This window comes from Schistocerca serialis, chromosome 9 (genome assembly GCF_023864345.2).
Source record: "Schistocerca serialis cubense isolate TAMUIC-IGC-003099 chromosome 9, iqSchSeri2.2, whole genome shotgun sequence".
Taxonomy (NCBI): domain Eukaryota; kingdom Metazoa; phylum Arthropoda; class Insecta; order Orthoptera; family Acrididae; genus Schistocerca; species Schistocerca serialis.
This window is the reverse complement of record NC_064646.1, coordinates 207,645,939-207,790,117: the sequence shown is the minus strand read 5'-3', so window position 1 is coordinate 207,790,117 and position 144,179 is coordinate 207,645,939. Positions and strand designations below refer to the sequence as shown.

Genomic DNA, 144,179 nt, shown 5'->3' with positions numbered 1-144,179 from the left:
CTGACCTAATTATCACCAATTATTGCGATATCCGTACGTTCTGTCGATCCTCATGATCACAGAGCACTATTTTTGGTTTTTGCATTAATTCTACGTTGATGTAAGAGCATGGATTCTACAAGAATGTGGTGTTGACATATCAAGCTGTGCACTACCTTCAAAGATGGAGATGTTATTATGGTCCTACTGTTTGGTGTATGTAATGTACTACCAAAATTATAACAGACAATATTAATACAACATTTCAGTGTGTTGACTACGCTGATAAATACTTCAGGACGAGACCTTCAAATTGTCTCACTTGATGTTGTGCTTCAGTAGAAAGTATGGACTTTCAGCAGAGTGACGTGGAACTCACTGTGCTACAACCATGATGCTATCCTTCCCATTCCTTTCCTAGTTCTTGTAACATGGTAAAGATTTATACAGTGCATTTAAATTCTTGTAAAATGATAAAGACATATACAGTGCGTATGCACTTTATTTCGATTCTCAATATGTTTCAATTCTTGTAAATTAGTAAAGAATTTTACAGTGTGTGTGTGTGTGTGTGTGTGTGTGTGTGTGTGTGTGTGTGTGCCCTTTATTTCATTTCTCAATATGTTTAAATTCTTGTAAAATGGTAAAGACTTATGCAGTGTGTGTGCACTTTATTTCATTTCGTAATTAGTTTGAATTCGTGTAAAATGGTGATGACTTTTACAGTGTGTGTGCACTTTATTTCATGTTTCAGTTCTTGTAAAATGGGTAAAGATTTATACAGTGCGTGTGCACTTTATTTCATTTATTAATGTATCCAGTTCATGTAAATATGCTAAAGACTTCTACAGTGCATGTGCACTTCATTTCACTCCTTCATATGTCAAATTCTTGTAAAAATGCTAAAGAGTTTTACAGTGCATGTGCACTTTATGTCATTTGTTAATATATTTTGTACTCATTTCGTATACATCTTGTTGTTTCTTAATATGTTCTGAACTCAGTGCGTGTGCCCTCTTTTTCATTTCTTAATATGTTCTGAACTTATCAACAATGTATATAGTACATGACTGTAGACTTAATAACTAAATGGGTTATAGAAAAATTTGTTGCTCATGGCAAGTCCAATTGACTCACCATCGCTGCAAAATTTTTGCCCCCCCCCCCCCTTCCCCCAGTGGAGGGTTATGTAAGAGGTCCATGATTACAGAATTTGTTGCTAGCGCACTCGAGCAGATGTAATTTCGATGGATTGCTCACGCGCTACCTGCGTTATGTAAGACCAGAGAGCAGTGTTGTCAGCAGTAGGAACTGTGTAGCAGATGTAGTAGTAGTAGCGAGCAGTCGTGTGTATGAAGTTGGCTGGGCCGGTGTCGTGGGGAGCGATGGCGGAGCCTGAGCGATGTAGTATACGGTAAAAGCAGCCTAGCGCATATGTATTATTGTTACATCAAGTCCCACGTAAATGTTTTTTTAAAAATCTTTTAATAATAGCGATTCTTATAAAAATTAACTTTTAATCTATCTATAATTGATAATAATAATCATTTAATTACAGATAGAGCATTTAGATTGTACGAATGTAAATAAGGACAGGAGAACTTATAGAGAAATAACTGCCCTCTTGTCTGCTTTCGACAAAGAGGAGCGTGAGGCAAAGTTGCTGCAGCCAATAATATAATTCCAAGTGACTCTGAAAAACAAAATCTGAAAAGGGAAATGCAAAGACTCAATCTAGATATAGTACGGGTCAGTGAAGTGAAGTGAAAGGAAGACAAGGATTTCTGGTCAGATGAGTATCGGGTAATATCAACAGCAGCAGAAAATGGTATAACAGGTGTAGGATTCGTTATGAATAGGAAGGTAGGGCAGAGGGTGTGTTACTGTGAACAGTTCAGTGACCGGGTTGTTCTAATCAGAATCGACAGCAGACCAACACCGACAACGATGGTTCAGGTATACATGCCGACGTCGCAAGCTGAAGATGAACAGATTGAGAAAGTGTATGAGGATATTGAAAGGGTAATGCAGTATGTAAAGGGGGACGAAAATCTAATAGTCATGGGCGACTGGAATGCAGTTGTAGGGGAAGGAGTAGAAGAAAAGGTTACAGGAGAATATGGGCTTGGCACAAGGAATGAAAGAGGAGAAAGACTAATTGAGTTCTGTTACAAGTTTCAGCTAGTAATAGCGAATACCCTGTTCAAGAACCACAAGAGGAAGATGTATACTTGGAAAAGGCACGGAGATACGGGAAGATTTCAATTAGATTACATCATGGTCAGACAGAGATTCGGAAATCAGATACTGGATTGTAAGGTGTACCATGGAGCAGATGTTTACTCGATCACAATGCAGTAGCAATGAAGAGAAGGCTGAAGTTTAAGACATTAGTCAGGAAGAATCAATACGCAAAGTAGTGGGATACAGAAGTACTAAGGAATTACGAGATACGCTTGAAATGTCTGAGGCAATAGATACAGCGATAAATAATAGCTCAGTAGGCAGTACATTTGAAGAGGAATGGACATCTCTAAAAAGGGACATCACAGAAGTTGGGAAGGAAAACCTTAGTACAAAGAAGGTAACTGCGAAGAAACCATGAGTAACAGAAGAAATACTTCAGTTGATTCATGAAAGGAGGAAAAAAAAATTTTTTTTCGGTAAACTCAGGAATACAGAAATACAAGCCACTGAGGAATGAAATAAATAGGTAGTGCAGGGAAACTAAGACGAAATGGCTGCTTGAAAAAAGTGAAGAAATCGCAAAAGGAATGGTTGTCGGAAGAACCGACTCAGCATATAGGAAAGTGAAAACAACCTTCGGTGAAATTAAAAGCAAGGGTGGTAACATTTGGAGTGCAACGGGAATTCAACTGTTAAATGCAGACGAGAGAGCTGATACGTGAAAAGAGTACATTGAAGGCTTATACGAGGAGGAAGATGTGTCTGATGTGATACAATAAGAAACAGGAGTCGCTTTAGAAGAGATAGGGCATCCAGTACTAGAATCAGAATTTAAGAAAGCTTTGGAGGACTTCAGATCAAATAAGTCAGACGGGATGGATAAAATTCATCTGAATTTCTCAAATCACTGTGGGAAGTGGCAACAAAATTACGATTCACGTTGGGGATTAGAATGTATGAGTCTGGTGGCCATCTGACGTCCGCAAAAATATCGTCCATACAATTCTGAAGACTGCAAGAGCTGACAAGTTCGAGAATTATTGCACAATCAGCTTAACAGCTCATGCATCAAAGCTAGTTACAGGAATAACATTCAGAAGAACGGAAAACAACGAGTATGTGTTAGATGACGATCAGTTTGGCTTTAGGAAAGGTAAAGGCACCAGAGAGGCAATTCTGACGTTGCGGTTCATAATGGTTGGGTTGATTTGCGGGAGGAGATCACTCAGTGAGGTCAACGGTCTCTTCGGATTAGAGAAGGAAATCGGCTGTGCCCTTTCAAACAAAACCATCCCAGAATTTGCCTGTGGTGATTTAGGGAAATATTTCGGATGATCTAAACGAGGATGGCCGGACACGGTATTGAACCGTCGTCTTCCCAAATGTGAGTCCAGTGTGCTAACCGCTGCGCCGCCTCACTCGGTGCATTTAATAATAGAGGAAAGGCTAAAGAATAATCGAGACATGTTCATGGGATTTGTCGACCCGTAAAAAGCGTTCGACAGTGCAGAATCGTACAATATGTTCCAAATGCCGAGAAAAATAAGGTTAAGCTATAGGAAGAGACGGGTAATACACAATTTGTACAAAATTTAGGAGGGAATAGTAAGATTGGACGAAGTGTTCGGATTATAAAGGGTGGAATACAGGGATGCAGTCTCTCGCCTCTACTGTTCAATCTCAATATTAAAAAATTATAGAAATAAAAGACAGATTCAGGAGTGGAATTAAAATTCAAGGTGAAATGATATCAATGATAGGATTAGTTGATGACATTGCTATGCTGAGTGAAAGAGAAGAGGAATTGCAGGATCTCCTTAATGGGGTGAAGTTTAATGCGTACAGAATATGGATTGAGAGTAAATCAGAGACAAGTGAAAGTAATAAGAATTATCAGAAATGAGAACAACGAGAAAGATAACTTCAGGACTGATGATCACGAAGTAGCCGAGGTTAAGAACTTCTGCTACCTAGACAGCAAAATAACAAGTGAAGGACGGAGCAAAGAGGACATCAAAAGCAGACTATAACTGCCAAAAAGGGAATTCTGACCAAGAGAAGTCTACTAGTATCAAACATAGGCCTTAATTTGAGGAAGAAGTTTCTGAGAATGCACGTTTGGTGCATAGCATTGTATGGTAGTGAAACTCGGACTGTGGAAAAATCGGAACCGAAGTGAATCGAAGCATTTGAGATGTGGTGCTTCAGACGAATGTTGAAAATTAGTTGAACTAATAAGGAAAGGAATGAGAAGGTTGTGCGCAGAATTAGAGAGGAAAGGGATATGTGGAAAACATTGACAAGAGGAAGGTATAAGATGACAGGGCATCTTTTAAGACATCGGAGTATGAATTCCATGGTACTAGAAAGAGCTGCGGAGGGAAAAAACTTCAGGGGAAGACAGAGATTGGAATATATCAAGGAAATAATTGAAGACTATGTTTGAATTGCTACGCTGAACTCGCATCAGACCAGTCAGAACGCTGATAAAAAAGGCAACTGTCTTTTCATAACTGCAATGTATTTTATTTCTTCCATACGCGTTTCACCTTTTACGGTAAGGCATCTTCAGTGGAATCTAGAATGTTCCAGTTTTATTTTGACATACGAAATTTGTAGATTATGAAACAGTTCACGTCTTGTTTTTTTTACGTAATAAACGTTTACAGTTAATCGACTTTCTGTCGGCCATCTGCGTTTCCTCTTGTCTAGACACGTGCTGGAGAACGCGCTGTAACTTCATTTACGAAACAGAAGCACATTTTCACGTCACGTACGTCATTCTTCACAATTTTCATGTTCTTTGTGATAATTGCCGAAGAGCACTATTATTCTTCTGTCACTAGTTGTAAACGTTTTACGAAAACTGTGGGTTTACTATCGTAACTACTGTGTTTTCAGTTCATGTCTCTTCCTGTTTGGTTTGTTTCCTAGCAAACCGACGAAGTATATATCGAAAACTAACGTCTGTTCATTTCCGTTCTCTTTATATCTCACTATGTGTTTGTGTCTGTTTGTGTGTGTACAAGAGAGACAGTGGGAGAGAGAGACAGAAAGAGAGAGAGAGAGAGACAGAGAGAGTACGGGCGTTTGATGTAGGATACAGAGAATACGTGCGAATCTAGAAGCACGGGACAAATGACACCACATTTCCAGAATACTTAATAGAACACAATCACAAGCAAACATGTAGGTAATAGAACATGAAAATAGTTGCAATCAACAACAAAAAACATCTCCTAACCATAAAAAAAATACCACATATAATAGCAAAGCAGAAAAGGAAACCTTCATTAAAAATAATGTACACATTACAAACAATTCACTGTTTATGCTAATAGACAAGATAATTGAGTAACCCTCCAACTGTGGATTATTACCATAACCTCTTTCCTTGAACCTCTCTACAGAATACTAATATCAGCTGAACGCAAACAGTTTTAACGGCTGTCTGAAAGATATTAAATTCACGTTCAACTACCTACAAAACCAAAAAATCACTCACCCACCCTCACACACACACACACACACACATATATATATATATATATATATATATATATATATATATATATATATATATATATATATACAAACCAATCAGGAAGAGACATAATGTGAACCCCCAGTAGTTACCATTCGAAATCGCAGTTCTCGAAAATATACTTATAACTAGTCACAGAAAAATAGTAGTGGTCTAGAGCATTTAGTGCATAGAGTCTGAAAATTGTGAAGAAAGAACTTCATAACGTGAAAATGTGCTTATGTTTCGTAATCGAAGTTACAGTGCGACCTCCAGTATGTGACCAGATGAGCGGCAACGCAGATGCCATCTAGATACTCGAATAGCTGTAAATAATCTTTTATTTACGTATAACTAAAGACGTGAACTGTTTTATATTCTACACTTATCGCACACCGAAGCAAAACTGTATAACTCTAGATTCTATTGAAGATGTCTTAGAGTAAAAGGCGAAACTCGTCTAGAACAAATAAAATATACAGCAGCAAGAAAGAGGGTTTTTTTCGCACAAAGCTAATATTTATAGCTTGCTTCGGATGATGGTCACGCAAACAAAGATGTTATACTTCCCAATATTTACCCGTACTGCGGTATGTAACAGCTCCTTCCTACCAAACCCTATATTAGAATATCTGTCTTCTACCTCTTTCCATGGTTTCGTCCCTATACGCATGCCTCCGGTTATTACCTACCTGACCTCTCACCAAAAAACATCTTATTCTGTTTTCGACTAATGAGGGCAAAAATTAAATGAACAAATGGTGGAATTTGATGTTATGGCAGCAAGTGCCATATTCGAACAAAACCAGCGTCGTTCATACACGCGTTACAATCACTTGTTTCGGAGAAAAAAAGCTACTGAAACTGTCAAATTGAGACATGGCAGCCGCAACTTCATAACGCAGGGGAATGAGTTGCTATGAAAGGCTCAGTCAGATCTGTGACAGGCCAAGCTCTGAATTACTTAGGTGGTAAAAGTTCGTTGACTGTTGTTCATACAATGTGACTCAGATTCACATTCCAAGAGGTTTGGACAAAGTCAGCCTCAGGATATTGCTTTACTTGACGTTGCGTCTTCGAAAAAACTCGTAATTACCGTCTGTCCTACTTAAGAGCCACCAAATACAACGAGTGTTGTGCTTAATGTAACTTACATGAGCGTGAGGTGGCCAATCTCAGTAACAACGCTCAGCTCATCAAATCAAAGGGAACTATTGACTTTTAGAATGAAAGTTGGATCCAATATTAATTATTTTAAATTTAGTTTTTTTCCCTTCCTCAACACACTCACTGGAAGATGACTGTCTCCATTACACAGTTCAGTATAAGTGATTTTTAACTCTTACGCGTATGTTTAGAATACTAAAAATTGGGTTAAAATAAGCAGCTAAACTATATATGTAATATTTTATGAATACAGCGATATTCATGATTTATCGCTTTGAGTACCAGTTGTTTTTGCCTGAAACCGAAATATTAATAATTTTGTTTTGGAGTCCCACTGCCTTTAGCATGAAACCACCGATTCAATCGCAAGACAGAAACATTTAATGGCACACTGAGATAATTTTACGAATGTAGTCACCAACTCCTGGAAAACCCTCGGTGTCATCCACCTGCCACTGCTCAGTACCTTAAAAATATAGCTACATAGACAGAACCCACTATGAGAGTAGTACCTGCCTTCAGGCAGACTACATTGATGCTCTTTCGTCCTACAGTCCTGCTCTAGCGGCTGGTACTGAGCCGTCAGGAATCAGAGGGTGTCAAAGCAGTTGCTTGGCTGCAAGCGCGTAGGCCTCCGTTACGGGATATGTCTGTACAGCGATATGTTGGTAATTCTCAATAAAGATGGGTGCATGCTAGAGAGTGTTTTGCCGAAATGGGGGAGGGAGGGGTTGTCATGGACGGACCTATGATGTTTTATTCACGCATGTGTCAATATCGCACCACCTCGGCATAAGTACAGGACGGCAAAATTAGGAGTGCTAAAAAGGCTGCTTGCGACCACCTTCAAATTTCGTGGAATTGTTTTGAAACGACTTAAGTAATACCAGCAATATAAGAGACCAAAAATTGAGGTCGCGCAACGCTCAAAACGTTACGTTCATGTTCGAGGGACTGCAGCCCCACAACGTCCTTAAAGAAGGGTTTAAACGTTCGAGGGGTCAGCAGTGTGAAAGGGTCTGAAGAATGTCTTCATCATGTTGCTCATCGCACTGCAGACTGCCGCTTTAGGTCTTGCAACGTGCGGGGATCAGTGCTCTAGGGCAAAGAGCGGTTGCATTGACGCCATTTATGGCGCCCCCTGCGGCCGTTTTGTGCCTGTTCTGAGCGGTGGTGTCTGGAATGTTTTCCTCGGCCACTCATAGGAAAACCGAGTGATTTCAACGCTGTGCATTGCGATTGTGACCTCCATCGCAGGGGTAATAGAAGAACGGGTGGAATATAAGTAAGAGGGACTCTGATGACTTTCTAATCGTGTGACACGTTCACAGTGGCATTGGGAAAAACTGTGGTGATATTTGGTACCAACGTGACATCTTTAATTCGCAGTATGCGTCACATGAAATTTCGAGGCGTACCCTTTTTTTTTCGCAAGTGTCGACACCTTTATGTTTGAATAATCGCTTGGACCGAGGGTGACGTCGCAAGACTCCATGATTGTGCACAATTACAGAGGAAGGCTCTACGCAGCTTTGAGCCATATTTGAATTTTAAGCGCCGCAATTGGAGGGAATTAAGTGGTTTAGAAAACATGATCATTGTTCACACGTTCGGCATCACCTACATGATTCACAAACATTTAGCAAAAGTTCGCACATTCTCACTAGACTTAATATTAGCCACAGACATTTGAGGTACACAAATTCCGACCCGCAGGGGCAAAAGTGAGGTGAAAGGAAGGGGATCCACCCATCGTCTACTAGTAATCTAGCCAAATCCAGTAATATGCCGACTCTGTATAGAGATGACATTACGGGGGGGGGGGGGGGTAGGACGTCAAACGTTCCGCCTTTGAGCAGTGGAGGCTCAGCAGGACATTTTAATATCCACTCTCTACATTTGTAGAAATAAATTCATGAAATCTTGTCAGGATGACCAGGAAGGATTCAGAATTCACACTCATAGCCGTGGAAGTTCGAAAACATAACAAAATAATTTTCTTTTATACGTAAACTTTCATCATTTTTTCACTTACTCTTGGCTGCATTTCTTGCTGCAGGTAGACTTTTCTTCATAAGTAAGAGAGATTTTTTCATGAATTTTGCACAGCATACAAACCATCCTTACACGTGTATGAAATTCTAGAATTTTCCGAATCTATTAAAAACTGTGGTAAAAGTTAGATAATTAAATACAAAATTTAAGTTTTTTTAAAAACATGAAGTTTCAAATGTAACAGCTCATTCACTTTTTCCTAAACTAAATAAATTCTAGAATTTCATACGCCTGTAAGTATGGTTTGTATGCTGTTCAAAATTCATCGAAGAATCTCTCTTACTTATGAAGAAAGGTGTACCTGACATTTACTTCTTTTCGTGTAACGTTTACTTGTTCTTCCCGTAACTGCAGTGGTACAGCGTATCGCTATACAGAGAATTCTGAAAACCAGCAATTATTATATACATACATACAAGGTCATGAAGTTAAATGTTTGACAGAAAGATTTTTTGGTACAGAAGTAGTAGTATAAAGCCATTTTCAGAGCATTTTTGATATCAAATTGATATGCAAATTATTTAAATTGATCAATTCATCACTCCCGCCCCTGCACACCCCAACCACCCCTGCCCACACCCATCCACCCCCAATCCCGACCACGCTCACCCCCACTCAATGGATGATGTCACATGTCTTTCTCAGCTGCATGTGTACCGCAGCTCCTCCCCTGCCCTCCCCGCCCCACCTTCCCTAACCACCTACCATATTGGCGGGAATTTCGAATTTTGGCGAGAATTTAGAATTTTAGTAGGGATTTCTTTGTCCCTGGGCTGTGCTGACATCCCATTCCATCCAGGAATTGATGGGAAATTAAAAATGGCAGTATCCTTTCCAGGACTCAGACCCTGGTCCCCCTGGGTGGAAAGCCGAATTGCACCCCCCCCCCCCCCCCCAATCCCGTAACACAATTAAACCACCAGAGCCACTTGGAATTGATGGGAAATTAAAAATGGCTGTGCGGTCTTTGGGACTCGAACTCTGATTCTACTGGATGGAAAGTCCTAATGCACTCCCAACACATGGAAACCTTCCAGATGTGGGAGAGGAAAGTTAGAGTGGTGAACGTTATTTATTTTGCTCGGGAAACTGACGCAAATATCGATCGTAATTACGTAATTAATCCCAAAGATCTGGCCTAATTACGCAACTACATGCATAGCGCTACACAAAGACGCCATAAAAGCGGAATAACCCTCAAAAATTGACGATAACGTACAACTGGCGTTATCCAAGTGGAAAGCAATTTCGCAATACCACTCGAAACTAGCGAGACACACTCAAATTCTACCCTGCACCTACAAGCTGGCAGGAGAAAGGCAGGGGTCTAAGGTATTATCTTTATTCTTTTTGGCAGGTACATTGTTCGACTCTCGAGACGCTGGTGCTGGACAGAGAGGAGTTTAAAAAGTGCATTACCTGTGAGCATACAGTATCTATAGTTGTTTTGTGTCACAGTTCGTTACAGATATCTGCTCAAAAATCACCCTGCAGCCCAGGTAATCGATGCCAATACATGCTACCACAAGTGATGGAAAAGTGCATCATAGTTCTAATTAAACTTCGAAGAAGTAGTGAAAAAACCAGCACTCGTATTGAACCGGTCATATTGCAGCACATGCACTGGGGAAAATCGTCGTCCTAAAAGACTGTAGAGGGGTCAGTGGTTGAAAGTCCGTTCTCCTTGATGGGCATCCACAAGCTGCGGAACATCGAGGTCCTCTTCCTCCCTCTTCCTCCTACAGGGGAGGCGGGACACAGGCTTCTTGGAACAGTCAGCTCCTCCGCCAAGTGTCTCGTAGCTTCCCTGCACACTCATTGCCTGCCCTATACTGCCATCCTCTGCAGTCACTGGATACACTCGGCCATCTGCGGCCCATGCACAGATACATACATACAGAAAACAGAGCAAACGTGCCTCAACTGACTGGTTGCATTCGAGTATAGTGCTACACCGTGCCGCACGACCAGAAAAATAGTGCGTTTGCGCTAGATGTTGGCAGCTATAATACATTTACAAGCAATTTTGCAACATGGAACGGTAAGTGAAAAAAATGGATAAAATGACGGAAAATTACGTGCAAATTGAGGGAAAACACGCCGAAATGTGGGGAAATTGAGGGAGTACTGGCCTGTTTCCTGATTGGTGCAGAACAGCTCTTGTGCATGGGAACGATTATACAACAGCAAGAGGAATGTGGGAAAACAACAGGATGGAAGCAAAAGGAACTGGCTATACTGTCTTTTATTTTTCGTCGAAGCAACATTATACTATATGCCTATTGGGAAACTAGTGACTCACACAAAATGACTACTGTCTTTGATGATTTCCTGGAAAAAAGATAACCATCTGCCTCTAAACTTACTTGAATATGCGTTAAAGGATGACGTAGAGTGGATGGAGTGATAGGGTGAGTTGGGGTTGTAATGAGGTAGTATATAATGGTAAACTGATGATGCATTCTAGAGAGAGATGTTGCAGCAGGTCATTTTTCAATATTCTTCCATTGCTCTGTTGGGATGCATCAATTGTGTTATATAACCTGCATTCAACTCGCATACAACTGCGTGTTCTGTGGGTAATGTACAGCAAACCACTTGCTCATCAGAGGACTTCCATCCTCTTTCAACACATTCCTCTAGACGAACTATGATATATGCGACATACCCCATTTCCTTGCCCCATCTTGGGCATAAAATCGAGTGTTCAGTTTCATAACTATGGTGATTCTAAGTTAGTGACAGGTGTTTGTGAGATATTACAATCCTAGTGTATACATCTGCCTGAGATATGTCCTTTTTACGGAGTTATTGGCAGAATGAAGCGTAATTTCACATGTCATACACTGCTGCTATACGTTTGTCCCTTACTTTGTATAAGGCATTGCCCATTACTAACGATCACTTTATATAGGACTGATGTGAGCATAATATGCTTTCTGAACCATGATTGGATGTGTGTAGTGGGGGTTGTACACCTCTGGAAAGCTATATTGTACGTGTATCAGAAGGAATTGATGTTTTGAGGAAGTAGTTTTTCATTTTACATTTTATCACCATAGTTTATAGCAGAGAAACCTGCTAGGAGAATGTATGTCATACGCTGGAAATATATTTATTACATTGTGATAGTAACAGTGCTGCATTCCATACAAACAATAGGCTAGAAACTGCAACGAAGTAACATTATAGCATGTTTTAAGTGCGGACTATAGTAGCCTTAGAAGTGCATGTGCTTATGTTCTCTCTTACCAATACCTTCTTGGTAATGACCCGAGACACTAGAACAGTACTTTACAATTGCTAGTGCATTTGATTTACGTAAAACGCAGCAAACTCCGTCCGTCTGGAGCTCAATCATGCATTAAAAACCATCCGTTTCTTGTTGTTAACCGTCTGTTATATCATCACAACAGTTTCATATCTACTGTACACCGATAAGGGGTGCTAACCTCTTTGACATTCGCGCATCTGGAGAAATCTTGTGCTCTTGGATGAGTACTGGACATCAGTTACAGCCTCAGTTGACACTGTTCCTACACGAAATGTGGAATGTACTGGTCTGCTTCTGGTCAGCTGCAGGGAGTGTAGGTCAAAGACAATGTGAGGAGAGCTTCCGGTCTCTAACTTTGCCCTAAGAATGCGAGAATGCCCTGTGACACCCATCCACAGAGAGAAAGATCGTAAGTTACGCACTATGATCAAAGTGTTTCAGAATGTAGGTCGTTGTCTGGTATACTTTGGTGAGTATGTTCGAGAATTAGCAATGAATGAACAGACTGCACAGTCATCTACTTACATTCATCATGGTAGTCGCAAAGAAGTGGAGGGGCTATTCAGCAATGATACAGAAACTGGTAAGCATGCTGCCGCGTCATTGGTCGGTGTTGAAATTACATTAAAATTGCTAAAACTGATAGCACTGTAAATTACGATACTTATTATTACAGTACATAGACAGTGTCTTTTCCATCCCAACAGTCCAGGTACGCTGTTGATTACCACATAATGTGATTTACACCATGTGATGTCTAGTTTTCTGGGGGCGTTAATGGACCAAGCGCGTTAATCTCAGTTTAGAATCTGACACAGACATCGAAGTCGTGGCTGAAAATAAATGTATGGAAGTGTACAAAGCTTGTTACAGCAGAAAAAGCGGTGTATCAAACAACGACTGATAACATGTGCGAGAAGGTTCTCATACAGTACAGGTAATGAAACTTTACACCGATCTGTGCAAGCGACGTCGATTACTGGCCACCAGCTCCAATGGAAAAATACCTGTATATTTAATAGGATCGCCACATTTGCACGATGCCGGCACATAGACGGTGTTTGTTTTCATTATATCGGAAGAGAGAGATGCGGTAAAAATCTATCGGATGAAATTAACGGAGCATTTGTAGTTCTCAATTTTTCTCGGCGGGATGGTACAGAATAACGATGCTAGAATGCTTGGGTGATAGACATGAATGGATCCTGAGGGACGCGGATCTGTTTCGATGCTGAGTCTTTTTAATTTTCCCACCGTAACTGTTCGCACTGTCGTCGTGTTGAAGGAGCAGGCTTCATTTCACACTGACGTTACACATCGTACACAGGTGGCAGAGCTAGGAGAACATGTTCCCACTTCGACCGAGTGGTCAAATCACGCTCCTGTAGCATTGGCTCAACTCACGCCGTTGCTACACAGGTTGCAGAATTTGGTGGATATTGCTCTCTCCAACTTCTGGGTGAAGTTGCTAAAACTGATGTCTCTATCAGCTGCGGTGTGTATTACAGTACATAGCTCCATATCAATGGCTTCTTTCCACTCCTGACCGCCCACTGGGTATGCTGTTGATTACCGCATAATTATTGACTGGCACCACTCTGTTGACACGAAGGGAACCTTAGGGAGCCCCCCTCATTGCAGCAGACTCGTTCTATTTCTGTATGCTACTATACCCTGTACAGGTTTTTTTTTTCACCAATAACAGTGACTCCTTATTTGTGCTACCTCATGTGTGTTGTGAACAGCACATTCCGGCGATGGTCAGCACCGGAACAGTAATCATGTACTTGACTGTAAAATGAAGGAAAAATGCTTTTCTAAACGAAGCGGCGAGACATCCACTACCCTTTCGATGGGAAAATGAGATTAACTGTACAGGTAATCACCTTGGAATAGTTGTGGGAGGCGCTCTACGAACTGTAAACTCTTCCAGTTTCCGTATGTTGCGATGTCTTTCACATTTTTGCAATGAGAAACAACGTGTCTGCGTTTTATTTCTACTAGCCTGTGGCGTGGTAGCTGTATAGTTTATGCCATGCAACGTTCAGTTATCTGTGAGAGCCAGATGATCGAAACATATTGTCAGTTTAGCAGCAGCTGAGATGGATCTCTGAGTCATGGTAGGAAAAACGAAGTGTATGGCGGTGTACACTGATTGGGTATGTTACATCCGAAAAAGAACCAATGTATTAAATCGGTTATGAAGGAGCAATACAGGCGCCCTCTCGTGTGATTGATAGTCTGTTGGATATGGTCATCCTACAGTGCAGGTGATGAAACTTACACCTGTCTGTAGGAGCGACTTACTTTTAATGGTTCGGATGGAATCTATGTTACGTATGTGATCACATTTGGTACCTCTCCATAGGTTTTGGCAGCGAATGCAGTACAATCAACAATATTATGAGTGCTAAAAAATCTTTTTGCATCTGTCGATAAAGAATGGTTGACATTAATACTGTGCATTCTCTAGGTCAAACATCTGAGAATTTGCAGCAACTAACGCATGGTACTGGATTTATATAAATTGTAGAAGTAATACCCGCTATCCCCACGGTGAGGGCACTGTAGCAAAACCCTGTACTCGCAGGACGGCGCGGCAGCGTACGCAGTACGGTGTACGAAATGGTTCAAATGGCTCTGAGCACTATGGGCCTTAACATCTGTGGTCATCAGTCCGCTAGAACCTAGAACTACTTAAACCTAACTAACCTAAGGACATCACACACAACCATGCCCGAGGCAGGATTCGAACCTGCGACCGTAGTAGTCGCGCGTTTCCGGACTGAGCGCCTGAACCGCTAGACCACCGCGGCCGGCAGTACGATGTACGTCAGGTGGTCGGTGGTACAAACGTTCCTAAATGGTTAAATAGAATATTTTATATGTAATTGTCGAACAAGGTATTTACTTTAAATCCCCCCAGTTGTTACACTGGACCGACATCCTAGTAGTGGACTTACACGACAGTTCATGCAGGTAACTCTCTTGGGCAGCGACCTTTTAAGTGGTAGGTGGTACGGCAAAGGAAGTCATACATCATTGATAAGATTGTAGGAGATGTGGCAACTATGCATGATGCACAGCCAATAGGATAGCTGCCCTTGAATAGGACAAGCGACCTAGAGGAGGTTGCAGAGGTGGTAAGACCCATAATTATTGTAAAAGGGTGTGGGAGATAAGGCAACAACACATACTACCCTACTGCCCTCTAGTTGGCAAAAACACGATTCTGCATCCATGATCTTCAGATTTATAAAAAACGAAAAAAAAGGCAAAGGAACCTAATTACTAGGTGTCAACAGAAGGTAAAATAAGAGGTAAATTTAATGGAATTACACAATAGAGAATAGATAGGAAACATATCTATGAAATCATTATTGTTACAGTAACGTGCCATATGCGATTTGCCCGGACAAGTTACTTCAGTTTCTTTAGTTTCTCTGCCTCTACGCTAAAATTAAAAACGACAGGATATTCGAACATAAGGAGGTGCAGCATCAATTGCAGATACCACCAAGCAAGAAAACGTAGTCATCGTTTCGCTGAGTACAGTACCAATAGAAATAACGGAATAATAATTTCAAGTTAAAAGAAGTACAAAGAAATATAAAATGACAGAATGCGTACTTTTGTGTAAGCGACGCATGGCCATAACCTCAAAGTAATGTACGGTAAGCATGGTGTGTCTGATTTATACCACAATTACCATTGTTTCAGTAAAAACCCCGTCATAATTGTGCAAAAGCCTGTAATACGCAATCATCGAAATGTACAACATAAAGCACAGACAATTGCAATAACGGTTAGGCGGAACAAGTACACTTTTTCCTCGTGTTTTCAAACTATTCTGCCAGTGTACAATAAAGTACGTAACAAATGCAAAACAAATCCATTACAGGTGCAGTTCTAAATGTTGACAGCATGAGCAAGGCAGAGTGTATATCTCCTGTTAAAGGGCAACTAATTCTGCCGAAAAAACAAATCGGAGACAGGAATGAGCAACACTGAATGCAATCTTGGCGACGAAGAGTAGATTAGTCCTTGTTGGTGTCAACAGCAAGTACCGTAGATTAATGGAAATAATTTGTTTCGAAAGAAGACACTCAGCCTATAATATCGACATTTGCTCTCTTGAGAAAATATTTTCAGTGCATTGCATCGACGGAGATAAGCAGGGGTTGTTATCAAAGGAAATTCAACTACCCTACAGCAGTGAGCCCCAGCAGACCACGTGTTTCTGATACTAAATTAGTTCGAAAATGTTTCTAAAAAACCTGTAAAATTTTGTAGGGGGATCTCCAGATCCCCCTGCGCAGCAGAGAAACTTGAATGTTTTCAGTTTAGACATTTCTGACGATAATGTAATTACTGTAATACGCTATTTGTATATATTTTTGTCTGTTTCAGGCTTCTGTTTCGTTCTAGATAATTAGCCTGAAACTGACAATCAATGATCAAGCTTTGTTTTCCCATCAGCAAACTGTAGATTGTTCTCATTCGAAACTAACTATTCTTGCGATCAAGATTATGAGTTAAGAACATTTTGATGTATTATAACCACGTGGTCCATTCCTCGTGCGTGCTGCATTCGTTGACCAAGACAAGCTTCGCAAAATTCATTGAAATTAGAAGGCGCTTTTCAACGTACCTGAGAAGCTGCTGATGGGTTTCAATACAGAGACACAGTTCTCTGTACACATTCTCTCCGGTACTTTTAATCGCGTGCCGCTTGCTCCAAAATTCGTCGCCACGCATCTTCAGACGGGCCACGCGCGACGCGAGGATCTTCATCTGCGCGGCCACCAGGATCATGATGGACACAAAGAGGCAGTCGATGCCGAAACTGATCTGCGTCATCCACGCTCCGGCCATGCACTGCACAGCGTATGACAGCTCGTAATAATTGCTGTTGTTGTCCCAGGGATGCTGCGCTAGGGGCAAACGGCGCACACCTCCTTTCATGATGAGCGGCATGGGGTACCACGTGACGTACTGGGACACCATGAGCAGTAGCATGGCCGTGGTAAGGCGGGCCGCGGTCCTCTTGGAGCGCCACAGCAAGTGACCGAGGACCGGGTCCTGGGAGCAGAGTTCGCTCTGCACCAGCATCAGACCGTCCACTCGTCGGACCAGGGCAAAGTACTGCCGTCTGCGCCTCACGAAGAGCGCCATCTTGACAACGATGCTCCCGATGTTGAAAGTACTTATGAGTACTAGCGTTGCTTCCTCCATGTCTCCCCACAAGAAGAAGAAGGATGTCGAACCCTCACTAACGTACCAGATGCCCAGTGCGAAGTTAAAGATGCTGTAAACGTGGTATAATGGACACCTTGATAAAGGCCACGCCCCAAAATAACACAAGTGGCGCATATTCAGCTTCAAGACTGACCGCTCGCTTTCTGACCAGGACAAAGGATACTCTGTGACATCCCTTTGCCTGCATTTCATCGCTCCTCTTCCGCCTGCGAATCAAGATACTACGTCTGAATCGACTTCCGTAACACAGACCGGTGCAGACAGTTGAGCGAAATTGTAACTACTCCACTCAGCCTCTCAAGCCATTTACGCTGATCGTTGCTTGTATACATATATATACAGGACTGCTACCTGTAAAAATTTTAGAGGTCGAGATGAATTCTCAATTACAAAGTAATATTGCTGCACTTCACATCTGATTTATTCATCATCCTCGTCATTTATTCTTGTCTGAGTTATGTAACGTAAACAAACACAGTAAGTCAATGGGGTTTAATAAAACAGCCTTAATGAAGCGTTAAACAATCCGGTTTGAAATGGATACTTAAAAGTCACGTGACGATGTATGTTGTTCATCACGCCCGGAAAAAGTTAATAACGAAAATCTATAAAAAGTATACTTCCAACCCTCATTTTTAAGCCAATACGATATGTACTGTGAACGTCAAATTTGTAACCAAGTTACACCTTGAGACAACAATCCAAGTCGCGTACGAAGTACGAGTAATATACAAAAACAGATGACCACAAAATAAAACTAGCTTTGCAGTAAAGCTATTTAGATGAATAAAGATTAATCCCAGGGTGTTATCACTCTATGTAACATTCAAACTCTTGTTCGTTTCACTCAATAAGAAAACGTATACCTGGACATAGACTTCCTTATTCTCTTTGCTAGTGATATTTGAGTGAAATACGACCCTGTATGCAAGGACAGAGTTAACTTCGTCCCAAACTACTGTGTGGTAGACAGCACATCAAAATATATATTTGGCAAATTTCATGTTACTTTTGTTTACAGTTGGAATATTTGCTAGATAAACCTGCAGCGTACTATATTATTCAAGGAAACTTACTGAAACAGTGAAAACAAGTGGATATCGATAACTGGTAAATTCTCCGGTATGTGCCACAGACGTAATTTAGAAAGGACATTTACTCGGAATCTATCAAGCACAAATTTTAATTCTGAAATTATTTGTCGCTGACCATTTGTTGGCGATCAACTAATGACAGTGGTAGAACAATAACACGTCTGAAATACATGAGCTAGCCACAAAAAAATTTTCCGACACTTAATGTGAGATGACGACAAATATCAGTTGCAATGTAATCTTGAACCTAAATTACTTTCTCATACTTAATATCCACAAGGTATCAAGTTAGAAGATCTCTAGCTACATCGATGCATCATTTTCCACAGTCGATACTGATATTCGACTGAAAGGTCTCTGATCACAAGGCTAACGAAACTATTGAACTTAACTGTTTAGGTTAAACGTGTGTACTGTATTAAAGCTACTTTGATGGCAGTCTTAATTCTTTCGTACCGAGTAAGATTCTGTACATTTTTGAAACTAGTAACATAATGTGTGCAAGGTTAAACTATACTTTTTCAGACGTTAACAATTTGAACAATGAAACGGAATGTCTTTAACACTGAACTCATGATATTTTCAAATTAACTCAGTTTTTTAAATGTATTAACTATTTTCCCTCTCTTGGGAATTGAAATTTGTATAGTTGCTTTCACTTTCCTGTTATTGGAGTGAAGCACAGTAACGATGTAACAAAGAGACCATTAAAACAATATTGACAAGATATTCTTGATTCCGTCCCGTTTAAATTTGAACAGTATAATTGTTCTTAGGTACATAATCATGTTGTCACTCGGAACAGTTTTTCACATTGTAAAGAAAAATACTTTTCCGGAGTATCGTCTGCTGTTTCAGTAAAAGATTGCAGAACGTTTAAATTTATCACTATCGTTTCCAAATGGAATATCCAAACACATCAAACATCTATTGTAAGTTTGGTTTGAGACAAAACAGTACAATGCGTTCCAAGGTGCAACCATCTGCATCTACGTCGAAACAGATAAAATAATTAATTACAAAATTACGATGTGTTATATTTACTCCACAGTTCCTTTTCATAATTAGATTTATTGGGGCTTTATCGAAATAAATTAAGCTATAGCAGAACGGTAAAATCGTGAGAAATCAGTGACGGCAATAGCATCACATTTAATAGAGCTCGATATTGCAGGAAACACAGGATGAAATTAACTTTATTTATCTTTATATGCGTCCAAAGTAATTAAAGTTATACAGTTCTCTGTAATTTAGTTACAGAGGTATTATGAATGCATCTTCCTCATTGCCGGACAAAGCATTAGCATCAAATTGCATCACAGATACCTGTCTGACATTTTGTTTGTAACTGCAAATATTTTTCTCGCTAAAACTGACATTTATATTAATTTTGGAGAGAAATTAGTGAGAATGTAAACCTGGAGGAGAGTACTGTAAGAAAATGAGTCACAAATTGCCGGCAGTCCGAAAAAGGAGAGAAACTAAACATCTGAGGTGTGATGTTACAGATGAATACAGAAAACTAAATAGACTGCTAAGATACATGATGAGGAATCTAGTATCAGAGTTGATGATGACAGGAATAATTGAAAAATGTTGACTAGAGAAAAGAACGTGATGATGTGTTAAGGCTTCAAGTTTATAGCTTTAGTGACACTAGAAGGAGTCGTCTTGGGCAAAACCACTGAGGAAGACTGACATTGCAGTGTATCTAACAAACAAATGAGGACGTGGGCACTTCAACCATCACCTGCCGAATCTTCAATAGTCGGCAGGTTATGGTTGAAGTGATCACTGCAGCGAATATCTGCTAATACGAGTATATTTTCAGTACCTTGTTGATGTACAACGGACGTAATGCAACAAACCTTTTTTAAATGCACCATGCCTTAGTGGATACTACGTGACATGTGAGCCATTGCAAATGACTGTGCGTTATTCCTGAGTTGGATAGTTTAAACACACCTAATTTTAATAAAATCCAGAGTCTCAAGAAGAAGATCAAACGCACACTGGTGCGAGCAAATGAAAATAAAATGGGTGATTACCCTTTAAACTCCCGTCACAACAAGATCCTTACAGACTGTATATTTTCGAAAAACCTTACTCGGTAAAATAGGATATCTCGGTGGTAAAGGCGTTAGAATGTGTCACATCGTGCTGATATTCATGTGACAGGCCTTCTTCAGATTTCTGCTTAGAAGTGCCTCTCGCTAATGCTGATGGCTTCCTCGGTGAATGCGTTACTGTTGTGTACATAGTTCCGCGTAGTCAGCGCGTACACAACTTTCCCACTAGAGCGCGCCCCGCTAATCACAACAGCGCAGGTGTAGCGCTCGTCCATCTCTACACTACGAGATGGCGGTGTCTTAGAGGCGGACCAAATTCTGCTTCCGCCGATCCGCGTATTAATATGTAACGCAGCCAATGAGATTGCTGCCAACGTAGAACCTTTTCTCCTCGCGGATCACACTCGCGTAGTGATACATGAACGCTCGAGGTATTATAACGAGTGTACACACCTCCGATTAGTCAGTCTGCATTAGTCTGTAGTTAAGTTTCAGTTTGCGCCTAATAAGATTATCATATTCCTGTACATAGCCACGGACAGATATGTATAGACACTTTTTCAAGTATCAGAGATATGTGAGAATAAGATTAACGTACCAAGACCAAAGGAACTTCAGAATATCAGTTGTAAACAGCATCCAGAATCAAGTAACGTAATGTCTAATTTTTTATTATTTTAATAAATGTGTGTGAAAATTAATCAAGTTCTCTTTAAAGTTGGTCACCGTCAATCTGCTACTCTAAGCGTGCAAGTGGCATTTCTATCGTCTAACCTAAACGGCAGAAGATAAACACGCTACGATAAGACCACGAGACATATTGCTGACACTCGCCTACTTCGTTAGAGCGACAAGTCAAAAAATCTGATGGTGTGTGTACCGAAGGTCTTACACTACGCACACCACATTTACTAAGCAGAGCGAACAACTTTTCTGCAATTTGCAGGTCACTTTTCCCACGCAATGTTTTTAGTGGTTGCATCGTTATTAGTGTTGCCAGGTGACCCAATTAGTCGGGACCGTCCCGGTTTTAAATTTCAAGTTCCTATGTCCCTGCTGCATCTTTCGGGACGTCCCGGGTATGGCCCTTTAGATTCTTAACAACGGGGCTGGTGCAAGGTACGCGCGAAACACGCGGCCGCACGCAGCGGCTGGCCTGCGGGACCACAACGCAGTGGCAGGTTAGCCGATACCGCTGCGCAAGGCGAGTGAGAGAAGAGGAGGATAATTTTGTGAGCATCCATTTCCTCTTAGTTTTGTTTTGAGAGTAGCCATAGTTGTGTTTATCCACTGAGCAGAAAAGCTATTTTTATGAGTTGTTGTCTTTATTTTTAGAATGACTTGTAGTTATTGTAGCGTTCATTACTACCGAAAAATACAGAAATCGTTTTGGCAGCTGGCCGAGGAATTCAGGGTTGATCAGACCTCCTTACTGTTTTCCCTAACAGCGGTAAAAAAAGCGCGTCACAATTTGTTCTAACTTGGGATTATATAATTTATAGTGGTGTAATGGGTAAGTGTTTTTCATGTACAGCACAATTAGTGTTGTGCATGCACGTTGCTCGTAAGTTATTCTTTCTCCTTTGTTTTCTTATAATCTTTTTACTACCAATAAGCCAAAAAGCGTCGTCGAATCAGTAGCTAAATGAAAACAGCTAAATGAAAGCTAAATGTAAATAGCTAAACAAAAAAGCTAACTAAATGAAAATAAAGGGAAGAAAAGTGAATTGTTGCGGATACGAAAACTAGTTTGTTACCAGAATGAGATTTTCACTCTGCAGGGGAGCGTGCGATGATGCCAAAATTCCTGGCAGATTAAAACTGTGTGCCGGACCGAGAAGGTAGGCGACGAGGTACTGGCAGAAGTAAAGCTGTGAGGACGGGGCGTGAGTCGCACTTGAGTAGCTCCGTCGGTAGAGCACTTGCCCGCGAAAGGCAAAGGTTCCGAGATCGAGTCTCGCTTTAGTTTGTTACCCTTCAATGAATAATCAGACATAAGAGCTAACGCACGATAGGGATGACGTAGGTCCAGCGACCGTTCTTTCTATTGAGCGACCGCGGTGCAGCGTGTTAACAAATTTTTATTTGCCTTACATTACGTTCTTTATTTCAGAATTACAGAGCAAAAAGTTAACAAAAATTAAGAGGAACTCATTCCATTAGCCTGCCGTCACGAGAAACCCCTTCTTATCTCTGTAGACGCTACTACGAATCACATAGTCTCTGCTACGGGCTACATCTGAAACATCGAGTTCAGAAGAATGTAACGAGAATTTACGTAGCTGAACTTTACTGACGCATGAAGCCCGACCGTCTCAAAGGTCTGCACTTTTCTGTAACGCTTGCTCTTTTTTCAATGTTGCATGAGAGGTTTAAAGAGTCATAGAAACGGGGAAGCCTATGTTTCACAGGGCGGACAAAAGCGCAACTAGAGCGAGCGAATGAAGTAGACTTTACCATAATAATGTTAGATATTTTGGTTTCCAGAAATCAAATTTTATTAGCTGTACAGACTATTAAGAATACAGTTTGTTGGAGTGACCACTTAAAGCGGTTATTTCTATTAAAGTATTTTTTGTTGCGAATCACGTAATTTCGTGTATTTACAGTACTAATGGACCAGGCGATGCTTAGCAATTTCTAAATATGTATGGGAATTCCTTATACATCCTAATTTCCTTGCCCTCTGTCTCTGCCCATCTCCTCATCCCCGACCTCTCTTCGTTTATCTCTTCCTCCCATCCTCTAACTTTGCATAACCTCCTCCCCCTCTCTTAGTCGATCTCCTCCTCCACCCGCTCCACCCCTATCACCATTTACGTCTGCACATTCATTATAAATCGTGCAAAACTGGAAATAAATCAGCTAAGATATTTTAGAGATTTGTGGTAACAACTATTCCTCATTTATGTATTACATGTGCGTATATATATTACAGTTGTTAAACCTGTAGCCTATCTGCCTAATTTCGTCCTACAGTGAGAATACCATGTAAGCATTTGAAGTAAATCGGTGAGGAGCTTTGCCAGATTTTTGGTAACTCCGTTTCCCTTCACACACACACACACACACACACACATATATATATATATATATATATATATATATATATATATATATATATAAAAGATAAAAATACGTATCCTGCGTCCACCCAAACCGTCATTAGAGTGTCGTATAAGAGTTGGTAGCAAATCATCAAGAGCTTTTTGCGATTTTCGGAAACCAGGTTCCCATTTTATGTATTACAAATGTATTTAGATATTATATATATAGAGATCACACTGTTTTTGTTATGAAAGAACGTGGCAACAGAACTGTCAAACCGAATGCATTTTTTTTACTTTTCTTTTACATACCAAAAATACTATTACTATCCGCAATTACGAACACAACAAAAACAACAAAATCAACTAAATCGGTCGAGCCATTCTAGAGTGCAGGTTTTTCACAATGAAGTTCAATTTCCGAATTTTTCGATGAATTCCCCCAAAATTTTCTTCCATAGAAACCGTGTCCCTACAATTATGAACACAACAGAGAATAATCAAACAAATCTGCAGATCCCTTTTTAACTGATGATATTTCATACATGCGGCAAATGAAGTTAATTGCCTACTTTCCCGTTGGATTCTCCAAGAATTTTCATTCATACAAACCTTGTCCTAACAACGAACACAACAAAAATATCAAGCCGTTCTCAGGCGATAATGTTTCTTACTTGTGGCAACTCATATTTATTTTTATAGATGATGATAAATAAGTGTGTCTTGAACGATGCTGAAGGATCCAGTCGTTTCTGTGGGATTACGTTGAAGACCTTCCCAAACAAAAATTTATTCCTTAGGTTCGGTCATTTCCAATGAAGCAACAATACAACTCAACTTATTAGAGCGTTAATGTTCGTCTCAAAGTATTTGACTGAAAAACGTGGATCCTAGCGGGTGTGCGTGTATTGTTTTTTTAAAAAAAATCTGACCTGAAAACTTAGTTTCTTGACTAAAATTTTAAATTTAAGTTATTGCATCAACAAGTTATTTATTTTTTACTGTACGTGCTCGCTATATGTATAAATTTTTATTTGTTACGTCATTAATAATTCATGATATGAAGTTCTATAATACTCTGATATTATTTATTAATGTATGAGGTTAAGGAATTTTAATCCAGAACATATGATTTCTGAGAACTGCCAGGAACCCATTACACATAAAACTCCAAACGATTAAATAGTAATTTGGAAAGAAAATTCTATAGGTTCGATAAAGTGTGAAATAATCTCACTGAATTACAGGACAAGAAGTGGATTCCTCAGATCCACGAGACCAGTGCAGATATCATTCCTTTATTTAAACCAGGGCCCCTTCCTTCCCAATTTGCTTTAATTTTTAGTTAAGAAATTGGTAAACTACAGACGACGAAAGCTGAATGAAGATAGATATTTAAAAAAAAAACATCGACATCAACAGTTAGTTTCACGTAATCGTTCTTTATACGCCGCGTCGAGACATGTCCGATGGGAGAAGAAGACTATCTAGTAGCAAGCAGAGAAAAAAACAGACGTTTAGGAAACAAGATGATAAGAAATAGAACGATGAACTCAAACGATATTTAAAGCCACTGAAATAACGACCTAGCAGCGCTAGGCATGTTAAGATGGATGCTGAGCCACAGACCGAAGAAACTAGTGGAGCTGCTGAACCTAACTCTTCTTCTGGATGTCACTACAAAGTTATGGCGAACGTCCCTGTGACCAACGAAGACAGCCGCAAAACTGCTAGTGGGCCACCCACACGATGTTAAAGAGGTCTCCATTTTTAACTGAAGACCTGGATTATGAGGGAAGCTCCGAGCACAAAACACCAGTCTGAACTGAAATTAGGTTATCCTGCTGGGATAATCCCGAAGGATCATCACTTGTGGTAGTCACTACAACAGGTGGGACTGAAGACCAGTCTAAAATCGAAGACACAATAGATTCAGATCCCGGAAGATGGCCGGGAATTATCGACGATTGTGTTTGAACGACTTTAGTCATCTGAGATCCTCCAGAGTGCACTACAGAACGTCCATAAAAATCCGGACAACCAACGCTTCAACCATGTGCATTACAGCTACTCTGAAATATCTAGGAAAAGCAGACAAATATTCTTTGATGTACTCAAAGAACGAAGATTCTGTCTTCTTCTTCTGTTGCTATGTTCGTCATCTACAGTAAGCTTGCGAAAAATGATGGATAGACAGGCTGCATCTGGCTTCCTATCTCGAAAATCATGTGAAGCCTATCAAGCATTTGAATTTGCATATGAAGTGAATCGTGTTTCCTGAAGGACTGCTAAATTCACTAATTCTCGACATACACCATCAAAGGCTACTGAATACTGGAAGCGAAAACTGGGAAAATGTTCTTGAGTGTATAACGGCGATAATAAATTTCGGGTCAGCAGTGTATGCATTTGAGGGGAAGTACAGATACATTCTTCCAGCGCAACAACGGAATCTTCTTGAAATTCGCTGAATTATTTGGAAAGTTCGACGTTGTGATGATGGTGCACTGTGTCACGTCCATCGAGCGGTTTAGACGCTCAGTGGTACTGGAGACTGGAGAAGGCCAATCCGGTCACTTAACGTGGAGGCGTCTAACTGGAAGTCTGAAAGAGTTGTGGAACTCTGTCGGGAAATAATCGAACAAAGACCAGACTTGAGTAAAAACGATCTGTAGAATTGGGTAATGACTTGAAAGAAAATACACCACTCCTTAATTGAAAAATCCCATGAAATGGGGTACGCAGTTACATATGAGCGAATACTGACCTACATAGACGTCCCTCTTGGACCGCTGTATACTGAACTCTCTCACGAGTACGCCATCCCCGCCTTTTATCCGTGCGGCAGGCTGCGCAGCTGCTTCCAAACTCTCCCTTCAGGACACCACCCTGCTTGGCCTCGTGTGACTGTACATTGTCACCGCCAACGCACTGCTTACCTCGCAGCTCTCTATATGAGCTCAAGTGATACCTAGTGAGTCTAAGCAACATTTCCGCCCAACGCCGAAACCAACGCTCTTCTTGTGACGTCTTCTTTAAACTCCGACTACGTTCTCAAAAACTTATTCGTTCTGGCTGTTGTTACGTTGCCTTTCAGGAGTTGAATTTCTTAAATATGTGACACCTGAAACACTTAGAAAAAATTTTATTGCCTCTGTCCTCAGCAACTTCAATTTTTATACAACATTTTTGACAAATTTTATTCCGCTAATTGGGAAACATTCACTTTTGCTTTATAATAATGTTCAAAAGACACACATAATTGTCTTGTACCTGTCCACGACTGAAATACATAGCCGGCTGGAGTGGCCGTGCGGTTCTAGGCGCTACAGTCTGGAACCGAGCGACCGCTACGGTCGCAGGTTCGAATCCTACCTCGGGCATGGATGTGTGTGATGTCCTTAGGTTAGTTAGGTTTAATTAGTTCTAAGTTCTAGGCGACTGATGACCTCAGAAGTTAAGTCGCATAGTGCTCAGAGCCATTTGAACCATTTGAAATACATGTAAATAAATCTTTTCCTGTAAGACAAATATTTAAATTTTTACATGTCACACTTAATATCATTGTTACATATTCGAATAACTGGAATAAAGGCACACTTCATTTTACAAAATTAGACATTTCGTATTATCCTAGTCACGCGGGGTAGCCACGGTTCACGCGGCTTTCCCCGTCGGAGGTGCGAGTAGGCCCTCGGGCATGGGTGTGTGTGTTGTCCTTAGCGGAAGTTAGTTTAAGTTATATTAAGTAGTGTGTGAGCCTAGGGACCGATGACCTCAGCAGCTTCGTCTCATAGGAACTTAAGACAACCAACCAACCAACCAACCAACCGTATCGTCCCTTCTTGTAGGGTGGTTGTTTAGATCAACTTTGTAATTCATTGATACATTGATGTACGCTTCATTATATAATTAAAATTTTAGTACTTGAAAGGGATGGCATATCACACTAGTTTTTCCAATTTTCTGCCAGTGGGCTCTTCAGTATATGCCTGATTTTGTCATAACACTTTCATACACACATTTTATAACTTTATTTCTAACGTATCTAGGAGGCACTAGAAATCTGTTATAAATTATCTCTTCACTATCTTTAGATGAGCTTCTCGTAGGATAGTACCTGACTGCATCCTTCTCTGGACACTGATTTACGATGGTGCTTATAACACATAATGTTGTGCAGTAACCTTTACAAGCGTCATCTATACCGCTCCGTGGTAAGTTTTTATTTGTATCTTCTCGATACGCAGTAGTTTACATACTCTTTTCATGATATCACTCATATCATTACTTCCCATGTCACGTAACAATACTGACGATATACCGTACTTCGGTATAATGCTCTCAAGTAGCAGCCTTGCTAGTGTATCGGCATCTTGCCTTTCAGTGGATTCAGATATCATAAATTTCGTCAGCACATCCCGGAACGTGAGAATATACTTGTTTCCTTTGTCTGTCTTGTTTAATGGGCCTGCTATGTCAATGCCACACCTTTCGAAAACGTGCTCAGCCGAATTCGTGATCTCTAGAGGCATCTTTGTGTGTTTCTAACTGAGCTTATTCTTTTGACATCTTTCGCATTTACGTGAATATTTTTCCACATCTTTCTCCATAACGTTCCATAATCGCCACTTCTTTATTCGCTAACATGTTCTTCACATTCCCTGGTCTCCTCCAGTGAGAGAATCGTAAAACTATTTTAATATTGCAGCTTGTTCAGAGTCAATTATTTCCTCCATGTTTATTGAACTAGGTGTCTCTTGTTGCAAATTAAACTTTCTATATCCTGATTGCATTTACCGCATTCCAGAACAATATCTTCTGCTGTTCTCGATTTAGCTGCTTTGTGTCCCGCGTCCTTGTCTGCTGCACCTGGCGCCAGATCGTCTGCGTCAACAGGTCCGCTGTTATCGGCTGCCGGTGAGTCCCTGACCCGCACCACTGCTTCCGTTACCGCCAGGTCTTGGCCTGGGCTAAAATCACCTTCCAGTTGTGCACTAGCCGCCCTGAACTCTGTCACTCGTGGGAGTGTCGCACAGTTGATTTCGTTTGTCACTCTTGCAGAGGATCTGGTGGTCATATTCCTACAGCTTTAACCTGAATTTTATCAATCTGGCTGACGGATCTGATGTGCTACCTACCCATGCTAAGGGTAGCAACTTTCTTCCAAATAGATATGGTTTAAAATGTTTCACTGCCCAACAAATAATCAACATCTCCCTCTCAATCGTACTCTGCCCTCCTTCTACATTGTTCAAAGTCCTCGTGGTCTATGTGACAGGTAAGTCGCTTCTGATTTTTTGCCGACTTCAAACCGCTCCAACACTTCACTTGGTAGGGTCCATGGTAACTACGAAGTCCTTTTCAAAGTCCGAATACTGTAGTATAGGCGAAATGATCAGTTCCCTTTAAACTGCTGAAAAGCATTTTCTTGCTCGACACCCCAGGTGTAATGCAATTCTTTCCATAATAATTCATGTAATGGCTTCCCAGTTTTGCTGAAGTTGCTTATAAAAAGCCATTATTATTACAGAGAAGTTAAATAAGCCTGTAATTGCTTCTATGTTTTTGTCTGTAAAAACCTCTTCATCACCTTGTCCATCTGTGGATTAGCCTCAAGCCCTAGGCCGATAAAATATAATGCAAATAGCACACTTCCTTTCGCAAAAAATTCGCAGTTGTCGACCTGTAGTTTTAAAATGTGGAGTCTAAGCCTTTCAGTACCTCCATCAGCCACACATAACGTTTCTCCAAGGAGAAGCCAAATATTACCACATCATCTTCGTAGCCTTGTTTCCCTGTCAAAACGTGGTTCATGAACTTCTGAAATGTACTAGGAGAAGTTTCAAGACCCATGAGCATTCGTTTGTATTCGTATTGCCCATAGGGTGTACTGAAGGTCGACTTCCCTCCATGCTGTTCGTCTAAATAGAATTTATAATAACCCTTCGCTAGGTCAACTGTCGAGCAGTTCTTTGCCTTTCCTAGACTGTCAAGAATTTCGTCTATTCTTCGTAATGAGTAAGCTAAATTTATGGAGATTTTATTAAGTCACCAATAGTCCATGACTATTCGTCACTTTTGCTTTCCACTGGCATCCATCTTTTCCGGAATTAAATCAAGGGAAAACTCCAACCACTTTTACTAGGTAGGATTACGTCATCTTCTAATATCTTTTCGCTTTTCTGCTGGAACGCTTCCGTTTGAGCGTGCGGTATTCTGTACTATCGCGACAATACTTTCCTACCTTCTGCTCCCGGTAGCAGTTTACTTTCATGCACAATACTCTCCATGTAAGATAAATGTCTCCAGGCAAATGTGAACCGTCGCTGTACATCATGAAGAACTCTAAAATTGCTGCCTTCTCTTCTGCATTCAGTTGACTCGTGTGAATGTTCTCCATTAGTAAACTTATTCTTGATTTCAGCTGTGGTTTGTTTTTACTTTATTAGCGATTCCCAGAATCCTAATACGGTTGACTGGATTATTTTCCGCCGTTTCTCGAACTATTTCTCCTAACTAGGCTTATCTGTGCACCGCTATCCACGAGAAATCTTGGCAATTACTAATGCTGTCATGACACTTCTATTGCTTAAACCAATTTTGGCTATCACAGTTGACTGCTAATATCTTGCTCAGATATTGAGTAAGGCGATTGCTTTCAATTAGTTTGTAAGGTGGCGTGGTCTCCTGACCTTCATTTCTTATATATTCTGTCCTCACAATCCTATTTTGCATATCAAGATGCTTCATTCGAACCCAAACTCGATAAGGTAAAGTCAATTTTTTATGAATTCATGTAAGCAATATGAAAATCTAATAACTAAAACGCAAGTGCGCACCGGGGTTGAAAACGTCGAGGCTGGCGTACACAACATAGCGGCCACAGGAATTTTCGTTCTAAAGAGGCAACCAGCCCACTGGGAGGCCCGTCCCTTCAGAGGGATGAGTCAATACACACCTACTTCGGTCAGAGTGACCTCCCAGAGAGACGACAGCTTTCGTCAGAGCGAAGGGATAACGACCCCCACGTTCGACCTTAAAGCAAATTCAGCTACATTGTGTGGGAGCGCCCAGAAGATGCATTTTTTGACAGACCGATTGTGTGCTTATTGAGTTCTCACAAGAGGACAGTATATGACTAACGGAAATGCTACATATTTCCGCATTGGTCGCCTTAAGCGAAACCTTCGTTCTCCCATTTAAAAGAGCAACGCTGATTGGCGGAATATTTCTGACACAAAAAGCCAGAGAAGTGAGGGAAGACAGCGAATGATAGACACTGGCAATTTGTCCCGAAGAAAGGGCCGTTCCGTTGTCGCTCTTGGAGTGGGAACACATAATGAGAGCAAGTGTGCTAGTACGTGCACGCAAAGAGCGAGGAACAAAGTCTCTCCTTAGTACTTCACTGGGAGAGCACCTGTGTCGTTAGTGAATCGGAGTGATACTCTACATTGAGTCACTCGCGATTAAACATTGTTCACTGTGTTGGCTGCCACACTTATTGTGCGGTGTGGACTGGGGCATAGTTAAACGCCTGCGAGCGAATATTGAGTGACATTGCAGTGGACTGGTTATCTGACCAGCGTACCATGATAATAGTAAGACTAGTAGTGGATAGGTGAAAGTCATTCCAGATAGAGATAGTTGTGTTATTTGTCATCAACGAGCGACGCAGGCAGCAGTTGCTGCAGCTCACGGTATTGTGTGCTACAGCATATGCGAGCTCCGTCTGTCCTCCATAACAGTACACTCCATTACATTTCTCGCATGACAGCCTTGACCACACCTAGAAAAGTTTTTCAAGTTGTGTAGGCTAGGCTCTCAGCCATTCTGCACAGTAAATAACATTATTAAAGAAAAGGGAGAAAAGAACCTTTTGATACTTTGTAAAATAATAGCATTGCTATATATAAGAGGCAATTTACTGTCCCGAAAAGAACCCGGAAATTTATTATTTTGTAAGAAAAAGTTTCACTTGGTTTCTCAGAATTTTTTGCAATAAATAATGTTTTTCGTTTGTTTGGTGTTTTTCTTACACTAACTAGCATTACTCCAGTATCCAAGTATTCCACTAGTTACCTAAGAATATAGAATATTTTTGTGTCTTTTCCTTACAGCGGATGACTCCAGAAGATATTTGTTGCTGAATTTTTTTTCAAGCAGTTCTTGTTGGTACGTTAGGAGTGTCTGTCTGACTTCTGTAGTAGTGTGAGGTGGAAATTGATTCTTCCACAAACCAAAGGGTACTTGTTGGATCAATCCATTGCCCAACTTGACAAAATAAAACCCACACATTCACAGAAAATGGTGACCCTGCCAGGATAGGTAAGCCTGCCAGGTTAGGTAAAACTGACAGGATAGGTAAAACTGACAGGATAGGTAAAACTGCCATTATAGGTAAAATAGGTACGTTACCAAGATAGAAAAGTGTCAGAATAGGTGATAGATGATAGATACATCAAGTTGCAGCATTATCACTTTGAAAAAATTTTCTTTCATGTATTTAAGAGTTATTTGCAAAGATTATGGATTAGAATAGATATCAGTAGCGAGGAAAGTAGAATTGTTGGGACAAAGTATGTGTTGGAAAATTTTAAATTTTCACAATTTTTGAGTAGCCGTTAGGGGATAGGAGTTTCAGGTGATAAACACAGATGCAGGGAGACGTAGAAACGCAGAGTGACGCAGTATCAAATGATTTAGAATTAAGAAATAACGTTTTTCTCCCTCTTCAAGCACACAGGTGGAGTTTGGAGACTGTAGCAGAGCAGACAGAGCAGCTGAGATGTCAAGACATTGTAGTTGGTTCAACCAATTGATAAGTGGTCATACAGTTTGTAGAGGGTTTGGTGTGTTGGAAGAATTTCCATGTTAAGAAGGGCACAAGCCAAAAGGTTACGGGATGGACAGCAAGTAGACAAGATGGGAGAGAAGCAATCAGATAAACAGCAAATAAACTAGCTTGTTGAGAATAGAACACATGGTGAAACTGAGAATAGGACAGACGGTGAATCAGAAAATAGGACAGTCGGTGAGCTACAGAATCGGCAGGCTCAGTTAGATTGGGATAGAATTGAGACAGATCAGACAGATGGGAATCGAAAGGACGAGAACATCGAATTTCCAGGCTACGAATTTCCGTCTAAGGCACATTCTGAGCCAGAAACAGACAGCCCACGCGGGAAATGGCAAAGATTAGCGGCGAAACGAGCTAAAGAACTTCGTTTATTTTGCACACATTCAGAGAGAGAATACGCGTCAATACAGTCAATGAATCGGCTATTAGCTGACGTCCAGAGAGAAGTAGACAGTGAGGAAGAGGGGAAACATTTTTAGAATACGTGGAACCTCTCGTACAAATCCTCAATAGGCGTCAGCAACCGACACAGAATCTTGTGGAGTTGCGAGCGCCAAGAAAATGTTCCGTAACAGACGCAACTGTACCTGCAAACACAAGACATACGCCACAGAGAGGGCAGTGTGCGGAGTTGTTTGCGTCACGTAATGGTTCAATGACGTACGCAACTAGTCCTCAACACAAAGAACAACACAGGGAGAAGGGAAGACAGCACGGATTGTTGCAGTTATCAAACTTAGAAACGCCACTGTGCGGGTAGAAAAGAATAGAACGAGAAAACACATTTTATCAGAAGGCAGTGTTACAGGACAGGAAAAGATCATGGAGAGGTTACAAAAAATGAATGGTAGCATAACGAAACAGAATATGCAGATGACGAAACTGAATCAGGTTATTAATACACAGATGACGGATATTAATACACAGATAACGAAACAGAACACACAGATGACGAAACAGCATCAGCATTTGAAAGAGGATAATCAGAAATTGAGACAAGAGATAAAGACACAGATTCAACAGGTTAAGATCCAGATGGAAGAAAGGATCTCTAGAATTGATAGTCAGATCGCAAATATAAACAAAGACGCGAAAGAATCTAGAGAAAGTATTCAGGTACTACCACAAAGTCAGCAGCAATTACACACTGACGTGGACAAGGTCCAATTGGACATCGTAAACGTTGACAAAAAGGTGGATCGTTTTACGAAAGAAGCCACTCGATCAGCAATGCAAATTTCGGAAGAACAAGCAATTCAAAGCATGGTCCCAGAAGTTGCACTGAAATATTATGATCAGCGGATCAATAAGATAGAACTTAAAAACAAAGACCAGTTTGAAAAGCTTCGAACAAAATATCGAAGAAAAGTTGAGACCGATTACTCCTGTAGCGAAATAACTGATACGTCAAGCATTAATTCAGTACACGAACGCGCGCCGTCTATGAAAGTTCAAGTAGAACCAAGGCCAGACGTAACACTCGCGCAGAGATCGAAACAGAAAACCCCGATAAAAAGTAATAAATGATATACCACAGAACCAGGCACAGTATCTAGGAAAACAGGACACTTACAGTCAGCCGATACCAATAGAAATACAGGCGACTGAAGCAGTAAATCCAATATAACACTAGCACAGGTACAGCACAGCGAATGACGAGAGTAGAGACAAACGAACAACACTTTTGTTCACCAATGTTACGATATGATGCAATTATGGGGCAGGAAACTGAGCATATGCAGACAGGCAGCAGATTACCAGAGAATAGGCAAGATGACACAAGTAGTGGCAGATTATTTGACTCCATGTATCAGCCACAAACTGGGTTTATGAGTAGATATGATACAGACCACTTCCTAACAGTTATAAAATTTCAACATATCAAGGAAGAAGGCGGTAGCTTGCATGCACGCACATTCATCGATCAGTTCCAAGTAGGCTTGCCAAACCATTGGAGCGTGGCTCACAAACTTGATTTCATTTGTGTACACATGTCAGGAACAGTAGCGGAGGTGATGCAAAAGATCGCTGCTACCTGTACGCCTTAGCAACAGTTCAGAACAGCATTTCTCGAAAGATATTGGTCTAAGGAGGCGAAAAACAAAATTAAATACGAGTTACTTCAGATGACACCACATGAAAACTCAGGGGAGAAAAGCGTGGTAAATTCTTTGACACAATGGACAAAAAGAATCAATGCCTAGACAAACCATACAGAAACGTAGAGCTGATACGTCTATGTAGAATGAAGTTACCGGTAAAATATCAACAGAAGACAGTAGGAAAAAATGATGTCTTAAGGGAACTTGAATTCATGTTTAAGGAAGACGAGGGGAAAGAAAAAAAAAGGGGACAGAACAGCAAAAGGAGAGGACTGGGAATGAATATTCTAATAATAATAATGGTAATCCTTATACCAATAATTTCAGGCAATTTAACAGACCAGGACAATGACATAATGAAGGTAATTGGCTTAGAAAGGAGAACCAGAATAATTGATACCGAAGTAGAAACGGTAATGGACACTCATACAGTGGTGGATATTGGTTTAGAAATCAAAATGCCAACGGTCAAGGGTACTTTAAAAGAGGTCTCGATGTCAGAAACAGCAACTGGCGATATGAAGGCGCCAGTAATTACAGAGGAAATGATGGTCCACCGAGACAAGAACAACACAGTAAAGGGAAATCAGAAGTAGAAGTTAGGCCACCGAATACAGGAAAACGTAAGGATTGATGGGAAAATACGGAAGAGGTTAGGCAAACGAACGACCACTCATTAACACTCAAAACAGAACATTCATGTCTTGGAAGGAGATAAATCAAAATTAGAAAACACTGACAATAGCCGCAAGCAGATAGACAGGGACTTACGAAAATTTAGGATAAAAAGTCAGCACCAGATACTCTTGAATTACGCTACATAACCTGGGAGAACAGTATACAATGGGAAAATTCCGAAAGTGAGGAGGAATTGCCACAACTTCCGCATGCAAAAGAAAGAAGCGAGAAAGAATTGTTAATGAGACTTAGCGATATGTAGTATTTTCCTTCTGTAAAAAATGTTCATAAATACATTTTTGTTGCAATCATGACATTAGTACCAAGCATAGAATTAAGAAAAAAGCTTCTTCATTCTTAAAAAAAAAAGAACAGTGACACATAAAAGAAATAAATAATCGAAACAAAGTGACACAACAGAGCTTTTTCGAACATTCAAGCAAAGCTTAAGTAAAGAAAAGAAATAATCACACTAAGACATGATACACTGTACACTAACAAGATTAGAAAAATTAATATTGTAAAAGCAACTTTGGAAATGAAAAAGAAAACGGAGACACATAATAGCAACTACAAAGAAAATCAACCTTTTTATAGTCTATATTTGCCTAACAACAAAACATATATTGTATAATTAAAAACTAGAAATATTAGCTATAAATAAATAATTACAAAATTGTTAAGAATGGCTGAGAAAGTTTATTGGAAAATCTAAAAGAACAATTTTTTCCTGACTTTGTCAATGCTTTCCTCGGCATTGACAAACCCCAGACTAAAATTTTGTCACAAGGTGTGGTGGTATGTAAGGTTATGTGGTCTCCTGACCTTCATTTCTTACACATTCCGTCCTCACAATCGTATTCTGCACATCAAGACGCTTCATTCGAACCCAAACTCGATAAGGTAGAGTCAATTTTGTATGAATTCATGTAGGTGATATGAAAATTTAATAAGTAAATCGCTAGTGCGCACTGAGTTTGAAAAAGTCGAGGCTGGCGTACACAACATGATGGACACAGGAATTTTCGTTCTAAAGAGGCAACCAGCCCGCTGGGACGTTAGTCCCTTCACACAGGGGAGTCAACATACATCTACTTCGGCCAGAGCGTCCGCCCAGAGAGAGGACAGCTTTGGCTAGAGAGAAGGGATAAGGACCCCTGTGTTCGACTGAAAAGCAAATTCCGCTACATTATGTCGTAGCACCCAGAAGATGCATTTTTCACGGACCGACTGCATAGTTACAGAGTTCTCACAGAAGGACAGTATACACCTAACGGAGATGCTACATATTTCCGCATTGGTCCACTTAAAGAAAACGTCATTCTCAAATTTAAAAGAGCAACGCTGATTGGCGGAATATTTCTGACACAAAGAGCCATTGGAGTGAGGGAAGACAGCGAATAATACACCCTTGCAATTTTTCCAGAAAAAGGGGTCGTTCTGTTGTCGCTCTAGGAGCGGGAACATGTAACAAGGGTGAGTGCGCTCGTTCGTGTATACAAAGAGTGAAGAACAAAGTCTCTCCTCAGTACTTCACTGGGAGAGCACCTGTGTCGTTAGTGAATCGGAGTGGTACTCTATATTGAGTCACTCTCGATTAAGCGTTGTTCACTGTGTTGGCCGCCACACTTATTGTGTGGTGTGAACATGCACAGAGCACTAGTTAAACACCTGAAACTGAATACTGAGTGGCATCGTAGGGGACTGGTTTTCTGACCAGTGTACCACGCCAATAGTTATACTAGGGGCAGATAGGAGTCCTTGACTTCATCAAGGTGTAGGAAGAGTTTGATTGGCGAAGGTCAATCCAGATAGAAAGAAATAGTTGTGTTATTTGTCATCAGCGAGCGATGCAGGCATCAGTCATCACATCTCATGGTATTGTGTGATACAACATATGCGAGCTCTATCTGTCCTCCATAACAGTACACTCCATTACATTTCTTACGCGGCAGCCTTGAGCGTACCTAGAAAAGTTATTCAAGTTGTGTAGGCATGGCTCTCAGCCATTCTGGCAAGGAAATAACAATCTTAAAGAAAAGGGAGAAATAGACATTTTGATACTTTGTAAAATAATAACATTCCTTTAGATAAGAGGCAATCTATCGTTCTGAAAAGAACCTGGAAATTTATTATTTTATAACAAAAAGTTTCACTTGAATTCTCAGAATTTTTTGCAATAAATAATATTTTTCGTTTAGTGTTTATCTTACACTAACTAGCAACACTCCAGTACCCAAGTATTCCACTATTTACATTTTAATATAGAATATTTTTGTGTCTTTTCCCTACAGACGACGACTCCAGAAGATATTTGTTGCTGAATGTTTTTCAAGCAGTTCTTGTTGGTATATTATGGGCGTCTGCCTGACTTCTGTAGTAGTGTGAGGTGGAAATCGTTTCTTTCAGGAGCCAAAGGGTACTTGTTGGATCAATACATTGCACCACTTGACAAAATGAAGCCCACACACTCACAAGGTTTCCTGGCTTTTAAATCTCCTATGTGCATTCTGTGCATGGCAAACGCTTTCTGGGTAGTCTCTCTCGTAATGACAGTTTTGTTTTGATCTGAAACACGTTACAGCCTTCAGATGCACCCATGGGCCTCTATGACGTGGCGAATTACGTTGTAAGCGTCTCACTACTCGTGATCGGTTCGCTTTCCTGCCTTATCTTGATTTAACTGGGCCCACGTTTCTTATTCTTTACCATAAGACCACGCTTCCCAGACGACACTGGTCCTCGACACCAGACCACCAAGATGCGTCGTCATCTTTCCCCTGGCCGAGACTATCGCGCTCTCCACTGTCAGAGCTATCTCTACAGCCTCTGATAACGTTAGCTGCTTACCTCTCGTCTTTATCCTGCCGTCATGAATCCCTTGGTTAAACACTGCTTGGCTTAATTTCCAGATGCGAGCAAGGCTATCTTCTAGCTCCGATTCTTCGATGACACCTCTGACAGTTTCAGTGAAATGATGTTGCGTGTTATCCAAGCTGGAGCTCCACTGATCTATACATTCCCCACTTCCTTGTTGACTTGCAAGCATCTGATGGTATAGAAGTCAAGTGGCCTCTTACTATCATAGTTTTCTAGTAATATGGGGTGCACATATGACAAAGTGCCACTTAGGTATCTGACTAATAACTTACTGTGTACTGAGCCCACTATTTTAGTTTTAACAAATTAGAAAAGGGTATTGTGGTGTCACCGCCAGACACCACACTTGCTAGGTGGTAACCTTCAAATCGGCCGCGGTCCGTTAGTATACGTCGGGCCCACGTGTCGCCACTATCAGTGATTGCAGACCGAGCGCCGCCACACGGCAGGTCTAGAGAGACTTCCTATTACTCGCCCCAGTTGTACAACCGACTTTACTAGCGATGGTTCACTGACAAAATACGCTCTCATTTGCCGAGACGATAGTTAGCATAGCCTTCAGCTACGTCATTTGGTACGACCTAGCAGGCCGCCATTATCAGTTGCTATTGATATTGTAAAGAATGTACAGACAAGAGCTACGTTCAACATTAATGGATTAAAGTTAAGTATTCCACCAGCCACCTCCTCTTTTTCTAGTCTAACTTCCTTGTCCTGTTCCAGACCTCACGACAGACAGCCTGCGTAAGCTTAAACATGTGCCTTTCGGCTTCCTCTCAATTTAGTGGGTTGGTCTCCTGCCAATCCACAACAGGTATCATATTGATCTAGGTCTGTAAGTTCAAATGCAAGGTCCCAATCAGCAAGGAACTCATTTTCATTTAGAATGTTCTTAGTGTCATTTGAAGGATTGCGATAATAATTTTAGCACATCTGCAAAATCTAATGAATTGCCTACTTTGTGACTCAGGCACATGAGGGCCTGCGACAGAAAAAATTTTTCCATCTTTAGAGATACTTGCTAGTCTTGTAAGTGAAACGCTCACTGCTGCCGTGCGCCGTCTGCTGCGAAATGTGCCTCTTGCACCACCGTCGGTCGTCGCCGCCGCATCCGCTGCTGATGGTTGCCTTCTGGAATGGTCTCCTCGCCCCGAGATGCCACCTGTTGCCGGGCTAGTCTCTGCCTCTGCTTTTATTTTTCTTCTGGCGCTTTCTTCTTCTTCTCAAAAATGAGAGAGGAACGCTCTTCTTTCTTATCTGTCCTGGCTCCTGGCTCTGTCGCTAGCCTACGTACGCTTTATTAAAATAATGCAAAAGGGACTCTCAAAGCCATTCCGTCGTTTCACGTGACATCGGGCTGAGCAGGTTCGATACTCCAAAGAGAGGCGACCTATCCTTATACCTCGTGCCGGAATAACAGCACAGTAACCCTACGATCTAACCCCAGACCCCTGGCACCAGAAAAAATCGCTATCGCTACGTCCCGTGAGCTGTCAGTCGGTCTGTGCTATTGGAGCTTGGAAGACGTCCATCCGGTGAGCCAACGTCGAGCTGCGTAAATAGAAGTTTGAAAGAGTTAAGGAACTTGGTTGGGAAATAATCGGATAAAGAGAAGACTTGAATTCGGTCGTGAGCTTACGTCAGCAGCAGAATGGTATGTGGCGCAGTCACTGCAGTCTTAAAAGAAATAAGCATATTTGTGCCATGAGCTGGGCAGTTCTATGCCTATTCTCCACCAGTTTCGATTGATACAGTCATTTTCAAGGACAAAACGGTCAACCAAAAATTTTCGTCATATATGAGCCATACAAAAAAATTCGGAAATATATGGTTGAACCATTGATTTTTAATTTTTTTTTCTCGTGGAAAACTATTATAACAATCGGAACTGCTGGATAATAAACATAGAATGTTACGGCTGATGGCACAAATATCTTTTTTTCGAGACTATTTTAATGTTTGTCCTCCACTGCTAACGACTCACGAGCGGGCTCAAATACCACCCATCAGCTCCTGTAGTATAAAAGTGAAAGTAACATGGATACGTGAATGCGCGTTATACAGACGGCCATCTTCAACTGTGATACATGTTTATAGTAAGTAAATGAAATCAAATTAGGGCTCTTACAATACAATGGTATGAGTAAGAGAAAAATGGCAGTCAAAACATTTAATACATTCAGGTGATCGTTTCTCATATGGCATTTATTTTTTTAATTAATGTAATGTACTAATTTATGTTTGTTACCAATTAACAGCAAGATCATTAGATGAAGATGTGGTAAACAGGCCAGAATGGGAAAAGTGGACACAGGATATCTTTCGATCTGAACAGCGCTGCAGCTTGTATACAAATGGTCGGACTCTACTCCGTTCATCATAAGAATATATCTGATATAAACAAACACAAACGCGATGATTGGTCAGAAGCTGTAGCACACTTACACTGCTTGTGTTACGATCCTGGAAGTAGGCCCTACTCCTGTAAAAGACATGTTACTACTAAGTTACGTTAAATGAGACTTTAAGATACCCATATGTATTAACAGTCATCGACGTATTTCTCAATCACGCTTTAGCTGTGTAACTTTTATTTCAAAAATCGTGTACGGTCACAGTCTCTGAGCTGTTGAGATCCGATTGTTGGGCTGTTAATAAATCGTATGAAAATGTCTGAGGTTGTTTGTTGTTCCGCAGTGAAACACGCATGTGGAACACGGTTAAAAAGTGCTGAGAAATAGGTTGCTCTTAATGTTTTCCATAAATTTACAGAGATAATCAACTTCGAAGTTTTCCAGAGGACTGTACTTTGTACAATTAACAGCTCGATAGAGCTGTAACTTCATAACTTCGTACAGTTCGATGGTCAAGAGTCGTCTGAGTCGATTTTTTTGTCGTTCTATTTGAAATACCTACATCTCGTAATTGTAAAATTCATCATCACTTTCTTATGAACAATGCATCTCTTCTTGTTTCTAATGATATATTGCACGCAAGGCTTCTGTTTTCATTTCAAATATAAATTCTTAACTATCGATGGATTATGGAACTCTGTTAATAAAAGTATGTTAAATTAAGAAAACATAACAATTTCATTTAAGACAAAAATGTAAAACCAGGTACTCTTTATTTGAACTGTGTTCATTGTTTTAATTCACAGACGTAGATAAGTGTCGTAGAAATACGAAAAATAATTCTCTTCACAGTATCGAGCACACCATACAAATGCTGCATTTTTACATTTGTCCCTGTACCATAACAATATGAACCCAACAGAACTGTGGTTAAGCTAAGGGATTTGGACCAAGTAATAACATGACTGTTAAGTTTACAGACGTAATGGAACTAACGCACGCAGTTTTTTCACTTTGGCGGGATGTAGAAGGTCACGTCAGAAATGAATAAGAGGAAAATACCTGGGCCTGGGCGGCTTCGTGGATTCTGTTGTTGATCGACTCGTAATCAACGTAGCAGATGACAGTTCCATAACTGAAACGTATTTCTCCAATTCAGATGACGAAGGAGCTAATATATTACTTGACGACCGACTGTAATTAATACCTTCATTGGCTTCAGTATTCAACACTAGGGTGAAATACCTGTAGTACGCTTTTACATCACACATAACTCGCTCAGAAAAATTTACCCTGCTTTTATGAAAGGAATTTTCATCGCTTTTGTTTGTAACTATAATACTATGTAAGGTGAGAACGAGAGCATTTTATGCTTTCAGTCTGGTCACCTAAGAGGTTTCGCCAAATAGTAGTTCACTCTGTTCAAAAATTAAATGACTTTCGCAGCTATATTGTTCCTTCGCTCTTCTCCTTTTACTTCTGAACTGCAACTCTTCGTACCATTGCAAGTGTGGAACACTGGCTGGCCAGTGCTGCCAACGTTAAATGCGACGGTAAAGCTGCTGCTTCGCATTATCGCCCGGCGCAGCATAAAACGTATACTTGTGATCGTACTTGACTGTACTGATTCCAGCTTGGCTTCCGCTCCACGGAAAGCGAAATCCAATGAGATTGAAGCAAACGCGGAAGAATACAAGTCGTAATGTGTACAACAGGATTATTCTTATGATGAACAGAGTATAGTTGTAATAAATATCGCCATTGTTGGCCAGGTAGGCTCTTCCGTTGCATTTCAGTAAAATGGTTTTTACCTTGAGTCGTCTGACGTAAGGCAAATCATTTATATTATTGATGTTACTTCAGCTGTATGAATAGTAATCATTTGTACAACATCCATATTTAAAAATGTCTTTTTCCTTACAAATGTAGTTCCTCGTTTTTTTTTTATGGATCACTGATATCAATGAAGCATCCAATGTGGAAAGGAGGCCACACTGCTAGACGGAAAATGTGTCCAAGGTGTTCACCCCAGCAAGAGTCTGTTACTTCTGTATATCACACAAAATCACAGACTGACTATTACATACTTTTATGTATGCAAAGCTACGATCGGTCATTTTATCCCTTTGTGACAATTTTGTATTGTGTTAAACCGACTCTATTCTCTTATGTTGGTTTAATACGAAGGGCAGATTCAAGACGTGTGTCGCAGTCGCTTGGTATTCTCTTGGAAATATACACGGATATCAAAACACGAAACATGGGATTGTGTTGCGATGGCACTGGTCATAGTACCATCTTAGGTATGGAAAATGGGTCACTTTGTAAGCCTTGAGAAAAATGCATGTAGTTTGTAACTGCCCTGTTAAATTGTTAAAAACTTAGACAGGCAGTGTCGTAATTTTGAAATGTTAGTACGAATGTCACGTAATAAATATTTCGCGCGAAGCCCCGTAATGACAGAGGCAACGGTCTATTGTGGAAACTAAGTCGCTGAATATTAAAAGTAATGATGTTAAGGAATACACCCGACTGACTATGCAAAATAAGAGGGGACGTACATTCGCGAGTGAGTGGTTCAAAATAAGAATTAGTACTGTAAGGGAAATGTGTTATACGTATAGTTACGTCGGTACACTCCGTTGTATGCAAACGTACGATCGGGAGAGACGCACGTACGTTCTAAGTACTATCATTCTTCGTGGCCAGGGTAAAAAGAATTGTGGCAAAATGCATTTATTCATCTGAGAAAGAAAATAATCGGACTCTGTAAATAAATGAAATGAAAGATTGCAGGTTCTGGATGTCACGGCAAATGTGATCTAGATACTGAAACTGACAGTGGCCGCCACGAAGGGAAAGAGATGAACACAATCACGTACCTTTCTTGTCAAACAGCGCCGTCATGAAGATCGTCGCCTCCACTAAATTCTCCGTACATAATTAAAATAATAATAATCTTCCAGAGTTACAGGTGCCGGGATCCATGGTATCGTGAATGAGAGAATTGTATTGTTTCAGAAGTTGTTGTCATTATTTAGCACAATTTCACTTGAAATTACAGAGCCCTCCGTTTATGCGTCTTATCACGAGGATATGTGAACAACGAAAGGTAACTATTACTAAAACTAATTAACGAAGAGCGTAAATCTCCTTTTGTCCGTCAGTGTTAAATACATTCCAAATGAATCTTTGGAATGAAAGTCGAGTAATTAGATACACATCTATCAACAAGGAAAAGTTATTAAGATTCTTTACGTTGCCCCCTTGGGGGAATTGTCCGAAGAAACATCAAATTCCGGGCAATGAGGGCAATGAATCCAACCACTTTACATACTGTTAGTTCTTTAACTCATTTACACACGTACTTGAATTGAGTGCTTGTCTTTTAAGGGATTTCTCATCACCAATTGGCTTATAGTTCTGTTTCCGGCCCTGGCACATACCTAAACACTTGTTCTAACATTCGTTTCTTTACTGTACATTTATGGTTTTTTAGCAATGAAAACATATACAGTAGGGTACACAAAACATACATTAATTTAAATGCTATACACAAAAATTACTGCATAGTCCTTTACATCAATATATGAATATTACAGTACATTTTATACAGGTCCATAGTTCACTTCTTTATGATTGGTTTGTAACATTTTCAATAGCACGTTGACAACATTACTTTTCACAGATCTTTTCTATGATTTACAATTACATTTTTCCTGAAATAAAATTCAAAAGAGCGTCGTATATTTTGGTGTACCGATTCACGCTGTGGGGTTAGCAAGGGTATCTGGAGTGGTAAGTGTGGTAAATTCTTTCTTAAAGTTGCTTAAGCTCTCCACTGCCTGCCTCTATTAACCAGAATCTATTTGACAACTTCGCAGTATATCTTCTTTGTGCATTTTATAGTTGTCTCACCATGGGCAAGATAAACATTCGACAAATAAAATTCAGAGAGAACAGTACTTAGTCTAACTTAACACTAACATATACAGAATCTGTCTAAAGTTCAGTGAACAAGGGTGTCTTTTTTATTTAGCAACGTGGGACGTAGATCGTGAGTTGTAGTGGTAACACTTTAGTGAGTCAGGAAATTGTGTCTCTACATCTCTCTGCACTATCGTGAGTGTCCATTTGAAGGTGTACCTTGGTTTCTATTCAAATTGCGAACCTGCGACCGTAGCAGCAGCGCGGTTCCGGACTGAAGCGACTAGAACCGCACAGCCACAGCGGCCGGCTAAGTAATACGAATCACATTAGTAATAATGAAGGTTGGTCGCTGTGCGCTAGGCTGCTTCTGAGTGTGTCAGTGTACTGCAAGTGTCTCATGTTGTGTTTGCCTCTTCGCTGCACTCATGTATTAATAACCACCGTGACCTCTGTCACCTATCAGCTCTCGTCACACATAAAACATCTCCCACTTATGTAGAGTAAAATATTACAAATGTAAGAAAATTCAAAGTATGTAGAATTTTTTTATTAATAGTAATCATATCATGCTTTCATGACGTAAAACTCGTGTTTCCACTGGCGTTACCAAGCGGCATGTTGTGTGCAACCAATGCTCGGCATAAAGTTTACAACGTCGCCTGAAATAGTTCTGATGTCTGTATAGCTTTACTGCTTTTATCGCCAGATGAAGTCTTGTAGAATTTCGACGGGCACCGCCCGTGAATAATTGTGTATGACATAGTATTAGCAAGTATTTTTCCCAGATTTGAGTTTGTAACATACATTGTACTTATTTGTAGACGATGTTTCATTTACTTTATTTCATGTTTACAAATCGTCTCTCATTAGCGTAGTTATCCTCTCACATATAAAGTTAAATGTACCCGCGCCATTTCATACTAATTTTTGAAGCACATAACTTATGCTAAGATGCAGAGTAAATAGTAGATGATGCGAGAGACTTTCTTCAGCAGCTGGAAATCAGTTCATCCTCCTAAAACATGCTATAGTTTAGTTCTAATCAAAGTTGCGACGAAATTACGTAGTAGTGTGAATACGTTGTTAAAGTTTCTATGCACCATGAAGTGCACTTGAGTAACCATATACTAATGCCGTGCCGAATGGAATCCGAATTTTTTACGTGAAACTTACCCAGATCCTTATTATCCTGATACACAAGTGGTTGAAAAGAAAACTTATCACTACTTTAATTTAATACCAGCTCTGTGCTAATTGCCGGCCGCTGTGGCCAAGCGGTTCTAGTCGCTTCAGTCCGGATCCGCGCTGCTGCTACGGTGGCAGGTTCCAATCCTGCCCCGCGGATGGATGAGTGTGACGTCCTTAGGTTAATTAGATTTAAGTAGTTCTACGTTCTAGGGGACTGGTGACCTAAGAAGTTAAGTACCATAGTACTTAGAGACATTTTTGTTAATTCCCATAGTGCTCAGAGCCATTTCTGTACTAATTGTTCGCTCCAGGTACATGTATTCATGAACTTAAAACTAAAACCACCGTGATCAAAAAAATCATTCAATCTAAACCTTACAAGGACTGTTCTGTGCTTATTTCTCTATTCAATAATTCCTGTACGTGTGCCGTAGTTTAATTACGTATTGTGCCCAGATCCACTAACAGTGAAAACGAAATTGGCATTACTCTGACAGCTAACTTTTCTGCCTAGTATGAACATAACGTACCTTGGCCAAATTTTCTTTCCCTTATCATAGAGTAGATAGTGTATTTACGTCCATAAACAAGTGTAACGTGTAATTCTACACATGGTAAAACTTCTTAAAGTCTCGGTGTGCATAAAGTCCTTTGACTTTGCCAATATGAGTATACACAATTAGGTAACATCCGTCGTGTGGAAAATGTACAATGTTGTAAGAGCTAGTACATTTAATTTTCCCCTTAAGGTTTCTCTTAGCTAACGAAGATGATTTAACATGAGTTCTAAACAAGATCTTCTTCCAGTAACCAATCTAGTTATAGTGTGTAATTTCCTGTCAAAATATTGCTTCTAAGGTTGGCATTCTCTGTAATAGAAACTACCACTTGTCTCAACTTGTCATCCAAACCTACGTCTTCTCTTGGAACAGATGGGATGGGATTTACCACCTGTTGTCTTCTTTCTTGTTATGAATTAGATCCAACAGTGTAACTGTTGTGTCGTAAATTGGTAGATTATTTACCACCGGTTCAAAGACATATGAGTACTTGATTCACTTTGACTGCTTACCGGCTACGTACGTTCTCATGAATCTATTTAGCTCACGGAACATTCTTTCAATGGGATTAGATTGTGGACTGTACTTTTATATTAAAATTTGCTGGATCTGCTGCTCCCTTAAAAATTGTTTCCAAGCCTGGCATGTAAAATCAGTTGAATTGTCAGATAAAATCACTTGAGGTTTCCCAACAGAGGAAAAGTAGTCATTTAGCGTATATTTGAAAGTAGGCTTAGCTGCCGTAGATTTTGTGGCATGCAGTTTCAAATATTTGGGAAATACATCATATACGCCTATTATATACTTAACACCACATCTAGCATAGAGCAGGGGTCCTGTAGCATCAATACAAATTAGTTCAGTTCTGGTTGGAAGTCTTAGCCTTCCGGCAAACAATACCAGTTTTTAAAACGTGCTGCGTGTGTCTCAACATATTAGGAAAATAGCAGTGAACGTTTAACTTCTTACAGCACTTATGGGCATTGTAGTGTCCCCTAGAGAAATGACTGTACCAGATTAAATCCTTTTCACACGCTTTGGGAATACAAACACACCACAAATCGCTGTTTGCGTTTCTCATATAAAATAACACATCGTGATACTGTAGGTAGTGTTGCTGCGTAGGGACCTATGGACTGTTGCTTAAGTGAATACCGCCAATACTCCCCTTGCAGTTTAGCCATGTTATTACATACAAACAAAAAATTCTTTTTAAACTTAGTGTCCTTTATAGGAATAATCCTAAACTCAGTGTCCAGTTCTATCAATTACTCGTTTTCAGGTAAACCTTGAGGGAAATGTAATTAGTAATTATGTCGCCTTGCGAGAACATGTCCACCTTGCAAGCCGATTTTGTTACAACCTAAAAGTGAGACGAAATTACTTCTCATAACAAGAGGGCTTTATAAGAAAGAGGAAGAATGGTGACAGTAAGTATTCTGGCAACCGGAATCGAAAATGGAATAGGCAGGATCGTAGAAATCAGTGGGAAAACGTTTGTAACCAGTGTCAACCACAGCACAGTAGCAATAACAACTTAGCCAATACCAAAAATACACAATGGAAGTATGCTCAAACGAACCTACCGTTTCGATTTCGAACACAAAATAATGACCCCTGTGAGCTCAGGACTAAATGATGACCGGAATGCGTAACGTTTAAGTAACGGACCGGCCGCAAACATTATCGAATTGACGAATGAGACACCAACCGACAATAATAGGGTGTTAAACTAAACGTGGACACATTATGCCCTCCAATATTGGCCATGGATAGTCGTGGGGGAGAGTCATGCAATCAGCATAACAATTTCCTGAGTTACCAGGGTGAAGGTGATATATGTGACGTGTGGGCAAACGATGAAATACCCCGTTTGCACGAGGAGGGTGGCATAGTTCAAACAAGTATACAGGCGCTAGTCGGAAAAATACTTCCCAATATCTGAGTAGACACCGGCGCCCAGATTAGTGTGAAACCGAAAGCCCTTTTCAAAGGTACTGGCAGTCACAAGGCCCTACCATCCTACACAATACAAAATTGTAGGATACTAGGTACCATACATGGCAAATCCAAGCTGGTTAAAGTGCAAACTGTGCTCGATGTACAGACTGAGAAGTTCGCATTCCAGTCGACTTTCCTGGTGGTCGAAGTGTTGACAGAACAATGTATTTTTGGACTGGATTTCCTCATGGAAAAGTGTGTTAAAATTGATTTAGAATGTAGGGAATGTCACCTGTTTATCAATGATCAAAACTGTGTAATAGATTTAATAATTGTTACAGGTAGGATGGGTGAGCCTTGTAAGAATATACACATTGAAATTTTTAAGGTCAACACGTTGCATTGCCATGAATAGACTGAACAGTGGTGCCATTAAGTGGAGCGTGATGAAATCCTAAATAAGTTAGAAGAGTGCACAGAGATTTCTCTGCAACAAGAAGTAGAACTTGGAAGTATATTGTTTGGATATGAAGGTGTGTTCGATAAGACACGGAGTTCTTGGAGCGTATAAGTACCCCATGGATATTCGTCCCCACGACATGTTTCGCAAGAACACATACTCCTTACCATGGTCCCAAAAAGAGACGGTAGCTCAGGAGATAAAAAGAATGTTGTCTTGGAATATTATTGAGACCTCGTTATCACCATACTGCGGCCCGCTACTCGCTGTAAAAAAGGCAGATAACAGAGTGAAACTCGTTGTCGACGCCCGGGAAATTAACAAAATTATTTTCCAAGTAACCACCCGGCCTGAAAATTTTGAGGAACAGTCACAACGGTTTCATGGTGTGCAGTGCTGATCTCCGGAGTTCTTACTGGCAGATCGAACTGTCACCTGAAAGCAGAAAGTATTCAGCTTTTATATTTGCAGGCAAATCTTACCAGTACTGCCTTTTATCCTTTGGGTTGAACGTTAGTCCTGGAGTCTTTATAACTGCACTTGACCCGGTTTTAGGGCCTGATCTCCTAGACAAGCTCACTGTGTTCATCTACCTGGGATGAGCGTTTAGAACTACTTGAGAGAATTCTACAGAAATTTTCGGCAGGTGGGGTAACAGTGAACCTTGAGAAATCAAAAGTTTGTTAGGAAAAAGATTAAATTTTTAGCTCGCATAATTTCAGGTGCTAGAATAAATCCTGACCCTGAAAATATGCTGGCGATTAAGAATTTTTCTGTACTTTGCACAAAACGGCAGCTAAAAGCGTTCATGGGTTTGTGTTCTTACTTCGGCCTTTTTGTACCTAATCAAGTGCTAAATAGTACCGCCTCGTTAGGACTGTAAAAGAGGGGCACGCAGTGGATGTGGACACAACAGCGCCAAACCAACTTTGAAGACATAAAACATGCTCTGGTTGACTCTAACATTCTTAGCTACCCACACAGGTGTCAAGACTTCTGTATTGGTACCGTTGCGTCAGTTTCAGGTTAAGGCACCTGCCTCTTTCAGATGACCGAAGGTGGGGACATGTAAGATTTGAAACTGATCAGTTTCGCTAGACGGACATTTACTGAATGTGAACGCCGGTAATCATCTTGTGATCTTGCGGTTTTTCTTATTATGTCCGTGTTTTCTCCGAAATAGGAACAGAAATTCTGTCTTATGCAAGACACCTTTCTTCTGTTTCCTTTTACCCACATATGTTTCAGCACATTTCGTGCTATCTTCAGTCGGTTTTTTTATATTTTATATCTGTAAACTGTTGTCACATATTAACATTTAGAGAAACTTTTGGTACATAATATTTACAATTGTGAATGACTAATTGTTATAAAAGATTATCTCCTGAGTTACCGCCTCTTTTTGCGACCATGGTGAGGAATATGTGTTCTTGCTAAACGTGTCGTGGGGACAAATATCCATGTGTTACTTACACGTTATAATAACTCCGGGTCTTAAAAGACTGCAGTACTTCGAACACACATTCATATCCAAACGATATACTTCCAAGTTCTACTTTTTGTTGTGGAGAAATCTCTGTTTACTCTTCTAGCTTATTTAGGATTTCATCACGCTGTACTTGTTGGCACCATTGTTCTGTCGGTTCATGGCAATGAAACACGTTGATCTTCAAAATTTGAATGTGTATGGTTTTACAAGGCTCACCAATCCTACCTTTAACCATTATTAAATCTATTACACAGTTTTGATCATTGATAAACAGGTGACACTCCTTACATTCTAAATCAATTTTAGCAGACTTTTCCCTGAGGAAATCCAGTACAAAAATACATTTTTCTGTCAACACTTCGACCACCAGGAAAATCGACTGGAATGCGATCTTCTCAATCTGTACTTCGAGCACAGTGTGCACTTTAATCAGCTTGGATTTGCCACGTGTGGCACCTAGTATCCTACAATTTTGTATTGGGTGGGTTGGTAGGGCCTTGTGACTGCCAGTCTCTTTGAAAAGGCCTTTCGGTATCACACTAATCTTGGCACCAGTGTCAAATAAGATATTGGTCTTAGTTTTTTCTACTAGCGCCTGTATACTTGTTTGAACTATGCCACCCTCCTCGTACAAACGGGGTATTTCATCGTTTGTCCACACATCACGTATGTCACCTTCATCTTGGTATCTAAGTAAATTGTTATGCTGATTTCATGGATGGCCTCCACGACTATCCATGGCCACTATGGGAGGGCATAATGTGGTCTCGTTTAGCTTAACGCCCTGTTATTGTCGGTTGGCGTCTCATTTGTCACTTCGATAATGTTTACAGCCGGTGCGTTACTTATACTTTACGCATTTCGGTCGTTATTTAGTACTGAGCTCACAGGCGTCATTTTATTTTGGGTCAGAAATCGAAACGGTTGGTTAGATTGAGGATACTGCCAATGTGTATTTCAGATATCGGCTAAGTTGTTATTGCTATTGTGCTGTGGTTGACACTGGTTATAAGCGTTTCCCCACTGATTTCTACCATTCTGCTATTTCAGTGTAGATTCCCGTTGCCAGAATAGCCAGAATAGTTCCTGTCACCATTCTTCCGCTTTCTTTTAAAGCCTTCGTTGTTATTAGGATGGTAATTGGAATTACCTCCAAAATTCGGGTTTTGTATTTGCGCTGCAGAGGCTGGATCGACAAAAGCCGCTCGTGGCTCATCCGCGATCTCGACATTGTTGAAGCCGCATTGCGCTTGAGGCGGCGGTGACTCATTTCCGCCACCTTTACGATAACTATTTTTGCTCTTACTGCTGTGCCTGGCGTCTTCATAAACCAAATCAATGGAATCTGAGATCGATAAGAAGCACACCAAGTTGCTCTCAGGTACATGTACAAGTTTTTCTCTAATGTTAAAGGGCAAATTGGCTTTTAAAATCCGTATAACATCAGTATGTGAAACTGGTTCATTCCAGAAACGTGTTTTGTTTAGATACTTTTCGAAATAATTTCGTAGAGATTTTAACTGTGGATTGTATTGTTCAGGAAGGAAAACCTATTTCCTCAGTCGTTCCTGACCAGTACTTAGAAGGAAAAGCGTTTTCGAATTGCTCTAATGTTTGGCAAGTTTCAAACATTTCTGTCGCCCACAGCGCACCGTCAGCATGAATGTATCCGGTAACATACTGAATCCATTGCTGTTCGAACCATGCCTTGGGCAACACATTCCTGAATGACTTGATAAAAATAATAGAATGTACTGACTTGCGTTCAGGAACAAACAACTGAAACTGTCGATGATTTATAAGACCCTCTTCGAGCAATGCAGTCGGCCAAGGGTTGGTTCTACTGTTGCCTGTTTCCTATTGACATTCTGGTGTCGCAGATTGCCATACACGTCGTAGTTAGGCGAAATCATATTAACATTGGTACTGAGATAGTCACTATGAGCACTGTCGTCACTACCTACATGCATGTTTTCAGGTTCTTCCCCTTTTTCTGCGTCTCTACGTTGAGTTGCCATCAAACTGCCTGTTAATTTGCTCTACGTCCGTCTGTAATTTTGTAACAGGTGTGTTCTGTTTAGTGGAAACTTGTTTCATTGTGTTATTTATACCGTTCTGTAATTCTGTTACTAAAGTGCGGATCATATGAATATCTTTTTCTTACAAAAATTCGTGAAACTGCCGCTCCTGTTTTTTCGTTACCTCTTCAACTTTGAGTGACAGCTTACTGCATTTTGTGTTAAGTGTCGTTTGTTGTAAGTGCATAGCATTAAGGCCTTCAGTTAGTTTTCTTATATGGTCCGGCACATCTTTTGTTTTTAATTTGTCAGTGCCCTGATTCAATAATTTAAATTTTCTCGTATTACTTCAATCACCAGATGTGCCACTTCGGTTTTTAACTGGGTTATCTTTGTTGTCAGTTTGTCTTGCATTTCTGTAATATATTGTACATCAGTTTCTAAACTGCTCATCTCTGTATTGACGCTAGTTTCTAAACAGCTCATCTTTGTAGTCATTTGTATGGTATCCGATTTGCAAACTGTCATCAAGTCATTTTGCATAACTTTGAACAATTTTAATAAGTTTGGCTCTGCTGGAAGCTACGTAAGTGGTTAGTCTGGTACGGATTCTAGCATAGTCGTATTTTCGCCTGCCATTTGCGACAGAGTACCACTAATCGCTACGACCGTGATATCTCCATCTACCTCAGGATTTATTGGGGGCTGAGCAACATATTTGTCGTCCGATGAACTATCTACGGTTGAGACCTAAGTTTCACCATCGTTATCTGTGCTCGTTCGTCAATGTATAACCAAGCTTCACTATTGCAGGAATTCATATCACACGTAAACAAATCAGATGTCGTAGTTGCATTCGTTTAAATTAATGCAGTAAGATATCTGTCTGCTCATACAATAGACTGACGATCCAGGCCCCCGCGTGCCAAAACAAAAATTTTCCGCCATCTTGCGATACAGTCACGTGTAATCTACTTACAAAAATCTACAAAAATATCTGAAAAATAAATTTTGAAGAAAAAAATCCTGCTACGCATTGGTTGTTGCAAAAATGCTGTTCTACCCCACATTTAGGATCAACTAAAATGTATTAACGCTGTTGTTCTTACATTGCGTATTTTCTTTTGTCAGTGGGTTTTCTTGGTACTAGGTGTAATGTTGCAAAACTTCTTCTTTTCCGAATTTCTACGATAAATATTTGTCAATTTTATGGACTGATTTTGGTAATAAATTTCTTTTGTTGTATGCATTTGGCATTGGTTATAGTAACAATAATGGATGGAAAAAACTACTTAAATATTTCATCTTAAAATTTGTACAAATTTTTTCTGAAACAAGCGTCCTGTCACGGTTGCCATTGTAACTGCCCTGTTAAAATTTTAAAAACTTACTCAGCCATTGTCGTAATTTTGAAATGAGAGTTGGTATGAATGTCACGTAATATGTATTTCGCCAGAAGCGCCGTTGTGACGGAGGCAAACGTCATTTGTAGAAATAAGCCACTGAATATTAATAGTAACGTTATTAAGGAATACAGCCAACTGACTATACAAAAGAAGAGTGCACGCATATTCGTGAGTGAGTGGTTCAAAATAAGAATTAATACTGTAAAGGAAATGGGTCATAAGTATAGTTAGGTCAGTACAAAATCAGTTGTTTGAGAATGTACGATCATATGTTCTAAGTACTATCATTCCCCTTGGCTCAGGGGAAAAGCATTGTGGTTAAAATGTACTTATTCATCTGAGAAATAAAATAATCGGACTTCGTAATTAAGTGAAATGAAAGATAGTAGGTTCTGAGTGTCGTGCCAAATATGACCTAGATACTGAAATTGACATTGGTGGCCATGGAGGGAAAGAGATGAACACATTCAAATACCTCTGTCGTCGATCAGCGCCATCGTGAATATCGCCACCTCCATCTAAATTCTCCATACAGAATTAAAACAATAATAATCGTCCAGAGTTACAGGAGCTGGGATTCATAGTATCGTAAACGAGAAAATCGTATTCATGTAAAAGTTGCTTTCATTATTTAGCACATTTCACCTGAAATTACAGAGCACTTGGTTTGTACGTCTTATCACCAGGACATGAGAAAAACGAAAGGTAATTACTACCAAAACTAATTAACGAAGAGTGTAAATTCTCTTTTACCTGTCAGCCTAGAATACTTTTCAAATGAATCTTTGGTATGACAGTCGAGTAGTTAACTTAGCACTAAGAAAAAATTATTAAGTTTTTTGACGAGTTCCAATATAATACTTTCACTTAAAATACAACGGAGAAAAAATCACACCAATGTGTCCAAATTTCGCGCATTTTTATTTTTTATTTTTTTAATATTTTTGAGTCATCAGTTCTTCTGACTGCTTTGACGCGGCTCACCACGAATTCCTCTCCTGAGTTCTCAATTGTTTTCAATCTCTCTCTTCCTCTACAGTTTTTACACTACAGAGGTCCCTCTAATACCATGCAAGATATTCCCTGATATTTTAACAGATGTCCTATCACCCTGTCCCTTATTCTGGTCAGTGTTTCCTCGTTGCTTCTGCAGAGAACCTCCTCATTCCTCACATTATCAGTTCACTTAATTTTCAACGTTCTTTTGTGGCGCCACATTTCAGAGACTTCTATTCTCTTATATTCCGGTTTCCCCACTATGCCACTATGCCACTATGCCACTATGAAATGGAAATCTGGTTTGCTTTAAGTGTGCGCTGTAAAGGTCGTGAGCATTAGTTACCTTTGAGACTGGACGCGTTGAGTTGATGATATTCAAGAATGTCATTAAGGCGACAAAGACGCTCATCAACTTGGCGCTGTTGTAACGCAGCGTACTCCACAGAGTGGCGCCATGTTGTTGTGGGCTGCTAGATCACCAGATCCGTCTCCGACGGAACACACACGCGACATCATCGCACGACAACGCCAGCGTCATCCACGATCAGCATGAACTGTTGTGTTGCCCGACCAAGTGCAACAGGGAAGGACCTCCGTCCAACAAACTAATACCCGACAACTATACAACACAATGCAAGCACGTTTATGTCCCTGCAGTCAACATTCTAGCGGTTTCGCCGGTTGCTTGTGTACCAGAATTTCAGATTTTCTATGGTTTATCTCGCGCTTACATTAACTTTTTATCTCGCAGTTTTAATGACTTGAATATGTTACCTAGAAGAATGCATTCTCGAAATTTCTTAATTATTTTTTGGGGTTGCGATCTTTTTCCGGCAGTTTATTTGGTGTGATACCTTATAAAATCTGCATTCAAAATACATTGACGGTAAACTTCTTTCTGTAACCCCCCCCCCCTCCCAGCCACCGTCCCTTTCCCCACAACTTTGTACTGCCCGAGGCATCACCCCACACTCTCAATATTGCCTCTAAGCAAAAGAGTTTGACGAAAACTGATTTACGGTAACAGTTAAGTCATAAGAATTATTAAAACTGTTTTTAAGAGCTAGATTTGTTTCAATCATATGATTATCTTTTCTAATCAAGTTCCCATACATATCAAAAATTGACAAATTTTAACGTTACACGAACTTTTTTTTAAAGCAGGAGAGGTGGCAATTTTGCAGCTCGCACGGGGCGGCAGCTAGGCTTGTGGTGGCCATGGTGAACAACGTTCTCATTGTCAAACTGGTGGCACCCCCTCTACTGAGCGTGCAGCGCGCCGTCAACCTCACAATCATCTCGCAACTGTTAAGTCACCAACTATACACACAGTGGTTCTGAGTGTTATTGCTGGTTGGCATGAAAATAGAAAAAAATATTTTTCATTTCTCCTTATTGAAATGTGGTAACCGCCTTGGACGATGGCTGGCCGCCACAGTCAAACGTCTTGACCGTGGAATGCTGGGGTGTTTAGGATCTAACTGTAAGAGCTGCTGAACAAAGGACGCCTTCCGTGGACTTTCTTCGACCTCGTCGGCCAATCGGGTGGTGTGAGAGGAATCACGTGTTGTCTCAGACGTGGATGTGGGAGGTACTGTGCGGGGACGCATCGCCATCTTTGCCATCAGCGCTCGTCTAGTTATCGTGCTCCTTTGCTGTTCCCCAGTGACATGACCAAATTTCGCGAGCTAAACTTTGGTTCCCTGATCGCCTCTCCCCTAATCCAGCAACTGATGTAGACCTACAATTTGCAGTAAACCTCTTCTGGGGGTCAGTTTTTCTGATCAGGCATTTATTCATGATTTAGACCACCAAAAATACGGATTCCTGGGCCGGCCGGAGTGGCCGAACGGTTCTAGGCACTACAGTCTGGAACCGCGCGTCAGCTACGCTATCAGGTTCCAATCCTGCCTCGGGAATGGATGTGTGTCATATCCTTAGGTTAGTTAGGTTTAAGTAGTTCTGCGTTCTAGGCGGCTGATGGCCTCAGATGTTAAGGCCCATACTGCTTAGAGCCATTTAATTATTTGAACGGATTCCTGCTCTTTATTCGCTCGTGCGCACCGTGTACAATTCTAATACATGCTCAGCCAGAAGATTATGACCACCGACATACTACGGATATAGCCCCGTCCTGGTGATAGCAGTGTCACCTGGCCAGAAATGACTGCTATTCAGATTCATGCACGGTGCGTGTAGTATCAGTGACTGTACTGTCCCTGTGTATATTGAGGAAGGCGTGTGATCTGTCCTAGTTTGAACGAGGGCAGATTGAGATGGCCCAGAGGCTCGGCACGAGCATTTCTTGAAACTCCAAGACTTGTCGGACGTTAGTGGAGTGCTGCTGTGAGTATCTTCAGCACATGCTGAAACATGGTGGAAACCCGTCCAGTCGTGGTCTGTTTGGGCAGCCACCCCTCATTGCAGATGTCGGAAGACGTAGCCTGGCACACAGCTAAAACGTAACAGGACTCGAACGGTGGCTGTACTAACATTAGACTTCATTGCTAGGAGAGCTCAAGAGTGAATAAACGCACAGTGCACCGAGCACTCCTAACGATGACCCTCCGCTGGCGACGACCCATGAATGCGCCAGTATTAACTCCACGACATTGGCAATTACGACTGAGATGGGCACATGACCATCGCACTGGACGATGGCGCGGTGGCAGAGCATTGAATGGTCTAATGAATGCCGATACCCTCTTCATCACGCCGATGGGAGGACGCGAATTCGTCGTCTACATCTACATCTACATCTACATGATTACTGTGCAATTCACATTTGAGTGCTTAGCAGAGGGTTCATCGAACCACAATCTTACTATCCCTCTACCATCCCACTCCCGAACAGCGCGCGGGATAAACGAACACCTAAACCTTTCTGTTCGAGCTCTGATTTCTCTTATTTTATTTTGATGATCATTCCTACCTATGTAGGTTGGGCTCAACATAATATTTTCGCATTCGGAAGAGAAAGTTGGTGACTGAAATTTCGTAAATAGATGTCGCCGCGACGAAAAACGTCTTTGCTTTAATGACTTCCATCCCAACTCGCGTATCGTATCTGCCACACTCTCTCCCCTATTACGTGATAATACAAAACAAGCTGCCCTTTTCTGCACCCTTTCGATGTCCTCCGTCAATCCCACCTGCTAAGGGTCCCACACCGCGCAACAGTATTATAAAAGAGGACGAACGAGTGTAGTGTAAGCTGTCTCTTTAGTGGACGTGTTGCATCTTCTAAGTGTCTTGCCAATGAAACACAACCTTTGGCTCGCCTTCCCCACAATATTATCTATGTGGTCTTTCCAACTGAAGTTGTTCGTAATTTTAACACCCACGTACTTAGTTGAATTGACAGCCTTGAGAATTGTACTATTTATCGAGTAATCGAATTCCAACGGAATTATTTTGGAACTCATGTGGATCACCTCACACTTTTCGTTATTTAGCGTAAATTACAGCATCATCTGCGAACAACCTAAGCGAACTGCTCAGATTGTCACCCAGGTCATTTATATAGATCAGGAACAGCAGAGGTCTCAGGACGCTTCCCTGGGAACACCTGATATCACTTCAATTTTTCTCGATGATTTGCCGTCTATTACTACGAACTGCGACCTTCCTGACAGGAAGTCACGAATCCAGTTGCACAACTGAGACGCTACCCCATAGGCCCCCAGCTTGATTAAAAGTCGCTTGTGAGGAACGGTGTCAAAAGCTTTCCGGAAATCTAGAAACACAGAATCAACTTGAGATCCCTTGTCGATAGCGGCCATTACTTCGTGCGAATAAAGAGCTAGCTGCGTTGCACAAGAACGATGTTTTCTGAAGCCATGCCGATTACGTATCAATAGACCGGTCACTTCGAGGTGATTCATAATGTTTGAATACAATATATTCCCCAAAACCCTACTGCAAACCGACGTCAATGATATAGGTCTGTAGTTCGATGGATTCCACCTACTACCCTTCTTAAACAATGGTGCGACCTGCGCAATTTTCCAATCTGTAAGTACAGATCTATCGGTGAGCGAGAGGTTGTATATGATTGCTAAGTAGGGAGCTATTGTATCAGCGTAATCTGAAAGGAACCTAATCGGTATACAATCTGAGCCTGAAGACTTGCCCGTATCAAGCGATTTGAGTTGCCTCGCAACCCCTAAGGTATCTACTTCTAAGAAACTCATGGTGGCAGCTGTTCGTGTTTCAAATTCTGGAATATTCCATTCGTCTTCCCTGGTGAAGGAATTTCGGAAAACTGCGTTCAATAACTCGGCTTTAGCGGCACAGTCGTCGGTAACAGTACTGCACAGCGAAGGTATTGACTGCGTCTTGCCGCTTGTGTACTTTGCATATGACCAGAATTTCTTCGGATTTTCTACCAAATTTGGAGACAATGTTTCGTTGTGGAACCTATTACAGGCATCTCGCATTAGAGTTCGTGCCAAATTTCGCGCGTCTGTAAATTTTAGCCAATCTTCGGGATTTCGCATTCTTCTGAACTTTGCATGCTTTTTCAGTTGCCACTGCGACAACGTTCGGACCTGTTTATTGTACCATGGGGGATCAGTTCCATCTCTTACCAATTTATGAGGTTTGAATCTTTCAATTGCTGTTGCTACTATATCTTTGAATTTGAGCCACATCTCGTCTACATTTGCATAGTCAGTTCGGAAGGAATGGAGATTGTCTCTTAGTAAGGCTTCTAGTGACACTTTATCCATTTTTTTAAATAAAATTATTTTGCGTTTGTTTCTGGTGGATTTGGAAGAAACGGTATTGAGCCTTGCTACAACGACCTTGTGATCACTAATCCCTGTATCAGTCATGATGCTCTCTATTAGCTCTGGATTGTTTGTGGCTAAGAGGTCAAGTGTGTTTTCGCAACCATTTATAATTCGCGTGGGTTCGTGGACTAACTGCTCGAAATAATTTTCGGAGAAAGCATTTAGGACAATCTCGGAAGATGTTTTCTGCCTACCACCGGTTTTGAACAAGTATTTTTGCCAACATATCGAGGGAAGATTGAAGTCCCCACCAACTATAACCGTATGAGGGGGTATTTATTTGTTAAGAGACTGAAATTTTCTCTGAACTGTTCAGCAACTATATCATCGGAGTCTGAGGGTCGGTAGAAGGAGCCAATTATTACCTTAGTTCGGCTGCTAAGTATAACCTCCACCACACCAATTCGCACGGAGTATCTACTTCGACTTCACGACAAGATAATCCACTACTGACAGACACAAACACTCCATCACCAAATCTGCCTAATCTATCTTTCTTGAACACCGTCTGAGACTTCGGAAAAATTTCTGCAGAACTTATTTCAGGCTTTAGCCAGCTTTCTGTACCTATAACGATTTCAGCTTCTGTGCTTTCCATTAGTGCTTGAAGCTCAGGGACTTTCCCAGCACAACTACAACAATTTACAACTACAATTCCGACTGTTCCATGATCCAAGCACGTCCTGTATTTGCCATGCACCCTTCGAGATTGCAGCCCACCCCGTACTTTCCCGAGGCCTTCTAGCCTAAAAAACCACCCAGTCCACGCCACTCAGCCTCCGCCATCCCTGTAGCCGCCAGCTGAGGGCAACAGCTCATTGACAGTAGTACAGCGTACGGAGACGAGCATGCGGCGACCCTGTTATGCTCTGTGGAACATTCACGTGGACATCCATGGTTCCAGTTGAGCTCGTGCGAGCACACACTAGTTGCAGACCACGTACACCCCTTCATGACGATCATATTTCCCGGCGGCAGTCGTATTTTTCTACAAGGTTATGCGCCTTGTCACAACGCCTGGAGTGTGGTGGAGTGGGTCGAAGAATACAGTTGCGACTTCCTGTTGATGTGCTGGCCCCCGAACTCACCAGATCTTAACCCAATCGAAAACATCTGGGATATCATTGAACGTGGTGTCAGAGCTCACCGTCCCCCTGCCCGTAATTCAAGGGAATTAAGTGACTTGTGTGCAGATGTAGTGCCAGATCCCTCCTGTTACCTGTGCCAAAGGTGGACATATCCGATATTAAGTGTAATTTACGAAGCAGGAGTAGACTGGGTCAGTTGTTCCACGTATCTCTGAAGAGTCAATGGGCTGCTTGTTAAATCAACATCAGGCCCTTCTACGTTTTTCATAGCCCATTTAGTGCCCCGACTGCCGCGACATGCTATGTACCGCAGCTTGCGAGAACTGTGGGTATACGTTCAAAAAATCGCTCTGAGCACTATGGGACTTAACAGCTGTGGTCATCAGTCCCCTAGAACTTAGAACTACTTAAACCTAACTAACCTAAGGACATCACACACATCCATGCCCGAGGCAGGATTCGAACCTGAGACCGTAGCAGTCGCGCGGTTCCGGACTGCGCGCCTAGAACCGCGAGACCACCGCGGCCGGCTGTGGGTATACGTTCGGCAAGTCGACATCCTTCTTACGAAATTTCTATACCAAGTTTTTTCGTCTGTGTTGTTGGTGCCCACCTACATAGGCAGAAACGATCATTATAACAAAATAAGAGAAATCAGAGGAAGCACGAAGAAAATAAAGTCATCATTTCTTCCTCGCGCTTTTAAAGTGTCGAAAGATGGAGAAGTAGCTTAAAGGTGGTTCGATGAACACTCTGCCAGGCACTTAATTGTGAATTGCAGAGTAATCGTAAGGGTTTGGATGGAGATGCCGATGTAGATACACGAACGAAATAACGTCAACTTAGATTTTATTTCTATTATTGGTGTTTCATTCTAACGGTGCCCCTTTAAAACACAAACTTCTACAGTGTCTTTTACGACAAGGGGATTGTAGTGCAACTGGCGCAACCATTATAGCGTCAAGTTTTCACGAAAGCTAGCGTCTGAGTAAATAAGCTGCAAACTGCTGAACTACGCCTTGTAATACATGTTTCCCTTGCAACACTTTCTATTAATCTAATGTCCCAACATGCATATAAATTACGAGTATTATATTAGTGGCCGGTTTTGGCCTTAGGGCATTTACAAATGTATGACGTTGATCATATGTGTGTCAAAGTTATTTTTATGTTTATATTTTTATAGGAATGTGTATACGTGGGAACGTGCCAACCCCACGAAAAAAAAAATTAAACGTGACACGCACATCACCAGTATCATACATTTGAAAACGGCCCAAGGCCAAAACAGGTCATTAATGTAATTCGTATGCAGGTTGCATTAAAGGAATGAAACTGAGAGCATACGATGGTTAATGGTTCCATCGGTTAGACAATAATTGAGGCTGTGGACCCATACACGAGTAAATTATAATTTTTATCGCCAACATACACTGCTCCCAAGGTCACTTGACTAGGTTTGCTTGTAGCATCACTACATTGCAAGTAAAGCCATGTCGTTCAGGAGTAAGGCTATTACACAGGCCAACGATGGAAAAACTTTTTTGTTAAAAATACCTTATTCTAATGTTTTTATGGTGGGAAATCCCAATATGATACTTAAAAAATTGTATCATCCACCATTTCCTCACATTTTACAGTTAAATTTATTAAATTAGGTAATTTTTAAAAAATTAACAGCTTTAATATATTAAAAATAATTTAAAAAGAAGGTGTAATGAATGTAGATGACGTTGGTATCAATGCTGAAAAACATTTGCTGGCAAAAAAGGTCGTTTCTGTTTTCGTGTTAACAGATGGTGTTTTGTTTACTGTCAACCAAACCTCAATTTCCTGTTTCCTGTACAAGTGCTCAGTACAATGTCTAATCATGGTTATAAAACTCTGCTGACAGTTTGTTATATTTGTGGTGAATTTTAGATTAAAAAACCCCAAAGGAACATTACAGATTTTGTGGAAAGGTTTATCTATCATACTTTGGATCTAAACTTGGTAATAAAGATAAATCTTGGGTGCCACATAAAGTATGTTTCGTGTGTGTTGAAGATCTGAGAAAATGGTCCAAAAAGGAGAAAAAGCCTTTAACGTGCTGTTCCTAGGATATTCAGGGAGCCAAGAAATCATTCCAATGATTGCTACTTTTTCAGTATTGATATTACTGGTCGTAATTCGAAAAACAAGAAGATAATCAGCTACCCCAGCCTTCCGTTCGCCATCTAACCAGTAGGGCATGGTGTAGATTTGCTGTTCCTGAGCTACCAGATGATTTAAATTCCATCCCAACAGAAGTATTTTGTGATGTACAATGTGATTTACACGAACCAGAAGACGATGAATTCCATCGTAATGCAGAAAGTCTAGAGCCCAAATTGTTTATTCAGACCGACCTTAACAATTTGGTTAGGGATCTGGGCTTAACGAAAGGAAAAGCTGAATTGCTTGGCTCTAGATTAAAAGAAAAAAACTTATTGGCAGTTGGAACCAACATATACATGTATAGAAAGAGACAGCAGCAATTTTCCAAATTTTTTCAACAAGAAGGTAATTTAGTGTACTACTCTGACATTCCTGGTCTGATGAATGAGTTTGTTATTGAATACAAAAAAGAAGACCGGAGGCTGTTTATTGATACATCTAAAACTAGGTTAAAGACTGTTGTATAACACAATGGTAATATTTATGAATCTATTCCTGTTTGAATTTCTGTACATATGAAAGAAAGCTATGAAAACCTAGAAATAGTGGTAAATGAAATAGGCTATTCTGCTCATAGTTGGATGATATGTGGCGATCTAAAACTAACATACTTGCTCCTCCGTCAGCAAGGTTGCTTTACCAAATTTTCATGTTTCTTGTGTAAATGGGACAGTAGGCCTAGGGAGCAACACTGGTGCAGAAAGGACTGACCTGTGAGAGAGTCTTTAAAACATAGCGAGAAGAACATTCTACGCAAAAACCTTGTAGATCCAAAAAACGTACTCTTACCACCTGTACATATAATGTTAGGCCTAATGATACAGTTTGTATAGGCTTTGCCTAAAGATGGACCATACCATCTCTGCAAAAAGTTTCCACACCTTTCAGAAGCTAAACTAAAAGAAGGTGTCTTTGTCGGACCTGACAATAGAAAACTGATGTTTGATGTTACCTTTGAATTCACAATGACCTTAAATGAGAAAGAAGCATGGGAATTACTCAAGCAAATTGTTACAAAGTTCTTAGGACACGAAAAAGACCAGAATATGTCTCTATTATAGCTACAATGTTAAAGAAGTTTAAAACTTTAGGATGTTTAATGAGCCTGAAGGTTCACTTTTTGAACAGTCCCCCTGATTACTTCACGGACAACATGGGAGATGTTAGTGATGAGCAAGGAGAGCTTTTTCATCAGGACATTAAAGTGACAGAAAAACGCTACCAATGCCGGTGGAACACCAACATGATGGGTGACTACTGTTGGTCACTTCACCGAGAAATTCACCAAGCGGTTCATCGTAGAAAAAGCTACACAAGATGCTTCAAAGAAAGAAGATAAAGAAAATACAAAACAATTCCACCTGACAAGTGAAACCTCTATTAACACATATCATAGTTTTAAGTAGTTTACTGTAAATACAAACAATGCTTATGTTGTAACAAAGTGTTTCATTAATTTCCCCATTTACCTTATAGCATAGGATTTCTGTACTATATTGTAAAATGCATATTGCTCGAAAACTATGCGTGATACAAAATAACTACGGCTAGATTTGGATTCAGCTCGTAAAAATCTATAAAGATCAACCATCAAAGTAAAAAGAGTTTTTCAATAAACAATTTTCGTTGGGCTGTGTTATCAATACTGTATAAACATTTCATTAGTTCCTTAATAATTTACATAAGATACTTGTGATGCATTTGAGTGAGAGGTTTGAAGAGATAAATACAAGGTTACTTCCGTTTTTTGAGACAAGTATCTTCATTCATCCTAGCAGAAGTTAAAATTTTAATTTCACAAATTCATTATACAATATCCTATTGTGGCTATTTTTAGATAATCACAGTATTGGTAAGATTTTACAATCCGGAGACGGTATCTAGGAGTTTTGCATATAAATTATATTATCAGGGGAAAACTCGAAATGTATGTACATTCAATGGACTGCCTAGCAGCACACTCCCACACTGTGGTATTTATCTAGCAGGTCTCAGGCAAATATATGATAATATAGTCTCATAAAATATACATATCCGACAGTAACTCTTTATTGTAATATCTTATACCATTCAACACATACTCATATAGTTAGTAATTAGGTTTTTATGCTCCTTACCTACGAAAAGATTCTTTTCCTTATTTTTCACTTTCGACTTCCATCCATTGCAACACTTGTTTCTTATTGCTATTGCAAACAAGTAAGTGTGTGACAACTGGGTGTAACATTAAAGGTTCGGGCTTAGCACAAAATGAAAACCAACAGCATTACACTAGTCCTGTAATAATTCGGATTTGGTTTTGACTATGGACATTCTATAGGTATTTGTACTCTACGAATTTATCCACAGATGAAAGCTGTACCATTTACAATGATATTACTGCCACTGATACAATACATACATAAAATGACGAAACACAGAGTGTTTAAAAGAAAAAGAATTGTTCCTCAATGCCGCAGCATTATTTAACGAACAATTATAAGTAATTCTTTTATGACATGTGGAATCGTTCCATTTTAACGAAAGATGAAAAATACAGTCGAACATATTATTGTACTCTTTCATTTGAATAACTGAACCTATATTTAAAGCAAGGGGAAAGGTAACTCTTTTTGATTGTTTTATTGCAACAGAAAGTAACAGCCACATGAAAATCTTTGTTTCAAGTAGTAACATTTGCATCAGAACGTAACTCCAAAATGTTTGTTAATATGAATCCTAAGGCTTCTAGATCGTGTAGCTCTCAGTGATTAGATTACATAACGGTAACAAAATTGTTCAAATGGCTCTGAGCACTTTGGGACTTAACATCTGAGGTCACCAGTACCCTAGACTTAGAACTACGTAAAAGTAACTATCCTAAGGACATGACACACATCCATGCCCGAGGCAGGATTCGCACCTGCAACCGTAGAAGCCGCGTGGTTCCGGACTGAAGCCCCTAGAACCGCCCGGCCAGAACCTTGTTATTAAATTATTCTGTGTATCTGTGTACTTAACTATGCAATTCTAGCCAATGCATAGACGATGTGACAGCAGGGTCTCACCTAGAGGTTATTATTCGCAATGAATTATCTTTGGAACATGAAAGCAGACGTCCGCAACTCGACCCTATGACTACATCGAGCTATTCTTCTTCAACAGAGTCGTGCATAGCCCAAGCACTTTTAAGTACGAGTAACCACAGGTAAAGACGCAGCTGGTTTGATCATACCGGATGCTGTTTGGAAGAGCTAATCAGCAGCAATAACCGTAGAAATTTGGATTTCCTCGTCCAGGATAATCCTTTTAGAACTGGAATTGGAATTCTAACACCTTATAGTATTTTGTGATCCAGGTCCCTAAAGTACTGCATTAAGGGCAGTTTGCTTGAGGGCTCTGAGCATAAAATTGTGTGTGGCCAAAGCTAGGTGCGGGAAAGTTCACCGCGGAACTTCAAGCAAGAAGAGGAATGCTATGGAGAGGAGTGCTGAGTTCGAGTCAGCAGCGGCTTGAAGCAGCAGGGTCATCGACGGCGGCATAGCGGCAGTGGCGGCCACGACGACGCAGGCTATCAGCGTCGACCCTTCATGCAGCAGCTATACAGGAGATGCAGCCAACATGGTCGAAACGTTAACTACTAGTGTCGATACTATTAAATTTGTGAACCTGCAGGGTCATCGTCTGCGATTTCCAACCATTAAGCGATCACCCATGTGTGTGGTTCAGATAATGTGAGCGGGCCAGTTGGTCCTAGTTACCCACAGTTCCTATTCAGTTCAGTAAAGACGGCCACTGTGGCAGAGAGGTTGTAGGCGCTTCAGTCCGGAACAGCGCTGCTGCTATGGTCGCAGGTTTGAATCCTGCCTCGGGCATGGATGTGTGTGATTTCCTCAGGCTGGTTAGGTTTAAGCAGTTCTACGTCCAGGGGACTGATGCCCTCAGATGATGTCCCATGGTGCTTAGAGCCATTTGAACCATTTTCAGTTCAGAAATTTCTCCCAATTTATCGTTTGTCCTAAGGTGCCTTATTACTAATTCCTCTGGAACCAGCCTCTCCTTCTACACAATATTCATCATGTGACTTAAAAAGTGGCAATTATTTATTCACAACCCAAACAAAAGAGTTACATGTTTGCAAGTCTTATTGTCCTTCAAAGTAGTCACCAGCGTTATGTAGAACCTGTTGATAGCCATGTGGAAAGCGTGGTATACCGTCAGAAGAACCTATTCTGTTGATGGTGCAAATGGACGGCCTGTCGAATCTCTGGAACAGCTCTGAAGTGAATGCCACGAATTGGTTCCTTCATCTTCGGAATCAAATCAAAGTCACAAGCAGTTAAGTCTGTGGAGAATGGTGGATGGTACAGTAATTTCCAGTCCCATCCACCGAACAGAGCAGCCACAGCTTGCGCCGTATGCGCCGGTGCATTGTCGTGCTAAATGATGGGTGGGTTGCGCAGAAAGTGTCGCAGCTTCTTCCGCAAAGCTGGTCGCGGGTGATGCTCCAAAGACGAACAGTAATATTGTACATTGACGGTCTGCCGTGGAGGAAAGTTGAAAGCTTTATCTCACTTCATACATCTGAATCCGGGTTATGGTACAAAAACTATACCAGCATCAAGTATCTATATTCTACCATTCCAAAAAGAAAAAAATGGTTCGAAAGAACAGGGTGCTGAGAAACACATATTGGAGCCCTATGGCATAGCAGCGAATAACTTACCCTCTTGCTGGTCAGGGCAGCACACAACGATCCATTCAGCGACTGAAGTCATGGATGGCCGCAATCTGTTATTAATGGTGCACGCCTGAAAATGCAAGTACGCGGTCTCGTGTTCGATTAGTTCGGAACACAGGTACTTTCCTATGAGCCTCTGAAAGGTCGGTGGATTCCAGTGTGCAGGTGGACCCGTTTGCTGGTCTCCCAAACCAATTTGACTCCGTGCCACAACCATGCATTGCGAAATATGTCAAATTTTTAGATGGCCAACTCAAGACAAATAAGTACTCCCATACATCACTCGTTGTGTGTGTGATACTAGAAGCAGTACCTCTGAAGGTTTAGAATGTGACCGGCACAGGCTCTAAATTGAACACTAGCAAAGGACACAAGTCTCACAAAAAAAAAAAAAAAAACGGTTCAAATGGTTCTGAGCACTATGGGACATAACTTCTGAGGTCATCGGTCCCCTAGCACTTAGAACTGTTTAAACCTAACTAACCTAAGGACAGCACACACATCCATGCCCGAGGCGGGATTCGAACCTGCGACCTTAGCGGTCACGCGGCTTCAGAGTGTAGCGCTTAGAACCGCTCGGCCACTCCGGCCGACCAAGTCTCACCATTTTGATACAGACCTGCAGTTCTTTACTAGCAAAGCGCCAGTACAAGAGTGACCTCTCTTCCCTTTCTGTCCGCTTCCTCCTCAGCTCAGTAGCAATGTATATTTACATCTTTCCCCACTTTAGCACAAGCCAATCATGAGCTTGAGCCCAGCATTCGAAGCTGGGAGAGTGGCCTTTGCTCTGTATTCACCGATTCGACCAATCAGAGACTTTAAAGTTAATAGGAGAAAAAGGAAGAAAGCTTAAGCTTTGCAGCCTCCTTCCCGTGCATTTCCGTATCTTTTGCCAACAACATGACCCAGGTGGAACTACATCCCTACATAAATGCTAATTATCTCCCCTGTTGCGTCCATTTGAAAGTTTCCAAAGAATGGCCATAAACTCGCTAAAAGCCTCTTGCTTTCACAATATGTTTTGTAACAGAGTCTGGACATTTGGGTGCCAGTGGCTCTGTCCCACGGAAATTCGATGAATTCTCACAGTTGTTTTGTTGGCTTCCTCCCTAACAAGGGTCCATCCTCTGCTTTATTGCCGGTCTACAATGCTCTGGCCACTGCAGCACAGACTTCTCAGCGCTAGTCAGTCTACCTGGACGCGGCTGCCTCCCAGCTGGTGCCAACCAATGTGCCTGCACACTGTGACTGCAGAGCTCACCCGTCTGGAAATTTTTTCACCCAGATTCCACAGAAAAAACGCGCTTTCCTCAGCCCACCGTCGTCATGCGCCTTCGCTGCAGATGATTAAATAGGCACCCTATTCCTTTGAATGGATGTAAAGCTTATTCCTTCTCTAGAGCACACAAGAAAGAGCATTAACTACTGTTCACCATTTCATCATGATGTATGAAGTAAAAATCACAATAAAGATCACATTCCCGAAGAACATGAAGCGGCATAACACTGAATTAGAAGTGAGAGTGCCCTGAAATCTCTCAATGTAGTGCGTTAGGATAACACCATCACAGCGTACATGAGAATCACCGTAACTTCCACCATACTGGGGTTCTGCCGCACCTTTGACTTTCGAAGAGACCCATAATGATGCCATTCTTTGGACTGGCATATGATGTGACCCATGTCTCATCCAGTGTTACAATACGGTGTAAGAAAGCCTCTCTTAGCGCTCATAGGGCTCCAAGTGCTCCTGCGCAGTATCTTAATGCATCCATTTCTCCATTTGTCAAGTCATGCGGAACCCATCGTGATGCAATTTTTCGCATGCCGGGCATTCCTTCAGGATGTGAAGCACTGTCATATGTGCTAATTGGGATTCCTGGGCGAGCTCACGAATCGTATGGCGTCGATCACTGTCCTCTAACATGGCCACAGCACGCACTTCTTCTTCAGAGACGCTAGGACGACTTGCCCCATACATGTCTGCCACCGATAGCTGACCTTCGTTGAAGGCTTTTACCCAACATGCCACTGTTCTGTACAGCAGTGCCGATTCCACGCACGCCTCTTGAAGACCTTGATGACACTGTTGTGCTGTACGACCTCTGGCACATTCAATTTTGATCCAACTTCATTGTTCCTGCTTCGAAAACGTAATGACACCATTACGTTAGACCCTTCACTGACAAGTGACTGTTTCCCTCGATTTTGCGCACGCCGGTGACGTGGGATGGACGAGCGCATTTGCTCGGAGGTAAGGTACGTATGGTAGGTAAGGCAGGTATGTCAACAATGTGTGCTATCAGCGACAATAGCAGATTTCATCGCTTATTGCCTCCACAGCAGTGTTGCCACTATCTAAGTTCCAACCTACATGTATTCCCAACTCTTCATCTTTCCTAAAATGCCTTAAACCGGAATATTGCCCATTCCTCATTTGTCAGTTTCCTGTTTTCAGAAAATTGTGTAGTAACCGTTTCTCCTTTTCATTTCCAAAAATCACCGGATCTTCCTTTAAATCCAGCTTCACTTTGTATTCCTGGAAAAGTCTACATCGCTCAATATCTCAGTGCTCGATCTATGAATTATCAGCAAGTGATGATACAACCGGATGCGATTTATTTTAACAGGTGGCAGTACTTCATATTTAACTCGTTTTTATACCTTTCCCGTAACTGTCTGAAAACACGTAACAGTCTTTGTTATTAGGTAAAACATGTAATCATTTTTTTACTGACAGACCAAAGACCACTGTCAGCTGAACACTGCACTTCTTCACTATACATCAACGAATTAATTACTATGCTTACTGACTTCGTCGTCTTCCGGTTTATCGCGTATAATTTCCCTTCTGTCAAAACCTTGCCCATGTCTAGAGGCTACACACACAATTACAGTACTGCACTGACTATTCATTTTTTTGAAGTTAGTCGAAGTGTCCACTAATGACAAATCAAAATACTTTTGCTAATCCCGCTCCTATATTCTCACAATAATCAGTTTACTGTCTTTTCTGATTCATTATCCTCCTCATCTAGTTCCAAATTCGCAGTAATGGAGTAACGAACATTATGGTTATCATTTGTCTGGACATATACCACTATTTCTCATACGTATTCTTCACCCTTTTCATGTCTAGCCCTTGCAATCCTATATTATCTTCGTCCCCATCTTCCCCCTGACAAGATGCTTCATCCGTTTCACTGTACGTACTTTGCTGTATATAAGATGTTTCGTCATTTTTCTTTAACCATTCAGTAAGATATCTGTATTACAGTCTTTACTTCGTCCAGTTCTATTCAAAAATTCCTCTGTGCCACCATTAAAGATACATATCTTGACTTCATTAATCTCGTTTGCTTCACAAGGGCATGGTCCAGTCTGACATGTTGAAACTTGGCCTGAAATTTATTATCTGGGAAAAATAAATCGAAAGAAACGCGATGTCAACATTTTAACTTCTAAGACACACTGCAAATATTTAAAAAAAGTTGAAAGTTACCAAATTGGTAGCTTGCCATTTGCCTGGAGAAATGTACGACCGTACCCTAGCTGTAACAGATAGTACATGAGCAATATGTCAGGCACATATCCTTGGTTGATAGCACCTTGGTAAGCCGGTAACTTCGGTACAACGAGATCGTAATTTGTAAACCGACTTTCAGTTTCCGTTGTTAGTTTGTTACAAACAATTGTTGAGTTACTTTCCGTCCGAATTTGCAACTTATTTGATATTGTTCATAATTAGAAGTGGCCTTTTCGGTATCGCTAAGTGTTAGCAGTGTAGACAAACACAAAATTGTTAACGCTTTCGCGGCCACCTGTTGGCAAACTGCCTATTTCCTTCTGTCTCGGGTTCTTCGGCCGACGTTCGTCTGATGATTTTAATGACGTTTCGCCAGCACGAATGGCTGGCATTGTCAAAGCTTCACCCTCCATTGCCGGTGGTGAACTGGAGCCGAGCTCGCGGCTGCAGACTATACAGGGTGAGTCACCTAACGTTACCGCTGGATATATTTCGTAAACCACATCAAATACTGACAAACCGATTCCACAGACCGAACGTGAGGAGAGGGGCTAGTGTAATTGTTTAATACAAACCATACAAAAATTCACGGAAATATGTTTTTTAACACAAACATACGTTTTTTTAACTGGAACCACGTTAGTTTTGTTAGCACATCTGAAGATATAAACAAATACGTAATCAGTGCCATTTGTTGCATTGTAAAATGTTAATTACATCCGGAGATATTGTAACCTAAAGTTGACGCTTGAAACCTCCCACGTTCAGTTGCGTGTTGTAACGAACTCGGGCCACGGTCGGCGAGCAGCATCTGCAGGGACATGTTTACGATGACGACAGTGTTTACGAGTGTGACTGTAGTGCACTGTTTGGTCTAGCTGTCGCAGTGTCCGCAGGTAGCGCTTGCTGCTATTGTTATTCTGCATTCGTCTCCGCACGCATACCAACTGTAGGACACCGTGTTACCAGACGTCTGTGATAGTGTAGTGTTGTAGGAACTGTGACCATGGTGTAGTCGAACTCTGAAAAGGCGGAGGTGATACTCATCTATGGCGAGTGTCGACGAAATGCAGCTGAAGCCTGCAGGGTGTACGCAGAACGGTACCCGGACAGAGAGCATCCAACCTGCTGCACATTGCAAAACATCTACCGTCAACTGTATGCAACAGGTATGGTCGTAGCACGCAAACGTGTCCGTAACAGGCCCGTCACGGGAGAAGCGGGTGCAGTTGGTGTGTTAGCTGCTGTTGCCATGAACCCACACATGCGTACACGGGACATTGCGAGAGCCGGTGGACTGAGTCAAAGTAGTGTCATGCGCATACTGCATCGTCACCGGTTTCACCCGTTTCATGTGTCGCTACATTGGCAATTACATGGTGATGACTTTAATCATCGAGTGCAATTCTGTCAATGGGCATTAACAGAGAATGCGTTGCAGTTCTAACTGTTTACCGATGAAGCGGGTTTCACAAACCACGGGGCAGTGAATCTACGAAACATGCATTGCTGGTCCGTGGACAATCCTCGCTGGCTCAGACAGGTAGAGCGAAGGCGACCGTGGACTGTAAATGTATGGTGCGGAATCATTGGCGACCACCTCATTGGTCCTCACTTCATTGCAGGGGCCCAAATCTCTGCAACATACATCGCGTTTCTACAGAATGATCTGCCAACGTCCCACTGGAAACGCGTCGACGTATGTGGTATCAGCATGATGGTGCACCTGCACATTCCGCAATTAACACTAGGCTGACCCTTGACAGGACGTTCGACGGGCGTTTCATAGGACGTATAAATTGGCCAGCCCGTTCTCCTGATCTTACACCTCTGGACTTCTTTCTGTGGGGTACGTTAAAGGAGAATGTGTACCGTGATGTGCCTACAACCCCAGAGGATATGAAACAACGTATTGTGGCAGCGTGCGGCGACATTACACCAGATTTACTGCGGCGTTTACGACATTCATTACTCCAGAGATTGCAATTGTGTGCAGCAATTGATGGCCACCACATTGAACATCTATAGGCCTGACATGTCGGGACACACTCTATTCCACTCCGTAATTGAAAACGGAAACCACGTGTGTACGTGTACCTCGCCCCTCATGGTAATGTACATGTGCGTCAGTGAAAAAGACCAATAAACAGGGGTTAGCAAGTGGACGTACTGTGCTGCTCCAGTCTCTTCTGTACCTAAGGTCCATCACCGTTCCCTTTGGATCCCTACGTAATTCGGTGCTCTCCGATACACACGATCGAACAGCGGAGGAGTGGTACTCAAGCGTCAACTTTAGGTTACAATATCTCCGGATGTAATTAACATTTTACAATGCAACAAACGGCACTGATTACGTATTTGTTTATATCTTCAGATGTGCTAACAAAACTAACGGGGTTCCATTTCCAAAACGTAGGTTTGTGTTAAAGGACATACTTCCGTGCATTTTTTTTATGTTTTGTATTAATCAGTTACATTAGCCCCTCTCCTCACGTTCGGTCTGTGGAATCGATTCGTCAGTATTTGATGTGGTTTACGAAATATATCCACCGGTAATGTTAGGTGACTCACCCTGTATGTACCTGGCGAGCCAATATCGCAGGGCTTAGCCGAGGTCATTTCCGGTGCGGTTCTCGTATTGCTACCTGCGACGGTCGTTCGCTGCAGTACAAGGAAGCCAGGAAACGTTTACCTTAATGCTTTCCTCTTTCTTGTTGAAGCTGTTCCCGTGTTTGTGTTTCTACAGCTTCTCTAAGCAAGCGGGTTTGACAGTGCTTCTCTACAGCCAGAACTTCCGTGTCGGCGAATTTTATTACGTGATCGGTCTCACTCAGCGCGTGCTTTGACACGGCCAATTTCTCCACCTGCCACAACCTGCAATGTCGCTTATGTTGTTTGATCCTGATGTTGATTGTCCAGTCATTCCGACATAAACTTTTCCGCATCTGCATGGTAAGCGATATATTCCCGACATTGCAAGTGGTTCCCTTTTATCCTTTGCCGATCTTAGACATTCTTTGATGTTCCTTGTCGGTTTGAAAATTGTCTTTACGCCGTGCTTGTACAATATGCGGCCGATTCTGTCCGTCACTCTGGGAATGTATGGCAGAAAGGCCGTACCCGACATTTCTTTTCCTGGTTACTTACTTCGTCGAGTATTTGGCTCTGTTACACTTCTTATATTTGTGGAGGTTGCATTTCGCGTTTGAGGTGCTGCGGCTCACATATTCGTCCTGCTCGCGTTACAGGCATACGAATCATACCTGTTTCTGACTCGGGTGGTGGTTTGATAGTTTTTTGCAGGTATCGGTCCATGTGCGTCGGTTTTCGGTACACGCTATGTCCCAGGTTTTCGCCGTCCCTTGTTACCAGCACATCTAGTAATGGTAGTTTTTTATCCTTTTCTACTTCCATGGTAAATTTTATGTTGGTGTGAAGGCTGTTCAAGTGTCTTAGGAAGTCACAGAGCTGTTTTTCACCATGGCTCCACACAACGGAAGTATCATCGACGTACCTGTACCACACCGTAGGTTTACAAGTCGTCGAGTCCAGTGACTGTGTTTCGAAATGCTCCATGAAGAAGTTGGCCACCACTGGACTAAGGGACTACCCATGATAACGCCCACCAGCCGTTCGTAGAAATTGCCGTTCCACGTGAAATAGCTAGTGGTGAGACATGCATGGAAGAGCTTTGTGATGTATTGTGGGAAAATGGAACCGATGTGCTCCAGAGCGTCACTGAGTGGCACCGTCGGAGGTAGCAAGAGGAGAACCGCACCGGAAATGACCTCGGGCGTTGGCGCGCCAGGTACATATTGTCTGCGGCCTCGAGCTCGGCTCCAGTTCACCACCGGCAATGGAGGCTGAAGCTTCGATAATGCCAGCCACTGACGCTGGTGAAACGTCAGTAAAATCATCGGACGAACGTCGGAAGAAGAACCCGGGACAGAAGCAAATAGGCAGTTTGTCAACAAGTGGCCACAAAAGCCATATCAATTTTGTATTACGCCTCTACGGGGAGGAGATTTGCAGATTGTACCGACGCCTTGATCAACGATGGAAGAAGAAAGCGTGATTGATGTCCTCTCTCCCCTTCCTTTCGCAGTGCAGAGGTGAAGAAGCTACACCGAAGTACTTGAAATGTAAGCGCCTATTCACCACCGCCCAAGCACATCGTATCTACGACAGAATGGAACGAGCTTCTCTTCGTGAGCGAATTCATAAAATACGGAGAGACTTGGCAAGAACGGATCAGGAAATTGTGGACATATTCTATCAACTAAGTAGCGGAATGCATTGAGACGACTGGGAAAATTTCGACAGCGTCACTCAAGGAGCATGCAGAACGAACTCGAATGCTGCACTGAGCGACGGAGGAGAAAGTTTGGAAGATGAGGGAAGCACGCTGACAGGGCGATTCCCGACATGTCACACACAGTGGTCAACCTCACTGATCGACAATTGACCGAAGAGGAAGTGTCTGTTCTTCAAAAAACGAGGGAATTTCGCTATCATCCCGGGAACTATACCTATGGAGGACATCATTGCTAACACCGAAGCGGCCATTCGGACCCTTCCTTGTGAAAGGGCAGAGGAAATACGCACTGAAACATCCAGGATACTGTCCCGAGCTAAACCACCAGCTTGCAATCTGAAGAAAGAAGAGGTACACGTTATTAAGAATCTTAACGCCGACAGGAGTATATTGGTACTGCCTGCCGATAAAGGGAATGCAACCGTCGTAATGGAGACCGAAGATTATGAGCAAAAGATCCGACACCTATTAGATCCGACGACGTACAGAAAACTAAGCACAGATCCGACGCAGCGTATCACAGGATTACGAATCGGTTAATCAAGGCGTCTTCTCTGCCGGTGAACATACACAGAAACCTGATCAGCACGGAAGCCCTACCACGTCGACTGTATGGATTGCCTAAGACAGAGGTTCCAAAACTTTTGTTTGTCACGCCCCCCTTCTGCCGAAAAGAAAACTTCCGTGCCCTCCCCCCCCCCCCCAAAGTATAGAGATTTTTATTAATTATCAAGAAACTATTGAAAAATGTGTGATGGTGACGTCATGTAACATGGTGGGCTGTTAATGTATAGAGTCGCAGTTATTACGTCATCAGTCTAGTCTAGTGATTATAAGCCACTCCTAAAGTAAAGAAAGTCCTTGGTAAACAAGGAAAAATATTTGCGACCCTTGCAGATTAGTGGATGCGGGCCATTATTTTAAGTTGAGTGTAGCTTACTACTTTAACTCATTACCAAAAACAGCCGCTCAGTCACGGTGTTAACGAACATCACTGATTTGTACGCCTGTAGCGCTCCCCATTGTCATTGCGAATAGGTTGGCATTCATGTCAACGACGACAGTTACCGAACGGCGACAAAAGCCCAGTTCCCAGAACCAGACAAAAAATAAAAATTGGTTTTACGAAATAATTTTGCAGACTACACAGAACTTTAAAAAATATGAATAAAACAACTTCCTTACCTTGATTACATTCCCTTGCTGCACACCATTTCTTCACAATTATACGATTTTAGGACTACTCTTCGCTTGCCATATCTAGGATAAACTTTCGCTGTGTCTTCATCCAGAAGAAATACTATTACTAGTTGAAATAACATACCACACGTAACATCAGAATCCATAAGGATCACACGCAGTATTTATATTTAAATCAGATTCACTGTTTATTTTATACTGTTTCTTAGAAGTAGTTTTTTTATAATTTTACAGTATTACCTACATGTAAGGATAGTTAGGAGGAAAATAATAAGTTCTCTTATAATGTGACGTATTTATTATTAAAATATTATTTCCACAAACATATGGCAAGAAAAAAAATTCAATGTGAAGGATGAGCTTGCATATATTTTACAAGATTTTGAATTCTTCACTGAATAGTAGTAACTGCGCAACGTAAATCATTGGCAATACTGAGTTTGCTTCTAAGCTTATTTTTTATCGCCACTACCGCTGAAAATGCTCTTTCGCACAAATAAGTGCTTGAAAATGGTAAATACAGTTTCAGTGCTTGTTCTGCTGTGCTGGGATACACTGTGAGATATTTCACCCAAAATAAAGGCTTATCCATCTTCTCAAAGTCATACTTCGCTGCAGAATCATTTTTAATTTCTAAGACTTCCTCTTGTAGTCTGTCTGGCAACACATCCACGTCAACGTGAAGTGGATCCGTCGCTAACCTATAATAAATTTTGTCATCACAACTGTTAGGGAACCATCGTTCGAATTCATCAATGAGGTGCTGCAAATGGTTCAATATTTTACTCTTAGTAATAGTATCCTTAAAATCGTTTTGAAATCGGGCTTCTTCCAGGATTCCAAACAATCTGGGAAAGCAGGAATAATTGCAGGCTAAAATTTTACGTTTCCATAGTTGCAACTTACCAGTAAACGCTTTGATGGCATTCCGATGAAAAAACATGTTTGACTCTCCACCTTGTAATTTCAAATTCGATTTGTTTAAAGACTCGAAAATATCTGACAGATAAGCCAATGCAACATGAACGCCGGGCTTGCTAAATTCCACATACAATTCAGTTTGTTGGTTATTTTCCAAAAACTGGATCACTTCGTCTCGAAGTTCAAATATTCTTCCTAGCATATTTCCTTTTGAGAGCCAGCGTACTTCTGTATGAAATAAAATTGTTTTATACTCTGCTCCCAAGTCTTCACAAAGAGCCGTTAATAACCTGGAATTTAACGCAGTCTTTTTAACACGATTCACGATTTTGATGCACAGTTTCAAGACATCATTGAGTTCCTTTGGAAGTGTCTTAGCTGCCAATGCTTGACGGTGTATTACACAGCGGATAGCAGTAACACTAGGTTTTTTTTTTCTGACCATCTGCACGAATCCTGATCGACATCCATGCATTGATGGGGCGCCGTCTGTGCATACGCCTATCAGTTTCTGCCATGATAACTCATTTTTACAAAAGAATTCAGAGACGGCTGCCATTATATGAATTGCTTTTGAAGTTGTCTTTAACTCTGTAGAAAACAGCAACTCTTCTTTAATTGCTTCATTTTCTATATAGCGAACGAAAGCTAGCAGTTGGCAACAATTCGCAACATCGGTACTCTCGTCTAACTGTATTGCGAAAAACTGCGATTGTTTGACTGCCGTAACTAATTGATTTTGTATGTCTTCGGCCATATCATCAATCTGACGTTTCACAGTATTGTCAGAAAGCGGCACTTGTGAAAGTTTTTGTTTGCTTTCTGACCCAAGAACAATATCAGCAGCTTTCAACAAACAGGGTTTGACTAGTGTCTCTCCGATAAAATGACTTATCTTGGTCTTGGAAATAAGTAGCGATAACTCATACGAGGCTTCCAGTACCTTTTCTGACGTCTGAGCGAAGGATCCAGCAGTATCCAACTTCATTCGCTTCTAATTATCACATTTTGCAGCAAAAAATTCCTTCGGCTTCTCTTTCAATGCACCATGCTTTTCCCACAAATGGCTTTCCAGACGAGAAGGTCTCATGGAATCATTGCTCAATACCTCATAGCAAATAAAACATTGCGGCTGGTCAACACCATCTTTTTGTATAGAAGCAAACCGTATTTGATATAATCATCATTATATTTACGTTTTTTCGCGACACTCATGGCGAAGTAAAAAGAAAACAAGAAGTTAACAGTATAATTTCGCACTAACACAGATTTTACTGAGGCACAACTGTGAAAGATTCAACGCGATTTCAGCAAAATCCAATACATCAGATGTGTCAACAACTGCAAGCAACCAACTGAAATAAAGGAAAGCTACTGTTGTCTGTCGGCACCTCAGATGACTGTCTGTGAGGAGTGGGACGAAGAACGGGGAAGCCCAGCCGCAGCACAGGTAGTCAGTGCACTGTCTGTCCGTTACCTGGTGGCCAAACAGGGCTCTTGCTGGGAGAAATTTCATGGATACACCTCACACATCGCTGTAAACTGTGCACAGTGCCAATCAGTTATCTCTGTACTCGTACCAAAAGAAGCCATTGTCACAGCAAAGAACGTACACTAATTTCAAACGAAATCATGCCGTATTTCAAAAAGGCAGAAGAAAAGTAACTGTTTTGTCAGATAAGTAATCCGAATTAAAGAGCTGTAGTACTGACCGTTCGAAAAAAAAATAGCGTCACTAATGGACTTCATTCTCTACCTAGCTGGGTTATGTTTCATTGTTAGCAGTCACGACAATGTTTCCAGAACGGCGTGCAGTACTCTGCTCAGAACGAACACTTGTAGTAGTTTCGCATTCACGTCGTGCACATTTTTCTGGTGACAAACGGCATGACCCTGGCGTCCAAATTCCGAACCCGCCAGTTCATTTGAAGCGTATACAGTCTATTAAAGTCACTGTAATCGCATCACATGGGGATCCGCGGGTTGACAGGGTAATAAAACGGCATTTTTTACAGTTACGCAGTATAAGTGATTATTACTCTGATGAACATAGCCTACTACCGCTAAAAGTTATAACATGATTACTTTCAGTTCATGTGTACGAATGTACGGAATAGTTAATACCTGACTTTTCCGTTTTCCAGGTGTCAGAAGTAAGTTGTTTACAAATCTGATATATTAGAATTAACGCATATCGCCTTCGTAATTTTTAGAGTTTCTGTGTGTGACATTCTAAACGTGACATTATAAACGTGATCTTCAAAAGCTGTATGTTCCAGGATAGGTTATTGAGATAGGATTTCGGGAAGTGGGACACCAAACGATTGCATTTAGCACCATAATCTATCATTAATACCTGCACATTCATTTTTATTAAAATATCGATATTAAAAAGAAATATTAGGTTTATACCACTAACTCCACCCGCGCCCCCCTTCCAACATCATCACGCCCCCCCCACCCCTCCCAAGGGGGGCGCGCCCCGCAGTTTGGGAACCCCTGGCCTAAGATCCATAAGAGCAATGTTCCACTAATGCCGACTGTAACCGCTCCTGGCTCACCGACGTATAAACTGGGAAAACACTTGGCCTCTCTATTCCAGCCGCACGTGGGGAAGAGCAACACACACATAAACGACTGAGAACATTTCATTGAGAAGCTGGAGATACTAAAACTTGCACCAAACGACATCCTGGTCAGCCTTGATATTCTTTCTTTGTTTAGGAAAGTGCCACTCTGTGACGCTCTGGGGCACATCGGTTCCATTTTCGACCAAGTCATCACAAAGCTCTGCCATGCATGTCTCACCACGAGCTGTTTCACGTGGAATGGCAATTTCTACGAACAGCTGGAAGGCTTTGCCATGAGTAGTTCCCTTAGTCCAGTGGTGGCCAACTTCTTCATGGAGCGTCTCGAAGCACAGGCACTGGACTCGGCGACTTGCAAACCTAAGGTGTGGTACAGGTACGTCGATGATACTTTCGTTGTGTGGAGCCATGGTGAAGAACAGCTCGTGAGAATCAGTGCATCATTACCGAGGGATGTTACCCTATATTTGCTGAACACTTGAACAGCTTCCACACCAACATAAAATTTACTATGGAAGTAGAAAAGGACAATAAACTACCATTTCTAGATGTGCTGGTCACAAGGGACGGCGGTAACCTGGGACATAGCGTGTACCGAAAACCGACACACGTGGACCGATACCTGCACAAACTATCAAACCACCACCCGAGCCAGAAAAGAAGTATGATTCATACGCTCGTAGCGCGAGCTGGACGAATATGTGAGCCGCAGCACCTCAAAAGCGAAATGCGACATCTGGAAAGTGTTCTGACGAGCAATGGGTACCCCACAAATTGTGCTAGAAGTGTAACAGAGCCAAACACTCGACGAAGTAAGAAATCAGGAAAAGAAATGTCGGGTACGGCCTTTCTGTTGTGCGTTCCCACACTGACGGACAGAATTGATCATATATTGCACAAACGCGGGGTAAAGACAATTTTCAAACCGACAAAGAAAGAAAATAATGTCTTAGATCGGCAAAGGATAAAAGGAACCCACTTGAAATTTCGGGAATATACAACATACCACGCACACGCGGAAAAGTTTATGTCGGAATGACTGGACGATCAATCAACACCAGGATCAAAGAACATAAGCGACATTGCAGGTTGGGGCAGGTGGAGAAATCGGCCGTGGCAGAGCACGCGCTGAGTGAGACCGACTACGTAATAAAATTCTCCGACGCGGAATTCTGGCTGTAGAGAAGCACTATCACACCCGCTTGTTTAGAGAAGATATAGAGATACACAAACACGGGAACAGCTTCAGCAAGAAAGAGGAAAGCCTTAAGCTAAACGGATCCTGGCTTCCCGTACTGCAGCGAACGACCGTCGCAGGTAGCAAGAGGAAAACCGCACCGGAAATGACCTCGGAGAAGACCTCGGAGAAGCCCTCGGACGTTGGCGAGCTAGGTACATATAGTCTGCGGCTGTGAGCACGGCTCCAGTTCACCACCGGCAATGGAGGGTGAAGCTTTGACAATGCCAGCCACTCGTGCGGCGAAACGTCAGTAAAATTATCAGACAAATGTCGGCCGAAGAAACAGAGACAGAAGCAAATAGGCAGTTTGTCAGTGTAGACAAAGCTGAATTACTTTTATCTCTCCATTTATTCTGGCCAATAGCATCTGTCTTTGTGCAGCCTGCAAAGTTTCACAGTAATGTTGAATCCAATTAATGCTTCCAACTTTGCAAAGATGAAATATGAAGAACTTTCTATAGAACCGAAATCACCTATTTCTACTGAATAGGAGATATTACTTATGAGTTATTGGTTAATTTCGTGGACGTACTGGTGTTAACAATAAAATATATTCCACGACAGTGAAAAAGATCACTTTCTCATTAAGTTCAACCATTTTATTCTTATAGTAAATTAAGATAAGCTGGTTTATTTGCATTTGGAGATTTACACAGTTTTTAACAAATCTTCAAGTAAAGTTATTTTTATTTGTTCAGGAGAGACTACTGCATATGAGGGGGTATAGGGACTAGTGCACACTACAATGTAATACTTCTAGTTGATACACATCTGAAACGTATTGTTACCCTTACTTCTAGTGTTGTTAATTAGTACACAATTATGTGTCTATCTAATTCGGATTCTCTGTTTTAATTTTATATGTCAAATACAGAGAGTGGATGAAATCACACTTTTGAAATACTGGTCCCCTACATTCTACTATAAATCCTTTACAGGCAATTAGAAAAAGTTATCCCTATAATTATTTTCATTTGCTTTAGTAAACCAGGTTAATAAGGCATTAATGATAAAAGTTCAAATTTATTACAGTTTTCAAATATGTACAAAAATGTCTTAATAACTGTCATTAGATATGCAATTCATTTTTAAGCTGTATAGTTCTTCTGGTTGTATACAATGCTTGAAGCAACACTACAGAATTAGAAATTTCTGTACTGTAATATGTTATCATTTAGGGTACAGTTCACATTTCTGCAAATACAATAAACATTTTTTTATAAATGGAAGTAAAATGACGAAATCCCTGAGATGAGAGATTATCAGAGTGTGTTACTTTACATCATTACTTATCTGGTGACAAGGCTTTCTTCATATTTCATGAAGATGTTCAGTATTACTGTTTTTGTGTGTATACAATCGCCATAAATACTCCTTGGTTGCTAAAATAATAAAACCTTTATTGAGGAAAAAACTTAAAATTTGCGTGGCAACAATTGTTGATTGAAAAAACTGTAAATAGAGAAACTTGATTACTTTATTTTCTATGTAAATAATTGTTGTTTTTCTATATCTTTATTGGGAGTAGAATAAATCCATTAATTTTGTCACCTTTCTTACAAACTGCTCCCTTGCACTCGGTAGCTTATGCATATTATTCAAGAATATCAGTAGTGTCTTTTTCACTCAATTAACATCTGTTTAACTGATATTTCATTAACAGTTCAGACATTTTATTCTCTCCATTAGATCAGATAATTTAATCTAGAATCATCATTTTTGTATAAGCTGTAGGAATACCAGTGTGTCTTTATTAAAGATGCGCAAATCAGTATTCTTCCACAGTTCAGCTCCAAGGAATATGGGTTTAACGTCTGTTCATTTGACCCAACAATGCGTAGTATGAATAGGATGCATTCACCAGCTGGAAAATAAATATACATAATGCGATCAGAAGAAGTTGTGTTGACTATAAATCTATGTAAACTGATTGCATACATTTAAGTAATAAATGTACTTGAAAAGTGTACACTGCTATGATGCTGTGGTGATACGTATCTTTTTTCAGAAGGAGCTCAAAATCTGTGGTTAGAAACACAGTGATTTATGACAGTGTTCTTACTAACTGAATTTGTGGTAGAAAGAATCATTCAATACGAGTTGAAAGTCCGTGGTATTTACATAATGTTGCGTAACAAAGTAATGGTTATTAGTTAGTATACACATAACTTTAACTGACGACCTTCCCAATGATTGTTATTATTTACATAAACAACGTTGGATAACCAGAGATAAACGACAGTATTCTCGACCTTCATTGTGTATGTAACTCTATTACGCCGTAGATTCGATTCCTTAGACTGTAACAATGGAGACAAACATGGAGTAAACAACTAATTCCGATATTGTACAAATGGTTCAAATGGCTCTGAGCACTATGGGACTTAACATCTATGGTCATCAGTCCCCTAGAACTTAGAACTACTTAAACCTAACTAACCTAAGGACAGCACACAACACCCAGTCATCACGAGGCAGAGAAAACCCCAGATCCCGCCGGGAATCGAACCCGGGAACCCGGGCAATATTGTACATGTGCATCTAAATGACTGTTCTGCAATTCACACTTAAGTGCCGGGAAGAGCGTTCATCGAACCACCTTCATTCAGCTATTTCTCTACCATTCCACTGTCGAAAAAAGTGCGGAAAAAAAGAACACTTAAATCTTTTCGTATAACCACTGACATCACTTATATAATTGTGATCTCCATAAGCAATTGGGCATCAGCAAAATATTTTCGCATTCGGAGGAGAAACTGGTAACTGAAATTGTGTGAAAAGACCTCGCCATAGTTAAAAACGACATTGTTTTAACAACTGCCCCCTCCCCTCAAACAGTTCCCGGGCCATGTCCGTTAAACTATCCCCTACTTCACGATAATCAGCATGTGAAATTTTGTCGTACGTCAATTTAGGCAGGTGAGGACCCAATATCGCTGCATATTGGACTCAGAAGCGGACGGAGAAGTGCATCGGTGGCAATCACTAATAGATCTGTTGCATCTTTGAAGTGTTCTGCCAATAAAATACAAAAATGAAGCCTTTCTTTTGCTTTTCCCACTACATTTTCCATGTCAGCGTTCCAGTTTAAGTTGTTCGTAACCGTAATGCTTAGGTACATAGTTGAATTGACAGCCTTTGGCTTTATGTGCTTTCTTATCGTATAATCAAAATTTAACGGATTTCTGTTAGTATTCCTGTGGGTGACATCAAACATTTCGTTATTTACAATCCATTGCTGCTTTTAGCACCTTAAGATATCTTGTCCAATTCATTTTGCAGTAGGTTTTCATCGTCTGATGATTTTATTGGACTGTAAGTGAAGGACAGCATCATCTGCAGACAATCTGAGAGCACTGCTCAAATTGTCTTCTGAATCGTTTGTGATGGATGAAACATTAATTCCTGATTGGGAATGGAGGAAGGAATGTCCTATTGATATGTGTCTGGAAATGGATGGTGTGCGTGAAACGACGAGTTGTCCCAGAACACAGAACAGAACTGCATCTCATCCACGTTACAACAGATTTTAAATGTGGCCTCCTTCGAATTGCAGGTCATAGTGGCAGTAGCTAGACGTTCATTTGTCTGAAAGGACCCATGGTCACACAAACGTCCAAAAAGTGCTTGAAATGTTGTGGGATGTGGTTGATGCCTGTAAGGGCACTTGTTTTGATGTAGTTGTGCTGTCTCTCGACTATTTCCATCTGCTTGGACGTATATAAACACAATCTCGACTTATTTCCTACATTAATACTGAACTTTTTTGCTGCTTACAGTTCGCTGCGTCTATCACACATCCTCAACACACAGCACTTGATCAGAGGAACTGCCATTCGTCAGCGCCCCTACCGTGGCATGATGCATCTCCGGACACATGTTCATAGCACCCTTTCTTCTCCAATTCCAGTTAGGAACTCGTCCCTGCACTTTGTTGGTTTTACTGGTATTCATCCTGCATGGATTAAGAACAACAGCGGGGCTGTAGTACTTCCTAGGGTCACACTTTGCATCAATTCCGATTTACTCCATGACTTTGCGTCACTTATTACGAGATTTGATCTCTTTGTAAGTAAATCACGAATATCGCCGCACAACTGAGGCGATACTCCAGAGGCACGCGTAACTGAAGGAAATGCTATGACTTGTCGTAGTACATAGGTTGAACGCTGGTACTGGAGGCATGTTTATAATAAAAATGTGGTAATATTAAATGTGATGGGTACAGATTCAGAATACGAAACAATATGGCTGATGACAGGTGTTAAATGTGGATAACACATGTCATCTGATGCTTTTATAGACCTTTTGCATCAGCAGCCTTAGTGGCGGAACACTTGTCGGGAAACTTACAGAATACTTCGTGTAAATATTCTGGTCACAGTATAGTTTTAAGTGGAGATCTTAACATTCCAGCTATAAACCTGCTGGTGACAAACAGACTCTAACTTTTCGACTCAGTAGCCTAGAATAGGGAATCAGTGATCATAATCCAGTTACAGCAACGCTGCATACGGTGGTAAATGAAATTACAAAGAAAGGCATCAAGATCTTTCCGTTCAACAGGAGCGACAAGAGAGATTTCAGATTACCTTGCAAGTTTCTCCAGCACTGACAATGTTGACCATCAACGGACAAAGTTCAAAAGCATTGTAGAGTACGCACTAGACATGTACGTCCCGAGTAAAGTTATAAGCGAAGGAGTCCTATTAACATGTGTCCGGAAATGCATCATGCCACGGTAGATGGTGCTGACGAATGACAGTTCCTTCGAACATAATGAATTATCTCGAAGAAAACGATCTATTGACACACAGTCAACATGGGTTTAGAAAACATCGTTCTTGTGAAACACAACTAGTTCTTTATTCACATGAAGTTCTGAGTGCCATTCACAAGGGATTTCAGATCGATACCGCATTTCTCGATTTCCGGAACGCTTTTGACAATGAACCACACAAGCTGCTCGTAGTGAAATTGCTTGCTTACGGAATATGGTCTCAGGTATCTGACTGGATCTTTGATTTCCTGTCAGACAGGTCACAGTTCATAGTAATTGACGGGAAGTCATCGAGTAAAGCAGAAGTGATTTCTGGCGTTCTCCAAGGTAGTGTTATAGGCTCTTTACTGTTCCTTATCTACGTAAGCGACTTGGGAGACAATCTGAGCAGCCGTCTTCGGTTGTTTGCTGATGACGCTGTCGTTTATCGACTAATAAAGTCATCAGGAGATCAAAACAAACTGTAAAACGGTTTAGAAGAAATATCGGAAGGATGCGAAAAGTAGCAGTTGACCTTGAATAACGAAAAGTGTGAGGTCATCCACATGAGTGCTAAAAGGAACTCGTTAAACTTCGGTTACACGATAAATCAGTCTAATCTAAAAGCCGTAAATTCAACTAAATGCCTAGGTATTACAATTACGAACAACTTAAATTGGAAGGTACACATTGAAAATGTTGTGGAGAAGGCTAAGCAAAGACTGCGTTTTATTGGCAGGACACTTAGAAAATGTAACAGACCTACTAAGGAGACTGCCTGCACTACGCTTGTACGTCCTCTTTTAGAATACTGCTGCGCGGTGTGGAATCCTTACCAGATAGGACTGACGGAGTACATCGAAAAAGTTCAAAGAAAGGCAGCACGTTTTGTATTATTGCGAAATGTGGGAGAGAATGTCACAGAAATGATACAGGATTTGAGATGGGAATCAGTAAAAGAAAGGCGTTTTTCGTTGCGACGGAATCTTCTCACAAAATTACAATCACCAACTGTCTCCTCCGAATGCGGAAATATTTTGTTGACACCGACTTACATAGGGAGGAACGATCACCGAGATAAAATATGGGAAATGTGAGCTCGTACGGAAAGATATAGGTGTTCATTCTTTCCGTACGCTATATGAGTTTGGAATAATAGAGAATTGTGAAGGTGGTTCGATGAACCCTCTGCCAGGCACTTAAATTTGATTTGCAGAGTATCCATGTAGATGTAGATGTAGAAGTGTAGACCATCAACAAAGTAAATAGCTTATAAATGTTGAAATTTGTGGGAATTTCTAAGGGACCAAACTGCTAAGGTCATCGGTCCCTAGACTTACACACTACTTAAACTAACTTACGCTAAAAACAGCACACACACCCATGCCCGCGGTAGGACTCGAACATCCGGCGGGAGGGGCCTCACAATTAGTGACATGGCCCCTCTAACAGTGCGGCCACACGGCGGGGAATAGCTTACAGAACATTTGTTCGACTAATACTGGAATGCTACTCTTCAGTATGGGATCCGTACCAGATAGGATTGATAGAGGAAACAGAGGAGATTAAAAGAAGAGCAGCATGTTTCAAGTACTGGTTCATTTAGTAAGCGCGAAAGCGTGACAGATGTGATCAAACAACTCCTGTTGCAGGAGCTGCAACAGAGGCGTTCTGCATCACGGTATGATTTGTTGCCGAAGTAGAGTGTACGTTCTTAGAAAAGCCGACCTATATATCGCTCACTTCTATGTATATCACCCGGAAAGAACATTCAAGGTTAAATTTAGACAGACTTGAGCCAACGTGTAGGCTTAGTAGCAGTTGTTTTTCCTGCGAACAATACCCTAGTTTAAGAGGTTCAAAATGGCTCTGAGCACTATGGGACTCAACTTCTGAAGTCAGTAGTCGCCTAGAACTTAGAACTAGTTAAACCTAACTAACCTAAGGACACCACACACATCCATGCCCGAGGCAGGATTCGAACCTGCGACCGTAGCGGTCTCGCGGTTCCAGACTGCAGCGCCTAGAACCACACGGCTAGTTTAAGAGGAAAACAGGGAATTGACACTGGTACATAACGTATTCTGCGCTATACACTGTAGGGTGGATTGTGCAGCATAGATGTAGACGAACAAGTTGCTCGGTAGCACTGGCACCGTCAAACTCACGAAATGCAATTAGCCTGCATCTTTTAGTTGAGCCTGATACCCTTGTGGCTGGTCAATTTTAACAAAACTCCTTAGCAGCATCGCACTCTAATTTGGTTGCCTGAATTATTTTTAGCTACCATGATAAGACTTTACACAGACCGAGACGAAGGCTTCCCTGTTGATTGGGTAGAGGCGTCCAGCGGTGAGAACCAGAGGTTTCTGGGCCCTGCTGATGAGGATTCTCAGGCTGCGTTTGAAACGTCCACTCGCTTCCACCCAGCAACAGCTGTATGCTGACAGCACCACCGCCTCCGCCTATGGACAGTAAAACACCTCAAGAAAATTTCTTCGTTCTGCCATGTCGAGGGAACATCACTAGCGCTGAAATAAAAAAACACACACATCTGCCTTTCGCTTTATGGTATTGCTGTTTTTCGCCAGGGCATATTTTACTCGCCTTAAATGTTTCTCAGTGTGGTTCATCATCTAAGCAGTTTATCTACAGGAGGGATGAAATATTCACTGATTGAAATTTATATTGTGGGGAGAGAAACGAAGATTAGGATTTAACACCCCATCGACGATGAGATCATTGTAGACAGAGCACACTCTCGGTTTTTAGAAGAACAGGGAAGTATATTTATTTATTTACTGCTGCCAAGAAACTAAATCTGTATAACAGAAATTATGACTGCAGAAATAGTAAAGCATGCACTCAAACAATCATTAATCAGTGCTGATTAAATGTGCTGCTGTTTTAATATTCTACACCAAAATCATCATGTAACATATTAAAATTATTACGAACACTCTCTTTCTTTCAGTAGGCGTGCCATTTTATATCGTAACTAGGTGAGCACCTGTCGTTGCTCAGGTATGGTTTTATTCAAACAGTTAGTCCTTTTCTTCTTGCCCCCGCCCTCTGTCCTCCTTCTTCTCGCCCTCTCTTCTCCTTCTTCATTCTCTTCTGCCCATGTCTTCCTCATCTTCGTCTCTCTGAATATCTTCTAATTCTTTCCTCAGTCCACTTCCTCCTCTTCCTACCTCTGTCGAACTCATACTCCATACTCCCCCCCCCTCTCTATCCATCTCCTCCGACACATATCACTCTCCACCTCCTCCGTTGTACTCTCTATTCATCTCCTCTTTACTCTCTATTCATCTCCTCTTATCCCTGAAAAATGGTTCAAATGGCTCTGAGCACTATGGGACTCAATTGCTGTGGTCATAAGTCCCCTAGAACTTAGAACTACTCAAACCTAACTAACCTAAGGACAGCACACAACACCCAGCCTCTTATCCCTCTTTCTATGCGTTTCCCCCTACCCCATCTCTGTCCATTAGTTCCTCTCTGTCGTTACTCTCCTCCCCCTCTTTCTCTGTACGTCTGCTCTTTCCCCTCCGTATGCCCATTTCCTCCTCCCTGTATCTCTCTCCATCATCATCTTTCCCATCTTTGTGTCCAACTCCTGCCCCCTCTCTCCGTTTATCTCTTCCCCATCCTATCTGTATCTATTTCCTTCCAGTCTTTGTCTCCCCATCTCTCCCACTCCTATCCTACTCGGTACATCAAAACCGCACCAATAGGAGGTTGTTGGTTCTCACACCACAGTATTTCTTTCCAGGCCGTAAAATGTGTTTGGCTGAAGTCTATACAAGCATTTAAGTCGTTCATTTTCCCAACAGTTTCAGCAATGTGCGAACAGGTACCATATATTTAACATAATTCACACATTTTGTATACATGTTTCAGGTAAATTTGTAGCATATTTTGCCATGCAATTTCGTTTTCAAGCAGCTCTGTGTTTAGACTTCTTCTCTTCTGAACTACATGTCGTACACACTGAAGTGCCAGAGACACTGGTATAGGCATGCGTTTTCAAATACAATGTAAACAGGCAGAATAGTGCCCAGCGGTCGGCAACGCCTATATAAGATGCCAAGTGTCTGCCGCAGTTGTTAGATCGGTTGCTGTTGCTACAATGGCAGGTTACCAAGATTTAAATGAGTTTAAACGTGGTGGTGGAGCACGAGCGATTCGAACAGCATCTCCGAGCTAAGGAAGAAGTTGTCATTTTCCCGTACGACCATTTCACTAGTGTGCCATGAATATTAGAAATCCAGTAAAATATCAGATCTCCGACATCACTGCGTACATAAAAAGATCCAGAAGAACGCGACCTACGACGACTGAAGAGAACAGTTCGACGTGACAGAAGTTCAGCCCTTCCACAAATTCCTGCAGATTTCTGTGCTTGGTCATCAAGAAGTGTCATCGTGCGAACCATTCAACGAAACATCTTCTATATGGGCTTTTGGAGCCGAAGGCTCACACGTGTAACCTTGATGACTGCTCTACACAAAGCTGTACTCTTTGCCTGGGCCCGTCGACACCGACGTTGGACTGTTAGTGACCGGAAACATGTTGCCTGGTCGGACGAGTCTTGTTTCAAATTGTATCGAGCGGATGGACGTGTACGGGTGTGGAGACAATCTCTTGAATACGTGGTGCCTGCATGTAAGCAGGGGACTGTTCAAGCTGGTGGTGGTGGTGGTGGTGGTTAGTGTTTAACGTCCTGTCGACAACGAGGTCATTAGAGACGGAGCGCAAGCTCGGGTTAGGGAAGGATTGGGAAGGAAATCGGCCGTGCCCTTTCAAAGGAACCATCCCGGCATTTGCCTGAAACGATTTAGAGAAATCACGGAAAACCTAAATCAGGATGGCTGGAGACGGGATTGAACCGTCGTCCTCCCGAATGCGAGTCCAGTGTGCTAAGCACTGCGCCACCTCGCTCGGTGATTCAAGCTGTTGGAGGCTCTGCAATGGTGTGGGGCGTGTGCAGTTGGAGTGATATGGGGCCCCTGATACGTCTAGACACGACTGTGACAGGTGACACGTACGTAAGCATCCTGTCTAACCATCTGCATCTGTTCATGCCCATTGCACATTCCGACGGACTTTGGCAATTCCAGCAGGACAGTGCGACACCACACATGTCTATAATTGCTACAGAGTGGCTCCAGGATCACTTTTCTGAGTTTAAACACCTCCGATGGCCGCCATACACCCTTAGACATGATTATTATTGCACGTATCTGGGATGCCTTGCAACGTTCTGTTCAGAAGAGGTTTCAACCCGTTTGTACTCTCACGAATTTATGGGCAGCCCTGCAAGATTCGTGGTGTCAGTTCCTTCTAGCACTACTCCAGACATTAGTCTAGTCTATTCCAGGTCGTACTGCGGTACTTTTGCGTGTTCGAGGGGGCCCTATACGATATTTGACAGTTGTACCAGTGTCTTTGGCTCTTCAACGTAATTTTGCAGGTACATTCAGCGGCACATGTAGATACGTCTGCCGAATGTGTTGGTAATAGAACTGGTGGCAAGGAAGTTTAAGTGCCAAGTTAGGTTCAAGCCGATCCATTAGTTTAGATAGAAATAGGGAAAATACACTTGAAATGAAGTGGATATGAAAATACGGTATGATGATCCAATTCGCCATCTTCTGCCCCCTTATTATGAAAGCTTCCTCCATGAATATTAACAAATGGCGTATTAATGACAAATTCTTTCCGTGAGCTACAAAAAGCCGTTGAAAAGTCACTTCAAATGTACTCCCGTTTGCTACAGTAACTTTCTGAAAAAACTCGTTTTTATTTCTTACACTGTTTCTTAAATACCCTGATATTTTACTCTTTTACGACATAGATATTTCGCCCTTTATCACTAATGCAAGATTTTGCAGTGGAATTCGATGCGGAGATAGTCGGTTCGAATTCAGGTCTTCGAAGACATTTTCATCACGAATACTGGGCCGAAATGGATAGAAAGATGGTGGCGTATAGTGCCTTAACAGCAACGTATATCAGTATCTTGTGCTGGACAATAAATCTCTTCGCAATGTGTCACAAAATGAGAGAACGTAACATGATGATGGCCAATCGTACGTCGAACGTCGGAGACACACACGCTTACAAAATTTTAATTTTAGGCTGGGATACTGGACTAGACTGTCCCAGAAATAAATTAAAATTAGCTCCAACCCTCCCCTCCGACAGACGTTTTCGGGAGTTTTCTCTTGGTTTTAGACATAAATCCCAGTCTGGATATTCGCACAGAAAAATTTACTATTTGGCTACCCTTTGCCCCACTTCTAGTCTGCTCGGATGTTCCACTGAAAACAACGAAGTTCTACTACAGCCCATCCTGCTTTTACGAGATGGGAATGAAAGACACAAAAATTAAGCATCACACTAACGTGATGGCATCACAGTCCAAATGAATCTTATTATTGACATACAACAGGCAACTATAGCAAATATCTTCAACTACTTTTTAACCACAAGTATTTTCCCTGAGATCTGGAAAACGGAACTAGTAATGTCACTACCTAAAGAGGACTTTGCCACAGTACCCTCTGTTTACAGACCTATTTGCATTTTATCTACACTACCCAAGGTCTTAGAACATATGGTCCACGATATATTCCACGACCAGGTAACAAACCATCTATCACAGGATGCCCTGCCGTGCGGGGTAGCCGCGCAATAAGCGAGTGATATTGTTAAGTTCTCAGTGTTTTTTACTGCGCTGTCGGTACAATAACTTATTCCGATGTTTGCCAGATTGAGACATTTTATTCAGACCGCTGCTGCAAAATTCATTATATGAAAGGCGAGCCCAACACTAATGAAGGAGAGAATGGAAATGGCGTCAATCCTGCAATCACTTTCCTGGGCATGGGTCATCGACGTGACCTGGGCAAAATTGGACTGGGTCCATAAGCAGTCTACATCAAGACAGTTTTCGAAGTTCTCCCGGCAGTCAGCTACGTTACCACAAGAACATACTTTTCGACGCCCCGTGGTCAACTTAACGGATAAGGTTTTGGACAACGTAACACTGCCTGTGCTTGCAAAAGGCTTGAACTTCGGCCTTACGCCGGAACCCTGCCTCTGACAGATTTTATTAGTGCTGTTGAGGATGCTGTCACACCTCTTCCTAGTGATGCTGCAGAAGAAATAAGACGTGAAACATATCGTGCACTCACGAAAGCTTCACCTAAGAAGAGCTACATTTCTGCCTTGGAAAGGGCCACTCTACGAAAGCTACGAGGTGATCTTACCGGTGGATAAGGAAAATGCCACCGTGCTGTTGCCTCGTGAGGTTTATGAACAGAAAATTTATAGCTTGCTATCGGAAGACTTACGAAGATCCCGCAGCGAAAGTGGAAAGGAAAACATCAGCACTGCTGAATTCTTGTTCTGTACCGCAAGAAGTGGTCAACAGACTAAGACCTCATAGTTCTGTGTCACCCAGGTTATACGGTGTTCCGAAGATTCATAAGAAACAGGTTCCGTTACGGCAAATCGTCAGTAATATCGACGCCCGCACGTATGATTTGGCGATACATCTCGCCTCTCTACTGAGACCTTTTGTGGAGAAGTGCGCGCATCATGTTCGCAACAAGGCTGACCTTATCAATTGACGGAAGTCACTTCAAGTCAGTGAAACTCACTTATTAGTGAGATTCGATGTCATCTCACTTTTCACTAAGGTTTCTCTTATGGACTCTTTGTCACACATCGGCAATAAGTTCACAGCCGATATAATAGCACTTTTTTATCATGTCCTTTCCTCAAATGACTTTTTATTTAACAACGAATATTTTGAACAGACTGACGGTGTTGCCATGGGCAGTCCTCTCTGCCCTTTGGAGGTATACTTCTTTATGGAAGACTTTGAAGAAAGGGCACTTGATTCGGCAGAACTTAAACCGAGAATCTTCTGGCGAAATGTAGATGACACTACTGTAGTGTGGTCCCATGGTGAGGAAGAACTGTCACGTCTCTTGTAACATCTGAATTCAATCCACAATAACATCCAGTTTACTATGGAAACAGTGTAGGACGGTTGCTTGCAATTTTATGACGTCTTGGTTGTTAGGGGAGTGTATGGGTCATTAGGGCATTCTGTGTACTGTAACCCCACACATACGGACCTTTATCTGCAAGCGTCGGGTTGTCATCACCCTTCACAACCTATTGGTGTTATTAGAACGTTGGTGCACCTGGATCATACTAAGCTATCATAAGTCAGACGATAGACGCACTGCATGAAAGGTGCGTTGAACATCAGCGCTGCACTCGCCTTTCGCAACCCATTAGGTCGGCCGTAACTGAGCATTGTATTACCACAGGACGCTATGGATTATTCTGCCGCAGAAATCTTGGCATCAGCGAAAACTTTTTGGGATGCAGTAATTAAAGAATCCGTGGAAATACATCTAACACTAAATCTTATAAATCATGACAGCGGCTTTCAACTGGACAAGCCTTGGGACAGACGATCTCTCTCATTTCCTCTGAGGGAAGTCAGTTTATTCAAAGTGACATCTGACTTATTTTAACGACCCGAGCGAGCTTTTCCACAGGGGATGGACCTGTAGTTTCACCTTTACGCATGCGCCTGCGCGCCACAGATAGACCATTAGTTGCAGAGGGCGCGGATTTCGATAAGAGGACGCTCTTGTGACGGCCACCAATGCCTATGCGTTTACGAGCCAAATTTTTGCCACAAAGCCGACGCCAGGAACTTGCAGTCTCCAGTGGCGGACACTCACCTGAAGATGGCTGGATGGTTTCCAGCCGAACTATTGCGGCAAGAAGTCAACATGATACGGCTGCAATCACGAAACCTCATATCCAACTACACTCAACCTACTAGGCGAATACCAATCAGGTCTCCGTAAACGTTTCAGCACATCTGCCTTATTAACGGTAACACATATTCTGCCATGGATGCACGAGAGGCAACAATCATCCACTTCTTAAGACTTCAGCAAAGCCACTGAGACTGTCTTATTTGACCTTTTACTTGCCGAACTGAGCTGTGTAAATTCGGCGCCAAGTGCAGTGCAGTGTTTTTGTTCATATCTGGCGTGTCGCCAGCAACGCTTCATGTCAGACACCTTAAAAACTCAGTCGAGGCAGATAGTAACAAACGTACCCAAGGGTTCAGTATTAGGTCCTGTGCTCTGTGTATATATGTGTTTACATATGCTCTATATTTGTCACCAGTTTTGTCCCACCGCAAATACCACAAGTGCGCTGACGACCTCTAGCTGTATCTAGGAGCAAAACGAATAAACCTGAATACACCTATCAAGAATCTCCTTACTGATCTGTGCACACTACCAAAATAGGTGCAGTATATAACCTGAACCCATACAAAACCCGAGCGCTACTGGTGGGTTGTTCTAGGTTTATTATCCTGAAATATCATGAATCCCTACCATTCTTGGCCCTAACTAAACATCATATGAACAGACCTGGGAAAACCAAACTGTACCGACCGACTGCCGTGTCATGCTCAACCGACAGGCGTCACTGGATGCGGATTTGGAGGGGTATCTTTTCATAAACCGCTCTGACGGCCTTTATCAGTTATCGTGACCGGAGCCGATATTTCTCAATGAAGTAGCTCGTTAATCGATCTCACAAAGACTGAGTGCATCCCGCTAGCCAACAACACTCGGCAGACTCGGACGGTCACCTACCCAAGTTCTAGCCAAGCCCGACAAGACTTAACTTCGGTGATCTGACGGGAAACGCTGTTACCACAGCGGCAAGGTCGTTGACAACTTTGATCCTGCATGGGTCAAATGTCGACTTCTTTCCTTCAGCCAAGAGTCTACGAGTAATAATAGATGTAAATCTACATCGGACAGAGCTCATAAGTGCAATGAACAAGTAAGCATCAGCATCACTCCACGCCCTGTAAATATATGAAAAGCTACTTCCTCTTGACCTGAAAAAAAAAAAACTTGTACCTTACCATCATGCTTAGCTATCCTGGCTGCATGTAGACAGGCTTAGAGAATTCCATACCACCTGTCTTCTCTACTGTCTTGTCAACGAATATTGTCCCTCTAATCTCTCCTCGACATGAGCGCTCTTATCTGAACAACATGGCAGAAACTCCCGTTCCCATACGAGAAAATTCCTTTCTGTACCACTCCATCGTTCAGCAACTTTCTCGAAGTCCTCTTCAGTAATAGCAAGCCGTATTTAAAACAACCTCACTCGTTACATTAGCGAACTCAGTAACATCTCCATCTTCAGAAGACAGTTAATGACATATCTACTAAAGCAACATTACCATTGTCCATGCACGCACTTGTCACCTTTGTGCATCCTTCTTTCATACCAGATACCAGATAGTTCTCATTTCCTAGTGGTCTTTCTAGTGCAGTCTTCTTAAATTTCCTTTCTCCAGAACTCAACGTATCAGAAAATATCTGTCTTGCGCCTCCTCCTTTTTCTCGCTCGTTAGTCTTCTAACTGGTTTCATACGGCCCGCCACGAATCCTTCTCGAATACTAAGTTTCTCACTTTAGAGCAACACTTGAAACCTACGTCTTCAATTTTATGCTGGATGTTTTCCAAGCCATGTCTTTTTCTGATGATTTTACCCACTTCAGCTCCCTCTATCATCAGTCAACTGATTCCCTGTTGTTTTACCAAATATCCTGTCATGCTGTTCCTTCCTCTTTTCAATGATTCCCATATATTCGTTTCCTCGCTGATTCTGCGAAGAATGTCCACATTTCTAACCTTACCAGCCCACCGAATGTTCAACATTTTTCTGTAGTGCCGCCTCTAAAATGCTTCGATTCCCTTCTGTCCCGATTTTCCCATAGTCCATGTTTCGCTACCATACAATGCTGTGCTGAAAACGTACAATCTCATAAAATTCGATCTCAAATTTAGGCATATGTGTGATACTAGTAGACTGCTTTTGGCCAGGAAAGCCCTTTTTGCCAGTGCTAGTCTTCTTTTTACCTCCCCCTTCCCACCTACATCATGGAATATTTTGTTGCCTAAGTAGCAGAATTCCTTCATCTAATTCTTAAACCTGTATTCTGATGTTAAGTTTCTTGCTGTTCTCATTTCTCGAATTTCTGATTATCTTTGTCTTTTTTCCAGTTTACTCTCAATCCATATTTTGTGCTCATTAGGCATCTCGTAATTCTTGTTCACTCTCAGTGAGGACAGCAATGTCATCAGCGAAACTTATCATTCATATCCTTTCACCATGAATTTGAATCCTGTTCTTGAACTTTTCTTTTATTTCCGTCATTATTTGTTCGCTGTAAAGGTTGAACAGTAGGGGTGAAAGACCACATCCCTTTTCAATTCGAGTAATTCGTTCTTCTTCTTGCACTCTTATTGGTCCCTCTTGGTTCTTATACACATTGTATATTACCCGTCTTTCACTGTAGCTTATCGCTTTTTTTCAGAATTTGGAACATCTTGAACCATTATACATTATCGGACGCTTTTTAAAAGTCGATAATATTGTTATTATTGTCATTATTATTAATAATAGCATTATTAGCACTATTAGTGCCACCAGTTACTGCAATAGAAGTACTGCCATTATTAACTTTATTATTTCAGTCAGTGTTATTTACTCACATTGCCACTTCACTCAGATCATTTCACTACTATTCGTCATATTAAAACATTTTCTTTGCTAACAGTGATGTAAAAAAGAGTGATTTATTTGCGAAACACGGGAATAATGCAACGGAGGGCCAGATGGCTCTAATGAGATAGGATTAAATGAATAAATAAATACACTAACAACACATACACTGATAAATCAGAATTTTATGACCACTGGCCACTAGCAAGTTGGATGCATTCTGGTGGCGTTTCGGCCACGTAGCGCATTAAGAAAAGTATGTAAGCAGAGTAGAGACGGATGGGGGTTCCCGTAGTGAGTATATGGGGTGAGAATGGAGAAATACACTGAGATAAGCGACTTTGCCAATGGGCAGATTGTTATTAAGCAGAGCCTGTGAACAAGTATCTCGAAAACTGCGCGAAGGTAATCGAATTTTCATGTGCTACTGTCGTGAGCATCTAAGGAAAGTGGTAGAAGGGCAGTGAAACTACGACTAGGTGCTAAATGGTTGGACGTCCATGAATCTTCACAGAACGTGGGGTTTGGAGGCTTGTCTGCACTCTAGAAGCAGATAAATGGCGATATGTGGCTACTCTGGTGAAAGAGCACAATACCGGTGGACGCACATGTGTGGCGGAGCACACCATTTAGCGCACAGTTTGAACAAGGGGCTCTGCACTCCCACGTGTTCACATGTTGGCCCTGCGACATCGTCAATTACGGGTTTAGCGGGCTCTGGACCATCGAGATTGGTCTGTGAGTCATTGGAAACGTGTCGGCTCGGCAGATGAACCACGTGGCTGCTGCCCCAGGCCGACGATCGTCTCCACAAACACCGCCATCTAACCGAACGGCTGCTCAAGCGTCCAGCGTGCCGCGTACGTAAGCTGGTGGGCGCAGTACTATTCTACGAGGGCTATTCGGAAAGTAAGGAACGATAAGTCGTAAAATGGAAAAGCACAGTGTAAATGAAAACTGTTTTATTTGCAACGGTTAGCTACACCTTCCAGCTACTTCTGTACACAGTTGCCGTTCAGACTCAGGCATCTGTCGTAGCGTTGCACCTACTTTTCAGTTCCCTCGTTATAGAAGACAGCCGCCAGTGCTTTCGACAATTTTCTAGTCTAGACTGCAGCTCGTTGTCTAAGTCAAAATATTGTCTTCATAGCCACCGGTTCATCTGAGCAGAGATGAACCTCAGGGTAGCCAATTACGGGCTGTTTTGTGGGTGATCAAAAACTTCAAATCGAAAACGCTGCAAGAGCATCTTCATTGCTCCTGCAGACTGCGGCCGAGAATTGTCATGCAGAACGAACCGCATGACAGTTAAGTCATGTGGATCGCATAGCTTCAGGCGAAATCTTTCGCAAACCCCTCATACTTGTCGAGAGACACTAATTAGCAGCCATCTTTACGTTCTCACTGCGAGGTCAGGACTGAAAAAAGCGACATGATGCGATCGACAGGCGTACCAGACACAGTGCCCACCGCATCTGTAGAAAGCTTCATCAGATTTTCACTGTATTTTCCATTTCGCGACCGATCGCACCCTACTTTCCGAATAACCCTCGTATGATAGACGTTCTCCTGCGCTTGCATGGAACATGCGATAGTAATCGAAGACACCAGGTCAACTGCGAACCACCAGCATCCTGTCATGCTTGATATCTTCCTTGACGACGATTTCGCCTTTCAGCAGTGTAATTGTCAGTTTCTCGAAGTCCGAATCAGGCTACCGTACTTGGAGGAGAGTGATAGTGAAGTCATGTTAATGTTTTGGTAACTAAATTCACCCGATATGAATGTACACAAATCAGGGGACAGTTATTACGGAAATTACATGACTTCTGCGTAGTTACCTGGTGCCACATAGCTCCAGAAATCTTACAACGAACTTTAGAATCGATAATAAGCAGAATTGGTGATACACTGCGCTACGAAGATGGCCCATAATTAAGCAAGTGGTCATAATGTTTTGTTTCATCAGTATGTATGAAAACACACGTGTTGAAGTAAAGATTCTGTTATGGGGGAGGAAAGAAAACATTAGCTACAAGATGAGGTCCCAGGGCTCGCCACCAGTAATTCATTTTTCTTTTAAGGAGAGAAATAGAGGGAAGAGGTGGGAGTGGAGAAGGGACAGAAGGCACACGAAGTGCTACTAGAGTTGAGTTACTTGAACAAATCAGTGACGCGTTTTTTGAAAGAAAAGCGAGTAATATCATGTTTGACAAAATTGGAGGGGGGGGGGGAGAAAGGTAGGGCGATTACAACGAAGGTAACAAGAACTTAATGAGGTTCAGGGTAGACTGTTTGAACACCTATCGTAAATTTATATAGACATGGCCTTAACAAAATAGAATTCGTACAAAAATTTTAAAAAAGTGTCACACGACTGATCTATAAGCGCCAAGTCAGATAAGTGTGTTCCTCAACAACATTGACTCCGACGGTGTTGTTTTGCAGTTGCCAAATCTTCGACATGTGCCTACCTGCTCGGTTACGTTGTGTGCGGCCCAGCAATACAGGAACACCTGCCCACCTGGCACTGGAAGGAAAGACGCGCATTTGAGCACTGCAGTGAAGTCTGTACTCTGCAAAAATAAAAATATGTCTCAGTAGAAAAGTTAAATGGTGGAATGCAGCAATTATCATAATTGAGTACCAATTCTCAAGCTACTGAAAATGAAGCGCTATGAAGATTCTCTCAATAGTACATAATAATATATCGCGAAGTAATATTATCATTGATATAGTTCGGTTTGTATTTGCTACATAATTGTTGTACAGGGTGCCATACCTAAATCGATAAAAATGGAACACTTGTCGGGTCACTTTGTCGTCCGCCTGTCTGCCAGTCAGTCAGTCAGTCTGTCAGCCTGTGTGTCCGACTGTTAGAAATGGGTAGAAGTATTAAGCTGAAATTTATATCACAAACTAGGGCCCACAGTCACTGGGCGGTGTAAGAAGTACAAGTACGAAATTGAAGTAAGAAATTGGAGTTTCTGAGTCAATGCAATCAAAAAATAGCATTTATGTCACATATTTTGATAATCCAAAACTCACTATAGGGTACTTCCTGTTGACCTAGAATCACGAAATTTGACAAGATGCAAGGTTTCTAAGTACAAGTGTACCACATTTATACAATTTTTTTTTTTTTTTTTTTTTTTTTTTTTAATTTGTTATTCGACTGTCTGTCAAGAGCCCTTTTTCTCACAGATGGGCAGAGGTATCAGGTTCAAATTTATGTCACATATTAAGGTCTATATTCCCTTGGCGGTATATTAAATATATGCTCCGAAGTCAATGCAGTGAAAACATACGGCGACTTACGCTATGCATTTCGATACTCGCAAACTCCTTGATTAAAACCTATACGGTATTTCCCGTTGACCTAGAATAAGGGGAAATTTGGCAGAAAGCGAAGTTTAACAGTAAATCTAAAAAAAAAAGGTCGGAAAAGTTGTATCATAAGAAAAATAAATTTTTTTGGTAATTTGTTTTCCGACAGTCTGTCTGTCGGTCTATTAAGGCCCTCTATTCTCAGTAACGGTTGGCCGTATAGTGTAGAAATTTATTTTAGATACTAGGGTCTACGGTGTCTGCTGGTGTAAGAAACTTAAACTTCTAACTAAATGATATCAGAAGATACGGCCACTAATGTCGAATATCCTGATACTCGATAGCTATAGCAAGATAAATGAAGCATTGCATTACCTGTATATAACAAGGGTAAAAGTACAGACGCCTAATATCGGTTTGTTACAGAATCCTTTAACATGTTCTGAGTCCGAATCTAATAATCTTTCTTGAGACTGAAAAGCTTATGTTCCCCAAACAGTATGGTTTTGGAAAGTGTCGCTCGTGTGAAATTGAGCTATCCCTTTTCTCACATGATAAACTGCGAACTACGGATGAATGTCAAGAGGCAAATTCCATATTTATAGATATCCGCAAAGCATTTGAAACTGTGCCCCATTGCAGTATGTTAACGAAGTTAAGAGCATAAGGAATAAGTGCGCAGATATATGGGTAGCTGGAAGACGTCTTAAGTAACAGAACCCGGAAAATATTCATCTGAGACAAGCCTACGTCAGGATTGCCCCACAGAAGAGTGATAGCACCACTGTTGTGCTCTATATACAAAACGATTTGGCGGACAGGGTGGGCAGATATCTGAAGTTGTTTGCTGATAATGACATGTTGTACGATAAGGCGTCAGAGTTGAGTGACTGTAGGAAGATACAAGACGACAAAATTTCTAGTTCCTGTGATGAATGACAGCTAGCCCTAAATGTGGAAAAATATAAGTTAATGCGGATGAGTAGGGACAATAAACCTATAATGTTCGGATACAATAGTAGTGTCCTGCTTGACACAGTCACGTCGTTTAAGTATCTGGACGTAACGTCGCAAAACGATATGAAATCTAACGAGCATGTGAAAACTGTGGTAGAGAAGGCGGATAGTTGACTTCAGTTTACTTGGAGAATTTCAGGGATACGTGATTCATCTGTACAGGAGATCGCATATAGGACGCTGGTGCCATCTATTCTTGAATATTGCTCGAGTGCTTGGGATCCGTACCAGGTCTGATTGAAGAAAGACATCGAAGCAATTCAGAGGCGAGGTGCTGGATTTGTTACCGGTAGGTTCGAACAACACGCAAGTGTTACGGAGATGCTTGGAGAACTCAGATGGGAGCCCCTTGAGGGAAGGCAACTTTTATCTTCGAGGAACACCACTGAGAAAATTTAGAGAACCAGCAATTGAAGCTGACTGCCGTTCGATCCCACTGTCGTCAACATTACATTGTGCGTAAGGACCGTGAGGATAAAATGCGAGAAATTACGGCTCATATGGAGACATACAGATAGTCCTTTTTCCCTCGCTCTAAAAAGTTCCTGAATGGAAAAGATCTATGAAGTCTACCAGCAATACAGTTTACGGCGAAAGAAGTGCAGTAACTTACTGGTCATTATTTAATTCATCACCAAGTGACTACAACATGGTTTCACGGCTTTACAATGATGTCAACGACAGGCAGCAACATGGTGCCATGGTTACCAACCAAATTCCCTTCCCATTATCACTGCATGAGTCAGTGACAAAATAGCACCTACAAATCAATCGCTACCCTGCCATTATTTACAGGAACATATTTTACGTAAAATTTCTCTTATCGCATGAAATTAGTTACCTTATGTAAACAAGAGCTCACTGAAGTAATATTGAATACTTACATGAGAGAACTGGGCAGCTGGGCAGGAAATGCTGGCGGCTGGGAGTGGGGGGGTGGGGTGGGGGTAAGGGGGGGGGAGGAGAGCATTGTCTGTGTATGTAAAGTGTAAAGCGAACAGTCATCGTCGTGCTGGAAGTCGTCTTTCCAGGAGGAACGCTACGACTGACGTACAGGATGACTAAGAATCAATTTCCCCATTTGCAGCATGGAGCAGTGTGCATAGATTTACGTAGAAGCCGTCCATATCCTTTCCTCGTATAGGTGTTACTAGTAACGTATATAGTGTATATATGTAACCAACGCAGTGTTAACACGCTTTGTGGGAGCCGAACACCCACCGATAGTAACTGTGCAGTGTGTCACCGGCGATTCCTATATCAAGCTGTGTAATGGTCGATATAACATTGTGAAATACTCCGAAGTGGCCTTTTGACACACAGTGAGGGAATAGAGAGAGTGTGGACTCGCCTTCTCGCTATTTCATTCGCAGACCTACAAAAGGAGGGAAGTTCATAACCACAATCAGGCGACCTGCTTCCTGCACACGTCTAACCTCCAACCTTCTCTCCCCAACCCCCTTCGAAGACTATTACACAACCAGAACACAATTTATCCCTTACTACGGAACTGATTCACTTAGAAGTCATATATTTGTTCTTAATTCACTTTAATAAACATTAATTCTATATTAAGAAAGTGCAATTTTTTTGACATTGCATTTTCTTCCATTCAGTGCATTCGCTGAAATACTGAAACTATTATTCCCAAACAAAAATGAACAGGATCTTCCTCTGCAGGAAGTTTAATTTACTTTAATCTTCTGTTGGAAAAAATTTTCCCTAGAAGCAGCGGTTTCACACACAGACACACAGACACACACACACACACACACACACACACACACACACACACACACACAGAGAGAGAGAGAGAGAGACTCACACACACAACCACGCATTGTAGTACTAATAATTTCGAAATAGTTCTGTGGTGTAGAAGTAACTACCATATATGTTTGATTCCAGTTCTATTGAATTCTATACACCTCCGGGTGAGAGATATTAATGGCTGGATACTTCACTTCCTTCTGTACCACTGTCTGACTGCCTGAGGTATAGTATAAGTCGTTTCTCTTTCTAGTACTACATTTTACGAATTTTTCTGTTTATTTTCGAATTCTAATTCACTGTTGACTGCAAATTCATGAAGGAGGTAACATACTCAGTTGGCAATATGGACAATTGTTTGTTATCTACATAAAATTCTCGGGTTGAAAGATATTAAAGTTACTATCGTGATATATGCAAGAAACATTTTCTTCCTTAATGCCGAGAATATGATACCGTAAGACACTAGTGCTTCGAAATACCTAAAGATAGTGCAAGATACAGAAAGCCTAATAACCTGCTCCTTTGATTAGTAATCGAAATACCCTGGGTCCGAGGTTAGAACCCGTGCTCTACTTAAGTTCCGAATAATAATCGTCAGCAATTGCGCCAAAGACTTCCGGCCTAAAATGTCTCCCCCTTCTGCCACAAGTTTTGTCAAACAAGGCATAGGAGGGAACGGAGGCTCTGGAAAATCTCTCGTCCTCGTCCTTGTGGCGACAAACTACACCTGAAAGGTGGAGCTATCATCGATTATCAACAGCATGAGGATGCAAAGGCGAGGAAAACCACCGCATTAAAGATACATAATGTGCACCCATAGGACACGTGGCCTGTAATTGAAAAAGTGTCATAATGGTCTCACCATTGGCAAACGAATCCGGATTGGATCTCCATTTGCATATCTGGGATATCAGGGAGGGGACTGCCAATGGGGGAAGTGACGATGAGTCTGGGAAGAAATAACCAACAGCGGGATAACATTCTACGAGTGTAGCAAGGAAAGCTAAAGAAGTCTGAAAAAGGAAATGGAAAGGCTGAACTTAGATACAGTGGGATACAGTGAAGTGAAATGGCAAAGAAAGCGTCCATCTCTTTCGTCACCCAATCTCTGTCAGTCTCCTGAACACCCTCTCTTTGTCCACCACCTCCATCGCCCACTCTCCCACCACCTCCTTGTGCCCCTTTCTCTGTCCATATCCTATCTCCTCTCTCTTTCAGTTTGCACCTTCCCCTCTCTCTACCTCCTTTCGTCTAATTCTATCTCCTCGTCTTCCTTTCTTTGTCTGTCTCCTTTTCCATTCTCTCTGTCTATTTCCTCAAGTCCCCTCTCTGTCTGTTCCCTTAGCCCCTCTCTCTGTCCATCTTTCCTCTTTCTCTTTCCTTTCTGTGTGCATCTCCACACCTCCTCTCTCTCTGTCAGTTTTCCCCTCCCCCTCTCTGTCCATCTCCTCCTTCCCCCTTCCCTGTCCACGTCATCACGCTCACCTGGTTGGAGGCTGGCGGTTCTTATCCAAAAAGTATTTCTTTCCAGACTGTATTCGGTTGTTCACATTTTTACCGGTGCTTTGCCCGTGTATACACATGCCAAATATAATTCACAAATATTTAACACATTTCACGTGTGATTTCACACTCAAATCATCTGTATCCCTAGCTAATTTCGCCCTGCAGTTTCATTTTCACATAGCTCGACGTGCATGATGTTATACTCTTGAGCGATGTGCTGTACAGTGCTACAATTTTGCAGTTTCATCCAGCTGTATGTGACTATACCAAATGTTTTGTGATTAGAGTTAGTAGTAAAGGTGTATGAAATGAAAATGTGATACACGATGACGCAGTTTTCACGCATTTCAGTGTTTATGACGCCGCATCTCCTGAACTAAATGTCGTTCGACGATATAATTTTTCTGGTACATTCAGTGGCAAGTGCGAATAATGTCCGCCAAATTTGTCACGAATACAGTTAGTAATAAGGAAGTGATACGCTACAACGTCATTATTCAAGCGACAGTTTTGGGATCGTCAGCCAGAAAAAGTTTTCTAATGGTTTTAAATTATGTGTAAGGTTTGTTGCAAGCCCTTAAGTGCTCTCATTCTCAAATACTGGATACATAAAGTCAATGGGTTTTTCAAATATTCCAGACTGATAGGTAGGTATGTCGTACCTCCCCAGTAAGTGATATGCATAAAAAGTTTGGTTGAAATTCTTCCAGTGGTTCAAATGTGGAACATAGGTATACAGATACACACATACATGTATACGTACATCCATTTTTATAATATGAATGGATATTAACAGCAGCAGAAAGTGGCGTAACGGGACTAGGATTCGTAATGAAAAGGGATATTCTCATCAGATTCCACAGTTGACCAACTCCACCAATGACATTTCAGGCATACATGCCAACGTTGCAAACAGCAGATATAGATACATAGAAAGTATGTGAAGACACTGAACTGCTAATTCACTATGTATAGGGCGATGAAAATCTAATAACCACGTGGACTGGAATGGGCGTATAGAGGAAGGAAGAAAGAGTAAAGGGAGCATATGGACTTGACAGAAGGAATGAGAGCAGAGAAAGAGTAATTGAGATTTGCAATAAAAATGGTAAAAGCGAGTAACTTAAACCGAGGTCTAGGGGTAGCATCTTTGACTATCAATTAAAACATTCTCGGTCGCGGGTTCGAAACCCTCCGCGGCTTTGATCAATAATTGGCATTGGCGGCCGAAGACTTCCGATATATGGAGTCACCCTCATTTTGCCAACGGCCATGTCAAAGAGGGTGGAGGACCGGACAGAGGTTAAGAGCACTCTCTTGCCCTTGGGGTGGGAAAGTGCCCCTAATCAGCAATGATCAACGGCATGAGGATGCAGAAGGCAATGGAAACCACTGCACTCAAGACACATGAGACGTATCAAGAGGACGTGTAGCCTGTAATTAAGAAACAGTCATGATGATCTGTGCATTGGCAAAATATTCCGGAATAGCCCCCAATCGGGTCTTCGGGAGGGGACAGCCAAAGGGTAATTGACCATGAGAAAAAGATTGCGTCATCAACTTAGGATAACAATCTACGTGTCGGGGCGTGGAATGTTAGAAGATTGAATGTGGTAGGGAAGCTAAAAAATTTAAAGGCTCAATCTGGTTATAGTAGGGGCCAGTGAAGTGAAAAGGAAAGAAGACATTATCTGATCAGATGACTATATGGAATTATCAGTGACAGCTCAAAATGGTATAACGGTTATAGGATTCGTTGTGAAGAAGAAAGTAGGGCAGAGTGTGTGCTCCTGGCCGGCCGGAGTGGCCGAGCGGTTCTAGGCGCTTCAGTCTGGAACCGCGCGACCGCTGCGGTCGCAGGTTCGAATCCTGCCTCTGGCATGGATGAGTGTGATATCCTTAGCTTAGATAGGTTTAAGTAATTCTAAGTTCTAGGGGACTGATGACCTCAGAAGTTAAGTCCCATAGTGCTCAGAGGCATTTGAACCATTTTTTGTGCTCCTATGAAGCGTTCAGTGATAGAGTTGTTTTTATCAGAATCGGCAGCAAACCAACACCGACAACGATAATTCAGGTATACATGCAGACGTCGTAAGCTGAAGGTGAAGAGATAGAGAAATAGAGAAAGTGTCAAATGACGTTGATATGGTAATACAGCACGTAAAGAGAGATGAAAATCTAATAGTCATGGCAGATTGGAACGCAGCTATAGGGGAAGTGGCAGAAGGATAGGTTACGGGACAATATGGGCTTCGGACAAGGAGTGAGAGAGGTGAATGACAAATTGAGTTCTGTAATAAATTTCAGTTAATAATAGCGAATACTCTGTTCACATGGGGAGGATGTACACTTGCAAAGTGCCAGGTGATTTGAAAAGATTTCAGATAGATCTCATCATGGTCCGACAGAGATTCTCAAATCAGATACTGGATTGTAAGGTGTACCCAGGAGCAAATATAGACGCAGATCACTATTTAGTAGCGATGAAGTGCGGCCTGAAGTACTGGTACAGAAGTACCAAGGAACAACGAGATACACATGAAATTCTCTAAGGGTATACGTACAGCAATAAGGAATAGCTCAGGAGGCATTACAGTTGAAGAGGAATTGAGATCTCTAAAAAAGACAGTCACTGAATTTGGAAAGAAAAACATAGGTACAAAGAAGCAATCCGCAAAGAAACCATGGGTAACAGAAGAACTACTTCAGTTCATCGATGAAAGAAGGAAGCACAAGAACATTCAGGTAAGTTAAGGAATACAGAAATACAAGACGCTGAGGAATGAAATAAATAGAAAGTGCAGGGAAGGTAAGACGAAATGGCTGCAAGAAAAATGTGAAGAAATCGAAAAAGAAATTATTGTCGGAAGGACTGATTCAGTATATAGGAAAGTCAAAGCATCCTTTGGTCAACTTAAAAGCAATGGTGGTAACATTAAGAGTGCAATGGTAATTCCACTATTAAATGCAGAGGAGAGATCGAATAGGAGGAAAGAGTACATTGAAGGCCTCTATGAGGAGAAAGATTTGTTTAATGTGATAGAATAAGAAACAGGAGTCGATTTAGAAGAGACGGGGGGGCCAGTATTAGAATCAGAATTTAAAAGAGCTTTGTAGGACTTAGGGTCAAATAAGGCCAAAGAGATTGATAACATTCCATCAGAATTTCTAAAATCTTTAGTTTAAGTGGCAACAAAACTACTATTAACGTTGGTGTGCATAATGTCTGGCGAAATACCATCAGACTTTCGGAAAAATACCATCCACACAAATTCAGAGACTACAAGAGCTGGCAAGTGCGAGAATTATCGCACAATCAGCTTAATAGCTCATGCATCCAAGTTGCTTACAGGAATAATTTACAAAATAATGGAAAATAAAATTTAGGGTAAGTCAGATGACGATCTGCTTGACTTTGGGAAAGGTAAAGGCACCAGAGAGGCAATTCTGACGTTGTGGTTGATGATGGAAGCAAGATAAATCAATACACGTTTATAGGATTCGCCAATGTCAAATGGTGCAAGATTTTAGAAATTTTAAGAAAATTAGGGGTGAACCATAGGGAGAGATGTGTAATATTCAATATGTACAAGAGCCAAGAGAGAATAATAAGACTGGACGACAAAGAAAGAACTGTTCGTATTAAAAAGGGTGTAAGACAAGAATGTAACCTATCGCCCCTACTGTTCAATCTGTACATCGAGGAAGCAGTGATGGAATTAAAAGAAAGGTTCGGGAGTGGAATTAAAATTCAAGGTGAAAGGACGTCAGTGCTACGATTCGCTGATGACATTTCTGTCCTCGGTGAAAGTAAAGAACAATTACATGGTCTCCAGAATGGAATGAGCATTCTAATAAGTGCAGAATATGGACTGAGACTAAATCGAAGAAAGACGAAAGTAATGAGAGCAGTGAGAAACATTAACATCAGCATTGATGATCACGAAGTAGATGAAGTTAAACAATTCTGCTACCTAGGCAGCAAAATTACCAGTGACGGAAGGAGCAAGGAGGACATCAAAAGCAGACTAGCTATAGCAAGAAAGGCATTCCTAGCCAAGAGAAGTGTACTAATATCAAATATCGGTCTTAATTTGAGGAAGAAATTTCGCAGAATGTACGTCTGCACCACAACAATGTATGGCAGTGAAACATGGACTGTGGGAAAACAGGAACAGAAGAAAATCGAAGCATTTGAGATGTGGTGCTACAGACAAATGTCTAAAATTCGGGGGACTGATAAAGAATGAGGAGATGCTGCACAAGATCTGAGAGGAAAGGAATATGTGGAAAACACTGAAACGTAGAAGGGACAGCATGATAGGTCATCTGTTAAGACATCTGGAAATAACTTCCATGGTACTGGAGGGAGCTGTAGAGAGTAAAAACTGTAGAGGAAGACAGAGATTGAAATACATCCAGCAAATAATTGAGGACGTAGGATGCAAACGCTACTTTGAGATGAAGAGGTTGGCACAGGAGAGGAATACCTGGTGCGCCACATCGTACCAGTCAGTAAACTGATGACTCAAAAAGAAAAAAAAAAAAGGTAACAACTCTAGAATCACAAAAAGAAAGAAGAGGACGTATACAGGACAAACTGCAGGGACGTATTCCTAACTAGTAATGGAGGAAAAAAAAGGTCCCTGAACATATGTGCCTGCAACGACAACAAATCGTCTGGGAACGAAGTATAGAGCTGCATCTCATCCACATCTCAAGTGATGCTCGCAGCGGCCTCCATGGTATTGCAGGTGACAGGGACAGAAGCGGTTGTCAGGCAAGATACACATAATCCTAATTTGGCGTACACCATGTCGACGGGCCACTTGCCAGGAACTTTACTGTGGTTTGTCTCAATATCCCGTAGAATTTGGTCCTCCAAATCTGGTGTACGCACAGCCCGCCGTCTCCCTGCACGTTCGTCGGTCTGAAAGGGTCCCTGATCACACAAACGTCCAAACCTGGCTTTAACTCTTTTGTGATATGGTTGGTGACTGTGAAGATGCTTGTTTTGGCACAACCGTGCTGCCTCTCAACCGTTTCCATGTGTTTGGTCGTAAACAAAGACCATCTCGGCCTGTTCCCGACATGAACACCGGGACATTCTGCTGCTTACAGTACTTAATCACACAGCCTGAAACACACAAGGAACACACGGCACGTTTACAGAGTTGCTATCATTCTTCAGCGCAATCTGCCGTGACAATGATACATTTCCAATCAAGAATCCGCTTCTTTATTGATGTTCACTCCGTATTTCGATAAGATCCGGAGACATCGGAAGATTCCAGCTGGATTACGTCCTGGACCGACAGAGATTTCAAAATCAAATGTTTATAAGGGGCGTTCCAAAAGAATCGAGCCAGAGGCATAATTAAAGAAATCAGTACCTGTGTGTTAGAAGTATTGACCTTGGCTGTTGAGACACTCATCCCACTGTGAGATAAAGCGGTGAATGGCTGTCTCATAAAATTCACAGGGCTGCGATGTTTACTAGTTCCGCATGTCGTCCGAGGTGAATCGTTTGCCCCTCACAGCCTTTTTAAGGAGACCAAAAATGGCGTAATCACAAGGAGTGAGGTCCGGACTGTATGGAGGGTGGCCGAGTACCTCCCATTTGAATTTCTGCAGGATTGCCGCGATTGTGTTGGCCGTATGATGCTTTGCATTGCTGTAGAGTAGAATGACCCCACAGGTGAGATTGCATGGTCGTTTTGATTTGATCACGTGGCAAAGGGTGGTCAAGGTTTGCGAGTAATGCGGGGCATTCCCGTGCTGCAGGAAGTGAATCAGAAGGGGGCCATCTTGGTCAAAAAAGAACGTCAGCATAACCTTTCCTGCACTCGTGTGGATGACGTTCGCTTTTTTTGGTGACGTTGACCCTGGATGCTTCCACTGGAGACTCTGACGTTTTGTTTTTGGTTCAAAATGATAACACCATGACTCATCTCCAGTGATTAATCGTGCCAGGAACAGATTCTCTTCCCGAGCATCACGCGGCAGATGAGCAAGACAGTGGCCATTCGACATGCTTCCAGTGTGTTTGAAGACTGTGGGGCACCCATTTGGCGCACACTTTGCGCATGTGCAGTCATTCCTTCATGATGGTCTGAACTCTTCCGACGCTCAATCCGACCACGGCGGCTATGGCTTTCACTGTCACTCGGCGGTCCTGGGTAATGAGTGCATCCACCAGGAGGACGATGCCATCGGTAATGCAGTGTGGTGCTCCAGACCGTGCATCATCGGCTAACGACACCCGTCCTTCGCTGAAGCGCTTGTGCCACGCCTCGACCCTCGCAAGGGACGGGCAGTATTCGCCGTACACCTGTCCAATTCGTCGATGGATGTCCGTTCCTCCTGCTCCTTAGGCTGTGAGAAAACGAACAAAACCTCTTTACCTATTTTGATGACGCCTAAATTTCGCTGTTTGCAGTGCGACTGGCGACTTTCGACGATTGATGCATGCTCCTGCTAGCTCTGTATAGTCACGTGACGTGCACGTGCGCCCTCTAATGACGAGCTGTGAACTTTCACGCTCTGGTCGGAGCCCCACCTCGTTACACACGCCACGATATCACCCTCCTGTCACCGGTTTGCGCATTCCAGACTCTGGCTGTTTCTTCTTGAACACCCCTTATAATTGTAAGGTATACCGAGGTACATATACAGGGTGTTACAAAAAGGTACGGCCAAACTTTCAGGAAATATCATGATTTCACACTGGATACTCTACCTGTGCTGCTAGAACATGTGCCTTTACAAGTACGACACAACATGTGGTTCATGCACGGTGGAGCTCCTGCACATTTCAGTCGAAGTGTTCGTACGCTTCTCAACAACAGATTCGGTGACCGATGGATTGGTAGAGGCGGACCAATTCCATGCCCTCCACGCTTCCCTGACCTCAACCCTCTTGACTTTCATTTATGGGGCCATTTGAAATCTCTTGTCTACGCAACCCCGGTACCAAATGTAGAGACTCTTCGTGCTCTTATTGTGGACGTCTGTGATACAATACGCCATTCTCCAGGGCTGCATCAGGGCATCAGGGACTCCATGCGACGGAGGGTAGATGCATGTATCCTCGCTAACGGAGGACATTTTGAACATTTCCTGTAACAAAATGTTTGAAGTCACGCCCGTACGTTCTGTTGCTGTGTGTTTCCATTCCACGATTAATGTGATTTGAAGAGAAGTAATAAAATGAGCTCTAACATGGAAAGTAAGCGTTTCCGGACACATGTCCACATAACATATTTTCTTTCGTTGTGGGTGAGGAATGTTTCCTGAAAGTTTTCCGTACCTTTTTGTAACAGCCCGTGTAGTCTGAGATCACAATTCAGTAACGATGACTAATGGACTGAAATGTAAGAGAAGCATCTGGAACAATCAGTGGGGAAAAGAGTGGGAAGTTAACTACTGAAGGATGATGAGAGGCATTTGAACTTCGTTAAGGATTACTGCGATAAGGAATCATAATGGATGAATTTTAGTTGAAGAGGAACGGACATTTCTAACGAGTGAAATCACAGATATTGGACAGGCAAGTATTGATACAGGAAAGGTAACTGGGAAGAAACCTTGACCATTATTGCGAAGAAATGTTGGGCAACGGACGGAATACCTCGAGTGATCAGGTAATGACAGGAATACACCAATATAAATCCCTTAGGAATGAAATAAATAGGACATTCAGGACGGCCAAGACGAAATGCCTGTAGGAAACATGTGAACAAATCTAAACAGAAATGATTACTGGAAGGTTGTTGTTGTTGTGGTCTTCAGTCCTGAGACTGGTTTGATGCAGCTCTCGATGCTACTCTATCCTGTACAAGCCTCTTCATCGCCCAGTACCTACTGCAACCTACATCCTCCTGAATCTGCTTAGTGTATTCATCTCTTGGTCTCCCTCTACGATTTTTACCCTCCATGCTGCCCTCCAATATTAAATTGGTGATCCCTTGATGCCTCAGAACATGTCCTACCAACCGATCCCTTCTTCTAGTCAAGTTGTGCCACAAACTTCTCTTCTCCCCAATCCTATTCAATACTTCCTCATTAGTTATGTGATCTACCCATATTGACTCAATGTTGTAGAAAAAAAAACAGCCTTCGTTGAAATTAAAAGCAAGCAAACACCAAGAATGCGAAGTAAATTCCACTGTTTAATGCATTCCAAAGAGCGATTAGATGGAATGAATACATTGTGCGCCGCTATATGGGAGAGGACATTTTTGATGATACGACAGAAGAGGAAACTGGAGTCAGTAAGGGAAACATACGCGATCTGGTTTTAGAGTCAAAATTAAAAAGAGCCTTTGCGATCTTGAGATCAAATGAAGCAGAAGGGACAGATAACTTTGCATAGAACTTTCTACAATCATCCGGGGAAACGGCAACCAAACGACTATTCAAGTTTGAGATTAGAATGTATGACACAAAGCGCAAAGATTTCCAAGACTCTATGAATGACTCTACTTTCTCTACACAATTGTTGAGAAGCTGTCAGCAGGCTGTCTAATGAATGTACTTGACCCCCTATACTAACTGTTCCGAGATAAGGGCATATCCACACATTTTCGGAAAAGTATCATCCACACAATTCCTAAGTTCGCAAGAGTCGACAAGTACGAGAAATATCTCACAATCAGCGTAACAGTATACAGCTACATCTACGAATCGAAACTTGGAATATCCATGTAAACATTTTTAAAAAAATATGGCAGAAGGAACAGTCCCCATATTCATGGAAGGAAGCAAAATTGGAATGCAACTTCAAACCATGGTAGTACTGAATCTGTTCCTGTATATAAAGACACAGCTCCTTAACGAGTCCATTAGGACAGGACAAATTATTCATCATCAGCTGGTCTGAATACCAGTTCCTTAACTGCTCTCAGTGCAGATACAGAATGAAGAGGTTCTTCACTGACTATCTGTCTTTGCTGGAGGCAAGAAATACAGGAAAATGCTAGAAGTACAATTTCATCGATGAGGATTCTGTCGTCGTCTGCCAATATTTGTTCCGTCCTTGTTGTCGTCACGCCCTTTTTAGATGTACATTAACTGAAGTTCTGTCGGAGGGTGTTTCGCAAGAGTTAGTTGTTACCGTAAATCTTCGCTAACGCCACGTAGGTTACAGCCTTCGCTGTAAACTCTCGTATAGCACTCATAATCTGTAGACAGCTATACCATTTAATACCTTCTCCAATCTAGTAAAGTCAGCTTACCAGTTTTAACCATTCTCATTATCTTTTTTAATTTGTGTTTTTCGTAAACATGTTAAAGTACCACTGAAACTTTGTGGCTTCTACGTGGATACAATTGGACCTGAAAGTAGCAATCCAAAACTAAGGGAACATCTTGAAGTGTTTTTGTCGGTGCTCTTGGGAGAAGACAGGGCCTGTCTGCTCCAATTTTGTATGGCCTTGGGTGATTTCGGCAAGACATTTGGAACGCAATGTACATGGATTAGTAAGAATTACATTTGTCAAAATAATTCACAATGACAACATCAGGGTGACTGATTTCGGTGTGTGTTTCCATCCAACCGCTGTACCTCTCGCGCTGGCCATTACACAGCTGCTGGTGGAATACAAACAACAACCATTGTTATAACATAAAACATCCATGAAGTGATAGAGACAGGTCCATTTCCCATGGATACTCACCGAAATCACGGACCCAACGGTGAGAGGCTCCAATATCAAGCCTACCGACGGGCAACAGAAAACTATTAGATAAAATTTGTCGTTCCTGTATCAAGATAAACGTAGTTTCTAAGCAGATACTGAAACGGCAATCCATTTTGTACACTACAATCAAATCTGCAACACTAAAGTAAACTTCGAACATAGATATCAATCGTTAGGTATACATTTACGTCGTAAATGAAATATAAAATTAAAACAGTATACTTGATGTTTGTACAATAGCTTACAGCGCCATCTACCACAAATATAAAACAAAGTTTTCAGTAAACCGCACATATTTTTTGGAGTAAAACCTAAATTTTCAATAAAAATACAAAGTTGGCCACGCCCACGCAGGAGCGATGGTTGGGAGCTGCCGAGTTGTAGCACAGACATATTCCCTTTACTAATATTTACTTTTCACCCGGAAATTTTGTTTGTGTGATCCGTGGTTTTCGAGATATTTAGCTGTCTCAAGTTAAACCAAACACCCTCTATGTAATGTACAGCTTGGAAATATGTATTACAATCAAGATTTATAATGTTCTCATGGGCATACTGCCGGTTTTAGTATTTCCTAGGATTCATTAAGTGCTGAAGCGTCAGCGAATACTTAAAATAATTAAAATTGTGTTGTAATTCGTATATTGTATTTTGTCTGGAATAAAAGTATGAAAATATAACATAAATCAGTCTCACTTTTACATTCTTTCCACTTTATAAAAAATATTCAGGGCTTCTTTGAAATATCTTTGTTTTTTACAGCAGACCAAACTGAACTTTTAAATCTCAAAACTACTATTCATGTGACTTAACAATATTATCTCTAATATAAAATACAGTTATAATGACCTGAATTAAAGGCTAGGTGTCTTCCTTAAACACGTGTTTATTTTTCTGAGTGAACGGTGAGTGGTGATTCATGAAGAAGAGCTAGTTCACTGCACTGAGTGATCAGGTCTGATTCGATCTATGTAAATAACGCTTTGGCCCATCTCTGGTAAGTGCATCTGATTTTAGCTGGCCTCGAAGTTAACGCTTTTTATTCACGATAGGAGTGCTTTGCCGATACACCTACCGATTTTCGATTCCCTCATACGGTGGTGTATTTTCTAACGATAATTAAAACAGTACTTTAAACATAGCTGCGCTACAGCAACGGTTCCACGTAAATCAGACTAAGAGCAGCCGACCAGTTGCAAAGGATAAAGTAATCTTTACCTAGGTTTCAATAGATATAAATCTATCTTCTTCAGAAGACGGCAGTATTATAACAACATGAAGTGAAATGTCCTTATCGTTTAGGCAAACATCTGCATAGTTACATTAATCATATAAAATATTATTTGTCTGACAAACCCTGTTTTCAGGGCTATATTTTATATGATTAATGTAACTATGCAGATGTTTGCCTAAACGATAAGGACATTTGACTTCATGTTGTTATAATACTGCCGTCTTCTGAAGAAGATAGATTTATATCTATTGAAACCTAGGTAAAGATTACTTTATCCTTTGCAACTGGTCGGCTGCTCTTAGTCTGATAATTAAAACTTTATCCTCGTATCGAGATGTGTTGCATGTAGGCCTACACATATATACCCTCGTAGACGGAAATGTGCAGGTATTTAAAAGTTAAAATGTTCCTGACTGTAAAATAGCTCTCGTATGAAGCCGGGAATTTAAATTCCCGGAAAGTGTATTGACACAAAAAATGAAAATTGATAAACTTCGGGGTCTGAATTATTTTACTAACTACAACCACACCCTTTATTCGTATCTTTCGTTGATTATGAACAGATGTAAACAGCACTACACAGCCGATTTTCTGAAAGTGAGATCAGATGATTCCGTCAGTCTTCCCTGCATCATTCCATAACTCTTTATGTCTGTTAATTGAGCGTTAATGGAATTCACTGGGCTATATTCCAACCTCACTAATGGAGCTTTTCTTCAGTAACCACAATCAAAGACGTAAAATATGCTTCATTCTACTTTGTGCAACGCTTCTCAGTTTTTGGATCCATAATATTTTACATTTGTTTTGCATCGCCTTCAAGATTTTCTCTGTCTTCTGCATACAATTTCTGGAGTGTTATTACGTAATAACAATCGAAATTCATGTTAAAATGCGATGAAGGGAGCCTTTTATCATTTCTGAGTACGGACCGCCGTGGGCTTTTGAGCACAGAGTGTTTGTCGTACAAATGCTACATGAGTTTCTTACACACTAATAATAAAAAAAACAATGCGTTTGTATCATTCCAAAAATTTAAAAACTTACGTATGTCGCTTGAAATAATGCCACACACGCGACGAGGACACTAAAGCAGAACTGTGTCATTACAACGGAACTCATAGTGCTCTCCAAGTCCTTGACGAACCTGGAACAAGGAAAAGGTAGATTTAATTGAACGAAACATTAACTAAGGCAGTGGTACGTCCAATTTTAAATTGTAACTAACTGCGCAGTGAAGGCTTTTGTAATGCAGCCACATAAAGACCTGAACCTATTTCACTTTAAACAAATATCGTGACCATTAACTTCTGTTAGAGTTATCAGCAATTTACATTTGAAAACATCTTCAGTAATTCGTAGGAGACCACCTGTCAAAATTTAAGTTGTTAGTAAGATTACAATGTCTTTTTTAGTTCTTTACTATTCTCAGTTAAATGTATATTGCCAACGGCCTTGCCAAAGAGGTTACACCATTCCCATCAGATCACCGAAGTTGAGTGCTGTCGGGCTTGGCTAGCATTCGGATGGGTCACTGTCCGAGTCTGCCAAGCGCTGTTGGCAAGTGGGAAGCACTCAGCCCTTGTGAGGCCAATTGAGGAGCCACTTGATTAGGAAGTAGCGACACCGACCACAAAAAACCAACAATGGCCGGGAGAGTAGTGTAATGACGACATGCTCCCCCGTATCCACGTCTGGTGACGCCTATGGGATGAGAATGACACGACGGCCGGTCGATACTGTTGGGACAGCGTTTGTCTGTTTTTCCCCCTTTTTTCGTTTAACGCATATTGCAAATAGGAGGGCGTGACAAAAAGGAAATTTTTAAACGTGAAAACTCTTAATACTTTTTAAATACCTTTAATAACATTCTACATTTTTATTCTTCATATCGACATTTTCTCAGCCTTCTGCCGCTAGAGCGCTCCGAATTGTAGGGTTTAACATGATGGTGTGTAACAAAACTGCATCGATAAGTGAGAAACGGAGTAACAAAACTGTCTCGACGGGTGAGAAACGGCACTCTGTAATTAGAAATCTGAAAACATGAATTCGAAAAGACCGTCCACAGATGGAGAATCGTGTCCTTCAGCATGAGAATGCCAGATCACACATGAGTAATGCGATGTATGCAACAATTTCTGTTTTATTTACCACGTAAAAAAATTGGGGGCATTGTTCTTCACAATGCCCTCGCAAACTGCCAGCAAACATATTTAGGTCATTCTGTTAAAACAGAGAACGAACACGAAATATCGTATTTCTATGTAATAAGTTTCGTTTAAAATTACATACAAAGTGAAAGAACGTATTTGGGTGAAACCATGACACTGCACTGCAGTTAATATCTCGTAGTCGAAATCTGTACATTGCAGTTTACATAGCCTAAATAATCTAAATGTTTACACGATTATCGTGTAAAAATTTGTCCGAAGCTGGTTAAGCACTTTTCAGTATTTTTTTTGCTAAAGTGGTTGTTGTAATGCATTATTGTTTATTATATGTATGTAATATATATTGAAAAATATGTAACATATGTCTGTTCAAAAGTTCATTAATGTCCCGTGAAATAATTTAATGTAAATTGACTATATAGAGTCGGTGTCCGTCCAAATATTCATTGGAGTATCGTGAAAAATTAGAAATAAATCGCTCAATAACTTTTCGAGATTTTTGGTAACAACGCTAACCAACCGTGCTGTCTTTACATATAGATTATACAGGCTGTTTGTTTTAATCTGAGACAGCCAAATATTTCGGATCGAGTCATTATACGAAAAAAAAAGTTGTAGGTGAAAAGTTATATTGATAAAGGAGACATGTGTCTGTGTTGCAACTGGGCACCGCAATCCAACCTTCCTCTGTGAGGAGGGACCAGCTTCGTGTTTCAAATGTGAACCCCACCCCCTAACCCCTTTTTTATTGCATTTCGGATTCTACCCCAAAAAAATATGTACGCTTTACTCAAACCATTGCCCATTTCATTCTACTTTTCATTTACGATGTAAAAATAAATTTTTTTCTATGTTGGTTGATATTGATGTTCAGACATTACTCGAGTGTTGCAAATGTGATTGTAAAGTACAAATAACATGGATAGAAATTGGTATTTCTAACCATTAAGCTATTTGTATGGTAGTGCAGTTTTCTCTTCCGTATGGGGTTGAGTGCGGCGAGTTCCCAAACCATAGGAATGCTTCATATCAGTGGTCGCACTACAACTCAGCCATCAGGGCTACCGATTTCGGTGTGTGCTTCTATCCTACCTCCGCAACTTTCACGCTGCCTACCGGCAGAATACAAACAAAATCCTTTCTAATGAAATAAAATATCCGTGAAGTGATAGTGACAGGCGCACTTGTCATGGATAATCACTGAAATGAAGCATTCTATGGTGACAGAAAAGGTGACTCATCGATATTAAGCATCCCTACAGGAACATTGAACTGTTATATCCACGTCCTTGATCCTGGAATACGCTGAACGTAGTCTCTAACCAGACATTGAAACGGTTAACGCTATTGTACTGTACAGTCGAATCTGTAACACTAAAGTAAATTTAGAGCGCTATATCAACCGTCAGGGCCCAAAAAGAGACATTTACGTCTTAAATGAAATATGGAATCAACTGCGGCGGATCTTAACTGCAAAAACAGGCGCATTTGATATATGTCCAATATGGCGCCAACTACCACGAATGGACAACAATGATTTGAGTAAACGGTACGTATTTTTTGGCTCAGAATACGAATTTAAAATAAAAGGCGGGCGTCCCCATTCGAAAATAAGAAATCAGTTCCGCCCGTGCAACAGAGATGCTCATGAAGTGGCCACTTGTAGCACAGGTAGATGTCCACTTTGCTCATATTAACTTTTAACCTATAGCATTTTTTTTTTCGTACGATGCGTCGATTTCGAGATATTTAGTAGTCTCAAGTTAAAACAAGCACCATCTACATACTCGCTGTTCCAGAAAAGTTCCAGGACAGGTTTTTTTAAATAGAAAATTGCACTTACCAAGCAACAATCCTAGCTCCTATCGAAGTAGTCTCATCTACACACAGTTGCCAAAGTTTTTGGTCTGAAGGCAAGAGGTCGGGCGAACATGCCGGATGTCAGATGGCAAGAGGAGAATGCATTGCTAGATACTCGGTAATACACTACTGGCCATTAAAACTGCTACACCAAGAAGAAACGCAGTTGATAAACGGGTATTCATTGGACAAATACATTATACTAGAACTGACATGTGATTACATTTTCACCCAATTTGGGTTCATAGATCCTGAGAAATCAGTCCCCAGAACAATCACCTCTGGCCGGTAATAACGACCTTGATACACCTAGGAATTGAGTCAAACAGAACTTGGATGGCGCTTACAGGTACAGCTGCCCATGCAGCTTCAACACCATACCACAGTTCATCAAGAGTAGTGACTGGCGTATTGTGACGAGCCAGTTGCTCGGACACTGTTGACCAGACGTTCTCAATTGGTAAGAGATCTGGAAAATTTGCTGGCCAGGGCAGCAGTCGAAGATTTTCTGTATCCAGAAAGGCCTGTACAAGACCTGAAACATGCGGTCGTGCGTTATCCTGCTGAAATGTAGGGTTTCGCAGGGATCGAATGAAGGGCAGACCCACGGGTCGTAACACATCTGAAATGTAACGTCCACTGTTCAAAGTGAGGTCAATGCGAACAAGAGGTGACCGAGACGTGTAACCAATGGCACCCCATACCATCGCGCCGGGTGATACACCAGTATGGCGATGACGAATACAAGCTTCCAAAGTGCGTTCACCGCGATGTCGCCAAACACGGATGCGACCATCATGATGCTGTAAACAGAACCTGGATTCATCCGAAAAAATGACGTTTTGCCACTTGTGCTCCCACGTTCGTCGTTGAGTACACCATCGCAGGTGCCCTGTCTGTGAAGTAGCGTCAAGGGTAACCGCAGCCATGGTCTCCGAGCTGATATTCCATGCTGCTGCAAACGTCGTCGAACTGTTCATACGGATGGTTGTTATCTTGTAAACGTCCCCCTCTGTTGCCTCAGGCATCGAGACGTTACCGCCGTGCGGATAAGATGCCTGTCATCTCGACTGTTAGTGATACGAGGCCGTTGGATCCTGCACGGCGTTCCGTATTACCCTCCTGAACCGACCGATTCCATATTTTGTTAACAGTTATTGGATGTGGACCAACGCCAGCAGCAATGTCCCGATACGATAAACCGCAATCGCGATAGGCTACAATCCGACCTTCATCAAACTCGGAAACGTGGGTGTACGCATTTCTCCTCCTTACACGAGGCATCACAACAACGTTTCACCAGGCAACGCCGGTCAATTGCTGTTTGTGTATGAGAAATCGGTTGGATACTTTTCTCATGTCAGCGCGTTGTAGGTGTCGCCACCGGCGCCAACCTTGTGTGAATGCTCTGAAAAACTGATCATTTGTATATCACAGCATCTTCTTCCTGCCAGGTTAAATTTCGCGTCTGTCGCTCGTCATTTTCGTGGTGTAGCAATTTTAATGGCCAGTAGTCTATATACCAAATAATGAAAAGTATCCAGACACACCCAATGCATTGCAGAAGTGAAGACTAGGTATCAAGAGAGGCATACCCATCAGTATAAACTGAGGCTGGGAGGATTCTCCTACCGCTGACAGGGGTGGCCGAGCGGTTCTAGGCGCTACAGTCGGGAACCGCGCGACCACTACGGTCACAGGTTCGAATCCTGCCTCGGGCATGGGTGTGTGTGATGTCCTTAGGTTAGTCAGGTTTAAGTAGTTGTAGGTTCTAGGGGACTGATTACCTCAGATGTTAAGTCCCATAGTGCTCAGAGCCATTTGAACTATTTTAGTATTCTGTTACGAGCAAAGCAGCAGTAAGAGCAGGATGGGTTGGCCGGGACAGGTCATTGACTCCGAATATGCACTAGTCATTGGATGTCAACCGAGTAACAAATTCATAAGGGACTTTTCAGTCCGCCTACAGCTGCGCAGGTGGACTGTTGGTGATGTGATTCTCAAGTGAAAATGCGAGGGAACGACCACCGCTGGACGAAGACCAGGCAGACCTCAGTTGATGACTAATAGGGATTAAAGAACACTGTGAAAGGTGATTGTCAGAAATCCCCTGAAATCTTCGAAAGGAATCACTCATGAGTCCAAACTGATCCAGCTGTTCAGGTAGCGCAATGACTGTGCATCACGAGTTAAAAAGAATGGGGTACAGTGGTCGAGCATGTCCTCAGAAGCTACACTTCCTGTTATCAATGCTAAGCAACGCTCGAGATGGTGTAAAATCGATGCCACTTCACAATGATTTTAAGTGGTGAAACACGATGGAACCTGTGACTATTCGATGAAAGGGTTTTGGTTTTGTGAATGTCTGGATAATACTACCTACCATAATGTGTAGTACTAACAGTGAAGTACAGAGAAGGTGGTGTTATATATAAGGGTGCTTCTCGTGGATGAGGAAAGATACGAACCCATTTTGCATGATCTGTGTACTGTGTATAATAGAGGAACGATTCGGAACGATTATTGATTTTATCAGCATAACGATGGACTCTGTCGTAGAGTAGCTTCTCTGAGGAAATAGTTGGCGGAGACAGCAGTAATGACATGGACAGGCCTGCCACTCTCCCTACCTGAACCCAACTGAACACTGTGAGTAAGCTACAACGTCGATTTCGCACCAGATTCAAGTGTCCAAAAACGGAACCCTCTTTGGTTTCGGCTCTTGATGAAGAACGGGCTGCAATTCCTCCACAGACAACTACCTTGAAATTATCTACCACAGAATTCAAGCCGTCATAATGGCGAAGGGTGGACACACCTTATTTTAAGATTCACTAACAGATGTCTGAATACTTTCGATCAGTTATCTTACTTTCCTTATTGCGTGAAGTGCTAGCAATGCGACGGGACATCGTGCTGTCTTGCGGCGGATAGTGGTCACATTGTGTTGGCTCCTCATTTAGTAAAAGCGCTGTAACATTCTCTTCGAGTACTTGCGAAGCCACAGTATGTGATCAAAAGCATCCGTAAATCTGGCTTAATATGACTTAGAAGTTCGTGGCGTCTTCCATCGGTAATGCTGGAATTCAATATGGTGTTGTCCCACCCTTAGCCTTGATGACAGCTTCCACTCTCGCAGGCATACGCTAAGTCAGGTGCAGGAAGATTTCTTGGAGAATGGCAAACCGTTCTTCACAGAGTGCTGCACTGAGGAGAGGTATCCATGTCGGTCGGTGAGGCCTGGCACGAAGTCGGCGTTCCAAAACATCCCAAAGCTGTTCTATAGGATTCAGGTCAGGATGCGGTGCAGGCCAGTCAATTACAGGTATGTTATTGTCATTTAACCACTCCATCACAGGCCGTGCATTATGTGTGTGTGTGAAATCTTATGGGACTTAACAGCTAAAGTCGTCAGTTCCTAAGCTTACACACTACTTAACCTAAATTATCCTAAGGACAAATACGCACATCCATGCCCGAGGGAGGACTCGAACCTCCGCCAGGACAGCCGTGCATTTTGAAAATGTGCTCTTCAGCAGTGCTGTGATAGTGTTAAGCAAAAAAAAAAAAAGGGGGGGGGGGTGCAGCGCCCTCCATGAAAAACTCTACCACACCACGACACCACCGCCTCCAAATTGTACTGTTGGCACTACATACGCTAGCAGATGACGTTCACCGGGCATTCGCCATACCCACACCCTGCCATCGTATCGCTACACTGTGTACTGTGATTCGTCATTTCAATCAATGTTTTTGAACTGTTCAATCGTCCACTGTTTACGCTCTTAACACCTAGCGAGGATCGTTTGGCATTTACTGGCGTGATGGGAGCAGCCGCTCGACCATGAAATCCAAGTTTTCTCATCTCCCACCTAACTGTCATAGTACTTGCAGTGGATCCTCATGCAGTTTGGAATTCCTGTGTGATGGTCTGGATAGGTGTCTGCGTATTACACAATACGACCCTCTTCAACTGACGGCGGCCTCAGTCAGCCAACAGTCAAAGTCGGCCTGTACGCTTTTGTGCTGTACGTGTCCCTTCACGTTTCCAGTCCACTATCACATCAGAAACAGTGGACTTAGCGATGTTTCGGAGTGTGAAAATCTCGCGTACAGACGTTTGACGCAAGTGACACCCAGTCACCTGGCGAAGTTAGAAGTCCATGAGTTCCGCGGAGCGCCCCATTCTGCTCTGTCAAGATGTCTAATGACTACTGAGGTCGCTGATTTGGAGTACTTGGCAGTAGGTGGCAGCACAATGCACCTAATATGAAAAACCTATGTTTTTCGGATACTTTTGACAACGCAGTGTACTTACGCGTCAGATGATTTTAAGCCGCTATAAGCGAAGCTGGAATGTTAAGGATTCTAAACTTCTCCACATACAATTGCACAGTCAAGTAACAGATTTGCAAACAATGGAGTGTACACTGACGTGATTGGACAACTTCTGGAACTCAATAAGGCAATAAGTCTGCGTGTCTTGCGTTCAACAACTTCTTATTGTTTTCCAGAGTTCTGAGGTACCAGACGCCTACACACAAGTCACACGCTTCCCGTAATCAACGAACGATTGGTTTGTCGGCTCGGAGCTGGCACCCAAACGCGTCCCATTTGTGTCTCATCGGATTTAGAAAAGCTGAATTTGATGGCCACGACATCAAGGTGGATTCACAATCATGCTCCTTAAACGACTGCAAAATGGCTCTGAGCACTATGGGACTTAACATCTACAGTCATCAGTCCCCTAGAACTTAGAACTACTTAAACCTAACTAACCTAAGGACATCACACAACACCCAGTCATCACGAGGCAGAGAAAATCCCTGACCCCGACGGGAATCGAATCCGGGAACCCGGGCGCCAAATGACTGCAGCATGATTCTGACCTTCTGAGACGGACAGTTATCCTGCTGGAAGATGCCATCTCTGTTGACGAAGACGTCAAGCATAAGGGGCTACAGCTGGTGCCTAATATTGTTCACGTAGCCCGGAGCTGTCATGGTGTCATCGATTACTACTGCAGGTCCCATGGAAGCCCAGGTGAATGTCCCCCATAACATAATACTGCTCAAATGGTTCCAATGGCTCTAAGCACTATGGGACTTAACTTCTGAGGTCATCAGTCCAGTAGAACTTAAACCTAATTAACCTAAGGACATCACACACATCAATGCCCGAGGCAGGATTCGAACCTGCGACCGTAGCGATCGCGCGGTTCCAGACTGTAGCGCCTAGAACCGCTCAGCCACGCCAGCCGGCTAATACTGCTCCCACCGGTCTGTAGCCGTGGCAAGCTGCATGTTTCAAGCAGCCGGTCGCCTGGATGAGAGCGTATTTGGACGCTACCATCAACGTGGTTTACCAATAAATGAGGTTCATCCGACCAGGCGACAAAATTCCATTGAAACGTGGTCCGATCACGATGATTTAGTACCCACTGTAATCATAACTGACGCTGTTATTGTACCAGCATGGGAAGACGTGTAGGGGTCCTCTGCTGCGGGGCACCAAGTTCATCACTGTGCTCTGAAAGGTGTGCTTCCAAAAGATTTGTGCTTGCACCAGAAATGTACTCTGTCCTCAGATCTGCCACAGACCGTCGCTTATCCTTATTTAGAGAGTCGGTAAGCCTTCGATAACTGTCTTCTGTAATGTGGCATGGACGTCCAACCTCTTGTCGCCTACGCGTGATTTCAGCCTTCTTCAACCACTTACCACAAATGCTCACGTCAGTACGACGCGAACAGCCGACCAGCTTCGCTGTTTCCGAGATGCTCGGTTAAGTCGGCGGATTTCCGCACTGGCGCCACTTATCTTCGCTACAATAATTCCCCATTCGTGTCTACTCCGCCCGTATACTTCTGTCATCGTGTCACGTGCCTTCAACGCCGCCAGGCAGCACACAACCTGGTGGAGGGCAGTGGTCTTAATGTTTCATCTAATCAGTTTGCACGCCTTGTGGATACTTATTCCGAGGTCGTGTCCATTGCCGACCAAGGGTCAAATGGCTCTGAGCACTATGGGACTCAACTGCTGTGGTCATAAGTCCCCTAGAACTTAGAACTACTTAAACCTAACTAACCTAAGGACATCACACACAGCCATGCCCGAGGCAGGATTCGAACCTGCGACCGTAGCGGTCGTGCGGTTCCAGACTGTAGCGCCTTTAACCGCTCGGCCATTGCCGACCATGCCATGGGTCCTCTTCTTGACACAAGATTTATGTTTCGTAATACATACAAGGATGATGTTCCCACATCCACAGATCGCTTGAGGATTAGCACATGCTCGAAACTAGCTACCGGTACTTAGTGAAGTATCAGTTTTAACTAACAGCATGAATCAAAATATGTAATTTTTACTGCTTGCGAGGTATCGTATGTAAAAAACGAACTACGTTTCACGCGGTTATTGTATTCGGTAGCTGTCGTCTGTTTTGTCGCAAGATCGTACCAAACTGCTGAGGTCATCGGTCCCTAGCCGCGCGGGATTAGCCGAGCTGTCAAAGCGCTGCAGTCATGGACTGTGCGGCTGGTCCCGGCGGAGGTTCGAGTCCTCCCTCAGGCACGGGTGTGTGTGTGTGTTTGTCCTTAGGATCATTTAGGTTAAGTAGTGTGTAAGCTCAGGGACTGATGACCTTAGCAGTTAAGTCCCATAAGATTTCAAACACATTTCAACATTTTCATCGGTCCCTAGACTTACACACTACTTAAACTAACTTACACTAACTTATGCTAAGAACAACACACACACCCATGCCCGAGGGAAGACCCTAACCTCCGGCAGGAGGGGCCGCACAGTCCGTGACAAGGCGCCTCAAACCCTGCGGCCACTCCACACGGCCTATTGTTTTCTCGAGGAATTTTATAATACGTACTCGAGCTTAATGTTTGCTGTAGGGTCCTTACTGTTTTTGATTGTAAGGAATCCAAAGGCCATCTGAAATTTGAGTTAATACGAAGCAGGACATTTCAGCCAAAATCGACAATAGGTGTGACTGATATGTGTAATTTCGTCATCGTCAGATAGCGTGTCCTCATATTCAGCTTTTGTTGTTTCGTTATTGGCTTGCGAAAGATCACAGAAGACAACATCAGCAGACGCAGTATGAGCTACAAGAGGTCAATGGATAGACAGTCTTTTGACATAACTGTCGAGATGGTTAATAGTTGTTAAGGTTTCTCCAGTTGTAACAGCTACTGAAATAGTTTTGTAATAACAAAGGACATTTACTGCAGCTCTCTCTTCTTATGGCTAATGTAATAAAAATTAAGTTCCTAGAGATGGAAAACGTGATACAATGCCGCAGGAATCGGCATTAGTCGTTTTGCAGCTTGCTTCAACAAAAGGCTGAAGTGCACTTCGGATCCTACGTAAAGGTGTATGGAATCTGAATCCCCTTTAACTAAAGTTCAAGAGCAGTATCTTAACTAATCACTCTAACATATGGTTTACGAGTCAGTCACACTTCTGTCATATCTACTTTTCATCCGTGGTCTACACGGCATTTGAGATCATACTCCTTACAGCAATATGTAATACGATTTTTTTCTGTTTGTAGACTGAATGTTTCAGGACATGAGTTCTGTCACTTCGCGAACTGTTACCTTATACTTTTCAGAGCCCATGCAGGAACGGTTGACAATGAGAATTTTCGTTACTTTTTGCCTAAAAACCAGTTCTTGATATTTCATGAGATGTTAGATGTCTTTTGGCAACAGCGTACTATTTTAGATACTGGAGCATTGTTGTTGCTATCTCCACCAGTCAAACATGTTTGTGAAGGTTTGCCCTGTTCTTGCCGCAGGCAGTCGATGGTTTTTTATGACTTCCAACTGACATAGGTTGAATTCACTAATATAGTGGTGGAAGTTCCCTTTGAAACGTTCACGCCCGATTACTTTCCCCATTTTCGTCTATTCAGAGCTTGTTTTCTTCGTCTAATGGTCTTGTAGTGAAAGGAGCTTTACATGCTAATGCTTACGTCATGGGTACCACAAACTCGAATAATATCCTAGTTAGTCTGAACATCTATTATTTTAGCATATTTTTTGTTAAACTCGTTTCCTGTACACACATGGAGGACGCAAATCATTGTTCCGAATTCCAGCTCGACACACTATTTATTCCAGAATGACCATCAAGGTAGAACTTCATTTTACAGATGAGTTTCCGTTTGCGGCTTGTTGTCCAGTTGCCATTTTCAACCACTCACCACGTCCTAATCCATTGCGAGTTGCTTTTTGTGTGCAGTACAAAGACTTGTTTGATGCAGCGCTCCACCCTAGTCAATCCTGTCCAAGTATCTCCATTTCTCGGCAAACTTCTATAACCTACAATCATCTGAGCCTGCTTACAGTATGCGTGACATACATACAAACTTCTTTCCAGTTTGACTGTTCTCTGATGTCTTAGGTTAGCTCCTGTTAAACGGTCCCTTCTATTACTCAAGTTGACGGTACATTGTGTGACTTACGTATCAGTGACGACAAAACGATGATGGGGAAAAAAGCACCCGAGGGGAGAAAACCACCTCCCAAGCCAGGAATCGAACCCGAGCCATGGTGCATTTTATATCCTCTTCGCTACTGACGTCATTAGCAATTTCTACCAAAACAACAAAACTGGTTGACTAGTTTTCGTTTCCGATTTCCTAATGTAGCTGCCCCAGCATCACCTGACTTATATCCATCACACTCCACGACCCTTGTCTACGTTTAGTGATGTTCATCTTATAACGTATTTTCAAGGTACTACCTATGTCTTTCCGTTCAACTGATCGTCGAAATCACTTGCCGTCTCTACCAGGGTCGTGGGGTCGTTGGGAAATGTTAAGGTTCTTGTTGGATGCTTCGTAATTTAGATTTCATTTATAAATTTCTTCTTGCTTGTTGCGAGTGCAAATTGAACAAGTTCTTCCTCACCACGGTCTCTGAGTAATGTCCTTCGACTACTGCGGTCTGAAGTCTCTACGAGCTGTTGATCAGCAACTGCCTCTGTGTAATATCCTTCGACTACCGTCGTCTGATTTCACTACAAGTTGTAGATAACTTTTCGCTCCCTATATTTCATGCATGATAACTTCACACTTCCAAAAACTGTAGTCTTGTCAAAATACACTGTTTTGACATTTTATATTATGGTTACCACTGGATGTCGTGTCACATTTTCCAAACAGCAAAAGAATATTGGACATATCCGTCAACATAACAGTGTCAGACAACGTACTGGTGGGCACCTATATTCCATTCATGGAGTATCGCTACGTTTAAAGTGTTGAAAGAGGTTGCGGACCAATATGTCACGAACACAAAGCTAGTTTACTCTTAAGTTTAGTGAAGTGCACAAGTATCCATTACTGTTCACTGAGTGCTAGTTATATGTCGCTGCACCGAGACAATATTTTATGCGGCATTAAAACTATGCGCGTGGAATAACACTTTTTCTTATGTAGTCATTCTTAATAGACAACAAATGTTAGAAAAGAATTGCTACGGACTTCTCAAATACTTGTGCTTAGTACGGATCAGAGTAGTAGTGCTTATTAAGATACGTGCGAGAGAAATTACTCAGTTTATGCAACGTACCTGAGAATTTTCTGGTGGCTTTCGATACAAAGGCACAAATTTTCGTACAATTCATCGGAAATATTTGCCGTCGTGCCGTTCACGGATCTGGCCTCATCTTCCATCTTTACTTCGTAGCTCTCCGCCTTCAGATTGACAATGCGCAGTGCGAGTATCTGCAGCTGCGCAGCCACTAGAATCATGACGGCGACGAAGAGCAGGTCGACGCCGAAACTCAGCTGACTCGTCCATGCCCCTATCACGCACTGCACGGCGTACGACAGCGCGTAGTAGTGGGTATTGTTGTCCCAGGCGTGCTGAGCGAACGGCAGGCGCCGTTCCTCCCTCCGCGCCACTATCGGCATGGGGAACCACACGAAACATTGCGAGAACATGAACAGCAGCATGCCCATGGTGAGACGGAACGCACGCCTCTGGGAGCAGTGGTGGATGTCGGCCAAACCAGGGTCCGCAGAGCAGGCTTCCCTCTGCAGAGACATCAGCGTGTCCACGCGTCGAGCCAGCGCGTAGTACTGCCGCTGGTTGTGCATAAAGAAGGCCATCTTGACGGTGCCGCAGCCGATTGTGAAGGTACTGGTAAGAACCAGCGTCGTCTCCTCCATGTCTCCCCAGCAGTAGTAAAGGGCCAGCGAACTCTCCACTGCATTCCAGACGCCCAGTACCAGCCCCAAAAAGCCGTACAGTTCAAACATCCAGGAACCAGGAAGTGGCCACACTCCACATAACCACAGATGGCGGATGTTCAGTTTGAGGATAGACTGTCCACTTGCCGTCCACGACAGTGGCAGTTCCATATCCTCTGGTACTCCTCTCGCCATCTAGCTTCGTTATCAGTCCCCGATGACGGCTCTTTCACTTTCTACGAAGAAGTACGAGGGAAACCCGCTACTTTGCACTCCTAATAAACAGGACAGACGAACAAATGAAAGCTACTCTGGGCTGTTCAGCCTCTTGCAGCCACTAGCATTTGAGCAGTCTTTTATACATGGAGGGAAGCGGTACAAATAACAGGCTTGTAAATGGGTTTTAAATAATCGAGCATTGCTGCAACATTTAGTAGCTGATTCATTTATGTTCCCCTGCATTTACTCAAGTCTGGATTATATAACATAAACAAACGTAACACGGCAATGAAAATTAAAGATGAAAGTGGACCGTTGGAACATCTGGGAGTAACCGAAACTGATCGATGATGATGATTAACAGTAACGACGTCCTCTCTTCTGTCTAACGGAGGATGTAGTTCTCGTAATATAATTTATACGAACACCGTACATCTTTATAAAATTCATATACTACTATATGTAAATTACTCTACTCCTATTCAGTGAGGTTTCGGTCATTCAAGCGGATGACGTCGACATTTTGCCACGATACTTTTCGGCTTATAACCGTTGAGCCACGTCACAGTGTTTGTACCGAAAATTGGCGCAGTGGCTGATACGGATATGCTGTCGCTGCATGCACGCCCCAAGTGGAATTTGACGCACACTGTGGAAAGTTCTTTTACCTAGGGGACGCAGGCACATGCGCAACGTTGACATTGCATGCGCACAATCTATCGAATTGCGGGCCTGCAGAGACAAAATTACCCCTGAAAAACTTCGATAATCATATTAGAATATTCATGCATGAGAACTCCAAATCTAGACGTCCATCCTTCCATATTTAAGTTAAAATTACTTTCATACGGTAAACCCCTAGTTTATGTCAACGTTGCTGGCCGGTAAAGACGTCTTTCGTTAACTTCGGTTGCAAAGAAACGAAATCACTGAGAACGCTTTCCAAGCAAACGCGCTGCAGTTAGATCATGTATAGTTATCATCGGTGAGCCCATTACGACAACTCCCTCCACAGTCGCACTTAGACTCGGCTCAATCGGTAAGAGTATGTGAGCACTATCACAAAACGGATGACAAACCATTCGACAGCTGTACTAACATCTCATTCATGTGGCGTGGAATTGCACAGCATTATAATAATAGATGTACTTTGTTTCATAATCACTAAGAAAGATAAACATAATGCTGAAGACGCTTTAGGCAACAGAAAACGGTGTGTATCGCATTACGTGACAGTGCGGCATATGATATGTGGGATGGCCTGGATACTCAAAGAGGGAGAAATAAATTTAGTAATCCGCCACTCATAGTGTAAAAAAGTCACTGGTCACGATACTTAAATAACTTATTCATTTACAGATCATGATATTTCACACGCCATCTTATCACAAACAGATAAGCAACTAAGAAATTAATTTTCTATACACAAGTACTCTGTGGAGACTTTACATCGTGTGAAGAAGAAGCTGTTGTCCTTTCCCCAAATATTCATGTTTATGACGAAACATTCCTCTGTCAAATAGTAAAGCAAATGCACCTTTTTTTTATTTATTTACAACATGCTCCATTACAATATGTGTGATACTGCATTGTATGTATCGTGTGTGTGTGTGTGTGTGTGTGTGTGTGTGTGTGTGTGTGTCTGTCTGTGTGTGTGTGTGTGTGTGTGTGTGCGTGTACGTGTGCGTGCTAAGTGTAGTATATGTTTGTGTTGTATGATGATGAGAAGATGGTTCAGATGGCCCTAACCACTATGGGACTTAACATCTGAGGTCATCAGCCCCCACGTGGGGTTACCGAGAGGGGAGACCATTGCGTTCATCGTATGGCTCTGGTGCATAGTGCTGCATCTGCAGCAGACATTTGAGCAGCATTGGCACCACAGTGACACAAAGAACTATTACAAATCTGTTACTTCAGGGATAGCTCCGAGCCAGACTCCCTGTAGCGTGCAGTCCACTGACTCCGAACCACCGCCATTGGTGACTTCAGTAGTGTCATTGGAGGGCAGGGCGGAGGTCTGTTCTGTTTTCTGATGAGAGCTGGTTCAACCTCGGTACCAGTGATGGCCGTGTGTTGGTTAGAATGAGGCCTGCAACCAGCCCGTCTGCGTGCCAAACACACTGGACTTACGCCTGAAGTTCCGGGCTGGGATGGGATTTCGTATGACATCAGGAGCACTCCCGTGGTTATCCTATGCAGTGTTAATCACTTACATATGTTACATAGATAGGTGTATTTCCGAAATTTCATTACACTACGTAAATTATTTCTTGGTGGTGCAGTGCATATAATGTAAAATATGTAAAACGCATCACTCATATGTAGGAGTGGCCTTATGACCATAATCTTGTCAGATTAAGTAAATCAGTACATAAAATAAAATACAAATGTTATTTCGCACAGATCTGGATGGTAAACGATTTAATTTGAAAACAAGTGCCTCTGCTTATCAGAGTGGTCAACGTGTCTGACAGCAATACAGTAGACCAAGATTCAGCTCTTGCTGCTGACAGGGACTTAGTGGGAGGGCTGGAATGGGTCCACTCACACTCGCGAATCCATTTGAGGAAGAACCTCATTAGGAAGTAGCGTCTCTAAAGTATGGGAAGCTGGCAACAACTGGTAGAGCGCTTTGCTGACTCCATACCCCTCCACACGGAAACCTAATGAAGACATTGGCGGAGGATTACATGGCGGCCGGTCGGCACTATTCCATCAGTGTCGGAAACCAGACCTGCTAATTTAAAAACCATCAATAATCTCCAGAAAATTACACTGTTCTGTTAGTTCATATTTTTTCACCATTCACAACTTACACTACGTTACGCACACAGACACACGCAGACACACACATTAATACGATATATCAAAATGGAAGCAGTTCGCTTGTTTTGCATCACAGACCTGCGACATAAAACTTTACAAAATATGCACTATGTTTTGACGAGATATTTGTATAATTCCTAGTGTTGTTAAAAATATCTTATGATATTTTTTATAATTAGCCCCTATATGTTCTCTTAATAATTCCTTGCTATACCGGATGCACTATTTATAAGGTATATTTTAGCAATTTTTTTTAACTATCTTAATTTTATTTGCCTCTTTACTCTCCCTGAGGATTTTTCTGTACAACTTTATTATCGCATACAATTTTTTGTGTTTTCTGTTCATATTTATCCTTTGAATCTTAGTTCTGTCTAGCTCTTTTCCCATGAATGTGTGCTTCTGTTAGTGTAACAATTTTATTTTGCATAACAGATTGAGAGGCACACAAGTGATGCTGTTACAATCCTCAGCTATTTAAACACGTCCTTTTAGTGAGTCCGATTACAATTTATGTTTATTATTTTTATGACTCTCTTCTGTGATTTCAAAGCTGTTGCCTCATAAAGTGTTAAGATATGACAGTTTCATTAAAACTACCAACATTCGGTGCTGGGATACAACAGCGCATATGAAAAGTGGGCGATACCAACTCGGGTATAAAACAGCCCTGCCTATGGGTTCTAAGACGGGAATACTACCTGCAGCAGTATACAGAAAAACACTTCATTCCGTAGCTCTCAGTGCCACGTGAATGTGACTATATTAGCATTAGACTTTTTATGATGGGAGTCTAAAGCAATATACACTTCTATACAGCGTGACGTACACTATGTGTAAAACTAACTATTTTATTTTATTTGTCACAGTGATTCCACAGTTCAGTGGTTTCCAGTGAGGCTTCAAATATAAGGGTATCCAAGCGATCCTAAGAATTTTTCTCTCATTCGTGGATTTTTTAACCCCCGGCAAAAGTTCTGAATAATGACTTGGTTCGGAGAAATTGCTATATTTCTCTGGAAGTAAAGAAAAATTACAGCACCTGTAGGATATAAAAAACAGTCTACTGAGCACAAAACTTGGAATCAGAGTAAAACAAAAAAAAAATGGTTCAAATGGCTCTGAGCACTATGGGACTCAACTGCTGAGGTCATTAGTCCCCTAGAACTTAGAACTAGTTAAACCTAACTAACCTAAGGACATCACAAACATCCATGCCCGAGGCAGGATTCGAACCTGCGACCGTAGCGGTCTTGCGGTTCCAGACTGCAGCGCCTAGTAAAACAAAGATTCGCGAATGTATTGAGGAGAAACACAATTGATGTTGACGATAAAATTAACATCAATAGGTACTGTATAGTAGATCAAGAGAAAGAATTCTGGTACCTTGTAATGAAAAAACGGACGAAGTAAAAGGGATGTAAAAAACAGAATAATACAGGCGAAGGGGACCTTAGAGTCAAATATAGATCTTAATTTAAGATACATCTGAGAATGTACTCCTGGAGCACTAAATTATGGCAAGCGCATTATGAACTGTGCGCAAAATTGGATGGAAGTGAACCGAACCGCTGAGAAGTAGCGTTACAGAAGAATGCTCTTAATTACGTGTAATGGTTAGATGTGAAATGAAGAAGCAAATGTATTGAATACACTAACTAGAATAAGAGACGGGGGACTTTAGTTAAGAAATTATGTAATAACTTTCGTAGCAGTCGAGGAAACTGAAGGAGGTTAAACTTCAGTAGGAGACGATCACTGTAAAATATACAGAAATAATTCAGGACATGGTGGCAACGTGCTGTCCTAAGACCAAGAGATTATCACAGGTCGTGATTTAGGGCTTGCTTCGTTAGGCAAATTAGGAGGCTCTGTAACGAAACTTGAACTCAAAACATTTGAATGTCGAATTTTGACCGTGAAAGTGACGGAATATTTAACTGGAAAACACAGTTAAGTAAAGTATACTGATTCCCTACTCGCAAGGACTCGTTTTACTACAAATTCGCTGTAATGATCACGTTAGAACTTACTAAACAAAACACAGAAGAATTTTAACTACCGAAATATCGAGAATACTTTTGAAAAATGCTCAATGTGTAATATCGCTCAGTGGTATCTACAGAAACAAGTAATCTCACTCATCGCTTTGAGATTGCTGTTATAATACGATTTCCAGAACGTAAACATAGTTCCAGTACTGTAGTCGCATATCTATAAAACTCCCCATTGTGTGTGTATATATCTTTTACCATTGTTAAATGTGACCTGCTTTATTCTAATTGGTCGGAGCACGCTAATGGCGGGCGCCCCAGATCACACTATTTATTAAGTACAAAATAAAAGTATAGTCACTGCACATGCATATGTCGAAGCACATACCACAAAAGATACATAATAAAGTTTACAGTAGCCAGTAGAAGAAAAAGACATGAAGACAGGCAAGTTACAGTGGTAGAAAAATAGTAATATGGTAAACAATGACAATAGGAAATTCTGAATCCACTCACTACAAAACTACATTTACTCCAAGGCAAATCTTGTGTATGATTCCCTAAAAAAAGAAGAAAAAATAATTTAAATTACACTTAAAGTGAATGCATCTGTTTCCTAAATATTTTCTGAGAGAGAGAGAAAGAGAGATAGATAGACGGAGTCAACTTTACTTCAAATGCCTTAACTGTTACCTGGGAAACGGTTTACGAAATCATCTGCTGTTCGGTGGCGGTGGCGGCGAAGTCGGAGTAGAGATCTGCTCTTGACAGACAGCAACTATTGCATCGTCTTATTTGGTACATGATCCCGTCGGCGGTAACACTATTCCTTTCTCGTCTCTCTTCACGCACAGCATGATCGAAAGTAGCTGGTAGTCTTATATATATATCGAAGTTCGTATTTCTGTAAGACAACGTTTCTGAGACACGTGATTGCGTTACGAATGGCAAATGTAAAAAACGGATTAACTGGTTTTGTAGCGGCTGTTAGTATTTTAGTGAGTGTGAATCCTCATTTGTAACTCAGGCCACAGCAACTACCGCTCAAAACACTTTAAAACTTACTTTGCACGATGACCGCGTCAATATTAAGTATATACCGCACTCGGAAAGTAAGTGTACGGCAATATCTGAGGAACGTTTTATTACGGCGCAAATCGACCCCAGTATTCTAGTGGCCGCACTCATTCTCGATATGGCTCACGCTCCCCATTCGTATAGCACTTCTCTTTTACATATTTACGTTTATCAGAACAGAAATTATCATAATATTAAAATTATTGCGCTCTCAAAAACAAGAAATAACTCGTTAATGACATATTAGCGTTGTAAAATAGTAAAAGTAGAACATAATTACACTTTACATTAAAGAACAAGATATCTGAAACAGCAATGGTAAGTATAAAGTAAAGAGATAAAAAGAATCACACACAGCGATATCTTCACTAATCGTGACCCAAGAAGGCTCACCTTTAAAATCGAAGGTAGTGAAGTGTGTACCATATAAAAGAAGAGGTCATCAGTCACCTAGAACTTAGAACTACTGAAACCTATCTAACCTAAGGACATCACACACATCCATGCCCGAGGCAGGATTCGAACCTACGACCGTTGCGGTCGCGCGGTTCCAGACTGTAGCGCCTAGAACCGCTCGGCCACTTCAGCCGGCGTACCATATCAAACAGGAGCATGCCTAGTACGGTACTGTGGTTTCCAGCCAACCTTCAAATTGAAAATAACGTTTTTATTATGCAATGCCAACGTTGCGTTGGTATGAGAATCAGCAGCTGAATTTTTTTGCAACTCACTTACATGTTCCACATTGCCAAGGTATTTATTTTGCCAATTTGGCCTGTGGTCAAGACTAACATATTCCTTTCGTTTATTATTACCTTATGTCTTCTTGCAGTAGAGATGAGATGATCTCAGAAAGTTTCATTAAACTGTCAGCAACTGCTTCGCGTGTCTACAACGCTATTTTGTATAGATCTCTTTGACAAAGCCTCTTCATAACTCAATAGAATCCTGATGTTTCCCCTACAATAGTTTGCGCTTCGCAGTTGAAAGCTGTCAAAACTGCTACCACGTAGACAGTAGAAGTGTCTTCAGAGTAAAGAATAAATGTATTCATTCATGACACGGTATTTTCTCACGAATATCATGTTCACTGCATCATATCTCTTGGACCATGTGTCGCACAATGATTTATTTGTGTAGGTAGATGCAACAGCATAGTTGGATATTTGCCAACGGCCTTGCCGTAGTGGTAACACAAGTTCCCGCCAGATGACCAAAGTTAAGCGCTGTCGGGCTTGACTAGCACTTGGATGGGCAACTTTCCGCGTCTGCCGAGTGCTGTTAGCAAGCGGGGTGCACTCAGCCCTGGTTAGGCAAATTGAGGAGCTACTTGACTGAGATGTAGCGACACCGATCACAAAACCTTTCATCGGCCGGGAGAGCGGTGTGCTGGCCACATGCACCTCCGTATCTGCGTCCACTGACGACTAAGAGCTGGGGATGACATGACAGCCGGTTGGTACCGATGGCCCACAAGTCCTGTTCGAGCACCATTTTGTTTTCTTTTGTATGTGGAAATTATCTGCGAAGTATGTTGCGAATAGAAATAGTAGCAAGAAGTAATTAATTTAAACGTCATGCACGCTGCGGCAATTTTTCACCTAGTTCAGTGTTTATGACGTGCTATCTCCTGACCTATGTGCGCACAATGATATATTTCAATAGAGCTAGTAGCATAGAAGTAATAAATTTCAACGTCATGTATAATGCGGTAGTTTTTATGCAGCTCGGTATTTATGACAAGCTATCTCCAGAACTATATGAACACAATGATATATATGTGTAGGTATATGGGGCGGAATATGTGGGTATTATCTGCGAAATAGGTTTCGAATAGAATTAGTATCAAAGAAGTAATAAATACAAACGTCATGTACAACGCAGCAGTTTTTCACGCAACTCAGTATCGATGACGTAATCATTCCTGAACTATGATAAGTAGGTGGTTCTTGCCACCATAGCTCTGTTGCCTGACAAGGGATAAGCGTACCAAGTTTGGTTGGAATCAGTTAAGTAGTTTTGAAGGAGATGTGAATTGTACACACATTCATAAGAACATTTTACAATATGTACGTATTAAGGTTTGCGTCACAGTTGCAAATAATTGGATTTATTTACGACAAGTTTCGAAAGCTTGCATTCGTTTTCAAGCCATGCATACAATTTCAGTGAGAGCTGCATAACTCTTTTGCCTTTGTTCGCTGTACAGAATTAAACTTACATAACAATTCAAAACGTACTTTGACTGTTACACATAAAGCAGAGTAATTATGGGTGAAACGTGTTATTAGGGAAGCCTGTGGGCTGGAAGACAGGTTACATCGTTGTATTTACAGGATTCATTTAAAAAGGTTAAAAGATTTTCGTTTCTACGATTTATGGTTATTACTGAGAAAGCTGACCAAGTACTATTAACTCTGCGATAAGAGTTATAAAGGGCCCAGTGTAATTACGTACAGTCAGACATTAGAGATTCAGGTACTGATTTGAAAATCAATGCAAGCTTTCGTAACTAGTCACCATACAAACAAATACATTCTGCTGTATCGGAAACTTTAATAAATCATAAGCTCCATATCAGACTCACTAGCGGACACTATAGCCCAGTCACTCCGCATCACTTTATACATACTGAAGCGACAACTCACAAGCGGACACTGTAGTCAAGGCAATGAAGACGTAAAAAGTCGAATAGGGAAAGAAACCATATAATAACAAATTTTCATACATTGGTAGAGTTAGTGCCAGGGACAACATACTAAAAATTCTGACGGGTGGAGTGTGAGCTTTAACGAGGGAGATGGGTGCGTTTGATGGTCACTTTTCAATGTTTTATCCTTGAATAACTCTAAAAGGGCGCCTTCAAGCAAAAAAGGATCCTATTAATTTATTCTCTAAGACTAATATTTTATACGTTGGAGGAAATAGAATAGTCGCATGTTTCTAATAATACTATTTTAAAAGTGTAAAATTAATAAATACGTTTAGATAAAGTGGTTTAAGAACAAATATTAAATGTATGTACTACGTCTAACTGAATTAGTGCCTTATTAAGGAACAAATTCCGTTCCAAGCGTCTAATAATATGGACGGGGAGATGATGGAGTGTGGAAGCCCGATGAAAAGAAGGTCACCAAATTCTGGTCACGTACTTCACTCTTTCACAGGTTAGCAAACTGAAGACGAAGTAGGTAATTCCCATTTTATCTACACCACAATGCCGCAAGCAGCAACTGGTGACCGCTAGGCAAAACTTACCGAACCTTCCATCGTTCGACTTACGAATCACTTATATGGCACAATGCAGACACAACTGAAAAATGTTTATTTTCCACAAGGTGCGTTAACTCTACATGGAAGTCAAATATTAGATACCAGTACTATTAACGCAAGGAATGCACATGGGCAGAATATAACTACACTAATGGACATTAAAACTGCTACCACGAAGATGACGTGCTACAGACGCGAAATTTATCCTAGAGGAAGAAGAAGCTGTGATATGCAAATGATTAGCTTTTCAGAGCATTTACACAAGGTTGGTGCCGCTGGCGACACCTACAACGTGCTGACATGAGGAAAGTTTCCAACCGATTTCTCATGCAAATACAGCAGTTGATCGGCGTTGCCTCTTGAAACGCTGTTGTGATGCCTCGTGTAAGGAGGAGAATCGCGTACCATCACGTTTCCGACTTTGATAAAGGTCGGATTGTAGCCTATCACGATTGCGGTTTATCGTATCGTGACATCGCTGCTCGCGTTGGTCCAGATCCAATGACTGTTAGCAGAATAGGAAATCTGTGGGTTCAGGAGGGTAATACGGAACGCCGTTCTGGATCCCAACGGCCTCGGATCACTAGCGGTCGAGATGACAGTCACCCTATCCGCATGGGTGTAACGGACCGTGCAGCCACGTCTCGATCCCTGAGTCAACATATGGGGACGTTTGCAAGACAACAACCATCTGCACGAACAGTTCGACAACGTTTGCAGGATCATTGACTATCAGCTCGGAGACCATGACTGCGGTTACCCTTAATGCTGCATCACAGACAGGAGCACCTGCAATGGTGTACTCAACGGCGAACCTGGGTGCACGAATGGCCACACGTCATTTTTTCGGATTTATCCAGGTTCTGCTTACAACATCATGATGGTCGCATCCGTGTTTGGCGACATCGCGGTGAACGCACATTGGAAGCATGTATTCGTCGTCGCCATACTGGCGTATCACCCGGCGTGATGGTGTGGGGTGCCATTGGTTACATGTCTCGGTCACCTCTTGATCGCATTGACGGCACTTTGAACAGTGGACGTTACATTTCAGATGTGTTACGATCAGTGGCTCTACCCTTCATTCGATCCCTGCGAAACCCTACATTTCAGCAGGATAATGCACGACCGCATGTTGCAGGTCCTGTACGGGCCTTTCTGGATACAGAAAATATTCGACTGCTGCCCTGGCCAGCACATTCTCCAGATTTCTCACCAATTGAAAACGTTTGGTCCATGGTGGCCGAGCAACTGGCTCGTCACAATACGCCAGTCACTACTCTTGATGAACTGTGGTATCGTGTTGAAGCTGCATGGGCAGCTGTGCCTGTACACCCCATTGTACCTGTACGCCCGCACTGTTACTTTGTGCCAGGAAGGGCTCTCAATGCCCAGGCGTATCAAGGCCGTTATTGCGGACAGAGGTGGTTGTTCTGGGTACTGATTTATCAGGATCTATGCTCCCAAATTGCTTGAAAATGTAATCACATGTCAGTTCTACTATAATATATTTGTCCAATGACTACCCGTTTATCATCTGCATTTCTTCTTGGTGTAGCAATTTTCATCGCCAGCAGTGTACATCTCTGCTCATTCTTCTACGCTGTTAAATGGGGAATTGATTATTAGTCATCCCGCAAGAACCTATGAAAGTAATTATAAAGAACAATCGAAACAGTGAGTTCACATTTAAAGACAATTTTCACATACAATGTAACCTTGTAACGAGAAATTAAAGACATCAAAAAAAAGTTTTGCATCACCCTGGTTCCCAAAACTTCTGAAGATAGACGTTAACTGAAGATGTTGTAGCACATTCAGAGTCCCTTTGACTGTTGAGAGAAGTCACTAAACCCGCCCAAAGATGTAAACAACCATGTATGCGCAGCGCCTATTAGACGGTGGGGGTCCGACAGCCCATCACTTCCACTCATTCCACCAGGAAGAAGGTACACGGCTCGTGGTGTATGTAGTTTCACTATGCCTACACGGTCAATACCGCGGTTCGATCACGCCCGCATTGTTACTTTGTGCCAGGAAGGGCTCTCAAAAAGCGAAGTGTCTAGGAGTCTCGGAGTGAACCAAAGCGATGTTGTTCGGATGGAGGAGATACAGAGAGACCTGAACCGTCGCTGACATGCCTCGCTCAGGCCGCCCAAGAGCTACAATTGCCATGAATGACCGCTACTTACGGGTTTAGGCTCGGATGAAGCCTGACAGCAACACCAACATGTTGAATTATAATGCTTTTCGTACAGCCACAGGACGTCGTGTTACGACTCAAACTGCTCGCAATAGGCTTCATGACGCGCAACTTCACTCTCGATGTCCAAGGCGAGGTCCATCTTTGCAACCACGACACCATGCAGTCCAGTACCGATGGGACCAACAACATGACGAATAGACCGCTCATGCTTGGCATGAAGTTCTCTTCACCGGTGAGTGTCGAATACGCCTTAAACCAGACAATCGTCGCAGACGTGTTTGGAGGTAACCCGTCAGGCTGAAAGCCTTAGACACATTGTGCAGCGAGTGCAGCAAGGTGGAGTTTCTCTGCCGTCTTAGGGTGGGATTAAGAAGGGCCGACCTATGCCGCTGGTGGTCACTGAAGGCGTCATAACGACTGTACGATACGTGAATGTCATTCTCCGACCGATAGTGCAGCCATATGGGCAGCATATTGGCGAGGCATTCTTCATGGAGTACAATTCGCGCTCCCACCGTGCACACATTATGAATGGCTTCCTTCCTGATAAAGACATCGCTGGACTAGAGTGGCTAGCATGTTCTCCACGTATGAACCATATCGAACCCTATCGAACATGCCGGGGATAGATTGCAAAGGGCTGTTTGCGGACGATCAACCACTCTGAAGGATCTACGCCGAATCGCCGTTGAGGATTGGGACAATCTGGACCAACAGTGCCTTGATGAACTATTTGATTGTTTGCCACGACGAATAAAGGCATGTATCAATGCAAGAGGACGTGCTACTGGGTATTAGAGGTACCCGTGTGACAGAAATCTGGACCACCGCCTCTGAAGGTCTCGCTGTTTGGTGGTGCAACATGCAATGTGTGGTTTTCAAGAGCAACAAAAAGGGCAGAAATGATGTTTATGTTCATCTCTATTCCAGTTTTCTGTACAGGTTCTGGAACTTTTTTGATGTGTGTAATAAATGGCCAAATCGATGGAAGTAACAACTCACTGATAACGTTAGCCGTTAAAACAATATCAAACCGAGATGTAGAATTCGGCACGATTAATTATAATGTTCTCAATCCCCTCAGCGCTAACACTTCGTCCCGTACCACAATAACACAAAAACCCTTATATTTGCGATGAAACCTACTAACCCACCCCCCTCCACCCCCCAGCAAGCCTTTTGCCCAGAGCATCTTACCCACATATAATAACAGAAGCAACTACATAACAAGCAAACGACTGTAAAGCTGCATACACATGCGATAGCACATACAATAAAAGGCCGGATATCACACAGAGGCGGCTGGCAATATTATAAACAGTAATAATTCAAAACTAAAAATTTTTTGAAACACAAACGTGAATTGAAAGTTCAAGTGAAATGTGCTCCTAAACGCCGCCAATCGAATATGCAGAGTATCGAAGTACGATTACAGGGCGACGCATTTGTGAAACAGTACAACCTCAGAGAGTCTTAAGTAAGACAAACCAGTACTTTAACCTTACAAATTCGTTATTCAAAGAGTTGTTTCTTATCTAACTAGAAGAGAATAACGGAAAAACTGTAATATAGTAAATTATCTGAGAGCATTACAATAACACACTTATAATATTCTAAAAGCATTCAGCTTTCAAAATGGCGGTTTGTTCCAAGCAGGAAGCTTCAGCTTCTTTTGACGAAAAACCAGAGCTTTGCAGATATTCATAGGATTCTACAGAAAGACGACGGAGACCTGGCTGTGACCAAAAGCACGGTCAGTCGCTCGGCAAGGCATCTATCATCATCGTGAAAAGGTCGCTCAAGCCTGCCCAACCTCCTGCGTCCCGGCCGGCCGCACACAGCTGTGACTCCTGCAGTGCTTGAACGTGTGGACACTCGCGTTCGAGGTGACCGTCGGATCACACAGAAACATCTCGCTGCACAACTGGACGTCACCGTTGGTAGTGCTGACACTCTCATCCACCGGAGTACTCAGAGCTGTGTGCCCTCTGGATCGTAGCCGCCAAACGGAAGCCCATAAAGAGCAACAAAAGACCATGTGTGCGGAAATGCTTTCGCGTTACGAGGCTGATCGTGAAATGCTTTTGTAGAAATCATCACAGGTAATAATGCATGGGTTCATCACTTCCGATCGGAAACAAAACGGCAATCCATGGAATGACGCCGCACCACCTATCCTCTGAAAAAAAAAAAAAAAAAAAAAAAAAAAAAAAAAAAAAAAAAAAAAAAAATTTAAGCCGCACCCTCAGCCCGTAAATTCATGGTGGTCT

At 41.8% G+C, this 144,179-nt stretch overlaps 2 protein-coding genes and 1 non-coding gene across 3 annotated transcripts; 1 reads left to right on the top strand and 2 right to left on the bottom strand.

Moving 5' to 3' along the window:
- Positions 1 to 16,739: 16,739 nt before the first annotated feature.
- Positions 16,740 to 17,360, bottom strand: LOC126419475 (uncharacterized). The gene has a single exon (XM_050086663.1). It carries the CDS (start codon positions 17,358 to 17,360, stop codon positions 16,740 to 16,742), a length of 621 nt encoding a protein of 206 aa, XP_049942620.1.
- A 65,492-nt stretch (positions 17,361 to 82,852) lies between these two features.
- LOC126419474 (odorant receptor Or2-like) lies at positions 82,853 to 130,506 on the bottom strand. The gene is made up of 5 exons (XM_050086662.1): positions 129,689 to 130,506; positions 117,112 to 117,211; positions 99,981 to 100,082; positions 88,175 to 88,330; positions 82,853 to 82,970 (listed from the first exon to the last, which is right to left on the bottom strand). The coding sequence occupies exons 1-5, from the start codon at positions 130,504 to 130,506 to the stop codon at positions 82,914 to 82,916; spliced, it is 1,233 nt and encodes a 410-aa protein (XP_049942619.1). The 3' UTR covers positions 82,853 to 82,913.
- Positions 106,927 to 107,010, top strand: Trnas-gga (transfer RNA serine (anticodon GGA)). Its single transcript is given in 2 exon segments — positions 106,927 to 106,966; positions 106,976 to 107,010. It is a non-coding gene; the product is annotated as a tRNA-Ser (tRNA).
- Positions 130,507 to 144,179: the final 13,673 nt, after the last annotated feature.

Excerpts from the sequence above, each read along its gene's own strand:
- LOC126419475 (XM_050086663.1), bottom strand. The coding sequence starts at position 17,360 with ATGGCGCTCTTCGTGAGGCGCAGACGGCAGTACTTTGCCCTGGTCCGA.
- LOC126419474 (XM_050086662.1), bottom strand. The coding sequence starts at position 130,506 with ATGGCGAGAGGAGTACCAGAGGATATGGAACTGCCACTGTCGTGGACG. Across the intron at positions 100,083-117,111 it reads CATTATTTCAAGCGACATAC|AGTACAGACTTCACTGCAGT; the intron begins GTAAGTTTTTAA and ends TTATTTTTGCAG. Across the intron at positions 88,331-99,980 it reads CACACAACGTAACCGAGCAG|GCGGAGGCGGTGGTGCTGTC; the intron begins GTAGGCACATGT and ends TACTGTCCATAG.